This window comes from Caloenas nicobarica, chromosome 6 (assembly GCF_036013445.1).
Source record: "Caloenas nicobarica isolate bCalNic1 chromosome 6, bCalNic1.hap1, whole genome shotgun sequence".
In the NCBI taxonomy this organism is placed as follows: domain Eukaryota; kingdom Metazoa; phylum Chordata; class Aves; order Columbiformes; family Columbidae; genus Caloenas; species Caloenas nicobarica.
In genome coordinates, this window is record NC_088250.1 from 24,236,418 (window position 1) to 24,380,596 (window position 144,179).

The following is a 144,179-nucleotide window of genomic DNA, read 5'->3' on the forward strand; positions in this document are numbered from 1 at the left end:
TTGACAAAGTAATTTGCGAGGGACATACAAAGCACCTAAAAACACAAACTGCGAAAATCATTTTAACTATAGCAACAGCACTCACTGCATAATGTTATAAGGAAAACTATGCAATTAGGTCTCTTATCAGACTTATAAAAATTCAGATTTATGCCAGTTGAGAGAAAAAAAAAAATTATTGTTCAACACATCTCCCTTGAGCACTACCTAGGAGAGGGGAGTGATGACCAGACAGTGAAAATTAAGGAGAACATGTCCCACCTTACGCCTATTCTCCCAATCTGTCGTGGTTGTTCTTCTAGCTCCATAGGTTTACATGATTTTTTTTCTTTTTTTTTCTTTTTTTTTTTTTTCTGACAAGTAATACGAGACAGATTCTTGCCTTCTTAGGATCTTGCAATCTAGTTTAGACATAGCACATCAAGTGGTGATGAAAGAAGGTTAGGGTGGGTTTGAAAAGATGAGGATTCCAACAGTAAACGATGCAGAGACATCAGTTTGGTAATGTACACATGTTTTGCATGATTCATTGGACCAAAATGGCCAAAGGAACTTAAAAAGCTGTCAAAGGCATCTTTACCTCTGACCTACCTAGTCATCCATCTGCTTCCTCATACTGTCAATCAAAGCCCTCCCATCCTTATCACTATTCTATTACACACATTTCCCACAACCATTTCTCCTCCAGCTCTTAAAAAATATCTTAGCAAACATTTCAATCAGTCATTAAAAACCTTGTTAAAATATGCAATGTGTCATCAAATATGCATAGTGTACTCGTGCAAAATCTGCAGAGTGTAAATCGCTGTATTACATTTGATATAGTATTAATGTAAAACATTGTAGAAAGTATTACCAATAAGAACTTTGAATTACTCTCTATGGATCGCCTCTTTCAGAGCTTGATTTTGTGTTATATCAAGTAAAGCAAAAAAAAGGGCAATTGAATAGCTTATTTTACACAATAGTTAAATTAAAAACATGCCTAGAATAATAATATAAATTATACTTCAAGCAAAATTCATGCAATTAGTAGCTGGTCTAACAAATTCATACAAGGGGTTCAGCTTTGACCAAACTGAGCGCACTGCAAGTACATTATCATTTACATTCACTGGGTCAAAACCAGCATGTACGATCCTAGGTGAACACAAATATTTTAACGTGTCAGTAAACATTTGTTTGGCAGATACACAGGTGCACCTCTAATAATAATAATCTAAAAAATATATAATAGCAATAAAGTGACCTACCGACAGGGAATAGCCTTTCTTACTTCTGCAGCCCCTATCTCTTCCAATCTCTCGCAGAAATAGTTATGGAATTGTAACATCCTGTCGAAATAGTTATGGACTAACATTAACCACTCACACACAGGAAAGGATTTTGTTCAGACCTGTCACACGTTACGTATTTATTCCAGACCCGCTGGAGACCCCCCCACTAAATAAAATCTAGCGAAATCCTTTCTGACCAGCGGTCTGTCCGAGGGGGCCGGTGGTCCCGCAGGAGCCCCCTGGCCCCGCAGCAGAGAGGCCAGAGGCAGCGGGCTCCCCTGGGCGCTGCCGCCCGGGCTCCCCGCCGGGGAACGCCGCTGCGGCCGGCTCTGCTCGCTCTGCCCTCTCGGGGGGCAGCGCAGCGGGACGGGCCGCGGCAGGAGGGCGGCAAGGGCGGCTTTCGCTGGCCGAGAGCTCCGAAAACATTTAATTTTTCAGACCCTTGCTCCCCCGGGTATGGGAAGCCCCGGGGTGGGCGCCGGGACAGTCCCTCACCGCGCCGCTGAGGGGGCAGCCGTGGCCCGCGGGGGGCGGAGAGGCGTGGGCGATGCGCGGAGGGACGCGGGCGGCGCCACGGCCTCCGCCGCTCGGTACGAGGCGCAGGGGAGGGCGCGCACCCCCCGCCGCCCCGGCTGCCCGCTCTCCCCCAGCGGGCTCTCTCCCACCTGTCGGCCTGGGCCGCCCGCCCCTCCCGGGGGGCACTGCCCGCTGCGGCCCCGCTCCGGGCGGAGGGTCCGTCCACACGAGGGCCGAGGGCGCCCGCGGCCGCGCAGGGCGAACCACCGCCCCGGGGGCAGCACCGTGAGCCCGACGGCAGCCGCGGGGCGGGCGCCGCTTCCCGCTGCCCCGCGAGGCCGCCGCCACGGGCCCGCGGCTCGCGCTCCCCTCCGCGCCCCCTCGCGCAGCCCGCGCGAGGCGCTGGGCGCACTGGGGCCCCGCTCAGGTAAAGCCCCGCACCTGGCGGGGAAAGAAGGTGGGGGGGTGAATGCAATCGGGCTGCTCAGCTCCCCCCGTCAGTACCGCACAGGACGAAATCCCCGCAGCAGCTCCGCACTTCCCCCACCGAGGAATCGAGAATAAAAGTTGCCATTTACCCCAAGCACCTGCGCACCCCGGCCCACGCAGATGCCGTGGTTGGCGCCTTTCCCACGGCCTATCGGTAGGTATGTTTTAAAGAGGGGGCAGCATCACTAGAAGGTCGGCAGGGGTGGTGCCGCGGCCGTGGGGGCTCCTCTGCCGCTTCCCCGGTCCCGCGGCAACCCGCGCAGCAGGGAAGGCTGCTCCTCCGAAAGGGCATCCGCCCGGGACGCTCAGCCGGGCACCTTGCTGAACACCGCGGGGACTCCGCCAGCGCAGCCCTCGCTCCGGGGAAGCAAGAGGAGGCTGCGGACGGGCAGCGCTGCGCCCCTCGGCTCTGCTCCGCCAGCAAAGGCGGGACCCCCGCCACCGCCGGGCACCTCTCCCGCCTGCAAAATGCTTTCAGGGTTTGTAAGCGTCAAAGACAGGGATAATTATAAACCTCTCAAACCCCACGGGGTTTCATCTCCCTCTTTCTCCGACTGCAAACCTCCACGCTCGGCCAGGCGGTGTGCTCACTCTCCTCTGTGCTCACCTCCCCAGCAACTGGGCGAGAGGGCCGGGTCCGGCACGGGGGGGAGGCGGCAGGTCACCCGCCCCGGGAGACTCGCCCGGCAGCGGAGTGAGCTCCCGCCAGCCTTTCCCCTTGGCCTCACCTGATTTCCTACTTGCAAAACGGCGAAGTGCGTTCCAACACGACGTTAACATTTTGCCAGGTTTATTTTACTCTTTATACACAGACGATACAAACGGGCAAAAACCGAAACATTTCTCAATGGAGCATGTACTGGTATAAATTATTCAGTTCCACAGACGTAACAGAACAAATATAAAAATCACAACATTCGATTTACAGAAGAGTCAAAAATATACACACGTTTATGACCCTGAATTTCTATTAGGAAACTTCCCCGTCGAGTGTAATCTAGACTGAATATTTAGCCTGATGCATATTTCAGTATATAATTGGTTTTTTCGCCATATAAAAATGCGTTAATTGTATAGATTTGCTACTCAAAATTCGAAGACTTACTATTCTGCTTCGCCGGGGGGAATATCTGGAGGGATATTAGTTCTCCTTCATTAATATAATAAGAGGTTTACAGGAAAGATCGCTCTTATTTTCGATGTGCATTTGATTCCCCAGGAAGTCAGATCTCGGTTAGCTACTTTATGAAAAAGTCAATTCCAAAACTAAATGCAGTAAAATATACAACTCACAATTCATCTTCACTGGACTACACTATGGTTACCAACAATTCAGTCGTCTATATCTTTTTTTTTTTTTTAGATTATTCATTACAAAGATTTACAGCAATATAAAGAAAGAGGGGAAAACTGCAAAGAAATTTGAACAGAGTTTGTCAGCATATTTGGCACCTGCAGGGACCAGTAATGGATTTGGCACTTGGGGGCGGGGGAGGAGGGGAGGAATACCACAAAAATAATAATATTGCTGATGTCGAGCTATTCCTTTTAAAGAAAAATACAGAGGCAGTTAATTTTGCTTTTGGAAGGCGTCATGCTACTTTAATCGACTTTCCTACGAGACGTATTTCTGTTCTTTTGAAGGGAAAGCTCAGCTACTCCTTAGCTGTGTTAGCCCAGGGCACAGAGTAATTATTTCATGCGAAGAATTGCAGAGAAAGTGAGAAACCCATTACTCGCTGCTACAGCTATGGACCACTCTACATTTCCAGAGGCATTTAGGAAGTGTTTGCCTGGGGAGGGGCAGGGGGAAGAGGGAGCAAAAGGGGCAGGGGGATGTAAAGAAATTTAAACAGGATCTAAGTTTTGTGACTTAACAACGAAAACAAAAGAAATTCAAACAAATAAGAAAGAGAACCAAAGAAAAGTAATCGATTACAATAAATTAAATACTATGTACAGGCATTTCACAGGCTCTTTTCCCCCACTATTACTGTTATCCCCTAGTATCCATCCGTGGTAAGAGGAAGGAAGCGCTGTATGGTTTGAGAGAGTCTAAGCATCCTACTTATCAGTGGGGTTCGGAGCGGCGGTGCCCCCCGCGCCCCCGGGGCGCCGCTGGGCCGGGCGGGGAGCGGGGCGGGGGCGCGGCGGCAGGCGCAGCTCTGCCTCCCTGCCTGCCGGGCCGGGGGTACGGATGGGGCAGCTAGGGGCGGGGGTCAGTGCGCTAACGCGGAGGAGTTATTGTGCAAAAGGACGGCGGACCCGGGCGGGCCGCGCCTAGCTGTGCGAGTAGAAGCCGTAGTAGCCGATGTCCTTGGCGCAGGTCTTTTCGCAGTCCCGCTGGGTGAGCACCTCGCTCTTGAGGGGCGAGGAGCTTTCGGACACTGGAGTGTCCGAGGGGGAGATCCGCCTCCTTTTGGCCTGCTCGTAAATCCCAGAATCGGTGGAGTCGATGGACTTAATGGACGACGGCGTCTCGATCCAGCTGGAGTCGGACAAATCTTTGGGCTTGGAGTCCTCGGCGCCCGGCAAGGGGGACCGCTCGGGGGCCAGGCTCTCCGCCTCCTCCCCCAGGTAGGGGTTGCCGGCGGCCATGCGCGCCGCCGCCGCGCTGTTGGGCCAGCAGGAGAGCACGGAGCCCGACTTGCTGCAGTACTGCGGAGGGCTGCGGGCCCCCCAGCCCGAGGGGTCGGCGTAGTAGCCCAGGGGCCTCCCGGCGCAGCCAGCCGCCTGCAGAGGCAGTGCCTTGACGCCGGCGGCCGCGTAGGAAAGCAGCGTGGCCGCGTTGCCGGCGAAGTCGGTGGCCGTGTCATAGGCGGAGGCGGCGAAGTCGAGGCGGTTGTTGGCGGGGGCGACGAACCACCGCTGCGGCGACGGGGCCCCCGGGTCCTCGGCTTGCTGTGGGGAGAGCAGCCCGTTGGTGTGGGGCACGCTGCGGTCGGCGCCGGGCCCCGGGCCGGCTCCTGCCCCGGGGTGGAAGCGGGACTTGGCGTAGTTACTCACGAACTGGTCCTGGAGGAAGGAGCCGGCCATGGCGTAGCGGGCCCCGGGCACAATCTGCGAGCGGGGCGAGTCATTGGGGGAAGGTGTCAGCCGGTCCATGTCGCAGCCCGTGTAGATCCTGCCCAAGAGAAGGAGAGAAAGCTGGGTGTCCGCCGCAGCCCGGCGGCCTCCTCGGCGCGGCACCCGGGCGGCCACAGCCCGTGGGAGAGACGGGACGCGACGGCGGGACCGCTTCTGCCCTGCCCGGGAACTGCACTCCCTCTCCGGGCTCGGCCTCCGGCGCCAGGAGAGGTGAGGGCCTTAACGGGGGAAAGGGAGGACGGGGGGAGACATGGAGAGCAAATTTTTCGGAACCAGTGGGCTGTTCACTGACAGGGCCAAGATTTCTTGCTCTCGTCCGAGCCCGGCATCCCAACGGCGTGAAATCCGCGCGGTGACACATTGACCGCTCCCGCCATATGCGCAACAGGCAGCCCGGTCATTTGTCGCGAACAGCATGAATGGCAGACTACGGAATTGTATCGGCTGTTTAACACTTATTATTGGGAGTCACAGACGAACCATCAACATTTTACCGAGTTTAAATTAAGCTAATCTTTAAACACCTACTGTAGGAAATGTAAAACCAGACGCATCCAGTGTTCCCTGCGTGGCCTATATATAATTCTCTCATGCTGGGCTGCAATTTGCGATTATAAAAACTTTAATGGATGAATAACTACTATCTGTATTTAATTCAGGCTAAAACTGTGCTTTAATTAACCCTCCACGCCTCCTGGAATTTCTTATCCAAAATAAACTTGGCCCTTAAACAAATTCAACGTGCTAGACAACATTGAAGCTTCCCCCTCCCCCCCGTCTCCTTCCAAGTGACTCCCTATAAAGTTTTTTTCCTATTAAAAAGCGAAAAAGCACTAGTGGCTGGGGGCAAAGGCCACACAGCCTTTCCAAAGGCCGCACATCTTCCTCGCAGAGCTCCCAGAAGCGCGGGTAAGCACCGCTGCCGCCCTTTAGGGAACCGGTGACCTCCATTCCTCCCGTTAGGGCCCGGCTCCCCCACCGCAGCCACCGCGACCCCCGCCCGACGGGGAGAGTGGCCACACCACAGGCCTGTTTCCCCGAAGACAGCCGCTGCTCGGCTCCGAGCTGCCTCGCACTAGTTCAGGCCTCGGCGTCGTTTCCACCCTTGGAAATCCTGCTGCTGGGGGATTCTGAACCGCTGTCAGAGCTGAGGAAGGTTTAAGCAGGCGCCGAAGCTACGCACGGGCTTAAGCGCCCTAAATGACGCCGCTCCCCGCCTGTGTGTAGAGAGGAAAAGTTTCCACTCTCAAAGCCGGACCTGCGTCCCGCAGACCCGGAGCTTGCAGGAGGCAGGTGAGCTCCAAGGCTGCCCGCCCCCCCGGGGCTTGTGGGCCGCCCTGTGTCCGCCACCTCCCGCTGGTCTGGCCCGGGCTGGGCAGGGGGATGCCGGGCGGGCCGTTACCCTGGCCGGGGGAAGCCGCAGCCGTCAGCTGCTGGCGGGACAGGATGTCCCCATTTGACTCCTGAGGGCCGGGGAAAGCGGCGGGCACAGAGGAAGACAGGGGTTGGCGCCCGCCCGGGACGGCCCCAGCCGCAGCTCCCTCAGGAGGCACGGCATGACGGGTCAAACAGCTGTGCCTGAGAACAGGCACACTCGAGGCGGACGGGCAGAGGCAGCACGGGGACAAACCGCAATTAAAACTTCGGAGGCTTTAGCTCCACCCCGAAGCAAGAGGAAAAAAATTCCAACCCCAGAGAAGACCAAAACGAGACGAAGAAATTTTCCTCCGGACACCGACTCTGCGGAGCCCGGGATTATTCGAAGCCGGCGGGTTGCTCGGGGGCTGAACCCCGGTTGCTCGGGTGCTGCTTTGGGAGCCCTTGCGCGCAAGTAAAACGCGAACTTGGAAAGGGGCGCAAAGATACATGCCAGGAAAAACCACCAACAAAACCACTGCAAGTACCAAAGCAAGGTGCGGACTCAGCTGCGGACAGCGCAGCCCCCGGGCGCGGAGGAGGCCGCGGGCTGCGCAGGGCTGCGCGGAGCCCCACGGCAGGGACAGCCCCTCCGCACCCGCGGCGCTGCCGGGGGAGCTTAAGGGTGCCTCACCCCACAGGGCTCTGGAAGAGCCTGGCATCACACATTTCGGTGTGAAATAAAGCCAGCCCGCGTCTCAAAGCTTCCCCCTTTGACATGTGTGTGCAGCCGACAGAAGGTTAATAAAAATCCGGTTTACTTACGTGTCATAATTGTCTCGGAAGCCTTTTGCGAAAGGGTTGTGGTCTATTTTCAGCTGTGTGATCTAGGGAAAGAGAGGATCAGAGCGCACGCTGTGAAAGCCTGAAAAATAAACCCTACTGCAACCAACACATTTTTTAAAGGATCAAGCTATACTCTAGTCGAATCGCCATTTAAAACGTGAAAAATAAAGCTTTGGCATCCTTACAGATATCACAGTCTAATATTTAGATTTATTTTATTGTAAAAAGTACGATAAAATTTAATATTTAACATCGTGTTTGGAGACGTGTCAGTATTCCTATTGCATGGGTATGAATATTTTTAAATCCAGAAATTAGGCAAAACATACCGCAGAACGGTAGCTAAGAGTTTACATTTGCATCGAGCAAAATAATTAAAGCAAGAACGTGGACTGAACATATGTCATTTGAAAAAGGGGGCACCAGTCTGTAGCAAAGCCAGACCACTACGAAACGTAGCCAGGCGTTAACGAGCTTTTAATTTGAGGAAGTTGCTCCGTCACCCCCGGCGCAATCAATGAGGTTGTTAATTGATCTTTGAAGACTTAAGGCTTACGCTAACAGCTTAACAGCTAACTGAGCTGTTTCGGACTGGAACATAAGCGCCGCGGATGAACGCCCGGCTGTGGCCGGAGCGGCAGGGCCGCCGGCGGGGGTTCCGCCTGGCCCGGCGGGGAGGGCAGCGCGGCGGCGGACGCGGGGCTCCCGGAGCAAAAGCGGAGCGCACTCGGCGCTCAGAGCTCGGCAGCCTCGGCCGGGGCAGAATGACACAACGCGGGAGATGAGGAGATAAGAAGCCTCATCCCCTGGCGCCGGAGAAACGGGTCGGGAAGGGAGGGCAGAGACCGGGCCGGAGCAGCCTCGGCAGGATGCCCTGCAGGGAGCGCGGGCGACCGCGAACGGGATAAACCAGGGAGCTCTTTACATCGGTGTTTTGGTAGGCGGTGACTGCTATGAACTGGGTCTCGGGGAAGGTGAAGGTCTGCACTCTGCCCGGCTGGTTGGTGTCCTCCGTCCCGTCTTCGTTCACCTCCACAACATGCAAGCGGGGCTGGTACTTGTGGAGGGACTGCAAAACCACCATCTGTCAGGCAGAGGAAAAGGAGGGAGGGGGCCGCGGGAAGAGGAGGAAATTAGAGCGAGAAGGACGGGGAGAGCGATGCCCGCGGGCAGCGAGGCGCGGCGCGCCTCCCCGGGACCCCGCCGCTACCTCCCCGGGACGTCTACGGGCTCTCCCGGCCACACTGGGCAGCGGTGCGAGCCTCGGCAATATGCTCGGGATCGACGAGGCCCACGGTAAAATAAAGGGGAAGGTTTTTTCCCACCACCACTTTCTTATTTTTCACCTAACGACACGGTCTGAAAAAATATTTCCGATCGGAAATACCAAGATTTTGCCTGAAACAGGAAAAGTCTGACAGAGCGACTGCGTTTCTCCCACTGACCTGCCCGTTGTTGTTTGATGCTCCTTTATTGTTTGTAAGTTTTAGTTTCCCAAAGGAGATTTCCTGGCGCATCCAGTGGGCTCCCGTGTTGGGGGAGTCAGGGTGCATATACACCCGGTTTCCTAAGCAAAACAACAAAAAAACCAACCACATCACAGTTCTCGCATATACCCAGGTTCTGCCACTGCAGCAGCACACGACTTGAAAGGAACCCTTTAAAGCTACTAGTATTTTACTGCCGAAACTACCTTCATCTTAACCGAGGATTAAAACAGCGTTTTCCGAACACTTTTTCTTATCTCCTCCGCTCTTTTTTTTTTTTAAGCATCATTGGCCCATTCTCTTTTAAGAAGTCGCCAGAGCCAGTCCACAAAAGCTTTAATTAATCATTCTCACCTGCATATGTGTCAGGAAAAGTGTTAATTGGAGGAACTTGCCTTGTACATTGGTGTCCGCCTTGCCGCAAGGAACCCACTTGCCTCCCTGAAATCTCCAGTGGTTTGGATCCGCCAAAATTACATCCACAAAAATATTGTAGTGAGCCGTGGGGTCGAGACCAGAAATATTAAAACTTAGGAAAGGGAACATGCGCCTATAAAAAAGAAAAGAAAAAAAAAAAAGGAAGGAAAGCAAGCCACCGACAGCGAGAGGCATATGCGGAGGAACCAGCCCCGTTGTGCTTTATCCTCACGGCTCCCGGTAGCGACTGGGAAATAAAAATCAAAAGAAACTCCCTCCCCGAAACGTCGAGCTTTTCGCGGGGAAGGGATGCGGAGAGCGGGCGCGGGGATGTGCGGGGAGGCAGGAGCGCTGCCCCGGCGGGGACCGGCACCGGCATGGCGCAGGCAGGCACCGGCGCAGGGGCCCCGGCGGCGGGCGGGCGGCTCCCCCGGGGCGGCGGAGGCTCCGGGCGGCTCCCCCAGCGGCTCAGCCCCGGCACCCGGCGAGGGTCCGCGCGGTGGCTTACCTCCCCTGCTTCGTGATGATCATCTCCGTCTGGTGCCGGTGAAATTTCAGCCAGAGTGGCCTGTTGCACAGGTAGACCTGAGCCTTGCCGGGAACGAGCCCCGGCTGGGTGGAGGAGAACTGGTAGAAAGGTGCCCCTTGGTAGGAATGGCCATACTGCTGGGGGTAAGGGTAGCCCGCAGTGGGGTAGCCTTGTGGAGAAGAGTTGGACAGGAGGCTGTTATAAGCTCCGTTGGTGATCACAGGATGGTGAGCCATGTAACGGCTGGGGCTGGCGATGGAGAAGGCTGGATGAGCAGGTCCATGCTGGCTGGGGTACGGGAACATGGTACTAGGAGCAGAAGCAGCAGACTGGGGCTGGCTGGATTGAGAGAGCAGATAGCGATCTGCAGCAGATCCATCGAAACTGTGACGAAGCTCAGAGACCCCGTCCAAGACGGGAGAGAGTTTATTTCTCTGGACGTCCCCTGGTGTGTCCTTGGAGTCAGGAAAATTGTCTGTATCTGACTGATTCGTCATCCCCCTGGTAATTTTTTTCAAAGGTGAACTTCTCTCCAGGTTGTCAGTGGTCGAGATAATGGGATGATCATGCAAGGCAAGCTCAGATCCGCCTGCATGTGGGTAACTGCTGCTCACATTGAGAAATTTCTTGGAGAGCATGATAGAGGGAGAAAGACAATGCTCCAGCTGCATAGCTCTAGCACCACAGTAATAACCCTTCAGTCCCTGGATCTGAAAGGGCTCCTTCGTATCAGAAGCTAGACATCCTGGGACCCTCACTAGACAGAAAGCACTTCATCCACCAAATGCTTCCCAAACGTTTGATTTACTTTTTTTTTTCTTCTTTTTTTTTTTTTTTTTTTTTCCTTTCCTCCCCTTCACTGGGAGAAGAGATTGGCCAATTGACACTATGCAGCAATCAGGAAAGACTCACTTTTGATCTTGCTGCTTGTGGAGAGGATGAAACGGCTTCTGCCATTGGTTAACCGCTGACAGTAATTTAATTAGATAGACATTAATTAGGATAATCACCTGGCTCCTGGTCGCGACGATCATGGCAAATTGAAGGAGATGATTTTATTGTGAGATAGAAGGGGGAGGGGGAAGGGAAGAGTGTGTTTGCTGTAAGAGCTCATTATTATATGACCTTTCCAGAGATTTTTTTTTACTATGGCTGGGAAACAAATCAAAATCCCCGCGATTCCCCAAATATTGCGCCCGTGTGCCCCAGTTTTGTGTGTCAGGGAGGAGACCGTGTGCTGGGGGCCCCGGGGACCGGCGGCGAGGGGCAGCGCTGGGCTGGGCGCCCGCTGCCCCGGGCTCACCTCTGCGGCGAGCGACCCCTTGCGCAGCGCGCAGCCCCTCGCCCCAGCTCCCGTGAGCGACCCCCCTTCCCACTCGTGCCTGCTTCGCGGGGGAAAATACACCCTCCGTCTCCCTGACAGCTGCCGCCTATCATTTCTTTTAAGTTCTGAAATAATCATAAGCCGCGCAACCGAAGTGCCCTAATGTATTTGCCGCGATGTTTACGGGTTCTTTAGTAAATAAATATTTTATCTGGGAGCCGTAGTGCAGGAGATTATCAGCAAAACAGCGCGGAAGGCATCCATCCACCCAGCCGGCTCCGGATTACTTTCCACCCGCTGCCTGCTTTCCCTCAGTGATTCAGTTCCCCCGGCAGCGCCAGGAGGGGAGAGAGCTTTTGTGATAGATTTGTCACGAGCCGCGGCTCGGGCGGTAGGTTTCGGACAGGAGCGGAGGAGCCCAAACCACTACGGTGCTGCAGCAGGAGCCGCCGGTACCCTCTGCCCGGGGTGTCTCCGCAAGAGCCGGAGCCCCGGCCGTGGCGGGAGCGGCGGCCCCGCGGGGCCCGAGCGCGGGTGGCCGGGGCGGCGCGGCGGGGGCGAGGCCCGCGCACCTGCGGGGAGGGGCTGCGTCCGCCGGGGACCCCCTTGGCGGGAGGGACCGGCCGGCGGGTCCCGCAGCGTGTCCGTGAGCGCCTGGAGCTAATTGGAAGCGGGGCCCTCCGAGGCGTGAAGATGCGCCTGGAGAGTTCGGGGGAACTCGCTTGCCACCGCAAGCATCAGACTCAATTTCCATTCCTAGGCAAGCCCGTGAGTTTTTAAAAGCACCGTGTTGGTTTTGTGGGGGGTTTTTTGGTGGTTTTTCTTTTTTTTTTTTTTTTTCTTTCCCCCGGGGAGGAGCTCACTCTCTTCTATTTTTCTTAGTGTTTTCCCCTTAGCTGTTTGGAACTTCAGGTATTTTACTGATCGTGTCTCTTTCCAGGTGATACTAGCAGCCAGCTTCAAAGTCCACTGTTACCGCAGCCTGGACCGTCGCATAATAAAACCAAGACCAGCATCTAATCGGCTACAGCCAGGCTGAAACTTGGAAAACTCAAACCCAGGGATGACTAGAACCAGGATGACGTGTCAGAACGCATATTTCAATGTTTTCAAATCCTACTGCCATTTATTTTTCTGATATTTAACCGTGAGTTAGTTTGGTTACTTTGTCTTTCACAGAAGCCAACATCCACACACTCTCTGCAAGGAAATTATTCTGAGGAAATACTTTATGAAGCAAAAAGCAAGCAGTTCACTGTTTGACGCAGTCAGGTGGTACAGCGCATACAACTTTCCATACTACACCTTCTCCTTTCAGTTAAGAAAACACTTTTACTAATATCAGTTCTAACTATTGTTTCTGACACTTGTTTTGCCAGCATGCCCATCCTTCCCTTTTCCTGCTTGAAACCGACAGAAAGGTAATGGACTTATATAGGCAGGAGATGGTTCAAAACACAGATAAACCCTGGGAAATGCTGCCCTGAGTTACAGAGCTACACCCATCTATCTAGATGCAGAGCCGCAATGAATTCAGCAGTACACTGCCAATCACATGGAAGTGCTAATATATGCCAAAAATCCTCAGTGCACCACTCCTAAACTGGTATAATAGGGGAATATGCAATGGCAGGTGGTGTTATAGAATCATCACAGAAAGAAGGAGAGAGGTTTGCTAATACAATGTGCCCGTCCTTCGTGGTGACAGGTGACGAGGGGTCAAGCTGCTAATGAAGGTCTGCTCCATTGCGGCTGGAGGCACAGAGGTGGCTGCTTGAAAACCTCTTTCTTCCTCCAAGATGGTGCACAGGCTGCTGCTTTTCAGGTTACTGCATGCAAATATTCTTCTAAATCCTCTTATGCAGCTCCTAAAGCACTGGACAAAAATGAGGAAAGATGCCCCGAAAAACAGCCTTTTGATTATGCATTTATTCATGAAACATCATAGTAAATGAAAATTGTGCCGCCAAGCCAAACTGAGGAGTGGACAGAAAGCAGGATATCACAGCACAAGTTCATACTACAGGAGATCTGCATCTCCAACAGATTCTCTTGAGCTACCCTCTGCAATATGTACATTTGTCAAAATTCATTTAGAATATGCAAGACTCGCTGGTTTGCCTCCCTGCTTACATCGTCCCTTCCCGCGTGCATACACTGCAGCACTGCGATAGCTTCTCTCCCCACTCCGCAGTGCCATGTTACCCACGACCTGCCAAACTGTGCCTCCCTCATGGTGTCACACGTGTGCGTGGCAGCAGATAGCGGTGGGATGCAGAGCCCCGCTGGCAGACAAGCCCTGGGCCAGGTCCCCCCATCCCCTCCTGCCCCATCTCACCCTGGGGTGCAGCCGTGTGTGCAAACATCGGGCGAGGCCCACAGCCAGCCTCCCTCAGCAACACACAGGTTTTCAGTGCAAATCACCAGAACGCACTTCCACTTAACTATACGCAGGCAAATGTGGTTTGGTATCTCTCCATTTTCCCAGTCTGATATTGTACTGCCTACTGTGGGGGCAGAGGGAAGGCCATAAGGAGGGCAGCTGCAAAAATCTGCATGTTTCCCTCTGAAGTAAGTGCATGCTAAATATACTTTGAGAGAGAGTTATTCTATAACAGTAAATTAGAAGGCCTAAATAAGAAATTCCAAACAAAAGAAAAACCTTTGAATGGTAATGAAAAAGTAAATAGAAAATTACTGGGCACAAAGTGGAAAATAAGACAATTTTATGGGCTATTTCTTTACTATGCAAGTGAGAAGTCAAATCACTTTAAAAAATAACCTTCAGAATAAAAAGATGTACCTAGTTTCAAAATATTTGCCTGTCACAATTGTTTCTATTAAAAAAAACCCCAATAAACAAAATACTGCCCAAAACAAAATAGTTCTGCCCAGACAAAAGCATCAAATAAGCCCAAGTACCATACTTAAAAAATAGCAACCCAACCAGCCCCCTGCCCAAAGCCACTCCCCAAACTCAGTTATTTGGCTTTGCCTGCTTAAAACCAAGCAGCAAACTCACCTGCCCTCCTGTGACTGTTTCCCTCTCTAGCCAGTGGAAACAGTTTTAAATGTCACATTTCAGTTGGGACTTTTTCCATATACTCATATATATGGACATGTATGTACATTCACTTTTGCAGGAGGGAGGGCTCATATAACCTAGAACAGCTTCCATCACTTTAATGTTTATTCTCAGAATACTGCTATTTATGACACCACTTGTGAGAGTTGTGTCATTCGGTTATCAGCATAACTGAATTAATTTTCTTAAGGTCAATTGTCTTCTGTGGATATTAGGGTTTGAATAACATCAAAAGGGAGCTGGCAGGGGAACTGTCAGCGTTTTGGTTTTTGTGCATCCTCAGAATTCGGTACTTTTTTTTTTTAGTCTCAATAAGAGTATCTGGTAATCAATGGAAGCCAAATCTCATAAGATAATTTTTGCTGTCCTAGCAATTAATATCTCAGCAGTTTTACAGTGGGTAGAAATAAACCTTCCTAACACTTTTCCTACACTGTTAATTCTTGCCATCCTTTCTCAAAAAAGGCTTTCCAGAACTTGACTGGTTTGTAAATGTATTTTTATTATGTTGCAACAATCAAAATATATATGTACTACTGATTATCCCCCCAATATTAAAATGCAAATGTAATACATTTTTGCCCACATTGTGTTCTTGAATGCTTTGGAATCTGTGAAGACCCTGACATAAAGAAAATTAAGCAACTGCACAATTAGAGACTGAAAGGTGTTCTAGTGCTGCACTTACATAGCAAATGAAGTCAGATGTCTCTGCTTAATCAAATATAGCCTCAACAGTCTCTGTTTTGTGAGTATTAGAAACAATAAACAAATATACACAGAAAGCACCACAAACAGTAAATCAGTTATTTAAATACAACTGTATCCAACATAGCAGCTAAACACTGGACAATGTTTGAGGTCATCAGCACATCCACATGCTCTTCTAAATGACGCTTGGGGTCCTGAAATACAAAGGATGCCATGAGAGAAATGATGGAAACACATCTCTGAAGGATTTAATTTACTTCAGGTCTATTTAAGACAATTGTGAGTTAAGGAACACAGGCCAGTAATGCTCCTAAATTTTCCATTCTAACAAGACCTAGCAAATGACTGCATTTCTATGAATAAGGTTTTATTAGTCCATACTATCACTCAGATAAGCTGATAGGTTTAGCAAGCAAATTTCTATCCAGCATCTGAAGAGTAACCACGACAGTTGTGAATTTTAAGGACAACATACAATATGTGGAATTTACTATGTATCTCACTAAGCCTAATATTTTAATCTTAGTTCTGGTACATTACAATTTGTTTTCAGATCTTTGTACAAATGTCTGTTCTAATCCTGTAAAGGCTCCAGCATCATCTAAAAAAGTCTTTGAATAGTTGTGCTGGCTGCAAGAAAATTAGCATATTTACACCCATTAAAAATGAAAAAAAAGCACAATATGTTCACGTGTTCTGAAAAATTGAATGTTAAGCTTGAGCAGTGCTCTGAAAATACGCATTCCCACACACTATTACAAAATTGATGTGGGCATTTGTGGGCATCTGTATAGAACAATAACATTATTTCTGGTTCAAAACCATATTCATGTACTTCTTCAGTTTCAGAATTGAGATTAGGTAATTAATCTCCAAATACTGCAAAATTATCAGGCACATTTAAAAAACATCTCTAAACTTTATTGTAGCATTCTTGTGTGTAAAGAAATTAAAATATGGAAGACAGTAATGTGTGGGAATCATAACTTTTTTAGAAAACAACTATTGTCAAAAACTAATGAACCCATCTAAGTTTACATAAAAGTATACTAGAAAATCTGTGCAAGCTGTTCTTCCTAAATACTTCATTTTCAAAGATCATATAGTTCTCCAGTATTCTCTCTGTTCCTAGCAAATTATGCAACCTAATAACATAATATCCCTATTGTGAGCACCTGTTTGTTTACAAAGCTTTTTTTTTTTAAGTTGCATCAAAAAAACCCACATGGAAATTACTTAACTGAACCATTTTGTAATTTAAAGAAAACCTAGTAATTTTATCAGGAAAAAAATATTTTTTAAAAGAACTGTATCAATTTTCTTTTTCATGTATGCATAACGATTTAAACAACTACTGAAGCTTAAGTTCTTTGAAATGACATCATAACCCTTAAAACACAACCCTTCTTACATGTTTTATTTTCTATATGTATTTATGTATGTGTAGGTGTGCATAAACTCCATTGTTCTGAATGCTACAGAAATACACGAGTGACTGAACAATAGTGCAGATGTGTTATGACATAGCTGCTAGAAGCTGACACATAAGAGCAATCCAGAATCCTTTAAGTTCTTCTACTGCTACTAGCAATACAATAAATACTGGTTCTTTAAGGACACGCTGAATATTTCTAAAACTATTTCTTGTTTCCATTGCCCTTGAATTTGAACACAACCTCTTAGAAATGTTGTGCTCTCCTCTCCCTCACCAAAGCACATTTCCTCAATCTTTATGTTGAAATCAAATGTAGAAATAGTTTTCTGTCAAGTCTTCTATAAAGATGTTATATCCTGACATTGCAAAGGGACAGAATGAACTGAGTGGGTGTTTTCAGTTTCAGCTGTGGTCCTAGACAGTTTTCCTTCAACAAAAATACAAAGCAACGCAGCTCACTTGCATCCATGTGTACTGGAGCTAAGCACTGGCAGCGTGTGTTCAAGAACTGAGGACAGGACTGAGCTGCCTCTTTAGCTATGATAATGTATAAACAACACTCCCACCTTTTTTGAGTTATTGTTGTTTTTTAAAATCTCCACAGTTTTGGCCTTTCTGACACAGACTTGTATATCTTTATGCCTCTTATTGGAAATAAGTTAAAAAAAAAACAACCAAAAAAACCCCCAAAACCAAACTATCAAATCTCAGCGCTGCTCCTCAGCATGTAATACAAACCATGTAAAACACGACTTGTAGACATTCTGTCCGTTACCTGAAGTCAAAAGCCTCATTCCTCACACAATCCTCAACAAAAATAAATTCATTATTTGCAGTGTTGAGAATATTCTGCACATAGAACTAAGATCACCTACGCACATGTAAAAAACTTAATATTTAGAATGAACGATGCATATCATTCCACCTCACTCTAATTCATCACACCTCACCTGCTTGCCAACATTTTTTATTGCCAGCTGTTCAGGTGTCATCTTATCTTCTTCTTCAACAGCCTGTGAAAGAAACACAGAAAAGGTCAGTGTTTCAGATTTCATTTACTTTTTCCCCAAGCCACAAGATTCTCAAAATATAATTCTCTTAGGGAAAAAAAAAAAAAAAAAAAAAAATCAAACGGTGACACATTTCAGAAAGTCAAAAGGAAAGGTACTTCAGTAATTAAAACTATGTCTGCTGAAAAGCTACGTGTTAGTGCAAAAGATCAGGGCAAATATTCATGAATGGTTTTATTGTCAGATATTCACAATTTTTTTTTTTTTTTAGCAAAAATCTTAAATGAGTGGTATCAAAAGATAGTTGAACTAGTGAAAAAAAAAACCTAGTTAAACTGGTAAAGCAGAACCAAAAATAATGTTACCTACAGTGTTTCAACTACTGGAGGTTTGATCTCAGTAAATTTTTATACTGTTTAAAGTCACTTAATATATTTTTATAATGTTCTGTTGCCTTTAAACACAGCTTCTTTATAAAGTAAATCCACTAACTAGTGAATGTAATATTGAATTTTGGTTTTAAGGATTTCTAAGAAGCTAAAAAATAGCACTCATCGAGAATGACTGACATGCTTACTACTCAGAGTGCTTGTTGAGATCTAGTATTTATAAAAAATATTTCTAAGTGTAAGTGCCAGTATTAAAACAGTATAAGTAACTGTGATTCCTCTTTCTTACAACACCAATAATTTCTTTATCTAAAAAAACCCACTGGATTGGGCTCTAGAATGTGTTCTAAATACTATCTATCTATTGAAATTATACAAGTAAATAACCTTTATTCTGCTATTAATACACTGATCAGGTAGTTCTTGACTGAAGGAATGAATAATACAATGAACTGTTTATTTCGATCTACAGAAATCTTATAATCTCTTTACTAAGGAAAAACAATAATTAAAAAAAAAAATCGATGTGATTGCTCACAAAACATGTAATTAACATGTAATTAAATGCTTTGCAAAAAGTCAGATGGCAAACCTGAAGATCTAACAGACAAATGATCCATAGTTGATTAATAAGAAACAAAGTCTCCACAAGGCCATTATAAGCACACTTGTGCCTAATTTAACCAAATCCCAAGAAACTCAATGCTGAAAACAGATTATACAAATCAAATAACCACCAAGGTCCAAAAGAGTTCCTGCAACAATTGTTTTGTTCTTACAGTCTAGTCCTTTACAAGTCATGCTGAATAAGCCTTCTTACTTCTGAAATTAAGTAATAAATTTATTTCCTTCATAAATACAGGTAAAGTTATACTATCATTATGTGATACAAATACCTTGTTATAATTCTTAGCTAACTCTAACATCTCCTTCACTACTGTTTCATTGAGCTTGCAATGTTCACTGTAGTCCTGAAGTGTCAAACCTTCCATCCAACTCTTCTTATGCAAATTTAGCAACATCTGCAAAAAAAACCAACCTCTTTAGAACATTCATTGTAAAATAGATTAATAATACGATGAAGATCTCTTTGACAGAAAAACAATTTATACTAGTAAGAATGTAATAAAAATTATTGATCTTACAATGCTTAAATACAGGTAATACAATAATCAACTATTCTGCTAGAGCAGATGATAGATTTTACGTAAGTTTCTAAAGATCAAAATTCTTGAACCCTAAATATGAAAATCGGGCATGGAAACCAGAGTCACATTTACTTCAACAGGAATATTTATGTTTTTCTTTTGTAATTTTTTATTTTTGCTGTAGGTTGAGAACGCACAGTGTATTGTATTGTAGGAGAGCTAACAGAGAGGTGAATATTTCAGCTGCCAAGTAAGGAATGGCCAAAACTTCTGGCCACTGACGAACCCGAAAAATATTTAAATGCTTGGATTAAATGTATGAAGTAGTTATTTAGGCTTCACTGATTATCCTGAACCGTATGCAAGCAGCTGCCACAGTTGTGATGAAGTGAACTTCAAAAGCAACCAAAGCATGACTTGGGCCTGTTGGTCCTCCTACAATGTAAACAGCCCTAAAAACAACACGATAAAGTGATGCAGAGTTTTGATGGTGATAAACACGGGGACTGTTAGAAATATCTGAAATGTTTTACTTGACACCTTGATGTCATGCTTGAAAGAGTGAAGGAATAGCTACAAAGGCAATTTCCGGATTTTAATGAATAAAGAAAACATATTTCATGGATCTTGCGCATACTTGAGTACTGTAGGGAGGACCCGAATTCAGCAAACAGTTTCAGCTTGCCTTCAATTTGCAAACATTTACGACAGACATCTTTGAGAACCCATATGCCCTGTAATTGCTATCACCTGAATAAGAGTGCTTGTTTCACCCTATGTACAGCTTCCAAAGAAACCCAGCTCTGGAACATATGAACTGAGTTGAAAGTTTGTGTCATAATTTGTATTAGCAAGATCTTAGTTACCGACAGAAGGAGTTGTAGGCAAACTGCATATGGACAGTTTAGCTAGGCTATCTGGATTTTAAAAATATGGTCTGGTGTGATGGGCTCCTTATCTAATACAAGAAGCGTGTACTGTTCTTAGTACAGATGGAGATAACAGATCACCACCACCACATGAGGCGGGTTTGAGATATGTATGAACCTGCCTTATGAAAGATGTGTGGAGATAGTTGCTGCCTCACAGATTAAAGTTTCCCTAACTCAGTCAAGATTATTCTCTTACTTGCAAAGGTAATAACTTATATATGTAAAGCCACTAAAGAAAATAAAAACTTTAAACTTCAGAAAAAACTGGAGTGGTCAAACTGTTGTATTTGAATGGAAACAACCACCTCTGGAAGCTTCTCAGACATTTCCTGAGAGAGGTGGTTTTGTTGAATTAGTAACTTCTCAGAAACAGTGGGGGCCTGAAACTCTGATACTGTCCTAAAACAGGTTATACATTTCACAAATTCTTTTCAGCTCCCTAATTTGCATGTATATCTTCCATTATTCAAAATTGTGTGTGTTTTAAATTTTTTTTAATTACTTCTAGCCCTCTAACAGTCGAAATCAAGTGACAAAACTATTCTGACCATTGCATCAAACTCCAAATCTGAGATGCTGAGATCAATTTATAACCCTAACAAGGCCATGAACATACTTAGCCATAGGACAGAATCTGGCCTTTTGACAATTAACTTCTGCCGATGATAAATAAGGTTTTTTGTTTTGTTTTTTTCCTCTTGTATTCCTGATTGAGACTTTCAAGCTAGATTTCACTTGTAACTCAGGAAGTTTGATACAAAAGTAACGGACAATATTTGTTGTCGGTAAATGAAAAATATTTTTTCTGTAAATGCGTGAAGTTAAGCAGGACATCACTACTTTCTGATACTCAGTGAAGTCTTGGGGACATCCCTTCACACCAACTGGACGCCCCTTCTGTCAAAGTGACTATAGCCAACAAAAACCTGAGATTCCCTGGTTATACAATCCTGCTTTGGAAAATATGGTCTTTTAGCTTCAGGAATTCCAGCCTGTGTAAACCTAAGGCAGCTAGTATGTCTTTCAGCTTCATCACTGAAAACTTTGAACTCCGCATAAACCTGTTAAGTGCAGAGAACAGCATGAGGACTTTACATAAAATATGTGGACAAAGATGCTGTCAAACTACTTATATGAATATTAAAATGTGATTTGGGAAGGTTTCATCATCACGACTACACACCTAAGTGCTTTCTGCAAGAGAAGACATCTACTCCAGGAGAGTTAAAATAACTACTGAAAGTATCAGTGGTTGAAATCAGAATATAGCCACAAATCTTAAACAGTTTGTATAGTGTGCTTTGTCCTCTGAAAAAAGGCTAAAACAATTACCTTCTGTTCTAGTTCATTCTTCCTGTAGTTGATGGTGATGGAATAGTAATGTCTGTTTAGTCCATGAATTAGTGCCTGCAAAATTCAGGGAAAAGTTTGCATAAAAATTAACCACTATTGAAATGAAGAAATATTAGAAGGGAAGAGTTTGTTTAAATACAGCCATGTTCAACCACCATTTAAATAAAAGAAAAACCACAAAGAAACAAATACACAGACTATAAGTAGGTATCAAGTAAATATACCTGTATATATCCTATTTCTCTTTCAGTGTTCGTTAACTGACAGTTATACTATTTCTAAACCACAGATTTTTTCGCACAGTAACAACTATCATCGGAAAAAGTGGTAACTGCCTGCAAACATTTGACCGATACATATGCACAAACATATTTCTCTCAAATCCTTCCTCTCTTTATAAATCCAGTTATTGCTTCTTCCAAAATATAAGGTTCTTTCTGTTACAAACAAAAGAATGTTGGCTGTTTATTTACAACCACTGCCAACATTCCCAAGTTCATTCTCTAAGGCTAAATACAAAGAGAGAGTAGCTGAAGCAGTGATTAAACACATCAGGTATCGATTAGACCATATGTATAACACTAATCTTGGATATTAAAGCTCATTTTCTAACTCTAAACGAAAAAAAGCTTCTCTCATTTATAATTATGTCCTTTGCAAATTTGTCCTTAAACTTGTATATCACAATCTGAGCAACTTAGACTAGGTTAAGTGACACCTTTATGCATCTTCTATCTTGCTCATGTGCATTACATACTTTTTTTTTTTTTTTTTTACATTTATGACTTAAGAGTGAGTTGGATTAATATTTGGGGGGATGGTGGTGTAAGAAAATTCTGTGATAAAACCTCATAATGACTAAAATTGTCTATTTTTCAAATAAAATGTTACATATGAATTATACATTTAGAAACGATATATGATAAATCATACATAAAACATGCAGAATTAGTGGTAAATATTTCTTATGTTTCAATCATTCCACCTATTTATGTTTAGATATATTCTTTAGAGCTATACAGAACGAATGTGTATTTGTATCTTACACAACCTAATATCTCAGCATGCCAAAATTATCTGTATGAAAGCTGAAAATGTTCTCATACACACGTTTTAAACAGATTTCTTTTGCAAACACATATAAAAAGACACAAAACTACTTGAATGGTTACACAGATGAGAACCAGCAGTTACACGTAATTATAGTAAGTGGCACAACTAATGGTTAACATTGTAAAATACAGGTTTTATAATCAAAATAATTTATGGTTGAAACTGTTAGCAATAAGTAGTTTCCACTGTCATTTTCTCATCCCACTCAAAATGATTCCATATGAGGTTTGGGGCTTTGTGTTTAAACTCAATTGTAGATATTTAGGGAGTTTTCTAAAGCTCCTAAAATTTGACAAATATCTTTGCCTTCTCCCACTATGCTCTCTCTTCTCTCCCCTGTTGAAACCATTATTTTGAAAGAGTGGACAAATGTAAAAAGTAAACAACTGTTCCACTTCAAACCTTAGCAGTAGTTGTAGTTTAGCCACAGCAACAGGTTAAATCAAAACCTTTAAAACACTTTTAGAGAAGAGCTTGTTCTTTGTGTATTGTATCTCAAATGGAAACCATCATTCCAACAAGCCTTACAAATTAGATGCACAAAGAGCAAGTAAAAAAAGCTGTTGATAAAGGAACACAAGAGAAACCACACACACAAAAAAGAGAGGAGTGAAGTCAAGCCACATCCTGTTTTTATTCCTGAGATTTTAAGGGATGTCTTAAAATCCCTGCTTCTATCCCAGCTGAAACCAATATTAAGTTTGCTGCTGACCTCAACGGGGTCAGAGTTTTATTCACAACCTTAGAATAAAAGCAAGACAACACTGCAAGAGCTCCTGCAGTTTTATGATTTTTAGCTTAACAGTGACATTTGCAACAGCTCACTGTCAACTTGCAGAAAACCAACACAAACAAAAAATACCCACTCAAACAACAGAAACCCAAAACTCCCATGGCCAAAGTATGCCATGTTGCAGGACAGTGACCTTAAAATAATGAAGCTGAACAATACTACGGGGCTTTACAAGGGAGGTCATTACAGGTGGTCCGAAAAGCCCAGTTTGAATCAGAGTATTAGGTGCTTATTTCATACTCACCACAGTTCACAGTTTCTATCGATTCAAAAATCACAAGTAAAACACAACCACCTCCTGAAGCAGACACTCTTTTAATTGTCTGATTTTTTGCCTAGTATTTTTATAAATAGTAAAGGGTTTCAATGCATTAGTAACAATAACCAACTGATCTCTTCAAAGATGAGGGTATGGTGATGTAGTAACTCCCAAAGGACTCTCTCTTATAGCTGAAGTTCAGCCCTTATTTCAGTTCCACTATGAGTAGTGTACAGTCTTTTTCTTGGATGTTTATTTAGCAAATATTACTTCTACCGTTCAAGTAACAGCTCAAAAGAGCAGAAATTAGGCTTAATGGTTGCAAGCGCACATGCCTTTTAGAATGCATAGTAAGGGGAAAAGGGTTTCTGAAGAGGAAAAAGGAAAAAACACTGAGGCAGAAGAATGACACAGATAAAAGGATTAGTGACTCCAGAGGATAGTTGCTTCAGGACAGAACCTATGTCTCAAAATAAAGGTTTGCTTCCTTGAAGACCAACATTTTTGTCTTTCACTAGTGAAAGTCAGCTTCAGAAATCAAACTTCCAATATTTAAGCTTCACAAATGCTTGCAAAGAAATATAAGACAACACGCTCAAACATTACAGTTGAAACCGATCAAACATCCTATTTATCCATTGAATCTCCCACTCCACCATTTTTCAGCAAATTACTGTATTATATAAAAATCAGACATTAATTAAGACACAATACAAGATTAGATATAGATTACATAATAAGCAAGAACCTATACGTGCATATAGTAGAAAGACAAGGTTATTAATGAAGAAGGAACTTTTTCCATTATTTGCTTCATAATAATTTGTCTTTAGGAAGCTGAGATTATTAACAAGCAGCAGTTTTAAAACTGCAGTACTGAAAACAGTGCCTGCCTTGCATCACATGGTATGACATCAATTGTCATTTTTAAAAGTTTGCATTTCCATAAATCTGTACTTGAACCTTTGCAGTATATACTTATACATGCATTCGCATTTAGGTAGCTAATTTAAGTCTCAATTTTAAACCCTTCGCATATATAACTCCATTGATGAATCACATCAATTATAAATGCATGCAGAAAAATGCTACAGAGAGAACAATAAACAATTTGTAGTGCACTGGTTTCAGGTACCTTCCCCCAAATTGCTGAATAAATTGTACAATTTATAGGACTATCAATACGGGGTTTACCTGGATAGATGGCTTGTTTAAGTGACCCAGATTTGAAGTTGTTTGTCTTGGTTCATGTCCCAAGACCATCATATTAGCATTGATCAATCTGAAGGCATCAATAACAACCTGTAAAAACAAGATGTCAAGTCAATTCTTTTTAGAAAATGCAACTAATAGTGCCAAGCAACAGTGGACAAGGCACAATCAACTCTCATCTGTTTTTGGCCTTTATCCAGAAAATCATTTAATTATAATAGTAATAAAAAAGAGCCTCCTGCTGGCGATGCTATCAGCACACTACACTACCTTGTATTGTAAGGTGACACCAATTATTACCTTTTCCATGGTGCTGTGAGTTTTATATATATGATACCATCATATAACATTGAATTTTTATGTACACTTACTCTAAGCTTCAAAGGTATGCATATGTTTGTCGCCTAAATCTTATCCAATCAAAATGAATGACAGAGAGAGACTAAAACTGAAAGTGAGCACAAGCTAAGGGACTGAGTCTAAAGCCCAGTCCTGTCACATCAATTATACTACCACAATACTTGAAATGACAACAAAATTATAGCCAGCAAGGAACTTGCCCCATGTATTCCCTTCTAGTCAGATGCTTTTTGCTTCTTGTGACTACGAAAAGGTCTATAAACTGTCTGATGGATTAAAAAGTCCTTGTCAGTGTCATGCTCAGGAGTAAAAAATAGAGTAAAAGAAAACCAAGGTCATTTATGATTTAAAGGTACACAGTAGGTAGCATTCAGTGCTATTTCATTGAAAACAAAGTAAACCCATCAGTGATTTTTATTCTGCCCTATGCTGAATTTGCCTATGAAAATCTTTGGAAATCGGATTTCATGGCCCCATGCGATAAAACCCACAGCCCTATCCAACACCTATGTGAGATGAAACAGAACAGAGAACGTGCCAACAATCCACACAAACCCATTCTTACCGGGTACTCACTGCTACCGATTCGTATTTGCAAGATCAGATTTCTGATTTAGACCCCAGTCTTTTAACTGGACCAGCGCATGTATAGTCTCGTACATTCACACAAATAGTCCCAGGCACCCTTTGGAGGCATCTTGTCTGCATGTGTTTGAAGAGTTATTCTAGTTTATTAAACTAAATAGTTTAAATCTCCTTTTAACAGCTTTTCTACAAAAATTTTTAATCTCTTCCTCCTCATACTATTGGTTGGACAACAACACATGCATTTATATGGCTGGTTTGACATTTTGAGGAATTGGACCTGAACCAAAATCTTGAATGCTGAGCAAACAAGAAATCAACCACTGTCACTGAAAGTCTGCAGAGAAAGCAACATCGAGTCTCCCACCTTGTTCTAGCATTTTCCTCTCCATTTACACAAATATTAATAACTAAGTATCTATGCAATTTATTAGGAACACTGTATAAATACTTAGTTCATGTGGAAATAAAATTAAATGGCAAGTATTTTTTAAAAAGAAATATCAAAGTATAAACTGAAAAAACTCATATCACCTGTTGTATTTACTTTTGAGACCCAACTATTTAAGTTGTGTTGAGTGACTCAGTGCCACTCAGGGCTATTTTGCCTGGACTCTCAGCTGACTGGCGAGACCCATCTGCATACGTCATGCCTTAAAACTGCATGTGGATAACGTAAAAAGAAAAAAAAAAAAATCTTCTTTATCAAAAATGTTAGGTTGCAACCCAACTAAAGTGAGTTAACAGTGACAATTTTTTCTGAACAATAATAAAAACAAACCACAACTGAGATTTAATATGCAACAGAAGCATGCCATCTGATACTAATGCTACCAAAAAAAAGAATTACATTTAAAAAAACTTAATTCTCAAAAACATCTGAAACAGCTTATATGTGTCTGTACATTCTTTGTAGCAACACACAAACCAATTGTATTTTCCCCTTTCTATCACTATCAGGTTTTTCTCCATCTCAAAACACTTGTGACAAGCTTTTGTATGCATCTCTGTGCTCTGTTTTAACCAGATGCTCTAATTTATGAACACCTGGAAATGCCCAACAATAACAAACAGGCAGTATAAATTAAAAAGTCAAGCAAAGTAAAAAACTCCACACCACAATTTCTTCAGAGACTAGCTACATAAGGGGGAAAAAAATCCGAGCAAATGAGAATGTACCTTGAGAAGCAAGAACCATGAACTTGGCAGTACACTGTAATCACTGCTTTATAACTTAGTAATGGCCATGCTTCTAGATTTAACCAAGATTGTCGCTAGACAATGTTGAACTTATCCACGAATGAAAGGCATTGTCCAGCACGGATTTGTTTTGAGTCATGCAAAATAAAAAGAAAACACAAAATAAGAAACTGATTTAACTTCCTTTTGATAATAAATTCAACATTTCAGTTGGTGTTCTCAAGGTTATGTTTGGATAAATTTCACATTAAAATATGAGAACTAGCTGCTAAAATATTTCAGAGTGATACTGAATAGTACTCTAGCATCTCCATTACGACCAGAAGTAATCTTCATTATGTTTCAGGTACTACCCGTATGGGAAAGGACTGCCTGCTCTGTCTTCCTGAAGGAATGAAATGCAAGTATTTCCTAAGCAGAACAAATATCAATCTAACCAAAAGTGCTATGAAATATTAAAATCACAAATATTAAGCTTTAAAAAGGGATAAAATAGCAATTTCTACAATCTCAGAAGGTTACAAAAAGTATGCGTGCGAATGATGTTCCTTGTCTCAGTTGCACTGTGACGACAAATGGTAACTAAATACTTTAACTACACTAAGATTAAAGGAATTTGCTGCTATCACTATAGCAACCGGCTTAAAGAAACTAACATGCTCAACAACCTGGAGGCTAAATTTAGACCTAACACGCAATACAAACATAAATACAACAATAAATCCTGCATATTCATTTCAGCAAAATGTAATTGCGTTTTACACAGTGAGCACTAATCAGTCCCTCCTTTAGAGGATTATATCAAAATAAATTGACTCATTAATGTCCAGTGCACTAATGAGCAATGGGTGAAGTAGGTGTTAATTATGCCACAGTAAGATCCAAGAAAAAAGCCCCGGTGAGCACTTGGAGGTACATACAAGCTGAAGTCTGCTCTCTGCGTTTGTGTGTTTTGAAGTACAGTGTGATGCAATCAGATGACAGCAACATGGTCACCACACATCCTACGATGGAAACTTTAGACACAGTATTTTGAACAAAGAACCTCTAAGGATTAATTAAAAGCAGCACAACCCCCCACTCAGTTGCTTAGATTTTCGTTGTAAGATATTGGTATTTCTCATCCAAAAATGTTCAATTTCCAAAGGCAGTGTATGCCGGTTCAGTAAAAACTACAGTTTCCAAGCTTCATGCTAAATTACCTTTCTGTAAGGACATTAAAAAGTTAAACAAAAGTCTACGCCGCTGGAATATTGTCCAGAAATAAGGCGGCAGATTTTTTTCTAAGTGCACTTCCACAGTGCAACTCTTCCACCACTCTGACCATTTAATTTTTCCTAGTACCAGTGTCTCCAGACTTTTTAGAGGTCATTTCAACAGCAGACAGCTTATAACAAAACCATTAGCAGTTTGGCTAGCTTAAGGAAACCTCTTACTTTCCTTTTTTGTTTATTATCACTGCATGAATCTGCAGCATATGAGAGTTTATAATTTCTCAGGCTTGTTAAATTCATGTTAAAGGTCTGTTTTCTTGTTGAATAAATTTTGTTCATATAATGCTGCCTATTTCATATACTGAGTCTTTAATAGCACCTTTGGTCTATGCGCAACTCACAGATCAAAACAGAGGACTAAAATAGGGGTTGATGATGCTATTTACATGTGTGATTCCTGCTGTCTTCTTGTTAGTAGCTTTAATATAATAGAAGACCTTGTCTGTTTTGTAATTAACACATCTTTACTGGAGAGATATTTGGAAGTGATTGCTGTGAATATACTGGTTAGTAAAATAAACACAATCACACACCACTTTCTGTTATCAGACAAATTTGTGAATTGTACACATTATACTCCAGATCAACAAACTGTGATATAACAGCCAAGTAGAAGACACATTTATATAACCCTTTATTTTTCTGAAAATATGTATTCAATCTGACCTTGCAAATATAATTAGCTTGTGGGATGTGTGGATTTCAGTACCATGGATGCTTTACTAATTGCAGCTCTTGGAAATAGATACTAAATATTTGGAAGCTGCCAATACAAAATAAAAACTGCATCTTTTTGTACATCTGTCTTAGCTTCAAAAAGCATAATAATCTCAAAAACAATAACTATAAGGCATTTTTAAGCATTTCCCTGGGGTCGACAACCCACAGTAGAGCCCACACAATGTATTTTTAGAAACAAATTTTACTATTATCTTCAGTGTACTTAATAAATTTCAGGATAGCTATAATTAATAGTTATTCACAATCTGTGACAAGCACTGGACTCCTCAGCTGCTAACTAGATAAAAATCTGGTCTTTTATAGCCTGTATGTAGTTATTAAAAATAACGTCTTGCTTAAAATTTAGGATGCTTAGTAGCCAGACACATTTTAGCTTCCTCTGAGTGTGTGAATGCCATATACAATATTATCACCTTTTCTAAAACAGTCTTCATAACTTTGTGGGGTTTTTTGGTTTTTGTTTTTTACAAAAAAAAACCCTAAGATAATTTCAGGAATACTTAACATAGTTCATTCTATGAAATCCCTCCAATATCGAATCTACAAACAATATTGAAATAAACAGTCTTGTTTTGCAAGACCAAATACATTCTAATGGTAAACTCCACTTAAAAATGTCAGCCTATTTTAAATTTAAAAAAAAAAATCTAACATCAGTATTTTTTCCAGTGAAGAATCTATGACATATGGTGACTATCTTTAAAAATGTATTGTGTCCTTGGAATTCAAATAGCTATGTATTGTTTATGCCATATGTTTATGAACAAACATACCAGTGCTTAAAGACAACTCTGCAAAGGATATAATGTGGTTGTGCCAGGTGTGGAAAAAGCAGTAATGTCCCATCTAAAATCTCTTTTATCACCTGCAACTGACCTGTTATCAACTGCTTAGTTTGTTTCTAGATTCTTTAAAAATGAAGTGGAACATGTGACCTGCGAAGTGCAGCTCGGGTTTATGACCATTTCGTTATTTATGCTGCCATGCACTGTTAGACAACTACAAGTGAAGAACATCTCCTGTCCCCTGTAAGCCCACAACATAAAAAATTCAAAGAAATTTTACTTTTTATGCCATTTCCAATGAAAAGCACTAAGAACTGAAACTGACTCATGCCAAATGCATATCACTGAATTGCTGTGATTGTGAGTTTGAAGTTTGCAACGTGGAAATTATTTATAAAATGTCAATTTTAGCTCTGGAAAATATATTCCTAGGAGTATGTGCATTTTCCTTCTCTATCCTTAGAGAATTGCTTACTTGTGGTCAAATCCACAGTACAACTTGAATATCCATACTGGGAGGGGAGAGAACTACAGTATAATACATTTATCTTGACAAGTGAGGGCATGCATTCATAACTCCCAAGTAGCAAAGCCACAAGTTTTAAAGCTATATGCCTTAATGATGATAAATGGACTATTCTACATCCACCACAGCAAAAGGAAATTAAACATTTAATACTTTTCAACAAAAAAATCTTCTTGGAACTTTTTTTGTTTTAAGGGCATGAACTGAAGTAACCTATGTAAATGGTTTAGGAGGTAAACACATTTCACTTAATTAAATCACAGCAAGCCTAAAGGATGTCACAAAATAAATTTTAGAGCACTAGTGTTGAAATTAACAGTTTTGGCATCCCATTAAAAAAATAGGAATATGTAAAATGTTACGCTGGACATGTGCGACTACTATTAAAAAAAATGCTGTTTTTCAAACAAAACAGTAACAAACCAGTGGTATATTGGCAGTAATAAAACAGTTCAGTACTTTGTAGTTTACGTCTGGGTTTAGAAAAACACATACTGAACTGAAAACACCAAGTGGCCTACACTGCAGTGCAGATGCAATTCATCTCCTACAAATGTGATTCTTCAGGAAAAAGAACATCAATCTTTACCAAATCAACAGTAATCAAACCCAGCACAAACATACCTACTTCCTTATTCTCCGGATTAGGTTCCTATCAAAACTCGGTTCTTGCCTGGATCAAATTAGGATGTTTCTGTCTCTGGTATGCAGGTTACTGCACCAAATGTCAGTCAACGTTAAGTCAATGTTAAGAAATGCCACAGTACTGTAAGAAAATCTAAATGTACGAGACATTGTACAAAATGTACAGAAGTGTACCCTTGAAATTTCAACCAAAATTATACGCTGTAAAGTTATCTTCTCCATTTTAGAATTTTTCCCTTTACAATAGTGTTAGCAAGTCCAGTTGTAATAATGAAAGTTGTTCCAGGTATAAAAGATTCTAACATAAAATCGTAAGTATCACTTGTTTTAAAATATATTTTATTGTAAAATATTATCTGAGTAATAATTCACAATAAACAGACATGTCTCCAAAGCAGTAGTGACAATATAGTCAATTTAATGTTTTGTTTATTGGTTTTCAATTAATACTTTCAAGTCGTACCCTAACAAGTATTGAATTCACTTGTGTTTAGGGAAGATATATTAAGGTAAAGGTTATTCAGATAAATCATGAAGTGGGGAGAGGGAGTTGAGTATATAAAGAAAATCTTGTTAAGGGGCTCAAATCTACTTATAGTTCTCACAAACTTAATTCTTAATGGACTATTTTAAACTTCAGTTTCAGGCATTACACCAGTCTCTCCACACATCTCATTTTAAGGAATGTTTTACTTCTGCCTTCTTAAAAAACAGTCACCATCTCCTCCAATCCTGTGGCTAATTCAAACAAACAAGGTAAAAGGACAGGTTCAAAGGAAAAATAATTGCGCTCTGATAAACGAGTGGAGGTCTGAAAATACGCAATCTTTCAGAAAACTAATGTAAGATTTATGTTCAGCTGAAGAAAATCCTTGAGGCTACATGGTAATTCCAACATTCAGAAGATTAATTGTTAAATCTCTGTCTGCTTTCCGTTTCACTCTTTTAGACTATCAAGTAACTACCAAGTTATGAAACCATTCATGTACGTATTTTGTCTTGATAAGTTGGGAGGATTTGCACTACGAAAACTGTCCCAGAAAAGGAGTTCAGCTGCTGTTCTCCACATGTGTCACCAAGCTGAGATAATGTAGCGTATAAAAAATTTAATCTAAACTGGAACGTAGAAGTAGCAGAAGAGATCAAAACTATTTGCTAATAGTTATTCTTACGGTCAGCACTCAACGAAATAACCATCTATTACTGTAGAGAGTTGCAAACTGAAATCAGGCATTAACAAAACCATATTGCTCGTATACATAACTAATTACACACAGGTCATCACCTAGATTTAGAAGTACCAATGGGCAAAAAAAGAGCCATGTTTTATGGAAGAGGTTGCCAGAACAGGTCATCCAGCAAATTAAAGACATAGCTCTTTTCAACCATATGATCTATTGGGTTTGTGGTGGAATTTTATCATATGCCTACATATATTTTCTCCATTTTGAAAAAACCACAAAATCTCATAAGCACAATAAGAATTAAAAACATGCTGGAATACTACAACATTTCAAAGTATTGTACTTGAGCCACCACACTCTTGCAATAGTCATAGAATGCTTTATTGTTCTCATTAGAAATCTGAATATTTAAAGATATTGCTTTACCTTGTTAGCTCAAAATAAGGTGGCCTTGGCTTTGGACAGACACAACTTTGCTATGGACTTCCAGCAGCAACTCAGCTAAGGTGTCTCCTCCTTAGCTCTTCATTTGTATAAGGAGGATAAAACCAGCATCTTTGTCTCATTCTCCAGATAATAGCTATTTTAGTACAAACACTTTTTTTTCTTAAAACATACAGTTTAACTGTCCCTCTTTGGGACTTCTAGAAATATGATAAGAATATTTTTTTTCACACTTAAAAATGAGTAAAAGAACAAATGATGAAGTTCATCACATTTGTTACTCCTTTTAGAACAAAATTCTAAAGATCTCCTAAACTGAACAGAAGAAAGCAATTTACAACTTGCACTGAAAAGAAACTGCTTGAACAAAATGGTTTTAGACTACAGCCACATTCTGGCTACTCTTTGAAGCATCCAACCTTCCAATTCCAGAAGAGGCTGGTTACTCAGACCACAGGACAGGGTTCTTCAATGATGTATGTGGCAGGAGACACCACTAATAAATTGAAATGGGAAGCTGGTGACCGTACACAAGGAGGGGGAAAAAAAAACCCCCACACACCAAAAAACCAACCCACAAACTGCAAAAATAATAAAGAATTGGAACAGGTATTCCCATGAGGCTGTTGCAAATCCAGACTCAAGTAGACAACACCCTACACGAGCTGGTCTGAACTCAACGTTGACACCGTGCTCTGTACAAAGTTGGACTAGATGATCTCCCGAGATCATTTACAGCTGGAATTATTTTTATTTACCTAGCTACCCAAACGTACATTTTTTCCCCCCCTCTTTGTGTCCTTTGAGATTAGATAAGGATAAAATACCATAGCAAAAGCCTCTTCTATGAAAGTGGCAGGATATGGTTTAAGCACAAGATTAAGATGCATAGTATATTTGTTTTTATCTGTCAGGGGGTGATTAACATGCAAAGTAGAATTGCAAAGTTATTGCAAATACAAGTCTTTTCCTCAGCAAACAAATGAAAAAAAGATTTTTGCCATAAACCAACAGATTTTCCGATAAATATGTCTGACAGTGCCTTCCTAGGAAAAACTACAGTATAATGGACATGAAATTTTGCTATATGAATGAGACATTTTGCTACATATCCTGCTAAACACCACAAGCACCAACAAACTTCTCAGGCGTACAATATGGACTTCTGACGATTTTGGATATTTTACCGATCCTTATGCCAGCAATTATTAATTAAGGGAAACCAATGAACTGCCTCAGAAAAACGAACCAGTTTAAATGGTGACTTTTTAATACCAAGGATTTAAAGTTGAAAACAGTTCAAAAAAAGAACACACCACTTTTTTCTTTATTTCACATATAAGTGCAACACAGTAAGTTAATGCTTGTGGAGTTAAAGATACTATGTTACAGTGGGTTTAGTGTAGTTATATTTTCCTTAAGAGGTGAGGAACAGCTGCTAAGTTAAGGTCCAAAAAAAAAAAAAATTATTTTTAACATTTGGCAAAGGTATATAGCTCTCTGTACAGACATTTCAAAATGTATCTTGGAAATAAATACAAAATGTCAATATTTAGCTTTATTCCAGATCTTTAATGAAATTACTGCTTCTATGGAATATTCTAAATATATATTACAACTTTCTTTGCACAGACGGGAAAACTGGAGGGGGTAAAAGAAATGTGTGCTAGTAAGTACAAGACGAAGCAACAGCTGGCCAGACTGCCCCACTGGCCATATTTCCGCACTTTTACTTTGACTTCATTCATAGAAATAAATTTTTTAAAAAAGCCAAACCAAAGCTTTTTCTCTCTGGGTTCAGATAACACTGACCTTCAGTTAAAATTCACTAATCTGTTGTGAGTTTATTTTACAGACAGCTAGAACGTTATTAGCCTTAAAATGGCAATATATGGGTACACAATCATGAAAAAACGTACTGTGTGTGCAAGAATATGTATGTAAAGTAATAAGAATATGTGTCCTTCACGTGTCCAACTACATTTATATAATAACATCCCAATCCTACAATGGTCATCAAAGCAGCTGGCATTTAATCCACAGATCTATATGATGGTTTTATTTTCACATAAAGATTTATATGCCTTTTTATTTTTGCTCATTGGTTTAAGATGATATAAAATGACCTTTTTTTTTCTTTTTTAAGAATACATATAATTCTCATCAGTTTATCTTTAAATTGCAATCATACATCCCTGACATACTCAGCGTTTGGAACATATGCATCCAAACGAGGACAGCTAACAAAGAAGTTAACAAGTTTTTGGTTTCTTCCAGTGACAGGGCAAACTGCCTTTTAATGCTTTAGCTAGTCAAGGTGAACTTGAGGCTCCTCATCAGAATTCATTTCAACTTCCTGACACATGAAAATAACCTCTGCCCTGGTTACTCTTCACTAGCACAACCATGACTGCTTCACTGGCTATAAGCCATAGCAATTTATATGGGCATGGACCTGCCCTGAGGCAGGTTTAAAATGAGCTAATGTGTTATTTTGGACTTTGTTTTTAAATACATCTAATCTCAGTCAAAACACACCATATTAAAATCTTCTATGCCACATGTTCACTGTATTTTTTTGCCAGACAGTTATGCTAGTGAAAGGTATAATGAGTAATGATCTTGGACTCACATAGCTACATACACGAGCAAATTCCACCAGTATAGTGGCTACTACACCAGCAGAATTACCTCTGCAAGCAGTTGTTCTTTTGCTGGTGCTGAGAAAAAGCAGCTATTTCCCTGAAATAGGCTTAGCTCGAGTTGTCTAACATAGGAAGAGCCACAAGACGCCATACTAAGGCAGCCATGCACATACAGCAGCCAAATCTGTCCTGAGAAGCCCCCTTGAGCTCTAATATATCTGTTCTTCTCTCAGTTCATCTAAAAGTCAAAATACATTTTGATATAAGTGATCTTGCCAACCAGGATCATAAAAATCATACACATTCCATAGCGCAATCTCACCCCCAAAAATCAAGAAATTAATTAGTGGTATTCATAATTTGGGGGATTCTTTCTATTTCTAAGCTTTTAAGGATGCACTTGCCAGAAACATAACAGATGTAAACTTTTTTTATAATGTGAAACCTGAAAATGTAATTTAATCTGATTGTAGCAGCTAGACACATATGAAAAACAAACATTACAAGACTTCCAGTGATCTCAAGTACTGGCAGCAATGCCATAAGAAGAGCTGTAATTGAGAAATGTTCAGATGGACAAAAATTCCAGAAATGTTTAGATGGACAAAAATCTATTGACATCCAAAATAAATATACCAAAGATTATTTTCTTGAAGAGAACAAAGACCCTCAAACATGACATCTGTGTCAAACACCAGTGGCAATTTTTTTTTTTTTTTAAAGCACTTAGTGAGCAAATGTGATATAACAGTAGTGTGACTTACTGGGAGGCTTTTCTCCTTAATGGGTTTAATAGCTAGTGAGGTCTAAATTAATTACTAATATAGTCCCCAAAATTATATTTTGACAAAATAAGAAGAATTCTATTTCAATATTTCTGTTGAAGTGGGAAAATAAGAAAAAGCAAAAGAAAAAAGTTATGAAAAAAATAAATCAAGAGTAATTAAATATTCCACTGCATTATATTTTCCACAAACACTACCTAAATTTTCTTCTACTCTTTATGCAACTTAAAAGGGAGCAAAGTTGATTCAGATGTCTAATAGCTGCCAAACAACCAGAAATTATTAATTTTTCAATTGCCTGTTACATAAACAAATTTGCTATAAAAATCAGAATTTTAAAAACGCTAAAAACCAAACCAACTGAAACCACAACTGTAACTTCAGAATATTCTATTATAAAATTAAGGCAACCCTTAGTGGAATTCTTCGGTGGCTTTAATACGATCTGTCTCACAGGAAATATGATACTACAGCTTTAGGGAAGATGAACACTTTAAAAATATTTATAAATTTACATTAATATCATCCATATATACCATGACGCGTTTCAATAATTATTCTACAATACAATGGGAGTGCATGCTCAAACAAAACACCTCAGCAGTATTTTAAAGCAGTAAACCACCTAGCCAATTTCTGTATGTTCTGTAGTTTTTCTAATCCACTCTCCCTGTGGTTGAGCAAAATCGAATTGCCTCTCACATTTGCAGACAGCTCTGTGAAGGTGATAATAGAGCTGCTCCCTGCTGTCATGAGGCAGGAAATAGGAAAATGGCATATGGGGCTAGAAAGAAATAAAAAGAGAACTAAACAAGAACAAAAGAGATTTCAACAAAGGACAACTATAACCCAATATGCTTTGCAAGTTAATCTCTTTTCATAATCATTTAACGTATGTAATCGTTTATGTGCACACTTCTCAAAAACTCAAATTCTTGATACCAGGTCATCTGTAAAGTTTTGTTGCCCAAAACATTTGGAATAGAAATTATACTAAAAGCTGTCATATGCAACGCCTATAAATCAATGCCTTCTTAGTTAGTACCCAGGTTAAGAGGCTGAACCTATTCTGATCTGTTAGTAATTGATCTTAGATTTTGTGGCTAAAATATAATATCTGAAACAATGTATACTTGGATTATTAGTTGTAAACAGGTTGAGTGGCACGTGAATAGCAAAATAGTAAGGGAGGATTATGATTGGTTATGCATACTGACGATATCAAAGACTTCCAGCCTGTTTAACGACTACTGATGCAAGGTGCAGAATAAACTAAAAGTGATCTTTCTATTTACAGTGATAATGTTTAAAAAAATTTTAAGGCAGAATGAGCCTCCAAAAAAATCAAGAACTTACACATATTTACAGTGCTTCTATATTATATCTTACCGAAGTACTTTAAGGAAAAAAAAAAAAAGAAAAAAAAAAAGGTGAGCCTACTATACCTTTCCTTTTACACTCTGAATGGGATCCACCACCACAGCAACAGCTCTTTCTGATAAGGCTTCAAAGCTCTGCTGAGTATTGATATCTACACCAGACAACCAACAGCCAAAGCCAGGGTGACTGTGATACCAACCAACTACCATCTCAGGTCTGAAACAAAGAGGACATTGAGATTCTTAAAAATAAACACACATAACACAGGAAGAAATAGTAACGTATCAGGGCATAAATTAGGATGAGCTGTGAAAAAAACACCATTAGAAATATTTAAATTGCTCACCATAGTATGGTGAAAACATGGACATGAATAAATGCGACAAAAGAGGGCTATCATTAAGGGATGCACATTAGCAGTGGTAGATCACGCTTTCAGTTTTTCACCCTGTTACCACACCTTCTCTGAACCAGTTTTTACCCTTTCAGCACTTGAGTAAATATCTACTCTTTAACTCCTTGGCGTCGAGGGTTGAATTTTCACGGCAGAAAGTCCATTTCAGACATGGACAACGGGAACCAACGGTGGGAAAGGATTAAATATCAATTAAACCAGCAGTAGAACTAGGAACTCAGTCAAAAAGCAATTTGCACTGTTCTGTTCAGCTGCTGAGCCTTTTGCTAACATTAATTTTGAAGTTTTTCCCACACTAAAAGAATTTGAGCAAGCAGACGACAACTGTTGAGAGGTAGGAGTGAAAGAAAAATTTGTTTAAATACTAGGATCTTTTACAAAACTATTTTCCCTTTCTTTTCATCAAAATGGCTCACGGTAAGCTACAACTTTGTAAATTTTTTTATCTTAATTAAAATAAATATATATTAAAAAAAAATCAATCTTTTAATCAGGTACTGTCTAGTAACTGCCTATACTAAAATGAGCAGCATTCTTATCTTTCTGTGCAACACTGAAAGCTGTAGGTTTAACATGAGTGACAAGCTCCTGACAGTTGAAATGCATGAGGTGGACTGAACTACATGCTATGCTACTCACCTGATTTCTGGGACAATGTTTGCTTTTTAAACAGTATTAATAGCCCTAGATCACTAGCTTTGCAGAAAGCCAGCTGTTTCTTCTAAACAACGTGCAGGGAGCACTTGTTCCTGTGAGCCCTCTTTACAGTGACGTACCTTCCCGTCTGTTTCAGCATATCCAACATTTTTGCTTGAAATACAGGATCAACTGCCTCCACACTGACACCCTGATGTAGAAGACAGACAAAAATCATAGTAGTTGTACATAATGCAATATTATCTTTTAACTGGTTACTTTCCACAAACAAAAATTTAAACGCTACTCATAAGCCTCTGTTTAAAAGGGCAACTTGACTACTTTCGAACTACTTGATTGAATACTCTAACATGTAAAATACAATTTTTATAAATGTATTTTCAATGTGATTTTTAAAATGCTGAAAGAAGACTTTTAATTGCTATTTAAGTCATCTTTACTATGAGTAAACCTGATTAAATGGCCATAGGAATTTATCATTTTCTCCTCTTTTTGTTCTGCCAACTCTGGCCTGTTGTTTCTCAGAAGTGCACTTCCATGGGTTTTATTTAAGATAAACATCACGTGCTGGCTTTTTGCAGATTCTACTTAAACTGTGCACATGCAGAGAATAAACTCAGGACAAAAGAACTGGAAAAATTCACTGATGTGTAGCTCTGAGTTAAAGGGATCTGTGCTTCTTTTAAGAACAATATTTCATTCAAGCCAACACAATAAAAGTACCACCAATTCCAACTATACCCATTGGTTCATAATCTCTTTAAAATACCTCTTCATAACATGAATATTCTTACTCAAAATTAAAACACATCTTTTTTTCACATCACAAAAATATTATTTAAGAGACACGCCATTGTAAGATGTGTCAAAGAGAGCAAGCTTGAATTCTGTCTATAGCACCATCAAAGCTAAGGGCATAATATACTTCTAATCAAACCTTTTACATTTTGAATTTTTTCCCTGGCTCACAGTATATGCATTCTTAAATTTATCAATTTATAGATCTTATAAGTGATGTTATACCAATATATTTATACATACGTAAAGATGTAACATCTCCATATATTGATACACACACTTATGTACTAGTCTTTGCTAGGGAAAAATAAAAATCTGCTTTACCTAATTTTTTTTTACTGAAACCCTAAAATCCATGTTCAAGTTATACCTAGTAGGTTACACCTTAAGATTGCATAAATGAGGTAAAGCAGGAAAAGCTTTTAAAATATTTACCATATGGAAAAGAAACAAACAAACAAAATTATCAAGGTCTGGCTGCAAAGAACTCACCGTTCCCGACTGTGGCATTGCAAAAACATCAATCACCCTCACAGTGTAATCATCAACAAATTCCCCGAGCATCAAACCCATAACTTCCATAGGGACACCAGCACGACCATGCTTCAACATCTGGAATTAAGACCAAATGACACCGTATGTTTAACAGGAGGTTTGAATTTGACTTGGGATAGTTCTTTCAGGCTTTGTTGATCTATAGATAATTTGCAACTTTTAGCACTTTTGGAAACTGTAAGGAACTATAAAATAGTAAAAACGAAGCCAACCAAAGAGAAGGAATTAAAATAAGTTTATTCCTCTGACTATTCCAAATGGCATTAATTTATTTTAAAATTTAGTCTGACCAGCATTTAAGGAGTGTAAGTCCATAAATTCTGGATAGGTGCCAGGTGCTCAATCTCCAGCACTATACACAGAGGCAGCACACACAGAACACTTACTTTCAGCAGTGCAAGGGAAGAGATATAAACCTGTTCCGCTGTATCGACCGCCGGAGCATCTGTTGGTGGCCCCTATGAAAAGAACAAATAATTTTCTCCACCGTTGTTATTCTGCAGTTTCTAAACATTTTCTTTTGCTTTCTGTGTTACAAAACTTCCAGAAAAATGCATATATAATTGTGACTTTGTGTGCTAGATGCAGCTCTTACAAACAAACAACAAAAAAAGCACAGCCAAATGCTTCTTTAAAGCACTTTCCTTCGCTAACCCATTTGGTAATACAAGTCACCGAGCCATTATCCCATCTGCCCCCAGCCCAAAACAACACCAATCCAAAGAGCAATCTTATCAGAATCAGTCAAATAAAAAACTGGCACGTATTGCACTGGGTACAAACCTGTTATAAGCCACAGAGGCTAAGAGTCAGAGAAGTTTCCATTAGACAGCCTTGCCGCAATGCTAACCTCCGTCAGCTGTAAAATACGGCCAGTTCTCCAATTAACTATGTGTTTCTTACAGTGGTGTGAATGTAAATGCTGCTGGGCTAGCATGATTAACTGGCACCAACACAAACAGCAATTTCCCTTTGCTTCATCAGCTTTCAGCTAAAGAGGACTTGCAGATAAAGGCTATGGGAGCACTTTGCAGATACACCGGTACAGTGAGAGAAAAAATGGACCTCCGATCCCTAGGTGGAAAAGCTGTGAACAAAATACTTTGCTCTTTGCCTTATGAGTAGTTATTCAAAAATTAGCACAACTGTCCCAGGTGTGAATGATTGGTTGAAACAGGTTTGTGTACTGTTGAAAATGAAAAACACAGGAGGCAGCAGTTTAAATGTCCCTTTCTCAAGGAGCAAAAGACATATTGCTCTTATATACAGAACTCCATATCAGCACACCTCATTACAGCCAATTAACAGTACATTCATTACGTTATTACCAAATTATGTACAACAAATTCCCACTGAAAAGACAAAAGGTTACTCCTGCACTAAGTGATGTAGACTTAGAAGGCCAACAAAGCAACTATGGAGTAAAAAAAAAAAAAAAAAACCAACAAACCAAAAACAACAAAACACTCCACATCAAGTTAATGGAGGAGGGAAAATGGTGCCTTTACACAAATATTTTGTAGATTTAGAACCTTGATTCCACAGTTATAAGCAAAAAGAAAATTTTGAGTAAATTCTTGATTTTTCATTTAAGTAGGAAAATTCAGTACAACATGCCTCCACATGACATTAAACAGAAGACATAGTGATCAACACAAGCCACCACCTCCTGAAAACTAGGAACTTAAGTAATCAGCAATTTTGTATAGTAATTGTCCCTTCTGCATACTTTCACTTTTACACAGAAAAACATAATCTAGCCTTCAGAACGCTTTAAACACAGTAAGAAAATTCAGTTGTGCTTTTTTTTTTTTTTCACCCCACGTCAATGAATTCCTTCTCTATTAGCTCCAGATCGAATTTTTATATTTTTAAATTCACATACGTGCATGGATCTGTGTCAACCATAAGTGCTTCCTAACAAATTCAAAACTTTCCAAATTTGATACTGATGACCATCACCTCTTGATATTTGCTCTCCCTCACTTCTTACTACTCATTGCTAATTCTTCTGTCACTTTGGCTTTTCCATTAGCAATCTTCCAGCACTTTTAACTTTTCACCTCCTATAATATTCTCACCAAAGGTCCATTTTTAATCAATTTCACCTCTTCATCAAGTATTTCCCTGATTAGCCATAGCCCAACAGTGAGATGCTCCAGTGGAGCAGTATTCCTCTAACACTTACGATGAAAACCGTCTATGGGCAGTTCTTCAGAACATTTCACAGAAGCACATGCACAAGGCACCTGAATCACTTATTCCAAATTTACTACAACTTAATGGTATGACTAATTAAGTTTCAAATGTCCAATCATTTTCTGATACTACGTTTTTCTCCGTAGAGTATGTACATTTACTTTCTTTACTGTATTTCTCCTGCTTTAAGTCTATTCTAAACTATCTTATTTTTATTTAGAAGTCTCAATACTTTGGAAGGCACAAAGACTCATATTTCCATTTAATCACTGAGTCTTTGTGAGTGGGTTTTAATTAAAAAAATGAAAATAGTATTAGTTTGATAACAATCCCTTTCTTCATCCAATTTTCTACCAGTTCCAGACCAGAGAGGGTCTGAAGTGAAGGCAAAAGTACAAACACATTAACCTACTGCTTTGGGAAGAACCATAACATCCATGCTGTGATCACCGTACATATTCTACATTTGTCCCAGGTTTTAGCACTGTGCTGTAAGCAAGCATCCCATTACACCATTCAGTACTTTTTAAAAATAAAGAATAGCATAAGAAGTTCTGTGATTTCTGGAAGGCAAATGCTGATGTTTGATTGAGACCAGCTTCTCAAAAATCAGGAGCTTGAAGTGAAATTTACTCCACAGACTATGGCTCTTAAATAGGCTCTTCCATATGGAATCTCTCATGTCTGCCTGCAGCCGAGTCTTTGTCCGCTGTGTAGACACCTGTGTTCACAACTTGTGAGAGTTTAATTATTTTGATAACTTCTCCCATTTTAAAATCTTTTTAGCATCAGTCGGGTGTTATCCTACTGTACTCATCCCTAAACTTTCCATCTTCTATTATTTCTGTACTTCCTGGAGCTTTCAAATGCTTGTTTACCTTGGTGATGGTCCAGAAGAGGGGATATTTAATATTATACTTTACCAATCCATTGAGGCATTCTATGAGATAAAGTAATTTCTGTTTTCAAAACCTATGTTAAAGTTTTCCTCCCAGCTGCCAGCACCCAGAGCCAACAATTTGTGTTCAGCATACAAAACATTGCTAATTCATAAAGAAATCCTTTATTGATGTAAATCAACTTGCTTAAAATATTTTTTCTTGGGTTTTGTTGTTGTTTTAAGCCATAGTATTAGCTGTGAATGATTTTGCACATTAAATGCGAGTTTAAATATACATTAAAAATGACTACACTAAGCATTAGGAGATATTAACCGCAAAATTCACTGTTTCAGTTTAAACACATGCCTGAGATACAACTTACCTGAACCCTTAAAAATTAGCTAATAGTAGTATACAATGCAAATATAATGTATGTTTATTAATTCTCAGCCATCTTATAAAATACAGCACATACAAAGTATAATATTTCCTTGGTCACAGATGCATCTTTTGTGAAGACTTCGCTATCTCCTTTCAGTCTGCTCTGTTCTCCTTACGGATGACAATTAATAGCTAGATTATGAGAAAAGGAAATAACTCATTGCACTGTTCCAATTATGTGAATTAATTTTCATGTTAATAGTCTTTTGTTTTGAATATAGATGAGAAAGAACTGCTCAAAAGAGTTCTGAAATTATTCTGATGTACCAATTCAAGAATTTTGAGGAGGAAAGGATCCATAGGTCAAAACCTGACCAGAATCTACCTTCATAACAGGTTTAGTTGCAGATTATTTTCCTGTCAAAGATAAATCTGCACATTAAATACTACAGGCACATACTCATCATTCTATAGAAAATTATAAACCCAAAGTTCAAATTCTTAACCTAAACTTTTAAAGATCTAACAGAGATAACCAATAGACTAAGTCTTGGGTCTTTCAAGTAGTTTACTTGGCTTTAGACAATGCCATTTGAAAAAACAGACATTTGGAAATTGGAACCAATTTATTTCCATCTCTGACCACTTCCTTTCCCGTAGATGGCTGACAACACAACACAGCCTTGCAGTGACGGCCGCGGCTTTGGGGTGCTGGTCACATAGTATGTGGGGGCAGCCACGGGTTACCTGTTTGGAGATTTCTTTGGCCTGTTTCTGCAAGTCTTCTACAGAACTTCATGCATTTCTTTCATGAAGCAACGAGGAAGAAAGACTTTATTAGCTAATCTCTATATGGAGGCAAAGTATTTTATGCTGACCCTCCACAGCATGCGCTATTATCACTGTTCATAAACTTCACTGCCTGCCAACTTTAACAAAGGAGCACCAGCCTCATGAAGCAGAGTACCAAATTAAATTAACTTGTGTCAGAAACCCAAAGAAGAAAGCATTTGTATCTGCAATGCAAAAGATCTGCTGGTATTTCTGGTTACATTACGGCATCCAAAGGTCAGACAGTTCTCCGACTGCACAGTTTTCTAAGGCTGTCCATCTCACTGCAGAACAGCAAACACTATCTCCATTCTGCCTGCCCAAAGCTTTATCAGATAAGTTCTTGTGGAACTGGAGAAAAATGGCATTTGGAATATTGAACATTGTTTTTCCTAAGCATTCCTGCATAAACTGGATACAGTAATTACTAAAATTCAAAAATGTCCTAAAAAAACCTGTTATTGTGCTACTTACCGAAAATGGATGTTTCTTCCGAATCAACTATACACGCTGTCAGTCAGTGAAATGACAGCCAGCTAGCTCATAAAACCCAATCAAACTCTGGTTTCATTTTTACTTAGAATGGCAGAATCCCAATTCTAACAATAATGGATAAAATTAAGTTACCACTGTAGAACCCATTTCATTTTGGTTTAATTTTTTTTTCAACAAGACCTGTAGCGGAAAAAATATCATGTTCAAGTTATGAGCGGAAGATTACATTGTAATATTAAATTATGCATGATACTATTTTTGTTTCAAATGGTTTAAGAGATGATACAATCCAAAAAGTAGCCCTTTACTTGGGCAGCTCTTGTCGACGAAGTGTTAAAGGCATTTGCCATTCTAACAGGATAAAAACTAACGCCTTGAAAGTGTTATCTACTCAGGCCTTTTAGCAAATTTGTTAACACTTTTAGGTATATTACTCCACCTTTCTCTTAGTGTGAACTGGTATCAATTATTTAGCCAATTTTATTATGTTATTAAAATACTTGCTGATTAAATGTGAACTAAAGTGTCATTTTAGAGCACAGCTCTTTATTTGTACTATTTTACATTTATTCAGATAGGTATAGAAAGTGGACCTGATTAATTACACAAGCAACTGAGAAATATTCCACCAACGGAGACACTTGCTGTTGTTTAAATGGATCTTTAACACTGCTCTGGTGTCATGCTAATAGCACAAAAGATGATTTTGAAATACAGCAGAGCTGTTTCAAAGAAATTCAGTTTCGCAGGGCCAACTGTAATAAAGGCAGTGAACTAAAGTGCTGTAGAACAAGCCTTAGCTTTATTGCACCAAGCAACATATTTCTGTGTAAAATATGAGACCTGCTATAACAGCTATTACTTTTTTTTTTGGCAATTGGAACAATTTAAATGTGAACATGGGACACACAAGTGGACACTGACCGCTACAGTGTTTATTTCTTTCCCAGTAAGGTAAGAAAACCTTTTAATAGTTTAATTTTGTGAGTATTAAACAACTAGTGTGAAAAACAAGCTGCATGTAAACTATTTCTACTGCCTCTGCTTCAATGACTAGCTGAGGCAACCTGTTATAGGAGGTGTTAATTGGCAATAGGAGTACAAGTCAGAAGCATGTTCCCCATCGTCCTAACCCAGCAAGGCTGGGTCATTAAAGTGGAAATGAATTCTTTCATGCTGACTTAACCCTTTCAGTACATGTTTTCATCTGTTATGTCTAAAGACAATTGAGAAATATTAACTAAAAAAACCTACACAACAGAAAAAAACTTGTATTAGTTTTGAATTTAAACGAGTATTTACCCTCACTTTTTTCCCACTTCCCTTCTTTACCTCCTCCAAAACAAGTGTTTAATTTAATCATGGCATTTATTATGTAGTTGGGGGGAGAGAAGGGCAACTGGGGTATAAATACAATGACAACCATTGTAAAATAATAATTTGTCCTATTACAGGATGCGTGGAAAGATCAGGCATTTAAAGTGAGCTTAAAACTACCATTTTGTGGAAGTTAATCCAATGGTGGGCATATGGCTTGGTCCGAGGGAAAAAACATTGCACAATACTACCTGCAGGGAGGGCACAAACTCGAGCAAGCATGCAGAGGAGGCAGAGCTATTAGTGAGAATAAAAAGACCTTAGAAGTTCACCAGAATACCACTGCTCTTCTCTACTTACCCTCTGTCAGTAAATAGGATAACCTGATGATATACTGACATAAAAGAATAAAAGCTCTCTTCGATAAGCATAGTGCTTTTTTTACACATTGCTAAGCCTAAAAATCTGAACAAAAATGTGATTGTGGAACAATTTTCCCTGTACTGAGACAATACATTTAAAGAAGATACCAACTCATATTCCACGGGTGGAAGTGGCGAAGGGACTAAGCTGTATTCTCAGACCTCAATGGTTCTAGCAAGATTGCCATGAAAACCAGAGGCCATGTATTGTATTGCATTTTCTGCAGTACAGGAAGTCAACAGGATCAGTCGTGACAAAGAAAATGATCCAGTTCATAAAAAAACTGAAAAAAAATCACGGAGTTCATAGGAATGGAAAAATACACTACTTTGCACTGTGAATCACACACTAATTAGCAGCAATTTGAAATTTTATTGCAGTTTTCAAACTAGTACACACACAATTTTACAGTTAGTTCCACATCAACAGGATTATATTTTGAAGCAACCATTATGTCTAAACAGTTTGTATGTTTAGGCCCATTTTTATACCAATTATAATCAAGCGCACATAACAGAACACAAAATACCATGTCTCAACAAACAGCCTAGATTTCTGAAAGGATCACATTGTCTTGTTACACCATATGTCAGACGAAGTAAAAATTGTAGTAATATGTTTAGTCTCATAGACAGTCTCATAGACTCCAAAATGGCGTAGGGATACTAGAGAAGTATTATGGGACCAATTGCTACTTCAAATTTAAAATATCTGCAAAAAAACCTTAACAGACTAGATATAAAAAACTGCCTCACTATGTTTTACAAAATCCTGTCTCCTAAAAAAAGCTTATCCAGGTTCACATTTACAACAGAACTTACATTACATTACTCATTTACAGCAGATCCATAAACAGCAATATAGATGGACTTGAAATATATAATGTTTCCCAACTCCCTTCCTCTTCAAAAACAAAAATTACAGAACACTGTACAGCTTTGAACAGTTGGTTAAATGGGTTGGGATCACCCGTTGTAAACACCTCCTCAGTGCAGGGTCAAAACTTTACTGCTTACCCTTTCTGTTTGTTTGGGTTTTTTCTGATTTGTTTGTTTGTTTTTTAAATCAGCAGAACTTCAAACAAAAATAATCTCTAGTTCACCGGGACACTCCAGAGAACTTAGCCAGAATTTTAGTTAAAGAAAAAAAGAAAGCAAGCAAGCTACCAACAAAATTTGGCTTATGTTTCTACCCTATCCATCTATCTCTCTTGGACGACTGTTTCATGGAAGAGGTATGGTAATCCACCAACATGGGCATGCAGGATTTCCCATACACCTGTAGGAAGTAATGCATTTTGTCCATCTAATTGCCCCAAATGATTAAAATTTTAAAGGGTCTTTTACAAAAACAGCACTCCTGTTTTCCAATACTACCATTGAAAATATTTTTGAAGACTGAGGCTTAAATCTTACTGAGAAAAAAAAATATTTAACAGGATCTGGCATCAAATGATACTAGCTGAATTTACTTTGAGGTCAGGTAAGCTTAATTTTACTACAATGTACTTTACAGAAAGTCATTCTACTTAGTCTAATTTTTATTAGAAATAAATACTACCCAATATTAACATATATTCATGATATAAAGTTATTTACACATAGCACCTTGACGCAATTCGCAACAGTCAGACTTTCTGCAATGTTCCCAACACAGCTCTTGCATGAAATGGCTTCTTAACTGTAAACTTTCCTGGTTCTAGTGTTTCTACTCCCTTTAGCCCACACGATCTACAAATACACACAAAAAAGCAAGGGGAGGTATGCTGCACCTCTGCAGTTAATATTCCTTATAGTAATACTGACAATGTGGACTAGATGACCTTTAAAGGTCCCTTCCAACCCAAACAATTCTATGATTCTATGACAACATTATGGTCAGCGAAAAGCCAAAAGATGAGGGACAGAAAACAAATCCTCAGTAACATTGTATGTGGTTTTGAAAAGAACTCCTATTTTTCACAACCTCAAGCTACCGGGAAAACAGAAGAATCAAACAACTACAAAGGTCAGTTTCACTCCAGAATAAACCAGGACTAACCTGTTATGTGTCCCTAATCACCATTACAGAAGGTACTGAGATTTAGAAATGAGAGCCTCAAGGCAGATAACGAGCCAGCATTTGTAGATTTTGTCTGCCTCCAGAAGTCTCGCTCTAATGCAGATTTCTAATTACCTTACTCTAAGACATGGCTCTGCCAAGAGAGCAGGGCAGCCCTCAGCGGGTGCTGGCTGAGCTCACCCTACAGGACAATCCATGCAGCAGAGCAGTTTAAAGGGATTTACTCGATGCGTAAAAGAACGCATTGGGTTCTCTACACCTACAGGCTGCCTGTTGTGAAGAGCTGGTCCTCTGGACACAGGCAGGTCAACTGGGAGACTCAGTAGCAACATGTAGGAAGGCTAGTTGTTTGTAACACTTAAAAAAAACCAAACAAACAAAATCACCAAAACAAACAAACAGAAAAACCCCACCACCATTAATACAAGAATACTTATACTTCAAACTTCCAGGACAAAACCAAAAAAACCCAACAAGACAAAACACACCAATGCCACAAAGAGGACTCTTCTACACCACAGGAAGAAAACAGAAGCCCTTGTTCAGAAGTGCTGCACAGTATTATAATATTGCAACTTAATATCCAATGGCACAGGATTTCAGCAATAAGAAAACATTTTTAAGAGAAATAAATCGATCACTGTAAAGGGTTTGTTTCCTGCTTACAGAAAGGAAACATTACAAATGAACAGCTGTAATGCAAAAGCACAAAGATGTCTGCTCTTGTTCAGTCTTTTTTTCCTGTTCTCTCTCATTATGGCTATACTCATTCCTTGTCCAAGCTCCTTTGTCTCTTCTGAGGAAAGTCAGCTGGACTACACTAGCAATTAAATTGAGGAAAGAGAAGCTAATTGCCTAATTATTAGAAATAAGGAAGTTTAAGATCTGAGGCCAAGAAGAGGCAGTTAAAAATGGTCTCCAGAGTTTATAGGAAAATAGCAGATCAGAAGACACTAATAATGTTCAGGCACAACCCACTAGTGTTATTTTTAGTTTTATGTTTATTTGTGATTAATATGTAAGGTATGACTTTAGTGCAGCCCATCACACTTTAAGGCAGCTTTTATACCACAAAGTACACACTGTGTTGTAGCTACAATCATATGACTGTTCCTAAATCAATTCCAGCATGTTTCTACTTCCTTCTACCATGAGCACTTTTGGATATATATCACATTACAACCATTCAACTTTGTTTCAAATGTAGGAAAACCATACCCAGCCTTTAGCAATCCCCAACAATTTTCAAATTAACCCACACTATCCACAGAATTCTCACCTTCTCCAGGGAAACCAGACCCAAGCCACACCAGTACCCTAAATTTGATACGAAGCTTTTGGTTGAACGGCCCCCTGTTAAAACACTAACCAAGGCAGCAAAATACTCACTCCAGTCAATGAAAGAAAACCAGCACAGTTTACTATAGAGGTGCTTTTTTTCTCCTTAAAACAAAATAATATATTTTGGATATATAAACTGACACTGAGACTTTCTACAGGTGTTAACAGACGCAATCAATGAAGTCTTTTGAACTTTTTATGGGAGTCGATGTTGGATATTTTTAATGGATGAAAAAAAGTTTGTCACTGGAGTAACCCACTCAAATGGTACACCATCTCATTTACTGGGCAGTATACTGGAATTCTAGACATACTAGCATTCTTAGTGCTTGATAAATTTGCTGGAAAATGTCTTAGAAGCAATAGCACAGAAAGAATGCACAATTTTAAGAGCTATAATTCAGATTTATTCCCCTGGCAGAATATTCTCAAAAGGAGTACCTGAAGTTTCAAATACACGTGAGAAGCAAACAACAGTGTATCACCACAATTCAAACCACATAAAGCACAATTTCGGTGCAACAGCTACCGAAATACCCAGACACTCTACAACTTTCTGAAGGAAAATGCCCTTCACTAAAGACAGCACATTTGCACCATTCAAACTAAAAACCAATCTGTTTCAAGAATCAATTAACCAAAACAATTTTCAATAAGATATTAAGTTTCTGGGCTTTTTTTTTTTTTTTTTTTTTTTTTAAGGGGGAAGGGATTGGTGTGTTTGTTTAGGTGTTGTGGTTTTGTTTTTTGTTTGTTAGGGAATCTTAGCATGCAGATTAGCCAGCTAGAATGTGTAATTTACTTCAAGAGACAAATCAGCTTAACGAAGTAACTCAAGGAAACATGCATTTGATTGCTAATGTCGAATGATCTACACTGAGCATGACTCTCCTTTGCCCAACAGATCACCAACTCTTCCTCTCAAGTCCTGCAGAATCCTGAGCCAGTAGTGCTCTTTTCTAATAACCATCCTGGCTAGACCAGCAGATGAAACAGAACTTCAGATCAGCAGCAGGTCTCCCAAGTTCCCACAGTGCCATAGATTTACTAAATGGGATCAGCATGTTCTAAAAAACCATGATAATATGAGGGAAAAAGGTTCCACAGCATCAAGCAGTGCAATGCTTGAAACCTCATAATCAAAGTGACAGTTTTCAAGTGCCATTTACAATGCCCTAATCTGGAAAAATCCCAGCTAACCCATCTGATCAACTATTTCACAGATGGAAGCACTTGATGGCTAATTGGCAAGTCCATTATTCCAATAAAATAGCTAGCTGCATTTCTATTTTCTATATTCCAAGTCAAGGTGTAAACACTCCTTATAAGACACAGGTCACTTTTCTGTCTCTCTCTCTCTGCCTTCCCATTTGGATTTTTTCCCCTTCCCCTCTGCCATCAAATATGTTAATTCAGAAATACAGAATCAGTTTTATTCTCCATTTATTGTACTACAATAGTTGTCTGCACCAACAGAGCAATGTAAACTAATATTTTTTTTTAATTCATCAAGTAATGAAAATTTCAACAGCATTTTTGAAAAGTGTCATTTCACTGCTTCCTATCACATCTGGATTCAAAAAAATAGACAGGATACATCATCATGGACAAGAACTTGTATAGCTTGGAGTATTGTTCTGAAGCGTTGGGAGAGGGAGAACTCTCCTAAAAATGCACTTAATCTGCTCACACTCCTAAAACAGTATCCAGGAGGACTGTAGAGTAGAGGCATATGTGGAACTGATTTCACTAGCAAACAATGGTTCAGAGTACAAAATGAAGAGGAGTGTTGCTCCAAATTCTTGTCCGCTACATAAGTACAACACTTTTACGTACCCCACAAAGCCTGTTAGTCTGTCTGCAGCAAATGTACAATGCAAAGTGAAGTATTAAATCACTAGCAAAATTCTGTGGTAGGCAGCATTCCAGAGGGTGAACAGGGAGAGATGGAGAATGAACCAGGAAAGCAAAGACAACTAAAAAAAACCTCAACATGACAAATGGCAGAAGGAAGAAGAGAGGAGACCATACAAGAAAAGGAAAACAGGGCATTGCCAAAATCTGAATTCCCATGAACTACAGAAGGAAAATTTGTCTGGGACATCGCAACACTTAAAAATTTAACTGTTCCCTCACAACTTGTTTAAAAACTCCAACGACTCATTCTTCTTATGCTTATATCATGTGAGTGGAAACTCAAATGCCTACAATACCAGGCATGTAAGATATGAACAATTTCTGCATGAAAAGATGTTGTAAAGAAGGTCTTATTTATGGTATCAAGTTCAAAAATAAACACAGGTACCTTCTAATACAAAGAACACAAAATTAATGATCAAATTCACTGCCAGAAAGTACTGTAGATGGCTTATGTGATGCCAAAAGCTATCAGATTCTCTTCCCTCCTCTCTCATCCACCTGCTGCCACATGAAGACAGTCCTTCGTCCATCTAAGACTAAGAAAGCAGAAATGGCTCAAAATTTCTAAGCCACCAGACACTGGAGGGAAAGTTTATTGTTGAAATATCACTTTAAGATTACTTCCTTAAAGATTGGTTTATTAGCTATCTGAAGACAGGCTTAGGGTTGATGGAATTCAGCAGTGACCATGTCTGCACACCTCAACACTGAAGGCAAATCAGCCACTTGGTAACAGGTTGAAGGAGCAAATAGTAAAAGAATCATGAATTTACTGAAAGCAGTTTTCAAGTGGAATACAAGACATCAAAAGACTTTCTTTCAGTCATAAAAACATCAGCCCAAAGAGCACTTGGGACAACATATTTGAATTTGGAAATGAAGAAAAACAAACAATCAAAACCCCCAAACAAGATAATAATCAGAGGAGGTGGTTTTACCAAGGGGGAAAGAGCCAAGTAACTACTGTTTAAGAAGCTAAGGCAAGTCGATGAGAAAGAATTCCTTGGCAGAGATCAAATAGGAACTGTGTTGACCAAGCATTTGCTGTTACTTGAACATTAGTTAAAGTAAATCAAACAGACTGTTAGCAAACCTTATGCCATGCAGCCCTCTTGCTAAACAAACCCTTAGCTAAAAGAAAAAAAAAAAAAAATCTTCGAATTGTGTTATAAAATTACTTTGAAAATGCTTCTCTTTTTCTACAAGACTATACATAGATGATTCTTAGGTTAGCATGAATGACTCACTCAACAGATGTTTTTACTATGTTCAACCTTAAAAGCAAAACCTCCACAGACAGAGCAATTGTGACACAGCAATAAGAACACCAAAAAGCTTTGTACTGTTGTTTAAAACACTCTAGTGCAAACAAATAGTAATAACTTTGTTCACTTTCTAGCAGGACAAAGAATGTCCAACAAATACCTGACTTCTCTCTTCCACCTCAAAGCCATCTGATTCACTCTGGATTATCTCTCCATCTCAATCAATCAATATTCAAACCAGAAGTGATCTTTGAAGGTCACATTGAAACACTGTATTTTAAGGACAAAACTATTATTATTGAAAAGACTTCCTGCTGATTCAATAAACCAAAAGACTACAAAAGTAGTCAAGCTATCTAGTGCAAGCAGCAACTTGTATAAAGAGCAATTTAGTTTTCTGCCTTTTTTTTTTAATCCAACACATACTCATCAATTCATTTAATAGACAATTCCATATTTAAACAAACACAGAGCAGCTTTGCAGGCCAAAGGTGCCAGAGGAGTTCAGTGAGCTTCTTCTGAATGTTATGTTCTATTGTCTGCCACAATTTCCTAGCAAGCTTTAAGTTAAAGCTGAGAAATTCTGAAAGTGGCAGAGAGAGTTAACCGTAAATTTGAAAAACAGCTTTGATATGCGTCAAGTTCAGAGAGGACTAAGCAGCGAAAGCTTGAGTGATTAGACTGCGCAGATGTTAAAAAAAATGAAGAGTCATGAAGCAGGCTGGCAGCTCAGAGGAACAAGAGAAATAACTGTTTAAGAAAGTGAAACTAAAAATAACTGAGGGCTGCTTCAAGATTCACTAAGAGAGCGTGAATAGAATTTTAGCTATAAAAAGGAAAAAAATTATGCACCAAAAGTTACAGCTTATTTGGCAAAATAGAGGCTGTAAGTCAGCTTAGAATATTTCACCAAATGCTTCCATATTAAACCACTCCTTTCCTAGTTATACCGGACACAAACACATTACACACAACCAAAAGAAGCTGTGGATTTAACAAAATCAATCATCCTAGAAGCAAACTTACACACATATCATGAAGCCTAAGACAAACAGAACCGATTCGCCTAGAACGACAGTCTGGATTCTCGATTTAGAACAAGCCCCGGAGGCAGATGAGGAAGGCGGAAGAAGGCCAGCTGCTGCGGCCAGCCAGGACTGCAAAGGAAACTACACTGGAGCCCTTTCCTTAAGGAAACAATTCGTTCTACAAGCCTCAAAGAAGTTACTAATTATTTTTTTGTCCTGTATCCACAGAGGTCAACACAATGTAATAAGATCAGCCTGGTCTTATTTTTGAAGACTGCTGGTCACACCAGTTGGCCAAGGAAAAAGAGCACAAGGACTTGCTCTGGTGGTAGGAGAAGCCCCACAAGGTGTGCAGGTCTCCTGCTGGAACAGGACACCTGCCAGGGAGGCCTTTTTGCTGTGAGTAGAGTTAGAGAAGCAAGCACAACAGCAAACAAGATAAAACACAATAAAATACACATAGAGGTGGCTACAGCAACCTGCAAGTGATGAATTCAACTCAAGTTACTTCCTGAAATGTACATAAACCTCAGTATCTTATGATGCCCATCGCAATGCGATCTAAGTACTGAAATACATCATTTATGAGGGAGCAAGGGGGTATGCTCAGCCGTTTTTAACAATCTCCACATTCCGAAGATACATATTATTGGAAATTTATTTTTAAATTTCATTCTGTGTTTCCAAAGCTTTTTGATCAAAACTTTAACATGTTCGGACATCAAATGAAAGGTTTATAAACATTCTGTAAATTCAGTGCCAACCCAAGAGTTCATACTGACAAAAAAACACAGTCAGGTGGTAACAATGATTTGCACACGCTTATCTAGCATCTGTAGAGTCAGAGATTATGACTATAAACTGTTTTCTTATATTGTTTATAAATATAATAAAAGGAATATTCCAGAATTTATTAATATTAAAGAGAAGATATTGTCAAACTATATACTAACCTGTCCCAGCCCAGGCATACCTCCTCCAAGTCGCAGAAGTCTATCCATATCTCTAGAAAAACAGAAACAAAGGAAAAATGTTCCCAAGCTCTGAAGTGTTTACTAAATTGCTATCTATATAATTCACCTTCAGTCACTCAGTATGTCAAAAATATTGGTGGTAATTACAACACAACATCAGACTTCCTGTTAATTAACACCACATATTAATTCAAGAAGCTGTCTTCCATGCTAATTAACAGACCTTGTTCTAGTGCTTTGGTTTTGGGTTATCCCTGTATCTGAAGAAGAGCATTCTTGTCAAACTTTTCAAAACTTTCCAGTCATTCAATTAATTGGAGGATTTTTGTTGCTCAAGAACCACATATATGTCCAGGAAATGCCTAAAACTTATTACATATACAATCAAGTTTACTCCAATTTGTTTAGAAAGCATCAATAAAAATGTGAAAGTAAGGATTTTAGCATCCTCATTAGTAAGTTCTGTGCTAATTAACTTACAGCTTGTCAGTTATCATCAAAACTACATGTGAAAGACACTGAGCAGATTATGGATCATCTCTGAATCAGCATCAAAAGCTTTTTTTTTAGTGAACTCATTATACTAAAAGAAATACTGTAAAGTAAACATTTAATGTGTATATGGTTAGAACACTAGTGACAGTACAGTCATTTAATACGTTTCTAGTGTCGCATGTGGCATTGCTTTAGTGCAAGATTCCAATCAATGTAACTAACTTGTTACTTTAAAACAAACCAAACTTTTCTACCTTGCAACTTTCAAAGGAACCCACTCCAGGAATAAGAACCCTTCAGGTGCCCAACTAAAAGAACTAAACTCATGTTTATTTCTCTGCAGTTTATTCACTTTCTACTGTTGTAAAGCAATCTACTATTTCATTGTGGATATCTAAGCAAGGGTTCTATCCCACCTGTTACAGATCTTTATCTTGCTTACTTGGCTTTTTTAACTTCTTAGCTTTATACAACAAAAGTCAGTGATAAAATAAACAAAAACTACTGAATATTACTTTTTAAACAGCTGCTTTCAGCAAATCAAGCCATTTCCAAGGCTTACAGAAATCAGTAAATTTTACTGGCTTTCTACGTTCTGTTTCACAAATATAGTAAGTAAAGCATCAGAAACTATGATCGCAATTGCATAAATTTTAATATAAAACAACAAAGCCTGTTCAGGTGATAAGAGAGTGATCGCAAACAGCAAGCAATGGTATTTCCAAAATACATTCATCCTCCAAATGGATGTTACATTACATATACGAGAATTATACACAGAACTTCAACACTGCATTAACAATACTAATTCAAGAACCTTCTTTTAAAATTAATTACACAAAAGACCTTTGAACTAATCATGACAAATAAATTTGCTTTGTATATTAAAAATAAAAAGGTCTTTATGTTGAAGGTGAATGCCATCTCGTTATTCTTTCTGAAACTTGCTAATATTTTTAATGCCTAGATATTAATAGCTTTTATTTTAGTTTAAGTTGAAAACAAGTATTTTAAGCTTCTTGTTAACACACAAAGAGGCAGCATCTGAACCTACCAGTACACAAGATTATCTAACTCCTACTTTAATCATGCATGGAATTTCACCCATTTCAAACAACAACATCTAAGACAGGTGGATCAACACCACCTGCTGTATTTGTCAATTTCACTTTCCCAGTTCAACGCAGCAGTGAGTGATCAGCTCCATTTGATCCACTCCCTTGATTTTGTAAAACTGCTGCCTTAACTAGTAAATGCTTTCTTAAAGCTACCTTGGCACTATATGAATTAAGAAGGTGTTCAAAGGGTCAATGATTATGCTTTTCTTTTCAGTCATGGAAACAAAGCTTCTTTACTACAGGCAAAACCTGCATACAAAGTGTACATGCTTTTCTATCCTGAACTACAATAAACTCCAAATCTAGTTGTAGGATTTCCACTGAAAGGTTAAGTTGCTGTTTAAAGCTATTATGTAAGCATGTGGTAAACGGCTTCAATAAAACAGTCATGAGTATAAATTAACACCAACTACATTTCACTTTACCCCTCTGTGGTAGATACTCCTCCATTGAAACCCACAATGATTCATCTTTCATGACACTAACAAGGGCTGAAGAGTAGCTGAGAACTAGATTTAAGCTACTAAAATTATTATTTTAATCAATCACGGTTATACGTTTATTTTAAGAAACTCTTAGTATCTGTAACTGGTAACCATAAAACTGCTCTTTCCTACAATCACAGCAACCTCCATAAGCTGATGAGGTGCATTACCTATGTACATTTAATATTGAATAACAAATCTTATATCTATTTATATTTCACTTTAGCAAGTGAAATGCAATAGCTATTTCTAGTTCATTAATATTTTATTTACATAATTTATTCCAGTTTCTAATCCAATAGAAAAGTACATCATTTATAGAAGCATATTTTGCTGCATTGAAGTTGGATTAGACTAATCGGTTTTACAAACTGATTGTTTATCAGCATAACTTTGCAGGTTTTGGAACAACAAAAATCTCATTGTCTTACAGAACTGAAGGGATGTAACGTTTCCCACTTAACTATCGCAGACCAGCCACTGAACTGAAGATGTTCAGATTCTCAATACAGTGAGTGGTATAGAGGGAAAATCTCCACAAACCAGTTTTAGATGCACTGCAAATTATTTCATTAGCTCTGTGGCTTGACTTTGGTTAGCGTTTTGGCAACCGATACTTTACTTTCTTATTTGTAACTGAAGTTGTTCTAGTAGGTTATAGTATATTTAGACCTACACATATTTGTTTACTCTGTATAATCATCTGAAGAATTTAGGTTAGCAATTCAAATTGAAACCAATTTGAATTTCTATTAATCTACTGTGCCCAAATATTGTTTCAGCCATAAATTCCATTTAAGAAATAATGCTTTTGTAAACCTTAAACCAGCTTGAGCAAAGTTTTTAGACCTTAATAAAAATAACTTTAGCTTTTACAAATAAAGCAAGTATGCATTTCTAACCTGGTACTCAGCAAGAGGTGATCGCAGAACAAACTCAAGAGCAGCTCCCAATTTGACTATAAAGATGATGCCAGCAGGTTGCTTTCCTACAGAAGGAAACAGAAAGGAGAAGAGCAGAAAACCAGTAAAATTTAGAAACAGTAAGACACGTAAAAAGAAATATATAATCCCTAAAAGCGGTATCTGCTGTGTCTCACCCAAGTATCTGTAACACTGAAAGAAGTTTACAAGTTTCTCAAAATTACATGGAAAAGTATTTTAATAACCCATTTAAGCAATCTAAAGCTAATCAATAATTTAAAACGCTGTTAGAAACTGAAATGGTCCTTTATTAGTATTTTAGAAGAATTTTGCAGTAGCTGGGATGACCAAAGCACAAAGGTAAAGAGGAGCCTGCAGGTACAGAGAATTTTCTCATTTATTTCTGGAAGAGCAGTTGGTGTGACTGGGGCAGTCACGGGGGCCTCTGGGTTTGCCTGAGTTCAGGTTGAGAGAGGCTACTCCACATTCGGTTTAGGAGTTAAAAGTCATGTTCTCCTCCCCCCAGAGAACACTGCCCACTAGTTGCATCCACTCAGTCATTTGTAGTGCAGTGTTTTAAAACAGATCTGTGGCCGTTATTTGACAGACATTTTTTTCAATGTCAATGTTAACATAAGGAGCAGTGGGGAAGCTGCTGCTGACCAACTCGACATGGCTTTCTCAGTACTGCCAGGACAGCCATTTCTGCAGCCGTACAGCAAACTGATAGACTAACAAAAATGTCGGGTTTAACCCCCTTTACTTCTCTGAGAGGATTCACACTGCATCCCAGAAACAGTTGTCTTGGCATAACAGAAAAAGAGGTCTTTAAGAGCTGATTGCTTCTAAAGCTAATACAGACTACAGGAGAAATTAATGCCAAATCATTTTTTCAGCTAAAACTGACCAAAGAATGTCTTGTTTTGTTTGTAATTTTTTTTTTGTTGGTTAGGGGTTTTTTTAGTAACTGAGGTCACTTAGAGACCGCTCTGAACCTCATCTCAAAGAAGTACACGAGCAGAAGAAGATGTGTTAATCCTCCTGGCAAGCTGAAGGAGAAAGAACAAGTCAAGAGTTTCTCAGTGTTGACAAGCTGGGGTGGAACTCCACTAACAAATTGAAAGAAAAGTTGCTACGTTTCTGCCAGCTTTGCACAAGGAAACGATCCAGGAGAGATCAGATGAGATGGGACCACAACAGCCAGCAGTTATACAGCACAGGCTGCAACAGAACTGCATGAAGTTCAGAAGAGGCTTCAGACTTTAAACCCAATTCACTTTTAGCCAGCTGGGCCCCCAAGGGGTCCTGCATTCCATTCCCCACATCCTACACAGACATTAAAGAATCAGTTTTCTGTGAGCTTGGTTGGTTCCCTGGGAGAGGTACACTCCATAGTAACCTATAGTTGAGATGTTTTTTCTCTTCTCTGCTGCAAAGTACAAAAACCTAGTTTTGATTACACACCTGTTTCCCTCCCCTCCCCCAATATACACACACACATATAAGCTTATATACAAAAAACACAGAGAAGTAAACAAACAGTTCACAGTAAATCTTGCCTCCACTTCTTCCAAAGTCAGTAAAAGTTATTTTGATAATATTTCCTCCTGCCTGCAAGGAAGCGTTAGCAGTCTCTGTTTAAAGTGAAGCTTTAAGAAAGTGAGTACACGTATCAAATAATACCATATCAGAAAGTGGCAGAAGGCCAGTTTTAACCACAATAAACTTGCATTTTGGTGCACTGCAGGATTTGGATGAAATGCACTCATCATTGTGATCAATGTGGTCACTGATGGCTTAAAAAAAAAAAAAGTTAGGTAGCTTCTCTGCTTGTGTATGTCCATGATCAAAACACCTCAAGTAAAAGACCTTGGTGATCAGATGGTATTTTAAAAAAACCAAACCTCCATTATTGCAATTTTCTTTTAACTGTCATGGCCTCAAAAGGGAGAAGTCTGTGGTTATTAATAATGCCATGGAAGTATACACAGAGTACCTCAAAACTGATCTGAAACCAGAAATGTTTTAAAACCCCATGTCTAATATTTGCTTATAATACCACTGTTAGATAACTGTAAGAATTGGCAAGAGTTGTCCATCTAGAGCGCTCTGGTTCACCATTCAGTTATTGGTTACTACTATCAAGTCACATAAATATTGACTTAAATGCTGACTTTTAATAATTAAAACATTTTTCCTTCAGTAACATAAGGATGGAATTATATAAATGCATTATGCACAAAAATATAAACAGGTATAAACCAAGAGTTACTGTGCTTATATGTAGCATGTTTCAGCACGTATTTAGAAATTGACTTGAAACATATTCTTAAATTACTGTATCTCTTTGCATGAGACACATGAATTTCACACTACAGCGCACTACTTTTATCTCGCATTAATGATCCATGACGTGATCCCTCAACACAAGAGCGTTCTCCTGAGCTGACAACTTCTGAGTTAGTTAAAAAAAAAAAAGTCTCAACATTACCTTCAACATACATGGGAGAAAAAACACTGGCTATTAGACTGCCCTATTAGTGGAGAGAGTATCAGGCTAGACTCAGGTGACATTAATTTACACCACACTTTGTACACTGACTGACTTCATGCAAATCATTTCCTCTTTGGGAACTCAGTTTCTCCACTTGAGACTATACATTAAGCTTTGCACCAGCACTTCCAGATCTCCTGTTAAGTTCCACATAGCAGACGGATTAACAATTTTATCAACAGCAACTAAAAAAAGTGGTTTAAGGTTTTTGCTGCAACTGTAACAATATCAGCTTCACTAGAGATGACAAATGGCTACAAAGGTAAATGAGTTGAGGAATTTCATCCTGCAGAAAAACATCATTTCACAGAGAAAAGAACAAAAACTCACTGCAGGTAAAGTCACCAACCACTGAATCCACAAAATTAATTTTGATTTTATGCTATAAAGGAATGAGCTTCGCTGGAATCTGCAGAGGGCAGGGGTGGGGTGGGGGGCAGACACACAACCATTGCGAAACAGTCCCCTACCACCAACTCAAGTAAGTAGTCAACACACAAATTTTCTATTATTCAAGGTATCCTACCTACCTGTCCTTTCCCATCATCCTAGATCTTTGAAGATAGTTGTAGTTACTATTAGTATACACCCCATAATGCCCATCAAGACTGAATCGCTTCCAAGTAAGTTTACAAACCAATTTCTATTTTGGTATTATTTAATGTTAATTTTGAAGTATGCTCTAACTTCTCTGTTTCTTAGCCAAAGATATCAAATTAATATCCTTGATACAGCATGTTTCAACAGCGAATGGTACACAATTTTTCCATTAAGCTATAGGCAAAACCTAGCTGCTCAAAGTCACACTATATAATTCAGAAGCAATTCATTCACTGCAAGACAATTTCTGGATTTCTTCACAAACACAGATCTTTTCCTTGTTTTCATAACAAACTCACAAACAGTGCTCTTCTCATCAGAATCTTCCAAGTGTATTCCCTATATCCGAGGCATAGAGTATACCTTGGACTCACAGAGGCTGAAGGCTTTAAGATTTACACAAACGTGTCAGACTTTTCAGCTTGCCTAGTACCTTTGCAGTGACATACGGCTTTCAAACACGTTTGCATAAAAATTTCTGAAGAAAGTCAACCTCAATCCTTGTTGTTTTCCTGGTTTCCCACAGTGCACTGGAAACAAGTACAACTTTAGGAGATGACATCAGCACACACTGAGATTTGTCAACAAGTATCTAACTACGTCACATAAGTATCATTTTCAGAACAAAGTTAAGTTTACTGCATACTAGAAACAGCACTGTTAGTTCTGATTATAGTTCCTTTTCTACTTAATTTTACTTTATCTTTCCTGGCATGGATTAGAGATTTCTTTTCCTTCACGCATCCCAGCCAGTGCTTCATCCTCGCTTCCCCCTCGCTCTGTAAGTCCGGCCGGACACCGCTGGGGACCGGCACAACGCTTTGCTCTAGGAACAGCAGCGTTTCAATCCGTGCCGTCCCTCTGATGGGAAACCGACTGCTGCTGCTGCTGCCGCCGCAGGACAAACTCGCCCTGGAGGCACCGCGGGCGAGACTCGGCGTCCCGAGACCCCAGCCAGCGGCTGCAGCCCGGGCGACGCCGAAGTCAAACGCGGCGGCTGCTCTCGGCCAGAGAGGAGCCAGGCCCGGCCCGGGCCCGTGGGGCGCCGAGGCCCAGCAGCCCGCTCCAGTGGTGGGGCCCCCCGCGCCGCTCCCCTGGGCCCGGCTGCCTCCCGCCGCTCGTTTACAGCCGCCTCGGCACCGCCGTTGCCTCAAAGCGCCCAAACTTTCTTTGGGCGCAACCAGCACAAGCGCAGGCACCGCCGACCCCACGGGGCCCAGCGTGCTCTCCGCCCAGGCCGGTGCCCCACCGGCAGAAAACCGCCCCCGGGGCCAATGGGGAGGGAAAGGCGCCGCTCCCGTCCCCACCGCCCGCCTCCCTGCCCAGCGCTCAGGCCCGTTCCCGTGGGCCCCGCTCCCGCCGCCACGCAGAGGCTGCCCCGCGCCGCAGCGAGTCCCCCAGGGGCCACGCCAGGCCCCCGGGGATCCCTGCGACGAGGGTGCCGGTCCCGCTGGGCCCTCACCTCCGCGGGGACTCCCCCCCCAAGCCGCGCCGCCTCCGCCCGGGCCGCCGTGAATCAGCCGGATTTCATTCAAACCGAGTCCGCCCAGGCCTCCACAAGGACTTCCCGGTTCAAAGGGCACGCGTCGGGGGCTTCCGGTCTCGTAGACGGGATGGGGAGGGGGGGCTGGGAGCTATGGCAACGCGGCCCGCCTGGTAACGGCGCGTGCCGCCGGCGGGCCCGCGCTAGGCGCTCGCGCCCGGCAGCAGTTGCGGCCGTTAAACCGTCCTCGTGCTCCGCCCGTTAAACCGTCCTCCTGACCCGGCCGCGGCGTCCGCTGCAGCTGTCGGCCTTCCCCTGGGAGGCGGGGCAAGCAAGGAGGCCGCCGCCGTCCCGGCGCTCCCGAGCCAGCCAGCCGTAGGGACGGCGCGGCTGAAGGGAAGGTTGTGGCTACAGAGAGTCTGGCGGCCGCAGTGAGAAGGGGCCTGAGAAAGCCCTGAGGCAGCGGGATGTTGTGGTCGCACCCGCGTTGTCCATTGTGCTTGCTGGATTGTACACTAACATCCATAGCTGTCACAGTTACTTGGAGCTTTGGGGAGCAGAGACCTCCAGAGGGGCATGGTCTCTAAGTGACAGTGAGTGGAAAGTGGCACATGCTGACCTGAAGTGCTTAAACTGCTTTCCTGTGAAGTGCTGTGGGTTAACTTTGCCTGTAGCGCAGAATCAAAGAGCAGCCAAGTGGCACCTGTGCACAAACAACTAAACAATAGCGCAGCAGATCCAACGAATGTGTCACCAAATCAATACAGGAATCATTAATAGGAACAGTACCATGTGTACTCCACTCAAAACCAGTATTACAGAAAATAAGAGGATTTAGAGTAATAAGGATGGTCATATGTACAAAAACGGCATAAGCAGAAATGGAAAAGAGTGAGGATTTTTGCCATACAAAGAAAGCAATTAGGAGATAATCAGATAGAATCATGCATGCTGATGAATGATACAAAGAAGCAAACAGGAATTTCTATATGGTAACACAGGATCAAAAACTCTTTCAAATTACAACAGGAAAACACAAGGCTGAGGAAATACTTTTTTGGATAGTATGTGAACATGTGGTGGAACTCAGTGCCTCGGGAACTTGTTATAGCTAAAGCAATACAATTTTTTTAGAAGTTCACTTATATCTAGTTGCTGAAATATTCAAAATACTTTAGACAGTATTGGACAAAATAAGCATCTATTAAAGCAATTTATTAGGACTGTGTATAAAGTTTCTGCCATGAATGACCAAGAAGAGGATTATGATTTATTTTTGAAAGCTCCTTTAAGGACTGAGAATGTATTAGTAGAAGATGGTCAGCATTTCCTGCTCACAGACAACAACATGGAAGCAGGTGAAAAGGTACTATGTTATAAATTATGCTGAAATAACTTCACACAGATATAGTCACCCCTTCCATGATACTTCAGCAGACCTGGAAGTCTTAGGTTTTTATACCATGTTGTGTAAAATGAATCAAAGAGAAAGTTAATTACTATGATACCTACCATTATGCCTTTTAAGAAAGACAGTCTTTTCGAAAAACATTATTCCTTTAATCATTTCTTCTGTACCTTTTCAGATCTTTACTAGGCTGAGGGAATCGCAAGAGTTAAAATTTCCAAATGATTCTTAGAAAGATAAAGGCTTAAAACGTAGTTTATATTGTGGATCAGTCATTTCTTGTTCGTGTTACACATGCAAAACCTATTAGTGCAGTTTATTGCTGCACCCACAGCCAAATGATTCAGAAAAAAGAGAGTAAAGATGTATGCGTGTCCGTGCGTGTGTGTTTATGTATGTATTTTGCCTCATACAAATCAAAGCTTGCACCCTGCTTCCAACAGGCTGTTACGTTCTTTCCTGTTTTAACTTGGCAAAACTTGGCTCCTACAGTCTTGAGACTGTATTTTCAGAGTTTTGCATATTTTAGTGTTCTCAAAAGTCATTGAAATAATTTTGGGATCAAAGGGGGTATTTTTTGAGATTACATTAATGAGCTGAAGTATTAATTTGGTGAACCGAAGTGCATTATATATTTTCCTGATTTGTACCATGTTTTTGAGAGCAATCCTTTTATTCCTCCATGTTCACTGGAGTTCTGACACCTTAATGAGAAATACTCATTATATTATGATTCTCACTCCGCAATCATGTGTGTTTAAGGAATTCTGCACTTTTTTCAAAAAGAAAAAAACAAAAATATTTGTGAAAAGTGAGTCTTCCTCTGGGATAATGTGTATAGTAAGGAAAAGCAACACAGTTAGACCTTTGTAATTTACCTATACCTAGTGACTTAAATGAGCGATGTCATTTCAAACCACGTGAACACTTGGCCCTTCTCCTTTGAAATACAAAGTGAAACAGACTTTCATTGTTATTCCTAATTACATTTCAAGTCACAGTATTGACTTTTAAAATATATACATTTATTGAAATTTTATAAATAAATGTAGCTACAGAAGAAGAAAAAAGGAGAAAATAGGAGAAATATTTACATTAGAAAGTATAGTAAATTAATTGGATATATAGAGGCAGTATCATAGTTGGTACTTATGACAGATGGTATTTTATATTTTGATATAAAAAAGATATATTCTTAATCATATATGTCAAAGAAAAGAGACCATATGTTGTTAAACACTTCCAAATTGTCATTTAATCTGAAGGGCACTCTCTTGCATGCTACTGAATCCCTCATTGTTTTGGTCTAATCAGTACTAATCCATGGAAGATTTTTATTTATTGTTTTGCTGTAATCCAGTGCTGAATAAAACTGTTCAAGATTTGTTCCCTTTTTATTACTTGGATGGGTGTGATAAGTCATAAAATCTTATTTTGATTGGATTCTTACGTTCTTCTAGTTTTCCCCGTACTGACCTATCCTTGCTTGTAGTAAAGCAACCGACTGGGATCAGACTTGCTAAGAGATCACAGCATTTTTCCTTACTCCTGGCTTATCTCATGTATGAAATTCCCCCAAGCCTATTGTGATTTGGTTAAAGCAGCAATACTCCTGCAGCCCTGTAATTAACAAATTTAGTTTTACAGAGCTGAGTGACAAAATTGAAGAGTTGTATGTAGAACATGGAGTACACTGAGAGATTGACCACAATTTTCTTGCAAATCATATATATAGACAAACAGAATACTGTTTCTGCTAGGACAGGAGGAAGTCTCCAGGACTTTGTTTGGTTTTTTTTAAAAAAAGATAGAATTTTGGAAAGCCTGGGGTTAAAATACATGACGCACTGTGGATTGGACAAAACATTATTTGTGAACAGTTATATTTTCTATGTTTAAGAATGTAGAACAGAGCATAGGCAATGAATATACACTGGGGAGTACAAGACTTGATGTCATCCTTGTGAGGGGCTAACAGAGTCAGAAGAAGCACACTATTGATTTTTTTTTTTTCTTAGAACTGTGGTAGTCAAACACTGAAAAAGTAATAGAGGAATGGTGGTTTCTTAAACTGCAGCCTTTCACCCTGGGAATGGACTGGAGCTCTGTCTTGGCAAAACTGTGTATGGGAAAATGGTTTCTTCATACTTGGCAAGCACTCAAAACAGTTAGAAGTGCTTATGATGACCTCTGTGACATCCCCAACAGCTTGTAAAAATGCCTGATCAACTCTTTACTGCATGCAGACTAATAACAGGTCTCATCACAGAAAATGAATAAAATTTTGCAAGATTAGTTAAAGATAGTGTATAAGAGTGAGATTACTTTTTTTAGTCTTCTCAACAATTCTACAGTCAGCTGCAGAAGGCTGTTAGAGGTTTGAAAGAGGCTTCATTAATCATGAAGCATATGATTATTGAAAACCTGCAAACAAAACTATTTTCATCTCTTCCAGAACATAGACCTGCCCATTAAAGTATGACAAGTATAAACCCAGATTAATTTGGGTGAGAAGAATGATAACAATATATTTGGATATAATCCACCCCAGTTTAGAAGGGAGAGAATATTAAGCGAGCAAACATTCCCTACAGTGAGCCATATTAACCTCCTCCCCACCAAGTGGAGCCAAAAGATCTTGTTTATATTGAAATTTTCAATATTCAACAGCCAGTACAAGTTTCATATATAGTCCTAAAGGAAACTGGACTTTTGTCTTTTTATGTCTATTTAAAGTGATGGCTGAGTTGTGAGAACTATCTACAAACCATCTGGAGAAGACAAGGCCAAGAAAAAATGAGTCTTGCTGGAAATGCTTGTGTTGGGGGTGTCTATGGAAAATTTTTATGAGGAAACAGAGAAGTGGGTTTGTGTCCCTGGCAATTGCAAAGGTGCTACTCCGTGAGAGACAGATTATTTAAATAACTTAGTAGAAGACTGTACATTGAAGACTGTAAATTGAGAGAAAGGTGGTATGTAAAGTGGACATACTGTGGGGTTTTTTTCTGGATTCCTGTGGGATGGAATGATGTTCCACCTAATTCTTTTTTCTTTCTTTATTCAGTGGGAGTTTTCCCTCTTATTTGTGATGCGATAAAAATAAACTTTACACTTCTTTTAGTACTTAAGGTATTTCTGTTGTTGGACTGAAACATTCCTTTACAAAAGTGCTGTGTAACTGGTATAGTGCTTTTCGCCAACGTCAGGTAGTGAAAGCCAAGAAATAAAGACCATTTCAGTCACTTTTGTGGCTATGTCTATATTAGGCAGTAGTACAGACTAGTAGGAAGAAATCTGTAGGGCTAAACGGACAACCACACTATATTCCTTTCAGCATTTTTTACTTTGGGTAGCTCTGAGTCCAGTTAAGTGAGTGCCCATTTGCAGCGAAGTGTATTAAGCATGTTCGTGGTCTGCAGTTTTTCATATGAAAGAATCCACTTCCAGCACTCCCAGACAGCTTCACAGGACAAAGCAAAGCACCAAAGTGCACCAGAACAGAGAGTTTTGCTTTAAAGGCACACTCTGGATCCAAACTTAAACATCCTTGTAGATGCATATGTATCATCATTTATTTTGGTGGCAAGAACTAAACCATGGCATGTAAAGAAAACATGGTAGAAAGCTGGAGAAGAGTGAAATAAAATTGAAGAAGGTGAAGTCCTCCACATTGCTACACATGGCAGCCCAAAGCACTGGGTATATACAATATGTTCCATGGAGAGCCTGAGGGACCTGTAAACTGCTAGATAAAACCCATTCAGTGAATATTTTGATCCTCACAAGAATGTCACTTGGGAAAGGCACATTTTTTACAAGAAACCAGCTGCCAGATGAGACCATTGACCATTGTTAAGATCTTTAAAATAAAGCCAAGTAATGTGAATTGGAGCAGTTAACAGATGGATGAATTACTTGTGATATAAGTGATAACCAAGTCAAAGCAAGGTGAGAAAAGGACTTGACATTGCAAAGAACAGCGGATATTTGCAGGGCTAGTAAAGACTGCTTCCCAAATAAAAGTGTTAGCTAGTGGTGAAAGAACTGGAGTGTATCTAATTAAAAATGCATGCCAAAGCATAAAGAGAGAATACAAGGGTAAACAAATGGCAGAGACCAGACTTGTTTTCAATAGATGTAAAATCAATCACAACATGGTGAAAAGGTCCCACACAAGAGGTTCAGTGTCCTGTATACAATGAAAGCAGCCATTTTGCAGAAAATAGATTGCTTTCAACTCAACTTGTAAAGATATGCTAGAGAAAAGCTATCCACAGCTATACTACTGGAGGACATAACGATGGTGACAGCAGCAAAAGTAATTATAATGGCTTATTAAAGGGATCATAGGGATGATACTGTTCTATAAAAACAGATTTTCTGCTCAACCAGAGCTTTTTCATCTGAAATTGTCTCACGAACAAGGATATGATTTGTAGATTTTGGAAATTCTCTGATGACACAAAAGCAATGAAGAATTGCTACGTAGCTTCATTCCACAGTCCTCTCCATAAATTAAATCCGTAGAGATTACATTACTTTAGTAATCACAGTGAGATACCAAAGGATAAGATATTTGCAGTCTTGGTGCCTCTACAGAACAAAGTTCTGTTCATCATTTGTCATTTACGCTGTTACTTTGGAGGTGAAAGAACTTATACTTTCTGTTTAAATAGAAATTGGGGCTAAATACAAAATAATGTATCTAACTTACACATGAAATTTGTGACTTCCACAAAGTCTTTCTCTGCAGAGTTATGCAAGCTGTTGATCAGATCATGTTGACTCTTCTCTTTAGAATGGTTTCAGTTCTTGCAATCCACCAAGATACACCTCATGGCATTTTTCGCCCTCATTCCTGACTCTTTCTTCCATGTCCTCCTTAGCAGAATTTCTGCTATGCTTATAAACATTAAAGCATGATGGATCCTTATTGTGTTTGGAAATTTTCTAAGATAATACAAATTATAAACAGCTAGCTAGCTAGATATTGCTCCTTCTTGGTTGTTTAGAAAATAGCTATTTTATTGGTTAAACGTATACATCACACTTCAGTCAGTCCAGCTTTTTGTAATGTGAGGCACTGGTAGAAGGAAAAGGAAACTAAAATATAGCATAATTGTTTCTTGACTATGCACAATTTCTACAGTTGTGATCATGTCTTGTTCTCTACGTTGATCTCAGTAAAAATACTAGAAGTTTGTAGAAAAGGTTTGTTTCATTCCTGTGGTGCCTGAGTTGTGAGAAAATATGATTTTTCAGGATTTTATTTTACTGAATAGGCAACTTCCTTAAAAACATTTATAGAAATGTAATTTGGATAGGCAGAGTGCATGCAATTGGCAATAAACTCTTCAGGTAAGGCAGGATCCTTATTTTAGTTATAATGGCTAGGTGCCATAAATAAATACAGTAGCAAATTACCTCATCTCAGTAGCTATCTTGATTCAGTTGATTAAAGGCTATAAACTGACTTTAATTATGTGTTGTAACAGTTGGTATTTGGAGACTTAAATATTTGGGACCATGTGGTGGTGGTTTGAATCTCCATTGTAGAAATGATCTTGATGCTGGCCAGATTTCTAATTTCAGCTGCATTTTCTTTCATTTTCTTTCTTTCTTTTTTTTTTTTTTTTAAGTCATATGCCTTCAGATTTTTTTCTGCATTTAGGGAGTGATGACTTAGCTTGAACTACTAAACTTTTCTTTTTTTCTGGTTTTATTCCAGGTCCACACTTCAGTCCAAGCACCAGTTGCACCTAAGCCTTTTCTCTGCAAAGGTAGGATGTGGAAAATGTGATCCACTTCAGATATTTTTGCTAAGATAATCAAACAGTAAGACATTTTTTCCCTGGCAGAGAAGGTAGATGCAAACATTACGCTTGCACATACTAATTTTTTTATTTAAATATTTCCATATTTGTCTTTTGAGTTCCCGAGAACTGATGTGGTGACTCTCAGTGTCAGTACTTAAGGCATCATTGATTTGTTCTGTAAAAAGTTTGATTTTATTTATTTATTTTTTTAATTTTAAAAGTTTAATTTATTTTATGATTTTATTTCAGATTTATTTACTCCGCTAAAAAGCGTAAATAGGACTCCCTTGTTTATTCTTGCTGTTAAAGAGTTAATTGTCACAGCACTGTCTGAATTATATTTTGTTTCACTGACAAAAATGAGTCTAAATCCAAAAAAGCAGAATGTCACACAGATAAACAATATTTGAGGCAAAAGTAAATTCAAAAGCTTGTTGTAATGATATTAAAATATTGAAACCAGATAATGTAAAATGGATATTTCTTGAGTTTTTAGAAGTATTGTGTTGCTGGTATCCAAGTTGCTAGGTTGTTAAAATGTGATACAATGCAATCTATAATTGTGGTTTGGAGCCTTTTTAAGATAATGGATTTGAATTAATATAGCAGAGAAACATCTTAACTTCTGTTGAGACTACATATTTTTCTATCCACCTGATTAAACCAATGTAACTGGTTTAATAGCCCAGAGAATGTCATGCACAGATGTAAATGACCAGTTATTGAAGCACAAGACTTCAGTATCTGCTACCTAGTTTTGTTAATATTCAAACTTTGTTGATACTAGCCCAAACCTTAAAGTTTGCTTTGGCTCTTGTTTTATTTCAACAAACTATTTATGTCAGTATATAGCAGTACTTTTCAATCTCTTTTGATTTGTGAAGTCATAAAAATGTCAGTGGACTCCTTTAGATCTCGTGTCGTACATGTCAATTATACTGACATACATAAACTTACTCTTAATTGCCTTTCACAGACTGCTTCAGAAGCAGAGTTTGAGGACTAAGAATTAGTCCAGAGACACTTTTTTCCATAGTCCGCAGATGACAAAGTTAACATCAGTGCTTTAAAAATGCTTTGGAGTCTTTGAGTTGTTTTCGTATATAGGTCATGAAATTACAATGTTTAAAACATCTGAAATATAGTATGATGATTCATATGGCACGTGTACAACAGGGAATTTGGGTGGAATAAATGCAATTGTTAGTCTCAATAATATTTTTCTTACAGTAATTATACTATTCCCTAGAAACCACCTCATGGCATCAGAGCATTATAATAGTAATGCTGTGTATTTTAGGAACCTGAGGTTTTTGACTAGTGTTTGTATACTTAAAACTCCCACTGTGTTGGCCTTTCTGTACTACCCTTCTCAGCATTTGTCCAACAAGCTGATATAATTATTTGCTCGTTTCAGCTTAGTTTTCTGCTCAGTATTGGAAATAAGTTTCCTTTCTCCACAAAGCTTGGCTATAGAAATTAATTAAATGACATATTTCCAAGTTACCTGAAAAATAAGTTTAAGCGAGAGTGATAATCTCATCTAGCTAACAATTACCTTTTGTATTCAACATCCTTCACTTGCCATTTTCAGCTACTGTGAATAGCCTCTAAAAAGCATCAATCCTTTGTTGCATATTTCTTTATGAGCACAGATGCTTACATCTTCTATTGAGTGACTGTAAATAACATCATTTTTAATTAGAAATGCGCTGATTTAAAACTGCCCGCTCATCTTAGCTCCATCTTTCAGGTAACTGGAGCTGCTAATTACTTTCAAAAACCCAGGTCAAATGGTCACTATCTGAATTCATTAACTGCTCAGCAAAATATGTTTCTCTCTCTTTAAAAAACAGGAAAACTTTACGGATATTTTTAAAGGTCGAGATTTGTGCTCTACTTTACCTAGATCTAGAATTTTGTAATAGTAGTAATACATGAATAGTTAATATTATTTGAATGAGTGGTAGGTACAATAGCTCTGTTCTTTTGTAATGGAAGACAGCAAAATGTATTCTTAATGATATACGTAAGCAATGACCTTATGGATCTCCATCCCACTGAAAAACTTGCAAAACTAGTTCATTCAGATTTTCTCCATACAATCTTTTATGGTTTTGTTTCTCAAATAAGTAAGAGAAAAATACGCCCAAGTAGTGATCATCAATGTAGACTACCAAATAATCTGTTCAAATAATCATCAAAATTGTGTATAGAGCCCAGGTATTTTAAGCCATGTCTTCTGATCCTCTGCACAGGACACCATTTTGAAAAAAGTGTTTTCTAGTTTTTAATCTTTGAGAAAACAGTTTTAAGCTATTGTAATTTTTTGTCTTGCTGACGGTATGAATGTTGTCCAATCTAGGTCTGTACTTTTGTGTGACTGATATTGATGTACATGCAAATATTTAAGTAAGAATTTTGTAAATGCAAACCACCCTTACTGTCTTGCAGCATAAGAATAGCTGCCTGCTGTGTAAAAAGCAATCATGCTTCTAATTGTTTGAAAATTCCTTTGATTTGCAATTAGTTTTCGAAAAACCATTAAACTTAAAGTTGCTGAGCTATTTACAATATTAAAATGGTAGGCCTTTTAATTTTATGGTACTTCTTTCAGTTCTTCTTCGGTTCCTAAACATTTGTTAAATTTTCTTCACTGTTTACCAGTGACATTCTAGCTAGTTTTGATACTTTCCTTGTAATTTGAAATTGTCTTCAGATATACTTGACTGGTGTGGATTATATTCATGTCAGGAATGAAGTAGAGTAAGATTTTTCTTACTCTACTTATATGTTGTAATGATTGTGTGCTGTTACAATATAGGTAAGTTTTGTTCCTTGTTGCTTCTAGCATTATGGTTTACTACACAAATAGAAAAAAACTCTTTAAAATATCTATTCTTTATCATGACAGAGAAAGCAGCTATCCCTTACATATATAGAATAAAGTCATATTTTTGAGGAAGAATCCACTCTACCTAAATTTGGGCATACCGATCTATTGCATCTTGAGGTCTTTGTCATTTTGCCAGTTGAATAAGCATGATGCTTTTTTTGTAGAAGCTAAGAGTGCTAAATATGCTGTTTCCTAAAGCTTACTAAAGGACGGTGGTTTTATTTTATTTTACATTTACTGATGCCAGTAGGAGGGGAAGGCATGTATTATTATGTAGTGTTGCACACAAATTTATTTCATGTTTGCATGGAGTATATATTTATATTTCTTTAGAAAAAATAGTTAAGATAGGTCTTCAAACACAAGGAAATACTGTGAATGATGCTATCTTTCCCTTTTGAGAGTTACAAGCATGTTCTCTATGACGCAAGCCATCCTGGCATAAACCATTCTACAATGCCAAAGGAATAAGAGCAGTATTTGGTCTTACTGGTCTGTATTTGGTCAACATTGTTCTTTAAAGCTCAGAAATTCCAGAGTGGTCTTAGCAGCTCAGTTGGCAGTCCTCTTATTTTAGACCAGAACTGCCACTGCCTTTAAGAGCACCATATAGTAAAGGTCCTGACTACAGATGGTCATCACAATTATATGGTATTTTATGTAACAGCTGAATGCTAAATTCTCTTTCATTAATTCTGCATCTAATTCATTAAATTGCAGTCAATGGGAATGCTATTACTTGTAGCAACTAAGAGCAAGAAGATATTTTTGGATACATTTTCCTTTTCATACATTAAACTGTTGCAGATAATGGCTATTGAATAGGTGTGCCTCAGTATAGACAAAACCATTCCTCTATAGCGCAGTATGTAAAAAAATGAAGTGATGAACTTTATCTTTGAATTGGATGAAAAAAAAGTTAGGTTGCAAATCATTAGTATTTGTTACCATTGATATTAAATCTATGCTAGCCTCGTGTTTTTTTCTGCAAATATTGGTGGAAAATAAGGCCACGCATATTCCTACAACAAAGCTGTTCATTGTATAATTTAGTTTTCAGCTGAGTCTGAACTTACTGCAGGTGAAAATAAGATGATCCAGATCTGTCAGCACTGATATACATGTAGGTGGTTCCATTATTATAATTTGTGAAATGCTCACAAGCTGTCTTTGTGAGGGTGCTTATATAGAGTAATGCATTAAAAAGAAGCAAGATGTTCTACCTTATGATGGCATTGCAGTTGTGCAGTTTGTGTAAAGTGATCAAATGTTTCTAAAATACACAAGAAAAGTTTTTGAAGAGGAAAACTGAGTGTTATTATTGTATGATTTTGTATGCAAGGTAATGCTACATACTTTAAGAAGGAATTTTCTGCTTTTTATATGAGAGATATGTTTCAGTCACATGGAACTGATAATTATTTGTAAACCAGATGCTCTTTTCATGAGCTGTGAGTTAATACAAGAATAACACTGTTGTTCTCATATGGAACACTGGTTTTAGTTGCAGAACTGTCCCTCTTTCTTGGATAAAGGGTTCTTGCGTTAATACCAATAGAATTTCTGGACTTTTTTCACTGTTTTGAAAAGACCTCTCTGCTTTTTTCAATCTTTTCTTAAATTGAACTTTCAGCTGTTGTTTAAATTTGCAGTGATGGGCATATGTAGTACGTGTAATAGGTGTTAGAACCAGTCTGGAACTGTGATTAAAATAAATGTTTGGAAAAAATAAAATACCTTACTTCAAATATATATATTTTAATAAGCTTATTAAAAATTATAATATGATACTATAATTTAATATAATCCAGTCCTCTCCCCTTTTCCCCTCATGTTCAAAACAGCAGCAAAACTGGCTGATATACTTAGGAAAAAAAAAAAAGATAAAGTTTTGGACTCACAGTCTTTTCGTAGAGTCGTTCTGCTTCATTTACTTCCAGTGAAGCAAAAAGGAAATAATTATTTCTGAAATGACACCTATTTACGCTTGCACTCTTGTAACTGTATGGATATGCTATTTTGGAGTTCTACTTGGGATGTTTGGTCCGCATATGAATCCATCTTTGAGCTTGAATAAGGAAACGGCCAGCTCCATGAGCCATTAAATTCTTTATGAAAACAGAATGAGCTGTAGTCACCTAAAATGAGCTAACCCTATGAATGCTTAACCGTATTCCCTACTTCAGTCACAGGATTATGGACACCTTTGGTTGAATAGAACATTCCTAATCTGTGAAAAATTGCTAGATGGGCACCTAGATAAGCAGAGTGTTTATTCCTCATTATGTGAAATTAAGGGCAAAGCATGTTTTATCTATCCCTGAAAACAAAACTTCTGCACTGAAGTGTAGTCGACTATATAAAAAACGAAGTATTGAAAAATAGCTTCCAATTGCGCAGCCCATATTATCTACCTGAAATGTGAATATTGGAACCATCAAATTTTTATATAAATAGCAGCTCTGCTTTTCTCCTCTTAAGTTCTGGCCAGTGTGCCATTTTTGAAATATTCAAACAAAGAAACCACAAACCGCTAGTCACACCACAATACCAGCTTGTGTTTACATTTTCAGCTCTCCAGATCATGATCCTATTGAGTGCACATAGAGCGAGTGCGTGTACACGCGCCCATCCACCATCAGGAGAAACGAAACTGTAAACACAAGCTGGTATTTTGGTGGGGGCACACTAATATGGCGGTTGGTGGGGTCAGAAGGTGGAGGGTGAATTATGGATCCAGAATTTCCTTGTATTTTTCTCTTTAAGTCAGGCTGCTTGCACAGTAGCTGCTTTGCAAACTGAAGTGTTTGGTTGTTTTAAAAGAGTAGGGCCTAGTTTCATTAATTTAAAAATATGTATTCAAACTTGGACGAAGATGGATGAAAGCACTAATACTTGACATACTTAAACTAGACAATGAATAATAAACTATATAAGAGGGAGTTCTGCTTGCATGAGTGGAGGGTGGGCAAGAATGGTCTTACAGTTTTTACCATTTATGGAATTCTTTGCTGAACTATCTAGCAAATCATCTTGCTTAATATTAAACACTCCAGAAATCATTAAAAATAACATGGTGAGAGAAAAGTTACTGTCTTTAAATTTAGAGAATTTAAGATGTATATTTGAATATAAATTCTTTACGTTACAGAGCACTTGATGGGTAGACTGAAGAAATGAAATGTATTTAATTAGATATCTCTCAGAACTTCTTTATGTTATCTGTTGCATAATTTAAATATGCCTGCAAGTCTATTTTTTTTCTATTTTTTAAAATAGATTAAATAGTATTATGTAACTAAAGCTAGAGTGCCTAAACAAAGCTTTTATCTGGAGAAGACTTGATTTTGCTGTTTACAGATCAGCTGTTGCCATTAATCTTTATAGAAATCTCATATTTGCAGGTATCTGACGTTGATAAGTCTTCCTAGTGGCTGTTTGTAGACATTTTATCCTGCCTTCTCCAAGAAGAAGGAGTATTATTGCTTAAATAAGAGGTATATTGCTGTTTCGAGAGAACAGGACACTGGAATGCATGATCAAGTCGTGGCTTTAAGGAACAGAACAGAGGCATGAACAAAAGGGAGGTGGTTGTCTTCAGAAGGAAAATTGTCTCCCTCTAAAATCTAACTATTTTGGTAGCTTCTCCTAGGGTGAGAGCAGCATGTCCTAATTTTCAGTCCTGCTATCTATATTAGCATGGTGTATTAACAACAGCATTTCTTAACTCACTCCTTTAAACACTATATGTTGTTCTTAGTTCCATAGTAGATGTTTTAAAGCACTGTGAAATAAATCAGGTTATAGACACTAAAATAGCTGCTTTATGAATTATTTTTAAAAATAAACTTAAAAATAATAAAAGGCAGACATAATTTTTTTCTCAAAAACCGTAAATGAATTTTATTAGTTGCAAGTTTGATTACTTAGCACACAATGCCTGTATTTATCTTAATTTTAAAAATATGTTAGAGAAAGCATAGGACACAAAAATAAAAACAATACAGGCTTTATTGTGAACTGTCTACACTTTACGGAAATTACGTAATATCTTAGTTCTTAGTACATATCTGGTTAAATAGAGTGAAGAAGGCTGTTCTCCTACACTTAAAGGACTTGTGAAATTTGATATGTATATATTTTGAGCATTTGGGATTATTAACTGGAAGAGACTAAATACAATAATTGTTTATTCTTATAATTATTGTGATCCTTTTGGAGCAACAATATTCAGAAGACTGTAATTCAGCCATAAGATCTGAAAAGATACCACAAAACTCTTAAAAAAATCAAGATCAGGCTGCTTAATATAATTAAGTAAGTCTGAAACAAAGATATTTTCATCTACACCTTTAGATAGCTCATAGAATATCAGAGAGAGATTAGAGAAGGTGCCAAAAAGGGATATGCTTTTCTTCTTACTGCTGTCACATTTGTGCTATTAAATTACTGATATTTTTTACAGGTAAGCTTTAGGTTATTTGTGTGAAATATCATGTTTTGATTTGATTTAGTGGAAGCTGAGAGTCTCAGTGTACTCCATCATACAATATTGGGAAACTTGCTGTAAAATCATGCGAGTTAGCAAACTGCTGAAAGCTTAGTGAGCTAAAGCTGTAGTAGAATGAGTTGGTAGTTGGTGGGAGATCTCATCTCACACTGTCATCTAAATAAATGGCTGAGAATCTTCTGTTTTAGCAAGTTTATTGTCTGTCATTTTTTGAAATTTAGTTCCCCTTTCTTTCATGCCATTAAGCAAAAAGATGTGCCCAGTTTAAGGGGTGACTTCCATCCATCTAGACTTACTACTTATTTCTGTGGAACTTTAATCTCACTCTGATCTGTATTCATGGCCAAGGAACCCATCCAACAGCAAGAAAGAACTAACTTTTCAAAGATTTACCTAGCCTTAAGGTAAAGTTTCTTCTCTGGTAGGGCAGAGCAATAGAGATCCACCAGGCAGCTCATCAGTACTGCAAAGAGATGTAGTTATGAGAGATTTGCTCAGTGTTTTTCCCAGACTATAAGAGAAAACTAGTTAGCAAGAAGTGATGAATGTGGATCTTGCCAATGTTATTTCTCCCATATGCATGTTTTCTACTTGTAGCTTTTTTACTACGTTTTACTCTAAAATGTTTTGTGTCTATGAAATCTTGTCCATCCAATCCATAATCTGATTTATGGCTTTATAATTTTTTTTCTTAAAGAATCCTTACAGAATTATTATGGTGTCATACAAATTAACATTAGAGTAACCAGTAAAGATAGTATAGCTGCAGTAGCAACTATAGCTGTATAGCTATTAGTAATACAAAGCTACAGCCTTGTTTTCTAATACAAATTCCTTCTTTAATACAGAGCAGAAAAAAAGAAAATTGGGAAGATTGTATTTCTGAATGCCACAGCTGAGGGAATTGGCACAGATCAGTCACTCTTTAATTCCAGTTTAAAATGCACCAAAGATAAAAAAACTAACACTATGCTAATAAGAAGAAAGTTCCTAGAGCTGGTATGCAATTGAATGGTTGGTGTGAATAGAAATGATGTAGCCAAATCCCACCTGTATACACTTTTGCCTTCTGCCAATATGCTGCTATGACAATTTAGCTTTATTTATTAATAGAAATAATTATTATAGTAATTTCTAACTGTCAAGCTGTGAATTGTCTTTAATTTTTACTATGTATATATTACATATGTTTTAATGCAGTAGATAGAAGAAAACTGTTTTGAAGTTACATCTCTTTACAGAATTTCAGATTTTATTTTCAAATTTAGAAGTATTAATAGTACTGAAGGTATATAAAGATTATATAGTAAATACTTTCATAAAGTATAAACTGATTTTAACAGCATAACACCTGATAGAGGATTACTTTCAGAATTATTTAACCGGAAAATTTCTTCTCTGAGAACTCTTCTTTTAAAAGGCTTTTAGGGACATTTCAAAATAATGTGATGTATATTTGCATATAGTAAACAATAAAATAAAAATAAAATGCATTGCATTACATTTACAATTAAATGTTTCTTAAAATATTCTTTGAAGGGTCAGATTAAATCTTGCTTAGGTGAAAACTCAGTTCAGCATCAAGTATAATCAACTGGTAGACTCACATGTGGTATGCCAAGTGGCTGAAAATACCGTAGATAAAGTAAGTTACCATTACTATTACTATCACTGTAATTGATGTGCTGGTTTTTTTTTTTCGTTTTTTTTTTTTTTTGAGGGAGGAGTATGGAATGATTTGCCTTACGTTTGTTTTGAGGAAGTTCCTTCAGAATTAGCTCTTATTTACAGTAAATCCCAGGCTGTGGTTGCACTGAAGCTGAAGCCAATCTAAATGTTGATTGCTGCAAACCCTACTTTTGGCCATATGTTACCACTGCTTTCCCCTGAGCTCTCTTTGCTGTGTTCTTCTCCAGCATTTTCACTGGCACCTTCGTTCTTCTGACTTTAAACTGAATCTCCTGTAGCTCAATGGCCTGCTACTAACCCGGAGAAGTATATTTTACAAGACTGGTGTTTTGTCTCTTTGGTTTCCCTACGGGGTCAAATCAATACCTGTGCCAGGGAGTCATGCAACCAGGTTCAGGAACAAAAATGAAACAGGACAGTCTCTTTTGACAGAGACTTGTTTTTAGACCAGCCTAGTTGTATTGTCAGGCTGCAGTCTAAATAGTATTCTGCCATGAAACAACTCACCTCCATGGGAAGCGGGGGGACAGCATCATCCAAACACTACTGCTGATGCAATAGAGTAGGCAGAAAAGCTTGGCAGAAAGCATGCTAGCAGCTCTGGTGTAGAGCAGTTCAAAGTGTCAGGAAACTGCAGCTTCAGCTAATGAAATTGGGTAGTTGGCTATGTGTTGCTTAGGAATTGTCAGAATATGTTAGCTTTTAAAATTTAAAACAATGTCATGTTTATATTTAAACAGAAATGGTGTAATATTGGGTTAAATGTGTTGTTTCTCAGGGCAGCATTAGACATACTTTCAAATTCCCTAAATCTCATGAGTTGCAGCATCTTACTACAAAATTGGTCACTCAGCTGTGTATTAAAGCAGTAGACCTCAGCAGATTTTAAATGTTTAGATCTGTCTGCCATCAAGGCTTTCTTCTTATGTAAGAATGTCCTGTTATTGCATTAATTGTTCCAAGACTACCAGTACTTCTAAAGTGATTCACAGAGCCTTTTAAAAATATAATAAATAAATACTTATTTCCAAAGTATTTACAAAAAGAAACTCAGTAGCTTAAATTCTGTCAAATTAGATGTGCAAGTATTTCATCATTTTAATTATCTGGAAGCATTATATCTAAATAGTATTAATGAGGTTAATATCCATAAGAAGACAGATTTAGAATCTCATTGCTAAAACTGGTCATATAATTCATAATGAATTATTCACCTTGTTTTTTCCATGAACTCTTGGTGAACAGATTGTGATTTTCTCAGAAGGATTAATTATTCAAAGTTATTCACCAAAAAACTTAATTCTTGGGCTCAGTTTCTTGGTGAGCAATATATTGTGAACATCTGACCAACCCCAGTATTGCAGATCATACAAAAGCGAGGTTTTTTCCTATTGTGGCTTTTTCTGATTAGTTCAGGTCTCCCTGAGATTAAATGTTTATATAACTATTTTTCTTATACCATCTAGGGAATTGCCCCTTTAAATCTGACAGATACATACAGTAGCAGTCCTAAAACTAATAAAATATTGTCTCTGCCTTTCAGTTACTAAATATTGTATGCTGTATTATGCCTTTACCTAGTTTTCCATTTCTTACTCTTCAAGAGATGATTCATTGCCAGTTACGTATGGATGATGTGGGTTTATATATTGAATTATACATTCAAAATTTTCTTAGAATAATTGCTGAAAATGTTCTATATAAGTTAATAATATTTTAAATTGCTTATCTAAACCAAGTGAATTAATTTTAATATTATCTAATTTGTGTACTATTCAGAACAAGACTTTTTTTTTCTGTAGTAGTTTATACCCATAGGCACATTGCTTTCTCCAGCTCTCAAATATGGAAGTTATCAATTTCCACCGTGATCTCTTCACTTTCTGCAAAAATGTCTCCAGTGAAATGGCTACAGTTGCTGGAATAGCCATGGATTAGCCAGGGTTATTAAGGTTTTGCAAATATTATCAAGAAATGTTGTTTCAGTCCCAACTGATACTACTTTCCTGCATAGTTCTTCCTTTCTCAAGAAGAAAACAATTGGCGCTCTCTCTCACTGAGAAGCAACTCTGTCTTCCAAGGAGGCAATATTCTTGTGGCTCTTCTTTTTCAGAATTCTCTCTTCTTTATATTTTTAACTTTCATAACCAACTTGGTCTACAATGTTCAAATCACATCCTTCAAATGCAACAATATAGCATCACCTTTTAATGTTGGAAGACTCCATATCACTAAAATGCTTAAACACTGTAAGGAAAAGGAAAGCAAGAAAACAAAGCCTTTTGTGTTGTTCTCATGAATCAAATGGAAATAACTAACATAAGTAGCCTACTGGCACCGTGCCTCTTCTATTACCATCACATTTAACTGACTTATTTTCTTCTTCACCCTTTGCTGTTCACAGCTTCTCTTTAGTGATGTCAGGAGAATGTACTTGTAAAAGTACATCTGATTATCTTCTGCACCAATGTACTGCTGTTAAATGTTGAAGGATTACTTGCTACAACACAAAAATTGGTACCGGATTGGTGGGCAAAGTTCTGAAATTCACTGTGAGTGATTTGATATTCTTATCTGTTGTCTCAGGACCATGGAGGATAGTCCAATAATGAAATATTAGAATTCTCAAAGTGTGAAGCTGTTCAATTAACATTAAAATTGAATAACTATAGCTCTGTTTCCCATATCCCCTTATATCCTTTAGTCATCTCTACTCCCATCCCTTTAACATCCCAAGTAATCCTTAGATTACCTCTGTATCTTAAAACCTTCAAGACATTCTCTGTTCCTTTAATGGGACACCGTCAGAGTATTTCTGGCTTTTTCCATAACCTCTAGTTTTGTGTTCTGGCCTGCCAGCTAGGTTAGAAACATCACATGGTGAGACTAGGCCAGGAGCTCATGTAGGTTTTTTGGTCACCCAACTGCTGACAGAGCAAATAGTTGTTGGCTTCTTTGTGCCTTTTCGCTAGTATTAGCAGGCTTAGTCTTACTCATAACTTTTTCTTTTAAATCAGTATCTTAATGTATATTTCTCAGTCAAACTTGGTTGAACTTTGCCAACTGACTTAAAAATTATTAGGAGTTAGGCCATAAACCCCTAAACCTCCCTTTTCCCTTATTTTCTCTGGAGACCAGAATTTTAAAAACACCACCAGATTATCTCTTAAAGTGGGATAAATGAACACATAAAAATGTGTGTGTAGCACAGTACTCAGAAAAAAAAAAATAGAATATTTATACTGTTTGCACAATTGTATATATACCTATATCTGATGCAAAGGTTCCTAGATAACAATTATATGGAAACCATACCCAAAGTTGAGAGAGAGATTATGTTCTATGGCTCCAGATGTCACAGAACTCTCCAAGCACTGCGCGCAGTTATATAGCACATGTTTTCCATTACGCAGTTTTAATTAAGTGAACTGAGGATGAAGGCCCAAACCTTCTTAATCATGAAAATAATTGCATTATTTTTGTTCTGAATTTCCTGCATACATTTGATTTCCATGAAAGTGTAAACATCAGAGTTCTTTTTATTAGGTTGTGCCTTACATTGTTTGAGATTATATGTTCAATATTTTCTAAGACTGTTATTTAAACTTAGCTGATTAAGGAGATTTATGTCATCATTAGAACAGAAGAAGCAAAGGAGTTGTGTAAATGCAAAATATTTTATTTATATATATACACATATATTCACAAGAAGGCTTGAAGACCATTCTTTATCCAAATTAAAACCTGAAAAGCTAATTCTTTAATGGGAGAAATTATTAGTTCCTATGATATTTTATATAGACATTGGGATACTGATGTGGGTAAATAATATGAAACTTTTGAACACTCTCAAAACACTCTTTCAACTACAGCACTTCTAAAGAATGAATATGTTCTATGTGTTTCTGACACACTGGAAAAAATAAGGGTGGATGAAAAAGGTGTTGAAGAAGTATTTGCAATCTGGAAAAAGGCATCACAAATGATAATCCAGACAAGGACGGAGATGGGAAACTCATCTAATGTAAATACTGCTTATTGAATGTCCTACAAACAGATTTTCCTGTTTGTGTCTAGTCGAATTAGTATTTTAGTTAAGCTAGTCTTCCTTTTGCTGTAGTCGACTTTAGGTGAGGATTTGTAACATTCTGCCTTTGGGATCCTAGTATTTAAAGAAAAATTGTCCCTCTCAAAGATCTGATTTTTTTAAGGATCTGTGAAGATAAATGTGTACGTATTCCGGTTCCAGCTGAAAACCGGATTGTATGGATCTGTTTATATGCTTTATATGTTTCTCTAACTTGTGTGCGATATTGGTGTGATGATGGAAGAGAATCGTGAAGAATTGTATTCTATATCTGAATATAATTTCTTTGTCTGTCTGAATTATCGGGCGCTATTTAGAAAGCTGCCGTGGGACTCGGGTAGGAAAAGCCTGTTTTGAAGATAGAGGGGATGGGGCAGTCAGATTTCAGGCTATTGTGTGGCTGAGGAAGCAGCGGTGCAGAAAATTCCCGGCCCGTGTGGCCGCGGCGTTGCCCGGGAGCGCGGGACCGTCCGCCGGCCGTGCCCGCCCGCCTGGCGGCGGAGGCCGCTGGGCGTGGAGCCGCTGCACGCTGCCGGCGAGCTCCGGAGGAGCTTGAGTAACACCTCGCTGCTCGGCTGCATCGCGTTCCGAAACAGCCTCTGTTCGTAACCGAAATGCAGCTGAAGTCTAGAACGCCAAGGTGTTTCGGATAAAAATGCAATTACTGAGTAAAAAAGTGGAGAAGGATTAGTACGGGAGTGTAAGTGACAGCGGGAAAAGGCGTAAGAAGTGGCGCGGTCCGAGGCCGGCTCCCGCCGCGCGGCGGGCTCGGCACAGGCAGCGCTGAGGCACCTGCCCCTGCGGAGTAGCAAACTCCCTGGCCTGCCTTCCTGGAGAATCCGCTCTTTCTTCCTAATCCTAAACACGCTGAGATCTTTATTCGTGAAAATGAGACTATTAATAATTCACAGATTCTCGAAAACATTAGCTAATCACCCCACGCCTGTCCTAGAAGAGACAGACAGACGTTGGGGAAAGCGCTGGGGACGGGCTGGTGTGAAATGCAGCAGCCTTGCAAAGCCCTTCCAGCTCCAGCCTGCTATTACAAGAAAAGGATCATGTGAGGATCCTTTGAAAGGCAATGTTCTGACTAAAGCAGGCAACTGCATTAATTGGGAGTATTGTATTCATACATGCTGGGCTAAATAAAGCAAGCTAGTTTGCTGCAGCAGGCTAGGGAAAATATTGAAAACTAATCCCTTCAATGACTTTATCGTAAATTAGAGTATCCATAACAAATGCACAGTCCTACGAGTTCCACATAGCAAGGAACATCTTTTCAGGGAACAGGATAAGCATCCTAAACTAAACGAAAATGACCAAACTTTTTTTTTCTTTTTTATCTTTTTTTTGGGGGGACGGGGGGCGGGAAGGGGGGCGCGAAGGCGGAGGAAAGCGCGAATTGCCACGATTCCCTACTTTCGCGAGCTGAAGCTACAAAGTATCCCCCTTTTTTATCACCTGAAGTTAACTTTCATGATGGAGGCAAACTCGGCAGGACAACAAAGCTTTGATCTTTGTGTGAAGGGAGAAAGTAATAGAGTGAAAGTCTCTCCAGAGGGTAATTATTCTTTGGCCGCTCAGGCAAGAAGTTCCCTGTCACTGTTAAGGTTAATATTAAGGTAGCTCCGCTATACTTTCCTATTAAAAAAAAAAAAAAAGAAAAAAAAGAAATCCTCCCCAGAATGTTATACTATTAATTGCCAATTTGCATATGTGTGCAGCTGCTGTTTTGGCTCCGATCTTCCATCCGATAAGCTTGCTGGAGGTATCACAGAGCACTTGGCAGCTTTCCTATTTGAAAAGAAAGCCTTCCTAACTACAGAACAGCTGATAGTCTATCAGTGATAGACCCTGATGGCGTGAATTACAATTACACTACTTTTCACACTAAATCTGGGTGATAGCTACTTGGAAAGAAGTTTCATCATTTTTTACCACAAACTGGAAAAAGAATTACATGGTCATGCTGTGCTTTTAAAGGCAGTTTGGTTCACTTTTGTCTATTTAACACCTAATTCCGAGGAGTCCATAGGCATCTGGAGATCTGAACGTCGCGTAATGAATTCACTGTTTAGATGGGAGATTTTTTAAATCTACCTCAAATTACATTTATTAACAAGGCGAGCAGGAAGTGTTAGAGTTGTTAGACGCTTCATTTATTAAATAATTTGTGAGTATTTTCAGTTGTCATATCCAGAGTCATGGGGGTTTACTTATTTTTTAATTAGCAATTCCAAAACAATGCTACTGCAATTTAACAATTCATCACGTAATCTGGGGCTGTTCAGTTCAGCCACTAATGCCAGATAATTCAGATTGTTATTTTGATCTGTTTATAACTCATTTTGTTGTGATAAGAGAACTGCTACCTTGAAATTAAATGGCACGATTTCCTATGGACTTTGTTGCGACATAGAAGCTAATTATATCGTCTTTGTCTACCTATTTCTTAACATTATACCTGGTATAGCAAAGCAATAGTAATTTAAGATTTTCACTTATTTGTTCTTTCACTTCATTATTGGTCCCTATTTTGCCTTAGTGTGTTTTCATATACCACTGCGGAGGAGGAGGTGAGGAGAAATGCAAGTGTCAAAGTAAATTTAATTGTAAGAGTAAGTCACCCACATTGCTGCCGAGGTCACGATGTCTAAACTTTTTCCTTTATATGCCAGCAAGTTAATTTAGCGAGGTGCTGCCCTAAATGTAGCTGTTTAAATCTTATAAAGGCATGATGGAAAGCCTGACTCCTGACGTAGCTAACCTAACAGAAAATAGACTTTGTTTTCCTTTTTTAGTTGCTTGCTTTATTAGATTTCTCACTCTCGCAGATTATCCAAAAACTACCCATTGATTGATCGCCCGTAGAGCTGCATTTGGTGTAAAGAAAAACTTCACAGCTTTATTGGCTCCCAAGAGACAAAACAAACATAACAAGATATTCTTATTAATACAAACAATGCAACAAATGAGAAAATCACCACATTTAAATAAGACAGTTAAGTCAGTCCACTGTACATCCAGCCTCTGCTATCTTAGACATGGCAGCTCAACTCATACCAGCGCTCGCAGGCACGGGTCCCTGCGGGAGCTGCGTTATTGCACACAGCATCTCATCATCGCGAACACAGTTAACCTAAGAAAATGCCACCGAAGAAAACTTTGAGAACCCAGTTTAACGGTATTTTACTGCAGCTTTGTGAGTCGAAAGATAAAGGTTGAGATTAGTCTGTTTCTTCAAAATGATTTTGCATGATTTTTTGTGCATGCTTGGACCTGGAAGCTGTTGCTCATTTTTAGGGCACCACACATCTAATCGTAACAAGGCATTTATTTTGGGAAAAGAAAGCGAGAAGATTCGAACTTTCTACCATTTCTTCTGAAAATAAAGAAGGGGACGTGTCCCTTTAGCCTTGGGGGAAAAAAAAAAAAAAAGTCCAAGGAACAGTTTTATTTTTAAAGAAGGAAACTTCCCCTCCTAACACAAACACACCCACACACGCCACGAACTTTTTTCTTTAAAAGAAAGCTAATTCCCTCTTAGCTTAGTCTCAGAAGCATCACAAACGGAAAGGGACCTTTTTTGAGGACAGCAAGCCAGTAAGTCCACTCTCTGTGTTATCTCCTACAAACTTTTTATCAAAACACGCAGCCAGCCTGTTATATAGTAACATTTTCTTCGCTGGCGTTTCCTTGTAATAGCCATTTTCTTCACCCTTCAACGGAAAAGTCAATTAGGCCCAGTGGCAAATATGGACCTTCTGAAATGCTGTGGGAGTCTTACCATCCTTATCATCACGTTACTCTCACGCAAGAGGCTAGGTAATTGCTGCTCTGCCATTCTGGTAATCTTTTCTCTTTAATAGACTGACTAAAATCAAAGGGAAACTGGATTTGTTGGCCATACGATTCCCTTGAACCCCATAAGAGGTTTGACAGTTATGAGAATCACATCACGTTCCAGGTCTTGCATCCATTTTCCACCGGATAGTGAAGTCGAAAAAAGGGTGAAGGGACTGACTACCTTTTCTTTCTGTGTTTGTAGCGTCTTCGGGCCAGACGGGCATTTGTGGGCATTCTTGGTCTTCTACATAAAATAAAAACCAAGGCTATCTTATAAACACTTACCACAGTTACGCCCATTACGTTATAATGGACTTGTGAGCTGGGATGCATGACTACAGGCTCTATGCTAATTTCATCTGCACTGGTCTTTTCCCGTACACGCATAGCACGACAGAGCTTTGCGTAAAGTTTGGGGAGCACAAGGTGTCCTCTATGCGGGTATCGCTTATATTCGTGCGTAGGCTGGTGAGAGTTACATGAAGGAGGGACACGCAGGCACTTTAATAATAATAAATATAAAACCAAATTAACTTTAAAAGAATTTGTAAGGCATATAGCATTTTGTTCTCTTAGCAGAGGCATTCAGAGATTACTACACGTCTTCAAATAGCTGCAGTTGCAATCATGGTATATAATGCCAAGTTATCATTAAACAAAGTAAATTTAAAAATGACGACTCTTAAAACCATGCTAAGGTATAGGAAACTATTTCATGACCAACTGATAGAATATTTCGTACTACTTTCCAGCTACAGATTCTTGTCAGATTTATTTTGCCTGAAATCTGTGTGCTTGTGTATACATACACAAAATTATAGTCAATAAAAATTTCGGAGAAATGAAGGGAGTAGTATGCTGAAGGAGTTTTCAGAAGTGATACAAAAGAATGAGAGAAAGTTTCAATGGTAGAAGAAAACCTGCTGTTCCTGTTCCTCGGGCAGAAAGAGGGCTAAACCTGGCGGCTTTATGCTGGGAGACTTTTATAATTCTTTGAATACTTAGGGACACTAAATTCCCTGAATAAAGAAAACAGATAAATCTGTTCTAATTAGGGATATTCCTGTAGCTACTGTCTTCTATCACTTGAGGCAACTGGGAATCTGTAAGTAACAAGCTTATTTGATCTGTATCAACTGCACTTAAATGGACACATGGATGAGAACTCTATTAAAAAATCAGTGTATGCGATTTTGGCTGCTGAGTCTCCGTGGGCTTTCACATCTCGGATGGCATGGAGCCCGAGGTTTCTCTCCCGTGCTCCTATTGAGCTTGGACGTGGCTTTTTTACACCCCCACCCTTATGTCCAGAGTTCTGTACATGTTTCTGCATATTAAAAATGTAGTCTACACAGCTCGGATTGACAACACGATCAGAGCCTCTACAGACGTATCCATCACCAGGTCTATGTGCGCCTTGAGCGGTATCACTCAAGCCAGCTAGTTCCATTGGTCTCGTTCTATACTGGAGGAGAACTTGCATAAGACTACAATGATATTTTTCTCCTGCTCACTTCACATTCTGTACCTCCTCCTACATCTACTGTAATCCCTTTAACCCAACAGAAACCTCCAACGCTCGACTGTTGAAAAATTGATGGGTCGAATGGCCTTTCACCTGGTTGTCACCCCTGGAAAAAGTGCTAATGGTCATTTGTAGATAGGATTCTCGCCCGACTGGAGGCTCAGTTTCTGCTGTGCCTTCACGGTCTTGTCACACAAAGGCTCAACTCCACACCCCATCCGTCCGCCTGTTCTTTTGCACACACGCGGACCCCAGGAACAGTTGATGTAGTTTTTCAGGGCACCTGTTGTAAGCGGATGTTCTGACAGTCTCACAGTGCGCGATCTCAACGACTTGTTTCATTCCGTTATCCCGTGTAGTAACCCTTGTGGTGGCGAGAAGGGCAGTTAATCAATTAAAAAAAAAAAAAAAATTAAAAAACTCCACCAAAACAAAGCAAAAAACTCCAGCCATTATTTGTCACTCCTTTGCTGGCGGTCAATTAGAAGGAAGAACCGTTCAATGGCAGCATATCGGTAATGTCAGGAGGGGTGGCCGTGCAGCTGGACGGGGTGCCTCGGTCCATCCATCATTACCTAGCGAATGAGCCGATGAGCTTGTGGGCAGGTACAGAAGCCCTGGGAGGCAGGCAAGAGAAGAGATTATTTTTGTATATCTTCTGTGAATCTTCAGGGAATTCAGTGGCGTTCCTGATCTCAAATGCTTGTAATTAAGAGGATGGCATCTTTGGGCTGGAGAATTCCGGAGAAAATCATTTTCACAGCACCTAGAGGGCTTGATATCGCGCTTGATGACAGATGGGAAACCTTTATGAAGTCTCCATAACCTTTTGCCCTGAGAAACTATACTTTTTGACAGTGCAGGTTTGGCAGGATATAGATGTTTTTACTCGGGTAATGGTGTGGTGATTTTTTGAAATAACGAGTCATTTATTAAAGTATTTTAATTAACTATGCAAACAGAGAAAACCTGACAAAGCTTGTGTTACTGCTGAGAGCGAAAACGTAACTATTAACCATAGAGTGTTTTCCTTATGGAGACTTTGCACAGAAATAAGATAAAGGAAAAGACTAGCAGATAAGATTTCATGTTTCATCTTTTCAGATCATGACCTCAGGACTGCCATGTCACTTCCATTCATCATTTTCCCGACTTGAAGGTGCCTGTGAATATGAGTAAATTTGTATTTTAAAAACGAAAGAAAGAAAGAAAGAGAAAACAAGACTCATTCACATTCCGAGTCTGCTTTCTGTCTCACACGTATTACATTTCACAAAACAGATAGAAACAATAGAGCTTATTAAGAAAAACTTGTTTTGAATGGCAAATTAAGCATAATGAAAATACACACGTTTTTACAAGTAGTTATTTTTTCACCAATTGAATATTTTAAACCATTTAAAGTATATACTTATCTCTGCAAATTGTTTTTCTTTTAGCTCATTTTCACCGGATCACCCTGCTATATATATCTATTTAAAATTTTTAATTTGGTCAGCTCAGAGACTTCAATAAGCACAGCACCTGGTCTGCGACCAGACATTAACCAACAGGGGTGCCCTACCCCAGCTATTTATGAGTAATAATCTGTGTTGCTTTCCAGGCTGAACAGGCTCATGCACGGTTCAGTCCACACTATGGCTTCTTCGACAGGAAAAAAAGTGATTATTATATTCGAGAAGATGTTTCAGCATTTGTCTTCGACGCATATACCTTTTTCAGTACAGTATAATTAATCAACATAGATGTAATAATTTATTACCAGTTTGGAAAACTATGTGAAATCAAGAAAAAATCCAAGAATCTTTTAATGAAAAGTAAACTTGACCTAATGAAAAGTCAGTTCCCTCTTTCATCCTTATGTACAGTTTAGAAAAATTATTACAGATAATAGCAAAGAATGGCAAGTTTTTATCGTCATCTCCATATATCTGAATTCAGATGCCCAGAAAAAATGATCTCCTTAAAAAAGGGCAGAGAGATTGTCTTGAATTTTGTTTTATGTTGTAAATCCATTCAATCAGTGTTCCCGATTTGCACAAAGTTGTGTATCTAGCATTATAAAATCTCTTAAAATGTAAAGCACTCCAATGTTGAGCATTAAGGTGGACTGGATTTTTCTCCTTCTTAGGTATTGCAGCGATCTGGGAATTTATTTTTACAGCCTGAGATGTCAGTATGCCACAGAAGCATGAAAATCTCACCATCTGTATGCTCATGGACAATCTCATCAAGTACACACAATGACAGACTTAGAATTACAAAATTTAAATGCTATGAGTCCTGCTTAGCCATACATGCACTCAAACCTATTTTAAATAGCATTCAACCTGAGTTATTATGCTGCTTACCTCAGGCCTAAAACAGTTTAATCCCTTTCTGTGTTTGCTTACCCGCATGGATCTTGTCGGAAAACAGGCACCTGCTATTTGAAATAACACTTGTTAAATTAAATACGAGGTTACAAAGAGACACATGTTATTTAATTTTGCTGAGTGCTGATCCATAACACAGTGAAGGTTCAAGAGTTGAGCAATGGCTTCACCTGGCAGCTTACCTAATGTGCCGGGCAGTGTCCTTCTGGGTATGTGTTACTTGTCAATGCCAGGAAATAAGGATATGTTTTAGTTGGAACTCTGTTATAGCAGACACTAGATAGTTTAGATTAACTCCTTTCAGTAGTACAGCATCAATGTGTTATTCCCTTAACATAAAACATACAGATTATGTAAATCTGTAATAAATACTATTTTGAAGTGTATAGTAATCAGAAATCTTTCAGGGCAGGATGGAATGGAAACTGAGAAATATTGAAGAGTAAACATTCCAACGCTCATTCCTCTGCTTCTCCTGGCAGAGCAGAGCACTTGCTGTAGCTGGGCTGCTAATGCTCCAGCACCAGGGTTTGCCCAGGAGTCCCATAGAGCCCGGGCGTCCTGGGAGAGCCAGGGCCAAAGCGAGCCTGCACAAAGCGTTCCTCCTCTCTCTGCACACCCTGTCGCACTGTGTGTAAATGGGAATGGTTGTTCCTGGTCCGAGGGAAGGCCAACAATTTTTGTACCTCCTCACAGGGTGCAAACTGGGTATGTGCGATCACTCAGGCTTACAAGGCCAAGCAATCCGAGGGGCGAAAGGCATCGGCAGAAGAGAGGCTGTACAACTTGCTTACAACATGTTTAGCATTCCGGACTCTAGTTACTGTGCAGAGCTCAGAGAGCAACGGAGCCCCCGGAGTCCATCAGTAATTGGCACAGCTCCGCACTTCCCTCACCTTTGCGGGCCTGGTCTGTGGCTTTGGCGGTAGGTTGGCTATTACGAGGCAACACCGCCGCGCTGCCGGCTATGGTCTGTCCTCTGATGGAGAACAGAGAGCCGGGATGTCAGCATAAGGCACCCATAGGACTTGTACGAGGAACTCCTCGCCTCTGCCCCTTGCGGGGACGCATATTGACGGGCTCCTCGAAGCTTGGGCACCAAGGGCGAGGTCTGAAATCTAGCACTGATAGCCACCAGCTTGCCAGATTCCCCCGAGCGCTCCCTACCCCGCGGCGCGGTCCCACTGGGACTCTCTCCGGGTTACCACCTAGGCGGGTGTGGTGCTGTCTGTTGCGGAGGGGCCTGATTGTGTTGAGCTTGCCAGCGAGAAGGAGGGATCGCGGCAGGCAGGCAGGCGGAGAGAGAGAGGGAGGGAGGGAGGGAGGGGAGGAAGGGAGGAAGGAGGCCGGGCTGATTAGCATGCAGCAGCGCTCGCAAGCCCGGCTCCATTGTTTTAACACCTCCCCTCTCCTCCGCGCCAATCTGTCACCGTTCAGCAGGCGAACGCTGCTGCCTCGAATGCTGCTCTTCTCAAATGAGACGGATAATTAGCTGCCCCGCACGAATGGCGCACTCTTCTCACCCCTGATTGCTATCACCTTCTTGCTCCTGGCAGTTTTGACACCTCGTAATCAGCCTGCTGCTTTTTCTCTTTTCTTTCCCTATTTCTGATTTTTTTCTCCCCCTTCAGTGTGGTTTTTTTTTTTTTTTTTAAATGCAATCCCAGTTGCCATTTGGATTGAGACTCCTCTGTTGAGTTAACCTTGTATGATTGCGGGGGAAAGGGGAATGTGCGGTAGGGAGGAAAAGAAATCGCCTCCTCTGAGTTTCATCTGCTGAGTGAACCATGGGTGGGGATAGGAGCATCTCGGCTTGATCCTCCAGTGCTTTTGTTCGTAAGGAGGAATAGCCTCTCTTGAGCATTCTTTGAATTAACATTATCTTAGATGGAAAAGGATCGTGTGTGGAGAGACTCCTCCGCTCAAGTTTATGGAGAAAAGACTGCATTTCTGTTGAGTTGTATGTTTAGTTAAATTCAGCAATATGAGGCGGAGATTTCAAAATTCACACGGCCAGGAAGCTCTCTGTTCCTCCCGGGTAGGCAAGGAAGGAAGATAACTTCTGAGCCTCTTCGAGTAAATTCACTGTGTTTTATGGGAGTCGGAAGAGAGCTGTGGTTGGAGTGCGAGATGACAGAGGGAACTTCTTCCCTTCCGATTACAGAGAAATAAGAGATCTCCGTTAATGCTCTGGTGATTTCTGTGAGATCTTAAAAAACAGAGGACTCGTGGAATCTGTCATAGGAGCGTTTTCCTTTCCTCTAACAAGCACTGACAGTCTAATTACTGCAGCTACGAGCAGCTGTCGAGTGAACCAGAGAGACAGAGGAGCTACGTGTGTTCTACCCGGCCGCCGGCACTGAGCCTTTGCATCAGGCTGAGACAGCCGTAACGCCACAGCGTGCCCCTTAGAAACCTCCCGAATAGGAAAGGGGGGCGGGTTTCTTCCTTGTTTTCAAGTCAGAACTAGAGTTCCCGGGAATAGTGGCTGTAAGCATGTGGGTTCACCTGTCGCGTACCGTCAGCGCGGGGCGGCGGGACGAGGGAACCCGAACGGGAACCTTGAAAGCAGCTTCAGCCCCGGGGCTACCCCAGGAGAGACTCTGCCGGCTCTGGGAGAGGAGGAATTCGATAGTACACCTTGGCACGAGTCTGCTGCGATTTCTTTCCTCTGAAATTCCACTTCCGTCGCTCAGATTTAGTAGTAGTATTATTTTTAATGATAACCCACTTCTCATTTCGATTCAACCTTCTCTGCTGAGTTGAGCTTGTGTGGAAAGGGGAGCAGAGGGGAGGAACACTGAGCCTCCTCTGGTGAGCGCAATAAAGCAGATGTCCCTGCTGCCAGCAGCAGCCTCCTCCAGGAAAGCTGTACGAGTGGGGCCCACTCAGGGACCACACTCACCTCCCACCTCAAGTCGCTCGCAACTGCTTAGCGTGAGATTTATCTATTTATTTATTTATTTTTAAACCAGACTGGTGCCCCTCGCAGTGGTCTGATCGGTGAGCCTATCTGGACACCCTCAGGCAGCAATAGTTTTGAGCACACAGAATTAAACAGCTTCCTAAGACGCGACACTAGGCAGGAGCTCTCATAGCGCGAGACGGATGTGTTCTGCTGGTCGACGACGCTTCGGACGACCAGGCTCGGACGACCGTGCCGCCCCCACATTCTCCCACCTCGCCTTCCCCGCTCTGCCCTGGCTGCAGGGGGGGCCGGGCCGCCTCCAGCAACAGGGAACCGTGGCCCGACGGGGGAACTCGGACTCGGTGCGGGGCTCCGTTGCTCTGCCCACAGGAGAGCTCACGGGGAAAAGGCATCCACGCATGGGGCGAGGAACAGATGACTTTATTTTCTTTAAAGGTGATTCGCAGTTTGTTAAGCTCTTAATAACGTGAGCTCCTGAGCTCGAACTTCACGGTTGAGAGGACAAGTCGGTTTTGTGCCGCGCTGGCTGGAGATGTGCAAATCCCCTTCTCTCCTCCCAATCCTGGAACTGCTGCCTCTCCCAGGAACCACCCCCAGCCGTGCTCTCTGGGGAGGTACTTCACATGCCGTGTCCAGGGATGAACGTGTCCTTCTCAGCGCTGGGTACTGGCGGGGGCTTAGGGCTGTTAACAGTAACACACTCTTTCTCCAGGTCCTGTAGCAGACATACACTGCACACTGCTGTTTATTACAGTACACTCTGTTGACAGCCAGTCACGAACATGAGATGTTTAAAATAGAGAAAATAATTGCAGAAAAAAATTTCTAAAAATTATGCAGGTGTTAATTCTTCCAGAAATTGGTCACCTGTGAACAAATCTTTAAAAAGAGAAACTGTTGTGCTTTGCTGCTATGAAAATATTAATGCTAATTATCAAGTACCGGGACTAAAACCTGTATTCAGTTCAAATGTAAAAAGCTCTAAGTCACCCTTTATTGTTAATTTAAATTACTTAGTAAAACCCCTCCACTTTTTAATTTGAGCTCAATAAATCCAGAAAATGTGCAAACTTTATCAGAATGCAATGTTTCAACTAAACATAAATTTATATTGCATTGAGAAAGCCACTAAGCATATTCGGGCTAAAAATGAAGTCACTGAGATTTGTGTGATTAGGTTTTCCCTTTTCCTTTCTAGGCTGTAACAGATTTGAGCAATCTTTCATAGCAGACCAGAAGGAAAGGGAAATAATCTTCTGTATTCCTAGCTTTAGGGAAAATTCAACCTTTTCTCACTCTATGCTTCATATTAATATAAGCTTTTCCATGAAACTATTTTTACTAATTATTAATGCTAGAAAGGTACATGAACAAAATAGCTATATTTTTATAGCATGTGACATATCCATAAAATTGCTCCTGTTACATTTTGGCAAAAGGGTCATTTATGTGCTGTGTTTGATTACTCTCTCTAGTAAACAATTCATCTGGGAAAGTCAACCATCCATTTATGTTACTAGTGAACAAGTTTCTCCTAATTTTGGCAAACTGGCATTCAGTTACTGTGATGATTTTACAAGAATCCGAATTAAGAGGTTCACTATTGTAAGTTAAATGTGGACATTTTATAACAGAAATGAAAAATGAGAGCATACTTCTCTTCCTATTTACTTCAAGAAAAACATAATCACGTAAGTGGATATTGAGAAAAAAACCCTAGCATTACACCAATTTCCCCAGCCAGATTAAAGCGTTTATCCTGCAAATCTACACTCATAAATATAATAATGACTTTGGGCCTATTTGGGCAATGATTAATTGGGGAAAAAAAAAAGGTGTTTAACATCACTCTCAAAGGTAATATTGAAGCATAACAAGCAATAATATGAATTACAGTACTGAGTGACTTAGAGTTTCATTTTACTTTGCCAAAGGACAATTAAAAATGTGCTTATCTGACAAACACTTTCGGTCATGAGTTCTCGTTACAATGTCTTAATTCTTAGATTCTTAGCATATCTATTGAATAAAATAAACCAAGTGTATGCAAAACCAGGGATCCAATGAATTCTCATGCATTAAGACTGTACTTTAAAGTGGGAATACAGATGCCGAAGAAAATCTTCCTTAGATGTTATAGATGGTGGTAAAACTTCTCGACAGAATTCACATATTCCACACTGATTCAGTTCAGAGTCTGTATAAGGTTGTGCCAGCAAATCATTGTCTCGAGGTTGCCAAACGAGCTAAAAGAAACAGAAAATGATTACTGCTGTGGTTTACAATGTGGTTTACATTATGCTGTGGTTTATATTTATATAATAAAATATCTGCCTCTTTAAACTATGTGTCTTTTACACCTGTCTGGCCAGAGACATTAACTAGAGAGTTCTCATTTAAGAAAAGCAAGATAGGACTTTGATTTTTTTTAAGTTCTATAAACACATTATGCCTTGGTATTTATTAACGATAAATACCGCTATGAGCAAAAGTCTGTACTATCTGATCTGTGTCTGATACACATTTAGGCTTTTCTTTAACTTTGCCTTTCAGTATTTTACTGTAGGAGCTCTAGTTCATAATAGCCACTTAACAGAAATGAGAAAACACATTTTTACCTTAGAATAAAATGTTTCTTGTATAGAGTTAATATGAAACATATTTGTATTCTTATTGACATGTAACTCGTTTTCAGTTTACTTACAAAATGAGTAGAACCATGTCATATGGCTTAAGTTACTTATTTGCTCTGCCTTTTAGTGTAAATGTATCTCAAATAATCTGTTTTGGAATTCCTTCTGCCATGACAGCATCAAACTGAATGGGACCATCTGAATACCTATCCCTGAATTCAGGCAGTTCTGTGAACTATGCTAAATTTGGCTTAGTAGCTACACTGCTTTTGGTCCCTTAGCTAGTTAGTTTAAAGCCAGCAAGTCTGTGTACCTGACACAGGAGTTCAAGGGACTTCAGCATGATACATACTTTAAGTCAGAGTGTACACTAATTATTTAGTGTCATGCCAACTGGGAATCAAAAAGTCTATCAGTTTTCAAAGTAAAGTTAAAAATTAAGTTTCATTACTTTAGTATTAGCAGCACAAGATAAAATACATCTTTATGTTATATGGCCGAGATGATTAAGTTTTGAGAAAATTGAAAACTAAATGCATAGTGTTGTGACTGCAAAGTAGACAGAATGTCAGCAAGCTGGTACGAGCTCTATGTGGGGATGTAACCTATAAGAGGAGAGCGCCCTACGGGGTTTTTTTGGCTCAGTTTTCTTCTCTCTTGCTTCACTCACACATGGAAAGACAAGCAAGAATACTTTAGAAAGTAGTTTATTTAGCAGGTTTTTTTTTTTTTTTTGCTATCGATATTCAAGTAAGTTTTAATTTTCAGCTCTAATTCAAATTTCATCATGCCAAACCATTAGAATCTGTTGTTTATTCCTCCCATGGTAACTCACAGTATAACTAACCTGGCTTTCATTGTGGTTAATCCTTCTTTTTAAACCAGCTAAACTTTGGGAGTCAATTTCCTGTCCATTCCCTATTTAAACAGTGTTTAGCTTATCAGACAGCAATAGCAGATTTACTGTCTTTCATTATGGTCAGCAATCCATATAATTAAATTGACTAATTAGTAATTAAGCGCAATCACACCACTTTTTTCAGCTCAAAGAGTCTACTTATTGTATGTTGCTGGTGTAAATTGCCTATTAAATCTATCTAGACACTGACACACTTATACATCCCCACAAAATGTGTTTAGAATTACTTGTTTCTCATATCTTGTTATGAGAAGCACCATTTGAAAAAAAAGATAAAATAATACTGTAAAAACTCCACAAAGGATATAGTAAGATTTCTAACCTTGGAAGCACAAGGGGAACCCACTGAGGCAGGCACTTAACTTCCATTTCTTTCTTTGAGTGTTAAGCATGTGCTTAATGTGCTTTTCAGAACAGTGATATATTTGAGCAGATGTTCCATTTCAAAAACATTAATATTCAGATTAAGATCAATAGACTATCAATTTGCTTTTAAAATCATGAACATTCTTAGAAATATTTTGGTGGAAACAACCCCCTCAAACTGTGAATACTGATAAAGACATGCATCTACATGCAAGGCTTACTTAAATGTAGTCTGGAAAATCCTAGGTCCACTAGTATCCATGTTTATTTTAATCTGCTGCTCTTTTCAGTCACATTTTTTTTTAAAAGTTACATCCTAAGTACTGAGTTTTCGCATTTAGTATCCACATAGAAGGAAAGAGCTAAATTTATTACAGCAACTGAGAACAGTTCCAAGAACTTACTGTTGCCAAATCTATTGCATTTATGGGGTTTTCCATTTTATAAGTTAACATATGTAGTAAATACTTGAAAGTTTTATCTACATTAGCAAAAAAACCCAGATGTATAATTCCTCCTTACTGGAGCTTCAGCAGTGGCAGGGATGACAGAAGCCATAAACAGTGTAACTACCCCTTAGAAAGGTAGTAAAAATACTAAGAAGTTTATGCATAAATTTTGCTAAGCTTAATATAGTCAAAAGGGCACGTATGCACATAACTATTTAAGAACATTGGTATCTTAATATACATCTATATTATCTGTGAATCAATTAACAGTCAGAAAAAAACTCTAAAGCTGAGTCCAATTCACCAGGAAAAATACTTAGAAACCTCTTTTGTAGGCAGATGAATAAGAGTGATTGATGTTTAAATGTATTGATATACACAGATATGTATTTAATGGATTCTAAATTAATATTGGCTTGTTTCAAACAAGCTTCTGGATAAAATATAATACTTTAATCAATGTCCTCTATGTTCTACAGTGCTATTGTAGGTATGACTTAGAAATACTGGAACAGTTCACCATTGCCTTTCTTTTCTTCAAGTGTTAGCATTAGCATTATTACATTTTCTCCATAAAGTAGATTATTTACATTTTAAATGATAGCTCAAAATTAATCTCCTTATTTTGCAGAAATACCAATGATCAAACCAAAGGCTTATTTCTATTTAACTGCTATTCTTCTCCACTTTTTGAGCTGCATACTGGCCTATCAATTTATCATCACATACCAGCTGTTTCACTTGCTGTAATATACAATGCAGGGTGCCATCTATTGAAAAATGAATACACAGACTAACTAGTAAGAGAACAAGCTGGAGAGGGAATACAGAAAAAGAGGATTGTAACAAGCAATGGAGTGAATGCTTCACAGCTCCACAGGAATTCTACCAGTGATAAAAAAATTGGTTTAATTTGTTTAACTCAGCTACAACTTTAACTGAGAATCCAATGAAAATTAAAACACAATAAAAAACTGTGATTAGTAAGTTGGTACAGAATTGAGATCTTGTACATTACAAATACATATTTAAAAGACATTTTGAAAAAAATCAGGGTTATAGTTTCAAATACAATGACGAAGAACAGCAAATTTAACATGCTTTAAACTTTTCATCCAAAACTGGTTTGCACTAGAAAATTAAACTAGACTGGGTATGTTTTAGGAGAAAACATCAAAACTGTCATGTCCTACAAACACTTTCCAAATGCTAGTTCTGCATGTCATGCAGTGGCCAAATTGAGAGGTAAAGCTCTTCTGCTGCGTGTACCTTGTCATTTGTGAGGAACAGAAAACGACATCAATGTAAATAGTAACGACATCAATGTAAATAGTAGAAGTATGCCAAATCCACCCTCACAGAATTCCTAAATATCACTATTTGCTTATTCTTGATAAGGTGTCCTCTCACAAGGTGTAAGAAAAGCCATAGAAATGTACAGGTCCATAATAATCTTGCCAGCAACTTCGGTTGAGACAGGGTGTTACAGAAAAGAAGCAAAGTATTCGGAGCTGTGATTGTCAGAACCTGCTGAAATGTTTTTGTGCTTTACAGCAACTGGGCCTTGCTTTCAGAAGCTCCTATGGACTTCAAGTAGCTATAACCAAAATTCAAGCTGAAAGTACCTACATAAACATAAAACTCAGTATTATAGTGAACTTCCCTTCATTTGAAAAAATAAATTTGCTTTCCTCCTTGACTGCTTAAACTAAGAGGAAAAAATATAAAGTTTTCTTCAAGGGGAGGAATAGAGTGCTTTTTATATATCAGATCGAGATTAAAAGTAGATAATTTTTCCACAGTGTTTATTTGTTCAGCTTTTTACTTAGTCCATTTGTCATATTCTCTGCTGTACATTAACAACAATTAAAACAATTATGTGCCCTCTTCAACTGAGATCAAGGGTAGAAATAAAGCAATCTAGGGGGCAACTTCTGATTAATGACAGCTTTGAAATAGATATAGAAGCAATTAATATCTAAATGAACTGAAATTTGTGCAGGCATATCTAGTGCTTACATCTGCTTTCATTTCTGCCCTTTCACTGGAAAAATAACTTGTACACATACTTCAGTATCAGGAAGAACTGACAAGAGATGTTGTCTTTAAAAAAAGACTGATGAGATACCTGACAATATATTAATCCTGTCTCAAATATATTTGCAAAGTGGTTGTCTGAATCATTACAATTTTTTGAAATGTATTTATAAAAAGATACCTGATGAGGACCTCTGACGGTTGTCCCAGCAGCTTCTAAAGAAGAAAAAATTACTTCAGGTATACCCTGGTTTGTGTGCTTAGGTACAAATGTGAAACCCATGTCTGTTGTTTTGAAACATGTTTTGTCACGGGTACTTTCTATGGGCATGTTTGCATGATTTGGGGGGTTTGTTTTGTCAACAGTAGTTAAGCTTTGTAAAGCTGAGGTCATGAGATCAACTCCATAAGCTTCAAGAGAGTTAGGTTCCAATTTACTGATGTTAACAGCACAGTCTCTGTGCTCCAGGTTAAAACGATGATCTCGAAGCATGTTTTCAGCTATACTGGTACAAGGAACTGTTGGTTTTTCCTGAGTGCTCTGCAAGAAAGCAGAGTCATTGTCTGTAGGTGGAAGCTTGACATTAAATTTAGAAAGTGATTCTACAGAGTTGTTGTCCTCATCTTGGCCCACTCCTCTTGGTGTGATAGATGTGATGCATGATGCACCTCTATTTATATCCTTTATAACCCGAGTCTTAAAAAGCTCTTCTGCTTGTTCATCAGTTTTATCAGTGCACTGTATTGGCATGGAAAACTGTATTTCTGTGAAAAAAAAAATGAAGAAGTCATTAAACTGAAGTATAGTTATTAAAGGTGGTGGGGTTTTTTTTAAATTTTTTTTGCCCTGAGAGGATTTTGGTCTTCCTTCTTGGCTTTCTAACTTTTATTTTTTCTCTCTGAAATCAGTTTGAGGCATAGTTCTTTCTGTTCTAATAATTCTATTTGCCTTTGATTTATGGCTATAAACATTTTCATTTTATTGAAAAGCGTGTTGTCCCATACTCTTAAAACATACTTGCACATATTTACTGAAGTGTTCTGGCAGAAATAGAAGCTGGAACCAAAACCATTTCACGCAGTGCCAAGAACATGCTAGGCACCATGAGCATGATTTTAGAAGGTATTCAGGTACCAAACTCCCATTGGTTTCCAAATTAGGTAAATATTTAAACTGAGTAAGTAGTAGTAAGTGGGACCATATTTTCCCTTTGTTTTGAGAATTTCCCTTTCATTTTTGGCACTTTGTTAAAAAACCCAGTAATAATACTCATGGTTACTCCTAATCAGGTGAGAGAATAACTTCAGTACATACTAATTGTACAGCTGCCTTCCGATATCACTCAGATATTGTAGTAATGTGGGCCACAGAAGTAACAGAAATCAAGCAGATTAAACATGTATCATGTACAGCTTTTCACACAGTTGAGTTAGGGACTTATTTATGGAAAACAAATCAATTCTGAAACAAGTTGCTAGGCACTCATATCCCAAAATTCCCTCCCCCAAATAATAAAGTTTAGTTGTGTACAATCAGAATAGAACAATACAGTTCAGACACAGCAATTTGAAGCAACTAGCTACACATTAGCACTTCATGTAACTAACTTCAGTAATAGTATAACCTAAATTAGAAGCAAGTGCTGAAATCAGCGTCTTTTGCTTCATGTAAGTTTGGCAGGTGTTTTTTGAAATCAGTTAAGAGTCTGATTCTACTATTAAGAAAAGCTAGTAGGGAATGTCTATAGTAGCTTACGTTATATTAAATGTAAGCATTAGCAGAACTGGACATTCAGGATCTCCAGTTGCAGCAAAAATCAAGCCTTTCTTTTGTTTTCAGGAAGTACTGGATTAAGGTCTTGTCCCATATGATGGAACAGTATTCATGAGTCTGCACAACGAAATCTAGAAAATAAGTCCTCTGACTCTCCTCAGTCCAGCAATTTTCCTCTAACAGATACAGGGCTGGAGACATTCATAACAGACATCTTTTGAACTGACAGCTAAATTAAAAGCAAGCAAATGCTGTCATTCACACAGTGTGATGGGATATCACATGTAGTAAGTGCCTGCCTCTCACTCCAAGGGACAAAACAATTACAAGAGCCATTGATGTGATGACTATCTTTTATAGCATGTGGTTTGGAGCATTCGTCATAGAATGCCAAAACTGGCGGTGTGTTTTCTTGGTGAAATACTGAGCACCATGTGAACAGACTTGAAAAAGGCAGATGGTAAACAGTGGAAATACTTTTATGTATGTGTAATTTACAGTATTTTCAAATATAAAGCAAAGCTTTCAAACAGTTGAATCACAATAAGAGCTTAAGTATGATATTACCAGTTTCAGGTTCTGGCTTTATCTTAAATGCACTCAGTTGGTCTGTTTGTTCTCTGGCTAGCATACATATTCGATGACACTCTTCTTTCATGTCCTGGAAAACAGTCTCCAGATTATCCCTGGAAGATCAAAATTGTAAATTAAAGAGTCAACCAATCCAGCTTATTGTGACCTTTAATCCAGTCACACCCACGAACCAGAGAAAAGCAATAGTATAAGCTACTTGGATACCTTGTTCCTCAACACATGTATATGTATTTTTGTTCTCTTCAGTAAAAGTAAGCAGAAAAGTGAAAAAGAAAATCTTGTCAAAGAGCTGTTTAGTCATATTATACACACATACATTTGAGCTTAGGGTCTGACACTGCAAGAAGCACCCCCCCGCTCCCCCAATCTAGCCTTTATATTTCTTTAAGTTCTCTCACGTATTTTGTGGAATAGCTTATCTTTCATAAGGGTAGTGTTTCCATCTCATTCTCAGGAAAATAATATGCTGCTGCTGTGAACATTAATTTTCCATGTTTCAGACTTTTCAGGAGAAGGAAAACACAAGCATTTGTTACTGCTCCTTCCTTCTCTGTCTACCTGACGTTTTGGAGAGGGGCTTGTGAACCCATTCCTTCTCTTTCTGAGAGTCACATGACTTTTCCTTCTGACAGATTTTTTAAATTATATCTTTTCCAGAGTATCATACGGACATCCAATATTTAGTTATCTGCACTGAGAAGGGTAAAAATATTTCTTCATACTGGCATGAGCTTGATTTGCCCAAAGGCACTATGTTATTCAGTTACTGATGCATCAATAAAATTCCACTGTGAAATTTTAATAAACTTGCTGAGTAATTTATATTTCTAAGCACAATATCATGGATTTTATGAAATGAACTTCAGAGATGAAAAAGTGAAGTTGGTGACAAACTGGATTTGTGTTCTTTTTTGCATCTTTCTATCAAAAGGGCTCAAAAGAGATTTTTCTTTAATCCAGTGGATTGTTTTCCTTTTAATTGCTTATTCATATAGCAATCAGGAGTGTCATGAGCTGTGCTCTTACTTCTGCTGTGCTTCTCTTTTTGAAGACACAAATGTCTATTTGTATCTTATTTGAAAACAAATCTACAGAAGGAGTTAACATTGCTACTGTTAACACATTCTGACCATTTTCCAGGTTTTTTGATAAACAACAAAGTAAAAATGACTCTTAATACAAGCTTCTAATTGGAGCCTTAAAATATACATATGATTAGATGAATCAATCTCAATTTGCTAGACATTTGTGATACTATGATCTTACTAGTGTAAGATCACCAGTAATCTTACCAGTCACATACCTCTTTCCAAGAAAACAGTAAAGTAAGGGAGCTATTTGAAAGGAGGGAGACAGAAGACAGATGAAGGTTTTTCATTTTTCAGATATAAATCAGTAAAGACAAGAAAGTCTTTATCATACCACAGTATTATTTCCTCTTTCTTATCATAAAGCAGTAGTGAGTCAGACTAAAGATCCACGTAGTTCACCTAGCCTATGTCTGAGAGTGGCCAAAAGCAGATGCCTAGGTGAGACTATAAGATGACAGCAAGAGTTTATGATACTTTTCCCTAATACTCTCCTAGCCTCACCTTAGAGAGAATCTTCTACTTTACCTCAGCAAATTTGTTAAAAGTGTTATTACTGCCCTATCCTGTGAAAAATGCAAGCCTAAGACTGTGGCCAATGTTATTCCCAAAGCACTGGCAGAAGAGGGAATACTTGCTTATGAAATATACTGCTTTTGGTCCCTTGGTCATAGCAAGGGCTGGCTGGCTTCAGCTTACAGATAAACCTGGTTTCAAACTCTCCCATTTAGGATGGATCAGGACAAGAATTATTTCTTTGTGCTGGCTATCAGACCTCCTCCTGACAGCGCAGCAGGCTCCTTTGCTGTGCTGCCATCAGTTAATCCGTTATGGTTATACATTCCTGCTCTGAAGAGAGTTAATGCAACAGAGTTAATGCCTATCTAAAACCTGGCATTAACATCCACTGCTGTTTCCCACAGAGTTTAACCTCCTGCTGAACCAAGTGGCTATTTTGCTTCCTCCCAACTTATGCCTAAATACTTGCAAAGCCTCAGCTATGATTCCACAGTTGCTGGCTTTAGTACCTTCTCACACCGGCTCTGTGACCTATGCTGCTCCCCCTCCATCCATTTTTAAAGATACTGTGTAGAAAAGAGGGAAATAGCTGGTCTTATTTAATAGCAGAAAAGACAATGAAAAGCAAATGAAACAAATGCTGCAAAAGCATTTACCTTTCAAGCATAGGTGAAATACCAGACATCCCTAGAGATAATTCATACTTATCTGGAACAACTTTCTTACTTTTCACCTTGAAGTAAAATATGAAAATATTGATCACAGGTTAGTATATTAATTTTGCTCTTCACCTTAATATGAATACAAACATAATGGGATCCTCCATCTAGTCCTTCTGGAAATTCTCAGAACATTCAGAAAATGACCAAACCAGTTTTTTACTGTTTGTGTGAAATTCCCGTTTTCAGTTTAACTTAGCAACTCATTGTGGATTCCTCTGCTCGTACTCCCTTGAAAGGAAACTGGTTCTAAGAATATTGCTTGACTGTAATTCTGTTTCGGTCATGTATAAGGTAAGATTATGTATTGTATATAAGGTTGTCAGTGAGATGTCCATCTATTTTAGCTCTAAAAAATAAATTTATTCACTGAAATTTTCAATGAACGCATCACAAGCTAATATGTAAAGAGTTCTAGCCGGTTTTTAAAGAAGTTATTAACTTTGACTACCACCTTGTGGTTCACTCTAGTATTACATAGTTTTAAATCTGCCAAACATTATGAAAAGTTTTTTTATAATAACCAGTCATTAAGCTGCAGTTCCACTAGCTCTACATTACCAGATGGCCTGGGTAGTTCACGTGCTCCAAATCAGACACAGAGCTTGATCATATCTCTGCCAAATCAGATGATTTTAATGATACATTGTTTATAATCACAGACCAATAGCCTACAGGTTTGTCTTACTTTGCATTGAAGTGTAACTGCAGCTCCTGTAGACACATTTGAGCTGCCTTATACCTTCCAACGTGGGTTACAAACGCTTGCCATTTTAAGTTAAGCAATGCTTGGGAAATCTAATAGCAACAAGTTATGTGTTGCTGTGCTCCTACTCTTACTTAGCTTGCTAAATTATGTTGACATGGTTAGGTTCACACTGGTGGCCGCACTCTAGCTATCCCATAAGGACAGAATAGCACTCTGGATGCTATTCTATAACAAAAATAGGGTGGCATGAAAGTGAAAAAGTGAACTCAATCTTGGTAAAAACTTCCAACTGAAAATTATAAAAAAGAAACGCTAATCTAGAGTTTTCGCAAATACTAAAATTTTAATGACATAATTAACACATAAATAGAACAATAAGTACTTAATAGTTTGGTGTTCCCCATGCGCTTCATATACTTTAATGATTTCCTAGTAATCATATAATGCTGACATTTAAAATCAATTTCTTAGAATAATTAGTATAACCGTATTTGAAAGAACTAATAATTTATAAAAGTTTTTTAAAAAAAATTTATTTTACCTATATTTCGTTTCTTATCTTACCTCCCTTTTATACGTTGGCATCTGTGTACCCTTCTGTGCTTCACTTAATTCTTTCAATTTGCTTTTCAGAGTTCTTATTTTATCTTCTTGGTTGGAAATAATAGATATAAGCTTCCTTTCCTTTTGATTGTTTTTGTCCTCAAGTTGCTTCAACTTCATGCTCTCACTTTCTAACTGTTCCTAAAAAATAATTTTAGAAACACCAGTACAGTTAATAGAACTGAGGCTTGTGGAATATTACCATTCAGCAGTCTGGAATATGCTAAATTAAGTTTTTTTAACATAAATAAGGGCCAGTCTTATTTATTACATTATTAATTTTAAACTGGTGGTAAGGGTCTTCTACCACTACACATAGATGTAACTCATCATAGCAGATTACTCAAAACAACTGTACGTTCTGAATTTACGAAAGTCGTATTACTGTTTATAAAAAATAAAGATGCTCTCTTGATTCACATACTATATAATTCACATTACCATTTTATGTATTTTAATAAAATAGTATTTCATTAATCTCAATCAATCTTAAACAATTTGAAGAAGGTGATATTCTGCAGCTAACTTAATTTTCAAGCAGACCCAAGAACAGCATTATAGAATCACAGAATATCTCAAATCGGAAGGGACCCATAAGGATCACTGAGTCCAACTCCCTGCTCCTCGCAAGACTACCTAAAACTAAACCATATAACTTAGAGTGTCATCCAGACGGTCCTTAAACTCTGACAGGCTTGGTGCTCTGACCACTTCCCTGGGGAGCCTGTTCCAGTGCCTGACCCACCCTTCAGTGAAGAACGTTTTCCTAACATCCAGTCTGAACTTCCACAATGCAGCTTCATTGCATTTCCTCATGTCCTACTGCTGCTCACGAGAGAGAGGAGATCAGCACCTGTCCCTCCGCTGCCCCCCTTGAGAAAGTTGCAGACTGCGATGAGGTCACCCCTCAGCCTTCTCTTCTCCAAGCTGAGCAAACCAAGTGACCTCAGCCACTCCTCATAAGTCTTGCCCTGAGACCTTTCACCATCTTGGTTGCCCTTCTCTGGACACACTCTAATAGTTTGCTGTCCTTCTTATATTGAGGTGCCCAAAACTGCACACATTACTCAAGGTGGGGCCAGACCACTGCAGTGTAGAGTGAGACAATTGCCTCCCTCGCCTGGCTGGCAATGCAGTGCTTGATGCACCCCAGGACACAGTTGGTCCTTTTGGCTGCCAGGGCACACTGTTGACTCATATTCAGCTTGCCATCAACCCAAATTCCCAGATCTCCTTTCATGGGGGTGCTCACCAGCCTCTCGTGCCCCAATTCATATGCATAAACAGGATTACATTGCAAATATTGCAATGCTATAAAGATTTGTGAAATAAAAAGCAGTGGCTGGCCCCACTTTAACTATTCATCTGGTAATTCATGGAATTTTTATGTATGTGGGCTTTTTGGTGGAATTAAGAAGAATACAACAAACATTTTTTTTTAATATGGACAAAGATAGTCCTTGGATAACTTCCAAGAAACAACCTATGGTTAAAAACTGTGGCTATGAAAACCTTACACTTGCCAGCTTACAAAATCTATATAAACATTGATCTTGAACTGCACCAAGTGTCACAAAAAGTGGCCTGAGGCCCCATGTCTGTCTGTGTAAGAGAAATAAGCCCAAAGGGTTAACTCAGTAAGAAGCAATGTAAGTGAAATGCAGAAAGGTAGTCTGTAGACAGGTAGGGCAAGGTGAAGAGGAAAGAAGCAAATAGGTGCTTTTTCAAGAACATTTGATTTACAAATGGGACCTAAATAGAGTGAGGTTGTGCATTTGGAGATTAGGTAGGTAGGGGCTACTCTACTTGACAGTGACAGCCATGTAGGGATGGGTCCAGAGCAGTCCACAGAGACACCGGGTGGTTAAGCAATGAAAATCCATCAGCACATACTTGTCATTCTTGTGCACCGTCAGGATATCACACCAGGAAAAACACTGGAGGGATGATTACACTCTTTGGGATCTTTCAATAATACAGTCCTTCCTAGCTTATAGTTTCTGATACTGACTGAGTCGGGGTGTTTGCAATAACGTGGCAACATTTATAAACTGGCTGAAGTTTGTAAAACTAATGCCATGACAAATAAGTATGTCACACAGGTCATACCTGCTCAGTTAAGTTCTTGGCCACACAATGGATCTTTCAAGCATGCTTGTATTAAGAGCGAACAAAGAGGTTACACCTATATTATGAAAAGATCAATATATTTTCTTTTGGAGAGGCTTTGTAGGATCAGAGGATAATTCAAGTTGGAAGGGGCCTCAAGCGTTCTCTAGCTCCTAATCAAAGTATGTCTGATCAGCTTACTCAGTTTAGTCTTGAATTCTGCAAGGATGGAGACTGCACAAACTCTCTGGGCAACTTTTTCCAATGCCTGCGTGCCCTCATGGTGAAAAGTTTTCCCTGATGTCCAGTCTGAACCTTTCATGTTTCAACTGCCCATTGTCTCTCATCCTCTTGCCGTGTACCACCATTAAGGGCCTGGCTCCATCTGCCTGGTAACCTCAACATAGGTATTGGGGAGCTATTAACTTGCCCTGAAGCCATTTCTTCTCCATGCTGGACAAGTCCAGAGCTCAATCTAGTTTACCAATGTCTTGTACTGGAGATCCCCAAACTGGCTGTAGTATTCTGGATGCAGTCCAATGAACACTGAATAGAGGGAGATCCTTGCTTCCCTGAGTGTGCTAGCTGTGCTCCTGTTAATACACCCCAGGAAGCTGTTGCCCTTCTTTTCCGCCAGGACACAGAACTGGCTCATGTTCAGCTTGCTGTCTAACAAGACCCCATCTCCTTTCCAGCAGAGCTGCTCCACAGCCCATCAGTCCCCAGACTGTACTGCTGCAAAGGCAGGTCCTTTTATTTTTCCCTGAAGTGTGCTATAATGGCCTGTTGCAGTGACTTCCTAGGATAAGCAAACTGTCAGATGGTTTAAAGGAAAAATACTATGATGAACTACTATAACTGGTCTCAGGAAATGTTAACTGTAACTTATAACAGTTTAACCACAAACTCTTCTTTCTTATTGGGTAGAGTTAGCTTAGACAGATGAAGCAATAAGAAAAAAGGCTATCAATACCAGAATTTATTTTATCAGGTAGCAGGTCCTAATTAATCCTACTGCACACATCACACTAGCAGCAAAGAACAGCTAAATGCATAAAATTGTCAGCTAGCATAAAATCATGAGGTACAGCTTTCTTTGCATCAAAGATAGGAAACAAAGTGACACTAAAGAAGTGGTATTGACTGGAACATGCAACTCTACAAGACTGCTGCAGCAGCTGCTCTTAATACTTAAGTCATTTTAGCACCATAATTTTGAGCACAAAGATGACTACCAGACATCTGCCATCCCTCTGCTTATGTCCTGCATGAAAAAAGACCTAAACATTTATTGCAGAATGAACAGTCCTGTATACCATATGCATCATTCATTCCCGACACACAGTATCCTCCCCTTTTTCAAGGCACAAGAAATTCCGATAAAAACTCACATGGTGTTTAATATTGACTTTCTTGACCCAGGAAAATATAAACACGAGCATGTTTTCTTGTCACAGGTATTAACTTTAGCTTCATGATTTATGGAGCTTAAGAGGATTCTGACTCTATACTAAAAATAGCATGCAGAAGAAGCTTTACTTGACATTGTCTAATCTTGCTTACTAAGGTTTTCTGTTTGCTGGGCAGCTTTGGCTCTGAAACAGTAACTGGATCCACATTCTTCCTAGTTAATGAAGTTTAGCCAGGCTGTATTAAAAAACAGGCAGTAATTTAGGTCTATTTTGTCTCCTCAAGCAGGGGACTGAAAAAAATCTGGTAATCTTGTATATGGTTTGATACTGACCACTAAGCCATCTTTCAGTGAAGATGAATGTGAACAACAACAACAACAAAAATGACAACAGCAGGTAAAATACACAAGTATGGCCCCATTCTAGAAAATAGAGAAAAGCTAACCCCTCCCTCCCTTTAAACCTCTGAAATTTAAGCTCTGACCATGCATCTATTACAATCAATCCAGAATTTCTATTAACTTTACTGCAGGACAGGATATAGTCCACTCAGAAATCCCATTTGACTTAGCAAAAGATAGTTTCAATATGTATGGATAAACCCAGGCACCTCCAGACAAAGGAGAGACTGAGTTTCAAGGAAGGACAGGAAGAAACAGCAACATTTAACTTAAAGACCATAATGATAATTTATTATCTGGAACTGTACATTTTGCGAGCCTGAAATTTTTGATGGTGAAGTAGAATAAAGCAGTTAATGCAATAGAGGACAATGGCTGTAGACAGAATTTATTTGGTTTAGAGCAGAACGTGGATAGAGTATGATTAGAAAACTACAGGCTTTGAAATAGAATAATCGAGCTTCCAAATTTGAATAGCTGAAAAGCCTAATACTTTATTGAATTAGATACAAGACAACTATACAGGGTCAGTGATAGGATGATGGATTTTTGGTCTAACGGATGTCAAAATAGGACATCTATGGAAGAGAACAAGAAAACAGGAGGCATTCATGATACATGTTTTAATAAATTCCCAGACCTTCTTAGTCATAGTTTCTATGTATTTATTAACTCTCAACAGATTTCTCTTCTGTGAAGTTGTCCAATTTTTCCTTGAAGCAGGACATTCCACTGGCTGACTACCTACAGGCGAAGAATCAGCTCTTTTTTTTTTTAACATGGCACAGATTTTTTTACTTTGTTTTGTTTTGTTTTAGTTTTACTTCATTTATTCAGAAAGACAGAGAAGTGGAAACTCTTAGGTTAACTTGATGTGGTCCTGGTGATTTGCTACTGTTCATTTTCCTCAACTTTTTCCATACATTCATTCCATGCAGTTTACCTTTTTATCAGTCATACATCAAAATTTCTATATATAAACAGTGCAAAAATTGGAGCTGCCATAAAAGCATATAAAGCATTTGTCACAATACAATTAACTGTCCATCACCTTCAACAGAAATTTTGGGTTATATGGTTCTCCTCCCCCGAGCCCGCTCAATAAAATGAGGACTTGTGTACAGAGACTGCTGTGTATCTCCATTCACAGCCATCCATCAATGGCATGGCCAAGACACAGCCAGAGCTAATAGAAGTGTGTGTCCCTCTGCAGTGCCGTGTGGACATCTTTGAATCACTCTTGTCAGGTTAGCAGAAGCTTACTGGGCACAACACCAAACATTAGGGTCCTCCAGGTATTTGTTCCCAAAGCTTATAACCCCTACGAAATCAGAAGGATGGTGCAGAGATATCCACATGCCTCTGCAGAAACCAGACTTGGTCCAGTCAAACATGTTTTCCTCAAGCTCCGGGCTCTCAACACCTAGAGAGCTACTACATTTCCAATAACAGGAACACAGAGCAGGCTGGGTCAACCTGACCTTGCATGGGTTTAGATCTCTACTGACCTCCTCTGAAAAGACCTTATTTGTATAGCACTATGCCTGGGTTTAAATACAGACTGTATAGTTGATTCTTCACGGAATATATATATATGAGCACAAAAGAAGCAAAATCCAGATGAACTACCTACTGCTGAGAAGTAACTGCAATAAGAGACTACAATAAAAAATGCAGATGAAGACAACTTGCATTCCATTAAGAAAATAGCCCCCGAAATAATGACTCCAGCTTCTCATGCATTGCCTGTAATCTTCTGTATAGATCACATAATTTCTCAGTGTTTCCCCATATGAAAAGAACAGATATCACACCTTCCTTTCTCCTACTCATTATATGACTAAGTTACTTAAAACGGTTGTCCTTGAGCAAGCATTTGGAAACAAGAGTATGAAATACTAGACTTGGTCAGGTCTCCATGTGCAACCATGAGACATAGTTGTTATCCAACTCAAGACAGAGAAATGCAGAAACACGCAAAGATGTTTCATCAAAGAATTAACCCTTCAGCTGAGATGTACGCCAAACAAATGCAAATATTGGGAAAGAAATGACATCTTGTGATTACAGATTCTAGTGTAGAAAAATTATATAAAGACTTTTTAAAAAATAAAATAAGAGTGTATGAAAATCTTTGGAACAGTATGCTTAAAATGTCTGCAAAGGCTTAGTCTCAAATGAGATTCCTTCCAAATAATTAAGCAAGCATCAGTAATCCAATGAAATTATTTTTAAATTAACACTTGTGATTAAAAATGCATTTCTGTGAATTTAGCATAATTAGTTTATAGCTCAGATTTAGGAAACAAATCCTGAGATTAATTATTTTTAAATCAAATGCCTGATTCCATTTAAGTGTCTTTTTACAACACTTACAAGGTCCCTGATAAGAAGATTCATATTCAAAAATAAGAGATTTTATGTTACAAGACAGTTCTCAAAAAACACGGTAGGATCACTTAGGATAAGAACAATGCAACTTCATGCATCTCTGTCACTGTCTTTGGCCAATATGCAAAATCCATCCAAGGTATTTCCCATCTATTCCACACTACTGCTTTACTCTTATTCCTGTTACTCTGAACGGCCTGTAGTGAAAACCTCAGTGTTACTTCAGTGAGTAGAGGCAGAAGTGACATTGTATTGAAACTGGATATTTAAAAAAATAAACAAATCACCAGTGTCTCCAGAGCAATGGATAGTTCACTTTCCACTCCATCACTTTCTGAGTGCACATTCTCCATTTGTTGCAAAAATATGTGGACTGGTTGCAATGTGAAAAGCTCTTGTGAGAGAAAGTCCCTTCTTGACTACTGGTTTTGGCAGGTTAAGAAATAAATACGCAATCCTACTTTGCAATCACAACTATTCTAGGGAGCTGGATGGCCAAACTGGGAAGGATCGAAGAAAGATGCCTAGTTCACCTAAGCAGACTGCAGCAGCACAACACTTGTGCGCTTCAGGTGAGGATCTTGTATTAGAAGAAGTGCAGTTCAAAGGCACCGGTAAAAATCTCACCTCTTTAGATTCTCATTGTATAATCACAGCACAAATACGATCTTATGTTAAATATACTGCAGGCAACCATACCTTTAAGAGTTTTTCTCTTTGCTTTGCTATGTTCAGTTTTTCAGAGAGCTGGCTGAAAGATAAGTTGGAGGTTTCAATGTCTTCATGCATCAGAATGTAGGGATGTGCATTACCTTAAAAAAAAAGCAGCTGATTGTCACTGTCGCCAGTCAGCTTCTATATACAAGCAAAATTAAAAAGAAGCTAGGTTTATATGAACTTCTTTATTTTCTTTGAGCAAGCCCTCATATTAAACAAGCAAGAGAAGCCCAGTTCTGTGCTTAAGAGACAATACAAGACTAAACGAGCAATAAAGAATGTCCATGTGCTCTTAAAAATAAAAGCCAACCACTTTGCTAGTATTTATGAAAACCAGGAGTGTTAGGCTAGTGTGAATAAATATTTAATGAGCATGGCAGATTAACACATGGTTACTTTGACTCTTTTCTCTTATTTGTGCAATACAGTCAAACAGTGGAAAATTATCCATCAATGACTGTTTGATCTGAAAGAGAGTTACCTGCTTATAAAGCTTTGGTTATCCAATAAGATTAGCATCACAAGACTCATCTAACATGACCATAGCACAACCTATAAGCTAAACTTATTAATGGATAATTGTGAAATTAGTACGTAACAATTTTGGTTTTAATTCTAGTGAACGACTTGAACCCATATTTTCATAACTTTTATTGGCTTCAGTGTATGCAGGTTCTACATGTAAAGAAAATCTCACCATTTCCTGAAGATGATAGAGAAAGACCTCAGAAGTGTTGCATTTTAAAAATAGATTTTGAAACTGCACATTTGTGTTAAGCCTCACATTCACAGAAAAGTATGATCCTGCTTTCAGAGATGTATATTGTAAAAACTGAAGCAACAAAGTCAAAACTATTCTTCAGTGCAACACAGCATAAAATGAAATAATGTGCAAACTGGAGTACATACCTCTATTAGCATTCAGAGCAGCTAACTGTGATTTCAGTTCTGCAATAATGCTGTTTTGAAGGTCTATCTTTTCCTGCTGTTCACGTATTTGCTGCGTGTAGTTTTCTGTCTGCAAATATAATTTAATTAGCATTAATCTTATTCTGTTTTGACTAAGGGTCTCCTATTTGGCATATAAAAAGCAGCTCTGATTTTTAAAGATAATTGTAGTTGTGGACCAATGTGTGAAAACTCAACTACAGTAACCTTTGCAAGTCCATATTTTTGAGACAGCATTGATTAGAAAAGGTATTATAGGAAATAAATCACAATTTTCAGTAACTGTTTCAACTGTGGCAGTTGTAAAGGACAGGATAACTTTTAAGTTAGGATTATTCGTTCATAGCCATAGAAAACATCAGGTTTAAAATTACCATTTTAGTATTCTTCAGAATGCTGGTCAGTTAGTTTATCTATAAAAAGATGTGATTTTATTTCCCTGTATCTTCTAACAAAGAAATTATATTAAAATGGGCTTTCCAAAGATAGATTTAAAATGGAAAACAGCAACATTGCTTATTTCATACAAGAGGTATTTTGTAAATAACTTTAATTGCCTATGAATGGACTTTTGCCTGTTCCTTTGAATGTAGTCGATTTGTTTTTCTAATCTAGAAAGCCCAGGGGAAAAGCAAGCAATCAGCCCATTCTTCATCTAGCTGTATTCCATCTCATGCTATAAACAGGCCATACAGAGCCTAATAAAACTGCTCACATTTCACCAAAGTGTATGAACATTGTTATACAGCCAGTTAACTGAACAAATGGTCAGGTGGCAGAGAGATGCTAATATTCAAAAACTATTATTTCATTAGCACATGCCTAGTGTTGCAGTTACAGTGGTGCTAAAAGCAAGCAAGAAAACTTGTGAAGTCCCAACATGGAAAGTTATAGGAATGCACTTAATTTTTCTGAAATTAAGAATATTACAGAACAGGTCACAACCTGGGACAAGACTAGGTATTGTTTTCATGTCTATTCATAGTTTACCCATAGTGCTATCTAATTCTCAAATTGGTCACATTTAAATTCCACACATCTCTACTGGCCAATGTGTTTGTCTGTAAAGTAGGCAGGAAAAAAAAAATCTCCAAAGAAAATTTATTTTAAAAGGCCAGGTAGTAGTTGTACTATGAGAGTTTATTTAAAAAAAAAAAAAAGTGATCAAAGAGCAGTAAACTCCAGCAGCTATAAGAGACCTCATGAAGCAGAAAAATCACTGAGAACCAAATTGAAAATGTACAACAGCAATGTCTTGTCAACACTTCTGTACAGAGCACAGACATGACAGCTAAAACAGACAGAAGAGAAGATGCTTTTGACAGCCAGTGTGCACAAATTATTCCTTGAGTCAGATGGCAGCAACAAGTTACCAACTAGAAGATCTGCATGACAACCAACCATCCATCTGTATCAAACACCATCTGGCCGAGATGACTCTGGCTTCTGTGTGCCTGACATGGCTCCCAGCTTTAAAGACTGGCAAAACAAGTGGCCTATCGGTAACTTAAGTAGTAAACTGTTAACAACAGAGTGGTGGACAATCCAACAATGTACAAAGGCCACACAATGAACAGAGGAAGTTACCAGAGTAAAGCACTGTGCAAAGGTCATTCAAACCCCATGAGTTTGGTTAAAAAAACCAAAACAAAACACCCCTGAAAAACAACACAAACAAAAAACCCCCAACTAATTATAGTATGAACTCTTCTTGAAAAAATACTTCTGTTCTCTTTTGATATGATGAAATCCAACTACTGAAAGATTAGCACAAAGATTTGAACTGGCAGTAATCCTTTATGAAAGGCTTTAGTTTTAAATTTCTGAACCAGTGAAAATGCAGAGAGAAATCTTGAAAGCATTTAGTTCACTTAACACTGATGATCTCACATACTTTTCTAGTTTTCTTCTATAGACTTTAGAAGGGTGATCTGACCTTACACTTGATGTCTTGTTTCTTGGCAGAAATTTCTTTCACGTACTGTTAGATGACCCAGGAATATTAACTCGACTGGTTTTCCTTCAAACATTCTAAAATGTTTTGCCTTTTAAGTTAGTTGCAATTTCAGCACAAAATGTACTGACTTGTGCTTGTTAAGTACAGAAAACTATAGAGTTGCACCAGCAGTGCTGCACCAGACTATGAATGGAGACAGACCGCACAGTGGATGATTGCACACAGGATTGACTAGATATCTGTTCTGCAGTGCCTTGGCTAGTTTATTTTGCCATGCAAGAAGATGGCATGATTGTGCCCAGATATAAGAATATTCTCTAGCAGACCTCTCCCTGCTCCCAGTTCTGTTTCCGTAACTTGACACTGAGTACGGTTCTTCTGTCCCTGAACAAAGTCCCAGCCTACCAGTTCTATGGAAGTTTCAGGAAGTCCTGTAGCATCAAAAACATTCAATCCTTCCTATAACAGAGCTTCCATTGTTGGGTAGAATATGCTCAATAAAATTAGTATTACAAAGCCCCAAACTGATAGCTTTGCAATAGGCTGGCCTACATGATGACAAGTGCTACAATACTTTTGGCTGAAGTAATGTTTTCAACAATAGATGAGGTAAAAATTCAAAGGTGCTCCTTACTGTTCAGAATGCCTCCTGAATCTTTCTGTTACTTCATAATTAAGGAATAATTGTACAGATTATTATTTTAAAAAAATCAATACTTATTGTAATAATTTCAAGGTAACTTTGCTGTAAACATTTAAACAAACAAACTCTGTTGTCCTAATAGTTTGCACAGCACCTAACATAGTAGTCTTTGACCTTGACATCAAATAAACTAGTAAATCATATGGTATATCTTCCTACTAACACAAAAATTATTTAATTTAAGCTATTTAGATTAATAATTTTAAAAGTAATTTTTAATAAAGCAAATTAGATTTCAATAAGTACTTCATTAAAGCCAGGTAAATGTTATACACATCTTTGCTGTTTCATTAATCCTCCAAAACAGACAACACTTTTCTCACCTTTAAAACTACAAAAAACCTAAAGGCTGAAAACCTGGTACCCACCTACTAGATTCACTGCCTAATGCATCATTCGGCAGTGTACTGGCCTGGTTTCATAACGGCAACTTCCAGCTCTAACAGATGCACTGAAGTGCATACAGCTAAAGTGAAACTGAAATCCACAGGTACATACCACGATCCTCTGTGGGAAGGATGGCTTTAAAGATACAATTCAGAACCCAATACATACTTTTTGCTGTAGTTCTTTCACAGCATGGTCCCTGTCCATGCATGCTTGTCGATAGGCTTCATAAGCTTTGTTAAGCTGCTCTCCAATGTTTTTGTCCATAATTCCCAACGTTGTTTCATCACTGAAAAGATGATCAAGTTAACAGACCTGAAAGGTAATCAGAAGGAAAAAGAGAGAGTTTTAAGAGACAGAAGTATGTAACTAAAAACATATACAACACGACTTGTATTAATGTCATGTTTAAGTAATATGTGCAGTATATTTGAGCAATAACTCACATAATAGTTTGAACTATAGCTCTGCTCACCTCAACATATAATTTTATGTCCAGGGATAGGTTTAAACAAAAGCCAAATAAAAGCAGGTTAACTCTGAATAAAATTCTGGATGTACAGAATGTGTAAATGGATGTGTAGCTACAGTGTTTGAGGACTGGGACTTACAATTTGTGCAGATCACCAGTTACCTGATTTGATGACATTTCTAACAGTTTAGTTTAGTCAATTGTTTAGTCAATTGTGAAATAACGGATAGCATTAAAAACCAAAGCAAAACTCATTTTTCGGCATTAAGCAATGAAAAGATAAAAGTTCAACAACATTAGGTCACATGGACCTATCCTATTCTATGCCATATTTGAAAATGGCAACACAAGCAACACTGCAAGGTGAATTAAAACATCTTTTACCTAAAAATCAGTGATACCAACCAGAAAGAATTAGCAAAACTCAGATCTTTTCACATAATACTATCAACTTTTTATACTTTGTGAACAATTCCAATAACAATTCCTGAAACTACAGCTCATGAACTTTGACACATAAGACTACAACACTATTAATTCCCACAGACTTCAATTTCAAGACAGAGTGAACTTTGCAAACACAGGTACTTTGCTTCTATAGTAATATGACATGAATTTTAATATCTAGATTTATCATAATGTAAGTACAGTAGAGGACAGGTTAGTGAAATCTCAAAACCACTCCAAATAGTACCAGAATTAATTAAAACCAAAACAAACAGTAATTCACATCTCCCCTCCTGATACTTAAAGCGTGGTTACCACACAGTATGGACAGCCACTATCATCTCTCACTATCTGCTGGGATTATGCATAAACCACAGCTACTCTTCAGGAAAGTGGTGCAGTCAGAGAAGAATAAGCCAGGCAAGAAGGGTATGAGGATAACTTGTCTTGGACCCTGGTCAAAATTCTAAGGATTGCAGCTTGAAGATTTTGTTCATGTTTTCGTGCTCTTGAATACCTTCCATATCATTGAGCCTGAACACAGAAATGTGGTTTGACTTTCCTAGAAGGTGCGACAGACTGCTGAATAGATGTTGCAAGTCTTGTCCTGCAAAATTTATTTTAATGATGTGTGTGTATGGGAAAAGCAATTGTATGTCAACTCTGGCATGGCTATACTTCATTAGTGGCGAAATGAATTCTTTAACAGCTTGGAATCATTTAGGGATCCTTTGATGTAACAAGTATTACTGAAATCCAAGTTCATAAGTTTTGTGTGAAATGCCTAAATTGTTTCATATGAAAGTTTTTTTTGTTTGTGTGCATTTTTGTTTTGTTTGGTTTGTTGGGTTTTTTGTTTTTTTCCCCTTCTTTTTCCTTCTTAATACCAGTTCAGTAGTTCAGCAGTTTATAATCTCAGGTCCATGCATACCGTCTCAAAGCACTGTTAGCAACATTATTAGCAACAAAGGCTACTTCTTCCCCAAAAAAGTGGCCCTCTACTAACTGGAATATTCATTCTAATACCCGGGGCACATCTTTAAATAAATGGGTAGATTTTTTTTCAGTTTCAAATGAAGGACTGTTTTATGCAGTTCAGTGAATAAAATCAGATATTACAGCTGACCACAGGAGTGGGTACTAAACTGCGGAAGAGTATTGTTATGGCCAAAAGCGATTGAAAGTGCTCTCACATTCTTTAAAAACTTGCGGACTTTGTACTGGTGTTGATTTCGTACTTTTCTGGAATTCTCCAGAGATGCTTGTAACAATATACCTACTAAATGGCAGTGCCCTGTACATAACAAAGGTAACTTCAAAATAAGAGCGCAATGGGATTTAAAAGACTATGTTCGGTTTCTAACAGAGGTAATGGGCTTCAGCTCCATATGACTCACAGTTCATAGAAAATGAAGGCATTAATTTAATTCACGCAAATTCAAATCTCAATTTGAAAAACAGTATTTAAAATTTAAACCTAACTTCTAGCCTTTTACTTATTGATTGAGACTCTGAGTATTAACGAAGGGTTCTGCTGGTACCAAAAGTAATTGATCCAACAGGCAGAATTGTAGCAGTGCATCTGATTTTCTACTTCGCAGGGAAAAATAAGGAGAATAGTAGCTAATGTACTGGCAGCTCCCTAAAATCCAGACTCCACGCAATAAGAAAGGCACAATAAAAGTCATTTTAAGATGGAACTGTAACTACAAGAATTGGTGTTACATTCCCCCATACCCTAGACACTCATTTCTGCTTCCACCTCACCCTTCCCTTTCTTCCAGCACAAGCAGCCTTACTGTAATCTGTATCGACAAACCAGTCCAGTTTAAAACTAAATGCTAAAGGTATTTTTGCTGTGCTAGTTTTAATGCAGGTCAGTTCCACAGACCACCTCAAATGGCATGAGAATACAAGGAAGCCAGAACAGGAGCAGAAAACATCAGCAAAATGCAGACAGAACTCTTGTGTTCAATGGCAGCATTGGTTCGAAACTGTAACACGAAATCACGGTTATGTAGCAGTGATGCAAGTCCGCACTGCCACAGAAAAAGGATACTCCTGCCGTGCCCTATCTCTGGCCATGTATTTTTCCTACCTACTTGTACCACTATTAGCATTTCTATCATACATGGTTGAGTATGCCAAAGTAGCTCCCTATTTCCTCAAAAAAGCAATAACAAACCCCCTAAAAACCAACTCCAACATTTAAACTGCAGCTAGCTCACTGTGAAGCTGCTGCAGCACTACTGCAAACACAAGGAGGCAGTGGGAACATGAGACTAGCCGTGGGCAGGACTGCAGCAGTCTAGATTTAGATTGGATTAAACTACTCTGTAGTCACACCCTGAACTGCCAGCTGCTGGAATATATAACCGCTTCTTACGTTATCCATCTCATATGCAGAACTCCCCACAGTTAGAAAAACTGGCTCCTTTTCCAGCTTCTCCTCCATAGGCATCAATATTTATTGGGGAATTTGCCAACTGTTCCTTGTCATTTATTCTTCTCGCTACATTAAGAGCAAAAAACCCCACAAACCTCAACAGCCCTAAAATAATAAAAAAACACCCCAACCACCAAACCAAATATCCTCACTATTATAATCAGGCTTAGTTATGCTGTATCCGTACAGCAACTGGAACACATTCAGCCCAAAGTTGACAACCCTGATCTTTAGCAACCAACATTCTAGATGTTCATTAGATCCTAAATACCTTCCCAATTATTAACAGCAATATGTAGTCAGAACAGAAGCAGCAATACAAAATGTTGCATTTATTCTAACAGGGACAGAGTCGGAGAGAGATTAGCTCTAGAGCTTGTCTGATGAAGGGGTCCTGCAAATTTGAGTACCTGTGAGTGTTGTGTTGCTGGAGCTTTGGCAAGGAGAACTAAAATTTCATCTTTGAGTAAAGACTTGAACACTGGAAAACAACTGAGTATAGCAAATGTTGTAAGACAAACTTTTAAGTAAACAAACCCAATGAAACCTCTAGATCAGAGGTGTCAAACTCATTTTCATCAGGTGCCACATCAGCCTCGCAGTTGCCTTCAAAGGGCCAAATGTAATTTTAGGACTATAAATGTAGGAGTAGTTACATTTATACAGTCCTAAAATTATACTTGGCCCTTTGAGGGCAAGTGCGAGACTGACGTCGCCCCTGGTGAAAATGAGTTTGACACCCATGCTCTTAAAATACTTGCTTCAAATGAGGAACATTTTGCTGCTATAGGTGGGAAAAAAATAGCAGCAGTAATAAGAATTTCCTATGAGACGAATGCTAAAAAAGCCCAAACGCAAGGATTTGCAGCATACTGCTGTGTTTATCCTGAATTCCCAGCTCTGCAAATCACTAGAGGCACCTTTTGAGTTTTAGTAGTGCCTCAGAAAACACCTTAAATTCTGAAAAACTTTTAGCTAATCATGTGTATATACACATTCATCCATAATAAACATGCCTACCTCTCATAGGTTCATGTAAGAACCTAGATGCCATCCAGAAGCAAGTACTTCTCTACACATTTCTGCTTTCAAAACAGCTTCATGGAAATATTTTGTAAGTTACACTGCCATCATCTTGGGAACTGGAAACCTGTTGAGGTAATCATTTGTGAGAGGCTGAGAGCTCACTGCACTTGCGTTTTTTCTGTTTGTTTTTTCTTTTTTTCCTAATGGACAAAATTCCTCCTTTGCCCGACTACGGCAAGAATCGGAAACGCAGCAAGAGTCCCTGAAGCCATAGCAGCGTTACAGCCCTGCGCTCAGGGAAAAGACGGTGATTACGGGAGAGCTGGGGATTCACACCCGCGCAGTTTCTGTCCCGCACACAGCGCACCTCTTGCTGCTCCTCCGCTCGCCGCCGCCGGCGATCGCCACCCGCGAGCAACCCCGCCACCCTGGCTGCCGCGGCCCCCCCGGAGCGGCAAGGGCGGTGGCGCCCTGCCCGGCCCTTCCGCAGGCACCGAGAGCACCTCTGCGCACAAACTACGCGCCCTTTGCTCTGCTCCCAACGCCGGGCAAAGCGGCGCCGGACGGGGAAGCGGCGGACCTGGAGCGGATGGCGGAAGTGCGGAGGGGCCGAGGGCAGGGGCGAGCGGGAAGCCCGCCGCCAGGCGCCACGGCCCGCACCCCAGCCCCCCGGGCCGAGCACCCACCGCTCCCCGCGGAAGGGAGCGGAGCGGTTTTAAAAGCGACTCAGACTTACGAGCGCCTAACAGAGCCCGCAGCCGCTCCCAGCACAGGGCACTCGCTCCTGCCTCAGCCCCTTAACCCAGGAACCAGAACTGACTTCCTGTTGGGCTCTCCCCGCCCTGTGACGGGCCGTCCTGGTGCTGCCAGCGCCGCTGGTCGGGTCGGGGCAACGGCCCCCGCAGCCGCCGGGCGCCGCGACCGGGCGGGGGCAGCGCCGGGCTGGCCGGCCGGGCAGCGCGCCTTGCCCGCCTTCGAGGCATCATGGAGCTGGCCCCTCCGGCCCCGCGCAGGGGTGAGCGTCTTTGGCTCTGCTGCGTCTGCCTTGCAATGCCTTTTCAAGCACCCGTCTCCTGCAGGGGCTGTGTGCGTCTTGCTGCCACACGTCCCTTCCTATTTCAGTCTTTCCATGATTCTGCCTCGGTTGTAAATAGCAGTACTTAATTTTGTGGCATAACTGTACTTTTCATGCCCAGAGCATTTCACTCCTCCCACCCGGCACTTAATTCACACAGGCAATGAATTTCATAGATAAGAATATAATAGGAACACACAGTTTAATTTGCTGCTAAAAGTCCTTATCTCGTAGGTCGCATGTGCGAGAATAACTTTTTTCCTGAAGGTGTGTAAGAGGGTGGGAGTTGATGGGAGCAAATGAGGCATTTCTCTCATACTTGCACAGGGTACAGTCACAGAGCTAGCGGCAGAGAAGCATTACAGATTTTGAACTGGCCTTGGCCGGCTGTGAACCCCCGGTGAACATATCCGCGCAGCCAGGCTGTGGCGTTTCTTCTGTTAGAGCAGAACTTTTCGCTTTGTCTGCTGACAGATCAGAACCTGCATTTCAACTAAGGCAACCTTACCTGCCCTGGGTGTGTGCACTTGGAAACCCAAGGACTGAGCTCAAGCACGGCCGCAGAAAGAGTAGCCCGGCATTGTTCTCTGTACTCTTTTGAAGAGGACTTCTATTATAATTTGCCTTTCCTGCTGAGCGTTTAATAACTCTTTCGATCTGTTTTGGCCTTTACTAAGACTAAAGAGACTTACAGACAGTTTAATGGGCAAATAAATATACTTACTGGTTAGCCACTTTTAAGAACTTCACATGAGGTTCTAATGAAGTGTTAAAAGGTTCAGAGAGGGTTTTCTCTGGTAGTATGTTTCCAAGAAAGGGGGATTCAATTTCCTCTTTCAGAGACAGAGTATTTGAGACATCCAAGCTAAGGTTTCATTCAACCAAGTTGTGGTTTTTTGTTTTGTTTTGGTTTTTTGTTAGTTTTTTTAAGGACAAAAGGGGCTGTTGTTTCTTTTTGAATTTTTACTTTATTATTTTTATTCGGTCTTGCCACTTAAAATGGTAATGGATATCTCAATAACTGAAATAAAACCTGCAATTCTGAAATTCAGATCAGTGCATGTAAGTATAATTTAACTGATGCTATATTTAAAAAGGGATAATATGCAGAAAAGTACAAGTAGGTGTTATCTGATGATAAACATGTATCGACTAAGATTATGGCTACCTGAATTTCAGTAGAGCCATAACATATATGCCATCTCTGAAACACTATCATTGCACCCTAGTTGTTATAGGAAACAGAAATTTGTTTATTAAATTATAGAAATGTACTTACTGTAACTTTGCTGCGAATGTCTCAAACCCAACAAAGCAAAACTGACAACCATGTACAAATATGATTTTTCAAATCACATGCCTTATTATCTGAATAATTTATAAGTAATATTCTTCCACAATAAAGCACAAGAGAAGCTGGCCTTTATCTTCATTATTTAGCATTTTTTTCTTTGCTACATTTCCTCCCCAAAACCAATAAGATGTATGTCACGAGCTTTACTGTAATCCATCTTGACATTCTTAGAGACTTCCAACCCTTTGAATAAATTGTTAAATAGGAGAAAAAAAATCTGTGAAAATAATATAAAATCTATATTATGTAGCTAACTTGATCTCTAACTTTGATCTTTTAGAGTGGTTTTTGCTTTACAATAAAATATTTTTTGTCCTTTTCTTCCTCATCTTGCTTTCTTTTTCTGTTTTTCTGCTTCCTCCTCTTCAGTTTCTGTATTTCCTTCCCCACAGCTGTTCCGGTAACGGCTTTCTGTATTTCTGTCCCACATAAATATTTCACATTTTTATGTCATTGTTAAGGCAGAGTTGCTTTCCTATATGTAGTCTTCACAAGATAACTGTGAAGAACAAGCATATATCAGTACAGTTAAAAAGGATTTAAGATTTTAAGACTCTACTAATCTTTAAACCAGTTGCAAAACATTTACATAGAGTTTGGGACTGATGATGAAGAGGTTCATATGTGTATTATTTTATTTCACTTTGTTTTCATACTCAGAGAGAGTCTTACTTTGACTAATTATACTTAGAAACAGGGTTTTTTTGGGGGAAATTAGGAAGTTGATACTTTTTTAGAGTAAAAATTTGCAAGTTTTCTCTGTGTGGGTCAAGCATATGTACAATATGTATACATACAATATACAATACCTCACATCATCTGTACACAGTTTGCTGTTTGGAATTACTTCTAACATTGTATTTTAACAGGGATTATACTTAGTCTTTACTGACGTGTTAACAGTGTGCTCGTGGGTAAACTGCGCTGAAGTCTTGAGAGGAACTGGTTGCTCTTGAGGTAGGCTTGTGGTGCAGCCGGTGCCGAAAGGCTGTATTTCAGTAAAGGTTTAAATCTGATTATTTTCTACATTTTTAAGCTTATAAATACAAATTGGCTTCTACCAGCTGTCAGAGGGTGTTTCTTGCAACTCCTTAGCGTAGACAGTCGTTCAGACACTAGGTGGCTCACGTCAGATGTTTAAACCTTTTCCAGAACTTTTAAACTGTTGTCCCAAGGGAAAGTATGGCGCGGTGCTGGGTGCTGGAGGAGTTTGTGCTGCTCTATGATGTTTCTCTGTTCTTTCAGTAGTCCGTTGTCGTTGTTGTTTTAACAAAATGAAAAGCGTATTTTGCTTTTGAAATGCCTTTCCTGGTCAGAAAAGGAGAATTGTGGATTAATTTGGACTGAATGTTGTCATTCTGTTGTCAGAAGGAAGGTGGGGCTGAATTTTTTATTTTTTTTTAATTTTTTTTTTTTTTTTCCCCAGCAGCAAGAGTAGTTAGTTGATGAGCCTGTGGAAATCTTAGTATATGCAATGCCAATAAGGTATATATTTTGCCTATAGGGTGTAACGGACAGAACCTGGCTTCCAGAAGCTAACTAAAGAAAATTAAATCAAAGTGCAGACATACAGACTTGCTGCACTATAAGCAACGTAAAAGTAGTGTTAGTACAATTATAAAGTTTATATCTTATCTTGTGCTTTTTCTATATATCTGAATGCTGAAGTTGGTAAGTATAATTTATTCATTGTCTTTACAAAGTGTAGAAAACAAAGGTTTGGGTTTTCTTTTCTCATCTCTTTAGTAACAGCATTGGCAATTTTTAAGTTGCCTGGGAGGAGTGTCAACAGGATTGTGAAATGCAGTTTGGTACTTCAGTACTGCTTATGACTAATATTAGCTGGGGACTTCCACTGAGAAATACCCGACCAAAGAACTTCCTTAAATGCAACTGCAAGCAGACAGTCATTCTCTGAGGCAGAGACTGTGGCAGAAACAGCCTGCAAACTGGCTTTGGACTCAGTGCAACATTCCTTATTTCCATAAGTGGTCTCAATGATTTCTGGAGGCTTGCTACCCTAGCCAAAGGTTACTTGCATGAAAAGGGAGCAGCGCCTGAACAGGCAACCCTGCGTGCTTGGGAACAGTTAACATCCATAGCAACTACTGTACCAAAATAATACATACTTTCAAACATATTGTGAAGAAAAAGCCAGTGATGATAATGACACCAATAGCAAGCAGCAACAGCTTTGTATATAGAATGTAATCTGTGTTACATAAGGAGAGCGTGCAACAAGATGGAGGGTGAAACGCAGGGTATTGAAAAAAGATGGACCAAATTTTAAATCACTACTGCTTTGAAATTGGGTCCATCTTTCTGAAACACCCTGTACTTCGTAGAGAAGAATAACTAATCCACTGATTCTTAGTTAAGCTCCAAAGGAACTCAATTGTGCAAACCCTTGAATTCTGTTTAAGTTTTATCCTTATTGTGTGTTCTCCCTCCCCCCAGCAAACTACTGTGTAGTGAAACTGAGTTTCTGTAGAACAATGTAGGGAAAACACTTACCTTGGAAAATGCATTTTCCCTAGCATCAGTGCCTTTTTGCCATAGAGGCAAGTATTCAGGGGATTTTACACATAAGCATTAATTCCTTAGACCTGTCAATGTGAAAAAGTAAGCTATTTTGATATCAACTACATTACATAGGCTTTCTCCCTCTGTTCCTTGTTAAAATTCACTAAGTCTTCATAGCTGCTTTAGATAGAGCTACATTATATTCAGTATTTAATTTCAGAAAACATGATTGATACAAGGAGCCTTTGCACTATTTCTTGAATGTTGTTTGATCCCAAGTCTTTATTCAGGTTCTCAGTGTGGAGTTAGAGTGCAAGAAGTCAAAGAAGAGATGCATTTGAAATAGCACATTTCACTTCTGGGGTCTTATGACCTCTTTTCCTCTTATGCAAAAAGGGGAGCTATGTAGTGCAGCAAAATCACAGATTCCCTGGTATTGTTTGTGTAGTCTCATAGAATTCTGAAGTTTAGAGAACAGGAAGAGACAGGTGTTGATGCAAAGTCATTAAGTTAATGGACCTGTCTTACTGTACCTATGGAACTTCCCATCAAAACTGTTCAGGATGTGAAATTTTTGAATGTGTTCAAGGGGAGTTTGGGCAAGTAAATACTTGAGAGATTCACTGAGGGAAACTAGAGACAGGCAGCATCAATCACAGGAAGTTCTCTGACCTGAAAATAGCTGGCAGCTGGGAGAAGACTCTGAGGAAGTATTACATATGCTTGCCCTGTTCTTATTCTTCCCAGGGCATTGATTTCTAGCCACTGCTGAAGAGAAGATGTGTCTGAACCAATGTGGCATATGTTCTTATGTTAATGACTTCATTCTGATACAAATGTGTAGGAATTTCTCCACATTAAACAATCTCTTTCAAAAGATTACTGGAACATCCATTCAGAATTTTTCCTTATTATTTTAGAATATCCATTTGAACAATAAAATATTTGAGCATGTTTATTAAAGATGATAAGTGAATTTTATCTGGTTTCTGAGAAGACACTGTGTATAGTTTGACTATGTTCACCATTAAATTGTGATCACCAACAGATCAGCTGCATAATACCATGGCTTCATTGTTAGTAGTAATTCTAACTGCACTCAAAGCTTACCAGAGGTATGTCTACGTAAATACACAGCAAGGCAACCTTCTTGACTAGTGGATTGTAAAGAGATCCTAGGAACAAGGCCTCACAAAGGATGGTGGTTAGAGACTTTTTCCATTCTTTGGCTGGTGACAGCACTTAACTATTTAATGCAGTTTGTTTAGTGCAGGAGTTTTGAACTGGGTCTCCTTATAAACCAGTTAATGTTGTCCTAGTTAAAAACTGTACAATGGAATGAACTTTCCAGGCTTCCACCTAAAGTAAAATTCATAGAGAAACCTAGTAAAATGCTTTGATCATATTTCATTTATTTTTTTAAGGAAAACACAAATCTCCTTTAATTATTTTTACAAGATGATAGAGCAATTGAAAATATGCCTGTAACTTCCCTGACACATGGAGTTGGTATACTTACTTTCAACATTATTTGATTGTATATTATAGTGGAATTTGAATATAAATAATTCTGTTTCTCTGCACAGTGAAAAAAAAATATTTTGGAATGATTAATCTGTGCAGTCTTTTTCTTGTTGATATAGTTGTTCCAGCTCCTCATGTTAATTTTTAAATTGTTTTATAAATGAAAATTTGTCTTTGTGTCTTTAACAGAGTGCTTTTCTTGATTCTTACTCCTATGAGAGTTTGGTGTGTCTGTGCTTGACTAATTAGAGTGCATAAGACGAAATAACATGCTCACATGAGTATTTCTGTAAATCTAGCAATGTACCATTTCAGTGGAGTTCTATAGGCAAGAAAACCCAAAAGATTTGAGCAGTCATTGACCAGTCAGGCTGCTCAAGTTTAAACTAAAATTTATTGATATCTACATGCACCAAAGATAAATCGGCAGCTATGCTTGCTGAATTTTATGGTACATCTTTCCCAACTTTAAGGAAAGAAGGCTTGAAGCTATGTACTGGGTAGTGGCTTACAGCATGTTGACACTGTGCTTAGTTGAATACAGCCTCATTGCTGTGAAGCTAAGAGGACAAAATGATAAACAAAAATGCAGACCAGCTTCTTGCAGATGATATTTATTCTTACCATGCTGTAAAAAGGAATGTGTGTACAAAAAGATAAGAAACAAAAAGAATAATTTATTGTGTGTCTTCAGTTCTAATACAGAGAATACATCACTGGTAATAACTCTGACTTTCTGAAAGAGCTGTCACACTTCAAGATTTATTCCTGGTGAAGTAGGGAGAGAAACATATGATCAATGGGTTTGGGCCCTTTTGCATAATTAGTGGCAAAATGCGTGCACACACACACACGCACACACACACACACACGCTCACTTACTTTGTCTGGCACAGCTTCAGCCGCCTTATTCGCCAGCTGCTAAATCATTTTCATATCCATAGCTGCTGCTTCTGAGTGAAAACACACCTGCTCTTCTAGCATTGTATCCAGTTATTGTTGGCTTCCTGGAAGCAAAAGATGTAAGAGAATTTTGGCTTCTATCAGAGATCTGAATAAGCATGGGATAACTCAAAACTGCCACACTCTTGTAAAGCTGTTATATGTTAATTTGGCTGTATTAATCACCAGTTCCCTTCAGTAGTTATACATCAAGGCCCTAAAATTAAATGCTCTAAGTGTCATTTTGCTTACATTATTTTCTGTCCGGACCATTTGGAAATACACTTATTTGACTAGGTTTTTACCGTTGCTTTAGTGTTACCACATACCTGCCTGTGTTCTTAAATTGCGCTGCAATCAGTTTATTGTGTATTAAAGCAAATGGGAGAATTCCACACAGAACTGAAAAATCATTCCCTGCAACAGGGAGTAACAGCTGCATTTTAGATTGCAAAAGGGACATCAGGCAAAAAGAACATCAAAGAAAGACAACTCTTAATATGGGGCATAAAACCGGGAAAGAGAAAGTGATAGATGTCAGGTTAGTTGGGAATAAGAAAATGGAGCACTTTCCCTGGTGCTTGGCTTTACTTTTCCATCCATACTCTGAAGTACAGCCAAACTGACTGCTGTCTCTAAAGCTCTTGTTTAGAAGATTTGATCTACACTATGGCCTGGACCTTACAGAAGTGATCTTAAATTTATCCTCCAAATTCTTCAGAGGCAATGGGCTTATAAAGCATTGCTCTATCAGTCCAACCCCTGATACATTTGTGTCTTTCAGCCTATCTACTCCTACTTTGTTGACAGACAATAGAGTAGCTAAAGACAAGAATCACAAAAGGAATTTAGGGTTATGGTACCAGCGGCTTCATGGAGTCAGTATACAGCCTCCGGTACACAACTTCTTTCCTACAGAGTATTGGGCTTGCTGAAAAGCAATGCTTTAAGTAGAGCTGCTGTCTCTGGGTAGTACTCTGTAGTCCTGAATTCTTTCTAGTCATGTCTCTTGGAGATGAAAATTCAATTTTACATGGACTAATTAGGGCAGATCACAGAGATTATAATTCTCAAATCTCATGACTACAGCAATCTTTAGGTTCCATCCACCATTCTAACAATGTTTGCAGGCTTTATGGCACGGTAGGCATTAGGTCATTCCTGCTTTGCTGCTCTTGACAATCAGCTTTACTGACTGATTTTCTATTGTACTGCTGCCTAGAACCAACCCTCTGAAGATACCATCCTTGCCAAAGGCAGTATCAGCTTTACCTAAACCATTTCTAACATATGTTTGCCTGTTTTGAAGATCTATATTGGTGATAAAGATTTCACAGCCTCCCAAGGGACCTTCTGTTCTTCCTTACAGGTTTTTTTTTCTAAATCTCTAATTATTCTTCAGTTGAACCACACTTTCCACAAGGTACCATGAACAAACTGGACAAAATGCTACAGCTGAGACTTTCCACCATAGTTTTCAACAACTACATGCTGACTGTTTTATACCCTTAAAACAGGACAAAACCTTAAGCTTTTAAACAAATTTGTTCAATTATTTGCTCCAATATTTTTCTCAGAATTAAAGTAAAGCAGAACAGTGTGTATTTCCCTGGTTTCTTCTGTTCTCTCCTCTTAAAGATAAACAGGACGTCTGTCCTTTTTCATTCTTTCAGAAGCTCATCTGTTCTCCACTAGTTCTCAAAGATAATTGCTAATGGCTCCAAAATGTCTTTATTCTCTTCTCTAAGTATTCTCAGAGGAATTTCTTCAAGCCCAGCTGGTTTGAAAATATTTTATCTACATTATTGTTCTAGCCTCTATTCTCTCCCCTTGTCTCTGGAACTAATTATTTTAGCCAGCTGATTGAGGTTGGACCTTCTAGTGAAGAAAAAATGGTATCAGCCATTTCAATAATCTCTAATCATCCCTTCTCTCCACTGGGTAGCACATCTCTCCTTTGTTCTGTCCTTCTACAGATGTATTGCTAGAATACATGTTTTTTCCTGCCTTGCCTTCTATCCCATTTTGTGCCTCGACTTTCCTGATTTTTTGCCAACTTTTTTACATTGATGCATTATTCTTTTATGCTTCTCAGTAATTTAACCTAGAACATAGAAAGTAGAAACTTTATTGAGCTTAACGTAGTAAAAAAAATTCTCACTGTTATTTAGCATATTGGGATTTTCTAAAGCATGTTTCTTATTTTGTCGCTAGCATTGGGGTGGTTTGTGTTATTCTAAAGGATGTGGAAAATCTCTTAAACTCCTAGATTTTTTTCTTTTCAAGGATCATAATAATGTCTACATACTGGATTTCGGCACTTAAAATGACTGTATAGGCTAGTCCTGACTGCTTGCCAGAATTCACACTGTACATTTATGTTAGAGATGGGTCTGAAGCACAGAAGTGTCTTGCTTACATCAGTGGCTTCTGATTTCTGCCTAATTTTTGATCTGATTAAAGCATGATTATTTGGTTATTATCTGATTTGTCTAGCTTTGTTTTATGCTAGCAAATTGTCTTGCCAGTATTTCTTTGCATGCCCTTCATTGTCCTTGTTTATTTCTACATTGTCTTGGGGAAAAAAAAAAAAAGAAGAATGAAAAAAGAAAAAAAGTTTCAGTATGTATTTTTCCCATCTGGTTAGTCCAGCACTCTTCTTAATTAGTAAAATGCCATCCTGTCAGATTCTTTCCTGCCAGGAAGTCATTCAGCTACCAAATCACTTCTTCACCTCCATCATATATTTTAACATTTGAAAACAGCAAAACTGTAAGATATCATATTTTTCCTTACAACAGAAAAAGCAAAATCAACTACAGCAATGCTAATTAAGTGTAGTTTAGGATTAATTTGAATTTAAACCAGGCCTCATGGGATTTCAGAGCATGTGCCCAGAGTGTCATAAAATATGTAACAATACTTCTTCTCAATTAACGTTCATTTATTTGGGAACAATAAAAAGCAGCACAAATAGGCACAACCTGTTCCTTACTCTTTCCCCAGTAGTTTATGCTCTTCCCAGACTGTTTTCCCTACTCTTCATTCCACAGCCCAGCTCCTTCTTATCTCTGGGCAATAAAAGACTGGATCTATTATCACTGTATTCCCTTTCTCAAGTCTTGAACTTCTTTTTCCATTACAAAGCCACTTAAATGCAATGTATTGTCTATTTAATAGACAATGTATTGTCTATTAAATCATAAGCCTTATATTTTATTACATCAATTGTGTTCTTTTCCATTGTGCTGAATGGAATGCCAGCCATTTTGAGATTACTGTATGGTTTAATTTATTTAAAAAATTCTTGTCATATAAATACAAATATTGAAAATAGGCAATACCATCACACTGTTTATAAATAACAAGGTTGATAAATGCTAAAATTAAATGTTCTGTCAGAAAGAAAAATGACAGTCTCAAGGAGAAACTAAACTACATCTGTATTTGGAATATATAAAAGTATTTGAATCACAGAATCACAGCATGGTTGGGGTTAGAAGGGACCTCTGGAGATCATCTAGTCCAACCCACCTGCTAAAGCAGGTTCACCGGAGTAGATTGCACAGGAATGTGTCCAGGCAGGTTTTGAACGTCTCCAGAGATGGAGACTCCACAACTTCTCTGGGCAGCCTGTTCCAGTGCTCTGGCACCCTCAAAGTGAAGAAGTTTTTCCTCATATTCAGATGGAACCTCCTGTGCTTCAGTCTGCCTGCCCCTGCAATGACCAGGGACATCTTCAACTAGATCAGGTTTCTCAGGTTGCTGCTTGAGTCTCTGAATCAATAAGGACATCCTTATGCAGGAATTTCTACTTATGTGGAAGTAAGCAAGGAAAGACTAGGTGATTGTGGCTTAGCGCTGGGTACCATGGGTTCTGTAGATGTGACTGTTGCAAGGCCTGAGAAAGCTGAGAAAGCTCATTGTATAGACATATGAGGTTTTAGGTTTTACTGTGAGCAGCCCAGCAGAGGATGAAAGCAATTATGTTTTTTCTTCCATAGTGTAGCTTGTAAAAAGTGTTTTGTGCTAATTGAATGATACTGATTATCTTTGAGTAAAGGCTGTGTCCATAGTGTGCAGCCAGGCTAAAATGTTGTGCAAATGTAATGCAAAATGTAGTGCTAGTTCACCATAATACTTATCTGTGCATCAACCCCAGCTAAAGAGACTTAAGATGCCCAGGCATCACTTTAGTAACTGAGCAAATCTTTCTTGTTTCCAGCAACAGAGCCATACTGGTGTGGGCATTTCAGCCAGGAGGCAGAGACCTTGTGAATATTCCTCAGTTCCCTGGAGCTGTCGCTAGCACACTTACACTGTACTTTCAGACTGGATTCACTCCAAGAAATAAGTATAGCAAAGCCAGTATTTTAGAACATGGAAACAACCTCCCCTCAACTGGTCTTTATTAATCGCTGTCTCTTTGGACAGTATTTTGCTTCCCTAAGTGTTTGTCAGATTTGTGCCCCAGGCATGCATAGTTGAGAAACACAGTTTTATTTGGGTATTGAATAACATAATAAATCTCATTAGTAATAAGCTGCTTTTTCTGACAGAACATAAGACTCATTAAACATGACTGTTGGATTCATTCAGTGTTTAAGCAGGACCTTGTTGCAAATCTCAATCTACTTGAGCAGACATACAGTAATACACCATAGGTAATACCTCATTATATCAGCGATAATGCATCTCTTGGCCTCTTTTATATTAAAAGGAATAAGAGTGTAATGTCTCACACTACAGGAAAAAAATATGGTTGACAAGAGGTTAAGTATACGGTATAATAAAAAAGGTTAATTATGGAGAGATGTCAGACACCAATTATTTAACAGATAACAGTAGTGTTCTGTTACATTATAAATACAGCTTTCACTTCTATTTCTGCCTTTGGTGACCAACTAATATGCAAAGCATCTTAGGAATGGTCCTGTATATTGGGAATTTTTTTCCACCAGAAGTGAGGAATGCTAGATAAAACTTCCTTTCATTCAACCAGACATTGTCTGTTTTTCGGCATGCTTTGGTCTTTCTGTTTGTTCTTTCTTGCCTAGAATAATTTCCATTCCTTCTGGATCCTCCTGTCTTCATCCTCTGCTGCTTCTGCATGGCTTGTAAGAGTTTCTCAATTTTTGCTCTGCTGTTGCCCAGACTCCACCAACTGTCTCTAACTCAGCTACTCCTTCCTATTCTGCTTCTTATACCTCTGAAACCTCCCAGCCTTTGAATTCTATGACCACAATGACTTCTCCCAGTAAGATACTTCTTCACAGTGGCTCGCATATTTTTCTAGCATATATATTCTGTCATGACAAACACCAGCCCTGTAGACTGGCAGCATGAAGAAACTTTCCCAGTGCTTGACATAAGGAAACAAGATTTTCTTCTTTTGCTGCCTTAATACTTCAGTAGCAAAACACGTGAAGTGGAAAAGTAGTGGAAAAAGTAGTAGTGGAGAGATCATCTGTATGTAGATGATGAATCTGATTTTTAAACTAGCAGCCTGGAAAGAGCCATGACTGTTGTCAGCTTGGAGTTATTTCTAAAAAGTGGCTGCAGTTGTAAAAAGATAAATCCTATTTGCCAAGATGCGACTTGCTCATGACTGTAAGAATAAGAAAGGACACTGGATTATGGAAAATAAAAAGAGTCTTGAAGCAAATTCTAGCAGTGATAGAAGGCAGAAGAGAGGACTACTTGGCTTCTAGGCTGCACAGTTCTAGTTACATCTTCAGCTATCCTTATCTTTTCACTGTCAGGCACATTTTTCACTTTCTGATCTCAGCCCCTTCACACCATTCAGGGTAATGTTCAGACTGAATCTCTGAATCCACTCTGCATTCAGAGTATAGTAGATTAAGTTTTTAACCAAATTGTTGTTGGTTGAACCTGTAAATTTTCAAAACAAATTGACTTGAAAGCAAACATCTGTCTACATCCTTTGATTGTCTGGAAGCCCTACAAATGTCAGCCTGACAGGAAGGGTAATGAATATACAGTGATTATATTACCAGATTTATTTATTTTATCAGATTTATTTCTCTTCCTTATCTCCACCCTTATTTCATTTTGACATCTGAATGTGTTTGGCTTTAGGGCAATGTTAAAAAAAAGCCAAAAAACAACACACAGCTTGGGTAAGATTGATTGAACTGCTTCTGAGAAAACAAGAGCTGACTTGAACTTTTTTTTCTTTTTTCCTTTTTTTTTTTTTAATTAAAAAATATGGCATTTACCTGAAGCTTATCCACTCTTCTAGGGTTTTTCCCATCCGTGATGCAGGTACCATTTTCCTATTATTTTTAACCTTTTTCTTGCTATTGCTTGAAGATGAGCATGCATACATTGCTAGTAAGCATGTCTCAGCTAGCAGCTACATAAATAATACAAAGAATAAAAATAGGTTACTGGAAAATACAAAAACACTAAAAGATTTGAAATGCTGTCAAATACAAAAGGTGTTTTTGGAAATTATTAAAAATGCCGTCCTCTTATGACCTTAATGTTCATATTTTTTATACCTGTCTATAATAAAATGGCATGATTCATTAAATACATATTTTGGTATTTGGGTTCACTGTGTGTTTTTTAATATCAAAATGATAGAGATTACACCTCAACAGTTTTTTCTTTTAACGTACTTTGAACAGAACATTACAGATGGTGCTCCTTGATTGCTCACAAAATTTCAAGTTTGTAGTATTCGAAATAATTCTCTTAAGTCATCTAATGGATTTCAAGACTTTGTGTCAAATTGTAAGGAATAACATGGAGCCCTCTAAGTTTTATCTGTGTAAGGTATTCTCAAATTAATCAGATTTTGCATCAATACGGTCTTGTAACTTGGATTGTCTCTTGTCCATTCATAATTTTACTGATCGACCCTACCCATTCACAATCCCATAACTTCATTTTGGCAGCTAAAGCACAAAAACAAAGTGTATAGGAGGTGTGACCATGGACAGGCTATCAGGGATGAATTCCCAAGCATTACTTGAGAATGCAAAGATGGAATTAGGAAGAACAGAGCTGAGCTAGAACTGAAACTAAAAGGGCTGCGAACAGAAAAAAACCCAAAAAACCAAAACCCAAAAAACCCACCATACTTGTGTGACAGCAAAAGGAAGATCTGTGAAAAGGTTGCCCCTTGATGAACGGGTCAAGCAATCTAATAATGAGGATGTAAGCTGACACCAACGCTGTCTTTTTTTCTGTCTTTATTGGCAAGGTTTGCTCTCAGGCCTTCCAGGTCTCTCTTCCTAGCAGCAAAGTTCAGGGGGAAAGTCATTGTCCACAACAGACAACTGAATCAGCATCAGCATACGTAAGTCCACGGGACAAATGGGATTTATCTAGTGGTGCTAAAGGAGTTGGTTGTTGTCAGTGTAAGGCCTCTCTAAAAATCATTTGAAAAATTGTGATGACTGGGGAAAGTGCCTTATGAGTAGCAAAAGGCAAATAATACGCCCATCTTCTGAAAAGGCAAGGAGGAGAATCTGGTGAACTACAGACCTGTATTCTTACCCGAAGTATAGGAATAAGGTATTTATAAATATGTAATTTCTAAAGAAATAGGATGATTTGTTCTAAACCATATATTTTCAGAAGCCTTTATTATTGCATTTGAGTAAATAAATTTGGGCTCTTGATTTTCTTTCTCTCGTACTTCTTCCTGCAAAAATTCCTTTGCAAATGTCTCCAAACAGCTGACTTCCACACTGAGTCTTTTCCACAGAATATTGATGGCCAGGGACTACAAACTGAGGACTATCAGGTGGGCATCAACTTGGATATAACTTACCCTTGGAACTGTGGATTCAACTCCTGGCATTGTTCAGTAAATCATTTGCCCGGTGTAGAAGAAAGTTATATAGTTTAATTTTGGAATTTGGCTTACTATTTACAAAGCAGAGCTAGCGAGGAGAGACAGCAGGTTCTATTTTGATTTCAAAAGGATATATTTTTCCTTTTACTTAAGAGATAATAGACCCTGGTTTACTTTGTCTCCTTTTCTGCATTCCTCTTTTTCACTAACCATGTATGAGTAGAGCAGCTTCTCTAGTGCACAAAAATGTGCATAAATTCCAGTTTCCTACAAGTAATGGAGTAGTTCCGTCTTACTCTTTGGTTTTTGTTTGGTTGTTTTGTTTTGTTTGTTTGTTTGTTTGTTCCCCCCCCCATTGTAATTTAATGTGCAACAGCAGGCAGGTACAATCCCTGCTTTGTACCACACTCTGTGTTGATGCTTGCTACATTCTCTGCTTTCTTTGCTTATGCCCAGCATACCAATATTGATGATTATAACTTCATCTCCTGGCCACACTGTGAAAGAAGTTTCTGTGGTTTATTCACAAGGAAATCAAAACATTCTGCACATTCTGTTCACTATTTGTCATTGACTCTTTGGCCTTCTCAAAAAGAGAAACCTTCAGGCAGATGATTTTCTGATATGCTCAGGTATTTTTCCTCTGTACCAATGAAGCCTATTTAAAATATTTCTCACCAAAATGGTGCTGTAAATAAGTGTCTGAGGTAGAATGATTGACTTTCACAAGATAGATGATAATGGTGCTATAAATTTATTGTACAATAAGTTTGCCTGCTGGGTGCAGTCTCTTGCTGACTACTTAAGGTGCTTTTGAAAACATTTTCTTTATGCTTATCAAGCTCAGATTCATCTGTTAAATATGAAGTATACTGTAGAGAGAATTCTACACGTCAATTTATAATTTCTCCTCAATACAGCAATTTATCTTACCATTTTATATTTTGACATTTGGAGAACATTTTTGTTATTTGCAAATACCTTTCTATGTACATTATAATACAGACTCTTACTGATTATTCGTGACATACCCTTGGATGCTGCTGTTATTTCCACTACCCACTCTTGAAGCCAAATCAGTTCTTTAGAAGCCATGAGGATTGTGACATTAATTAAACTATTAAACAGCCTAGTTCTATCAAAGTGCTTGATCCTGTGATCTTTCCTAGGTGAGTCATATGGTTAAGGTAAATGTAAAGAAAGGATGTTAGATTTACAAAGCTGTGAGCAATACACACGTGTATTTATTTTAAAAGAGAAAACCACATGTATCACAAAGCATACGGTATTCTTTCTTCATCTGTCATTCACTAGATTGTGCTTGTAATGTTCAAACTTTATGTAACAGGGTTTTTTTCAGCTTCCGTAAACTAGAGATTTTTAGGGCCTTCTGTATTAGAATAGTCACTAAGGATGTTTCACAACTACATTTGTGTATTCTAACACAGGAAACTCTGACGTATCAGTATTTCAGAGACTGAACATCTCTTATTGGAAGTTATCCTGCTTCCATGAACCTTGCTTTGCAGAAGCTTCTGTCCAACTGTAGTAATATCCATCTTTCAGGTGAAAAAGTATTATTAGAAAAGTACTGTTGAGATTTGAGTTGTCTTTCTATATTATTTTATAACTGGAAATAGGATGAACCATTCACTGTACACTGCATCACGATAAACTCTGAATGAAACTGTTAACAGATAATTTATTGGATTGGTCACAAATCTGAAAGTTTGTTGGAAAGGATAAGGAGAGTTTTCAGATTTGAATGTAGTAAATACAGCCAATAGAGTTTGGCTGTTGAAAATTCCTAACTGAAACCATGTAGAAATACCTAAGCTGTCTTTTAACTTTTTTTTTTTTTTTCCCTCAGTCTAACACTGTAGTTTAGGGGCAGTGGGTATTTGAAAGAATGTTACTAGCATTGCAAAAGTACTTTTTCTCAGCACAAGTAACAGGATGGGTGACTACAGTGGGAAGGCAGATGTGTGGGTATATGCTGGAAGGAACTTCTTCAGGAAGAGGTGTGATAGAAAGAAAACCCATAATCCAAATTTATTTGCTCAAAGCAAATAATTAATAGAGAAAGGTTCTCTATTCTCTACCATGGATTTTTGTAAGGAGCTGTCCTAATTCTCCAGAAATGGCATGTCTCTAAGTACCATTGTTTCTATAGTTTGAATGGAAAAAACCCCACCCTAACATCTTGAATACGAAACAAGAAAAAAACAAAGAAAAAACCCCCCCAAACCAAACAGAAAGCACAAAAAGAACTGAGGTCCTGTAGGATACAAGAAAGAAAAGGTCCCATTTCTGACAAAAGGAGTGAAGAGAAAAAAAATGATATGTGGTTTGGTGATGGCCAAGTTTCTTATAGTCAGGGTGTCTTTTTTTCCCAGTAATGTGTTCAGGTCAGGCTAAAATAGCTACATTTCTTGGCATTCCACTTGATGTAATAAAATGCTGCAGGATTTCCCCCCATTTCTCCCATAGCACGCTTACTAGGTTAGTCCAAACTCCTCTACTCAAATCTGGTAGATCTGGCATATGGGCTACCAGCTGCCTATAAAACACTGGTTATCTTCACTTTACAGCAGAAAGAAAGCCTTTTTAGATAAGCATTATATATATATATATTCTATCATCATGTCTATTTTTATTTGAGTTTCTCTCTTACCTCTCAACATATTTAGATTTTAGATCATGAGTTTTGAATTGTTTCGAACTAAACAAACAGAATTGTCTTTGCAACACTATGCTGCAGCTTAAGATACCATGCTCTGACCTACAAGAGAGACAGGAGGAGAATGTCAGACTACCCCACAGCATTCCTCTGAGGCCAACTGACTAAGGAATGTTTCCCAAACACTGGGTGAGGACAGGGTAGGTTCAGGAAATGTTGGTTAAAGAGAAGTATTGGCAGAAGCTGAGGAATAATGGTTACTACTACTATGTGCACAGTGCTTTAAAGCCGGGTAGCCATGAGAGATTTAACATTTCAGCAAGTTTTTTGCCATTTCTTGCTAATGTGGTTCTTCTCTGACTTCTTCAGTGATGACCATTCATAGAGTCACTTAGAAGCCTGTAACCACTTCTAGAGTGTATCTAACAGAATGGATAATACTAATACATTTGCATTCTTCCAGGACCACAGAAATCTATATACAGCTTACTACAGATATAAACCTGTAGAGCTTTGTGTTCTTTGGTACTGTGATGCTGTCATTTGTGCTATCAGATATAAAATTTTTAGTTACATTTCCTGTTCAGAGACTGTTTAAAGTTTCAGAATGGCAGATGGGTGCTTTCTTAGCTTTACAATAAGAAGTAATAAGCAGCAGTACAACACTCACTAACAGGTTTCTGTGTTTTTTTACTGAAATAACAACTATTGAAATATCAGTATCTATTCATTTGATTTCTTCATCTGCATCTCCACAGGCCATAGATGTCCTTGGCCTCTTTATTTTTTTTACCAGATGGCAGTCACAACTGCTTTTTCGTCCACTTATTCTGTATTTATGTATTTCAAACAGATTTTTAAATGGGTCTCATGTCCTTGTGTGATAATTTGAAACATTTATATAAAGAATTTCCCCTCCCGTGCTTTAAACAAATAGAAATATAATATTCTCTCTTAGCTAATACGTTCTTATACTTTTTTCTCTGTAATTCTATGGGATAGATTTTGTAGGAGGTTATCCTCTGGACATCAGATCTTCAGAGATACATGGGCTGGAAATGAAGAACAGAACTGATCAAGTCAACTCTTAGGTTCATATTTTCTCCTCTACAGGTGGGAATATTAACCAAGCAGACCCAGCCAAGAAGACGAGATATGATGAAGAAAAAAGATGCATCTCCAGAGCATTATACTTAGAATCACAGAGTAATTTAGGTTGGAAGAGGCCTCTGAAGATCATTAAGGCCAACCTCATGTTCAATGCTGGGTCAGCTTCAAAGTGAGATCCAATTCCTGAGAAACTCATCCAGCTGAGTTTCAAAAATCTCAAAAAAAAAGGCAATTCCACAACATCTTTGAGCAGCCTTTTCCAGTACTAAATCACTTTGCTAAACCTCCTGGCTATGCCCTTGATCAGACAGCCTTCATCACCACAGATGCACAACTGCTAACGCATGTTCAACTTGCTCACCAGGACCCCAGGTCCTTTTCTGCATAGATGCTATCTAGCCAGTTGGTCTCTTGTGCTTTCTCCACTCCCAACTTCTCCTTTCTTTGCCCCGTAACATTCCACTTCACTCAAGGTGGTGTATTTTGTGGTTTTTGTTTTTGTTTTTTTTTTTTCTTTCTGGTAAGGGACTGTCTGCTAGATCTGTAAAATTAAGCTTATCATGTATGTCCTCTGTCTGCTATAAAACTTCCTGTTAAGCCTGTGGGGTTGCGAAGGACTGTAAGGGCTACACATCTTGTTTTTCCTTGATGACTCCTCAAAAAGCTGCTGATCTGAAGGAGCTCAACCTCCTCCCTGAAGATGAAATGGGAGCCTTCATGTCCTCATGAAGAAATATATAACAGTTCTTCAGGTGTAAATTTTTTTAAAATTCGAGATGTGAGAACTATTTCTTCAGATTCTAGAAATGGTCCTTGATCTCTTCTCTCACCATTTACCTGTGTGTATTTTTATATGTAGCTTCTAAAAGTGTTTAGGAGATTCATCTTAGAAACTACGTGGGAAATATTGGCAGCATACCACTAAAACCTTCAAAATAGGTTTACGTGTGGATAGTAAAATGGAGACAGCGAAAATATTATAGAAATAAGAGAGTTCCATGTTGCAGTGGTAGAAAAGGAGCAGAAAGGCTATTGAACTAATTGTATAATAAATTATTAAAAGAACTGCAATCGTGACAGATGGAAATAAACACTGCTGCATGAATAATAATCATGTTTTTCCCTACCCAAAGATCAACTCTAGACATTCTGTCTGAATTAATTTTCCTTTAAATTAAGAGAAAAAAAAAAAACTAAACAGAAAACAAAAGAATTAATGGAATCCCTGCATATGTCTCCTTTGTAATACGCTGTATTAACTTTACCTCAAAAATGGACGCTATCCCTGTGTACAAAACATTTAGAAATGTATATGATGTAAAAAGCAGAGAAATAACACATATCGTTACATCAGTAAAAATTCAAATAATTGCAGCTAAAAAAAACCTACAAAAAACCTTCTGAAAACATGGCAAAAATGGATTCCTCACAAGAAATTAATTACAAGAAATAGAAGTACATTCTGCATGAAAATTATGGTCATGTGAATATAGAAACCAGATAGTGATACCTTTATGTGTGCTAGTACTCCCCCTCTGTTGGTATAAATAAATGACCCTCACTTTTTTATTCTCTTCCTCTCTTCACAGTTTCTTCAAATCAAATTAAGATTTTCATGACAGCCAGTATTGTTTTCTGTGTATTTGTACAGTATGTGGAGTCTCAAAGTCTGAGACCTCTAGTGCACTGTCATAACAGAAATAAGAACAGAAGTAGTAATCATGCTAACAAAGTAGGGGGGTAACTGTGTAATTATTACATAAGTGTAAATCACATTGATTCTGGAATAAGTTTTGCCAAAAAGTGATGAATACAAGTAAAGTGGCAATTCAAATCTTCTCTGTGTCAGCTCTTTTGTTCTCCAGCTGCCAAGGTTTATGTGTTTTGAAGTAGGAACTGTCTTATTTTCCTTTTTGTAAAGCACTACATATATTCTTTGGCCTAAATAAATAATGAGCTCTAGAACAGAAATGTCCCTCAGACTTTGGCCATCAGAGATGTGCACTAATCTTGTTTGTATTGCTAGATGGTTCAACTCTGATTTATTGTATTGTTATATCTTTAAACCTGTGAGGTTAAACACCTGAAACAATTTTAGTTTCTGAACTTAGCAAAGCTAGTCTTATTGCAAAAAGCAGGTATTTCATGTACCCAGAGGTCTGAAACAATTCTATGTCTTTGCTAAGTAATTAGCATGGTTTTCCTAAGTGTAGCATATGGCAGGCATACTTGTAAACATATCCTAAGATGCCCTTTTTATTGCTGAGTTCTGAACTGAGCTGCATTTTCATATACATATATTTTTTGTATATGATAGCCATTACAATGACGTTCATGTTTTAATATTACCTATGACAATACCAATGATTTGAATTTGCTCTGAAAATGTTGTCACATGGATTCAGTTAGACCTTGTTTTCAGCTGTAGGTACGTACTCAGACGAGTTCAAGTCGTGCAAAAGAGTTTTCTGAAAGCCACACCTAGACAAAGGCTTCCCCAATCAGTCTGTCCTGGGGTAAAGATTTGCATGGGCTTCACTTTCAGTGTCAGTATAGCAAATAAGTGAGGATCTTTCCAGAGGTATGGCTGAAGAACACTCATGTATTATTATAGAAATCAAGGTGAGAGTGTCTCTGGGGACAGACCAAAGGAGAACTGAATCCGGCATGTGTAACTGACCCTCAGGAGAAATTCAGCACTGTGCTGGATGCCAGCTGGGACCTGGACACTAAACTATGAGAATGAGGTATTGAATAGATATAAGTTGCTTATTCGTCCTGCACAAGTCTTCATCTCTGATGCAGATTTCATTCACAAAGCAGCGTGGGAGTCTGTCACTGCTTTTGTGCGTTGCAAGGTTCAAATGTTGAATTTGTTACTCAGTAGCTCTTACTTCAGTGAGCTTTTCAGAAGGAAAAAAGCAAGCTGTCTTCAACAAGATTCAGTTAGATAGTCCGACAGAGTTTTGTGGGTAATTTTTATAGATAGACATGCTAGAGATGTAATTTTGAGAGCCAAGAGCTGAAATAGTCATACTGTCACCACAGGCTGTAATTTTTTTTTTTAATAGGAAATGTCTTCATTGCTATGCAGCACCAGAATTAACTTTCCATGTGACCCTGTAGAAATTATTTTTTCCTCCTCATTTTCCCCTTCGCCTGCTTTTACTTTGGCTGATGTTTCATGCCTAGGCTCCCAATTCAGATACCTAATGCTTCAGTACCAAATAATTCACTCTTTACTGCAATGTTCCTTGAACATTTGCAGCACATACAAATGATGAATAATACCATCATCTGAATGGCAGGTTTCAGTTTGTATACAGAGTACAAATCAGCATTTATCTAGGTCTTATATTAAAATCAAAGGGGAAAAAATAGATTTTTAAATAGCTACTTTACTAAGTAAGGAGAGGAACCTCCTGCACCTGCAATACCTCTAGAACATACAATGTTCCAGCTTGTATCCAACTACTGTGAGCAAATCTTTGACTATAACTTCAAATGGTGAGAGATAAGTATACTTCATAAGGATCAATTTGCCTTTTCCCCCACATTAGAAAATCCAAAATGACAATGCCCCATCAAAATGTAATTTAAGAAATACGTGTATTTCAGAGGTAGTTCAGATGAGCTTCAGACACATGGAACCTCAAGAGAAGGTTGAACTGCAAGTAATTTATCGATTTTTTTGGGTTATTTTGTTTGTTTTGTT

At 38.8% G+C, this 144,179-nt stretch overlaps 4 protein-coding genes across 5 annotated transcripts; 1 reads left to right on the forward strand and 3 right to left on the reverse strand.

Moving 5' to 3' along the window:
* Positions 1 to 4,562: 4,562 nt before the first annotated feature.
* On the reverse strand, positions 4,563 to 10,675 carry TBR1 (T-box brain transcription factor 1). Its single transcript, XM_065638140.1, has 6 exons — positions 9,984 to 10,675; positions 9,454 to 9,608; positions 9,017 to 9,138; positions 8,497 to 8,655; positions 7,551 to 7,612; positions 4,563 to 5,406 (listed from the first exon to the last, which is right to left on the reverse strand). The coding sequence occupies exons 1-6, from the start codon at positions 10,673 to 10,675 to the stop codon at positions 4,563 to 4,565; spliced, it is 2,034 nt and encodes a 677-aa protein (XP_065494212.1).
* A 4,220-nt stretch (positions 10,676 to 14,895) lies between these two features.
* Positions 14,896 to 62,775, reverse strand: PSMD14 (proteasome 26S subunit, non-ATPase 14). Its single transcript, XM_065637812.1, has 12 exons — positions 62,501 to 62,775; positions 57,864 to 57,949; positions 54,843 to 54,894; positions 40,134 to 40,205; positions 39,685 to 39,804; positions 38,514 to 38,584; positions 37,388 to 37,538; positions 24,751 to 24,858; positions 21,371 to 21,445; positions 18,855 to 18,980; positions 17,510 to 17,572; positions 14,896 to 15,318 (listed from the first exon to the last, which is right to left on the reverse strand). Exons 3-12 carry the CDS (start codon positions 54,888 to 54,890, stop codon positions 15,220 to 15,222), a joined length of 933 nt encoding a protein of 310 aa, XP_065493884.1. The 5' UTR covers positions 54,891 to 54,894; positions 57,864 to 57,949; positions 62,501 to 62,775; the 3' UTR covers positions 14,896 to 15,219.
* Positions 61,903 to 62,553, forward strand: LOC135990440 (proline-rich protein HaeIII subfamily 1-like). The gene has a single exon (XM_065638130.1). The coding sequence runs from the start codon at positions 61,903 to 61,905 to the stop codon at positions 62,551 to 62,553; it is 651 nt and encodes a 216-aa protein (XP_065494202.1).
* Positions 62,776 to 93,646: 30,871 nt separating the features above from the next.
* Positions 93,647 to 122,241, reverse strand: TANK (TRAF family member associated NFKB activator). 2 transcript variants are annotated; one of them, XM_065637989.1, is made up of 10 exons: positions 122,165 to 122,241; positions 121,423 to 121,552; positions 117,206 to 117,352; positions 113,952 to 114,060; positions 113,025 to 113,137; positions 105,974 to 106,153; positions 104,638 to 104,714; positions 102,348 to 102,466; positions 100,188 to 100,771; positions 93,647 to 95,848 (listed from the first exon to the last, which is right to left on the reverse strand). In XM_065637989.1, the coding sequence occupies exons 3-10, from the start codon at positions 117,302 to 117,304 to the stop codon at positions 95,681 to 95,683; spliced, it is 1,449 nt and encodes a 482-aa protein (XP_065494061.1). In that variant the 5' UTR covers positions 117,305 to 117,352; positions 121,423 to 121,552; positions 122,165 to 122,241; the 3' UTR covers positions 93,647 to 95,680. The 2 variants fall into 2 exon arrangements, with proteins under 2 accessions (XP_065494061.1, XP_065494062.1); XM_065637990.1 differs by lacking the exon at positions 121,423 to 121,552 and having other exon boundaries at positions 122,165 to 122,235.
* Positions 122,242 to 144,179: the final 21,938 nt, after the last annotated feature.

What these genes read in the sequence shown, in the direction of transcription:
- TBR1 (XM_065638140.1), bottom strand. Translation starts at nt 10,675, where the DNA reads ATGCAGCTGGAGCATTGTCTTTCTCCCTCTATCATGCTCTCCAAGAAA. An exon ending in GGCGGACACCAATGTACAAG is followed by an intron (nt 9,139 to 9,453) that starts GCAAGTTCCTCC and finishes TGTTTTGCTTAG; the next exon opens with GAAACCGGGTGTATATGCAC. An exon ending in TTCCGAGACAATTATGACAC is followed by an intron (nt 5,407 to 7,550) that starts GTAAGTAAACCG and finishes TCTCTTGGGCAG; the next exon opens with GATCTACACGGGCTGCGACA.
- PSMD14 (XM_065637812.1), bottom strand. Translation starts at nt 54,890, where the DNA reads ATGGATAGACTTCTGCGACTTGGAGGAGGTATGCCTGGGCTGGGACAG. An exon ending in CAATGCCACAGTCGGGAACG is followed by an intron (nt 38,585 to 39,684) that starts GTGAGTTCTTTG and finishes CTTCTACATCAG; the next exon opens with GGTGTCAGTGTGGAGGCAGT. An exon ending in TTCAGAGTGTAAAAGGAAAG is followed by an intron (nt 24,859 to 37,387) that starts GTATAGTAGGCT and finishes TTGTTTTTACAG; the next exon opens with GTTGTTATTGATGCCTTCAG.
- LOC135990440 (XM_065638130.1), top strand. Translation starts at nt 61,903, where the DNA reads ATGGGAAACCGACTGCTGCTGCTGCTGCCGCCGCAGGACAAACTCGCC.
- TANK (XM_065637989.1), bottom strand. Translation starts at nt 117,304, where the DNA reads ATGGACAAAAACATTGGAGAGCAGCTTAACAAAGCTTATGAAGCCTAT. An exon ending in AAAGAGAAAAACTCTTAAAG is followed by an intron (nt 106,154 to 113,024) that starts GTATGGTTGCCT and finishes ATTATTTTTTAG; the next exon opens with GAACAGTTAGAAAGTGAGAG. An exon ending in AAAGCCAGAACCTGAAACTG is followed by an intron (nt 100,772 to 102,347) that starts GTAATATCATAC and finishes TTTTTTTCACAG; the next exon opens with AAATACAGTTTTCCATGCCA.